Source organism: Vipera berus (genome assembly GCF_964194415.1).
Source record: "Vipera berus genome assembly, chromosome: 13".
Lineage (NCBI taxonomy): Eukaryota > Metazoa > Chordata > Lepidosauria > Squamata > Viperidae > Vipera > Vipera berus.
The window spans coordinates 15447243-15591421 of record NC_138216.1 but is presented as its reverse complement, the minus strand read 5'-3'; the positions used below and the strand labels follow the sequence as shown (position 1 = coordinate 15591421).

The following is a 144179-nucleotide window of genomic DNA, read 5'->3' as shown; positions in this document are numbered from 1 at the left end:
GGGAGGAGGGAGGGGGAAGGGGGGATTTTTAAAGGAAAATTGTACTTTAAAACTTTTCAATAAAAAAAAAAAGAGCAACGAAGATGATCAGGGGACTGGAGGCTAAAACATATAAGGACTGGTTGCTGGAATTGGGTAGATCTAGTTTAATGAAAAGAAGGACTAGGGGTGACATGATAGCAGTGTTCCAATATCTCAGGGGTTGCCACAAAGAAGAGGGAGTCAAGCTATTCTACAAAGCACTTGAAGGGTGGACAAGAAGCAATGGATGGAAACTAATCAAAGAGAGAAGCCACCTAGAACTAAGGAGAAATTTCCTGAGAGTTACAACAATTAATCCATGGAACAACTTGCCTCCAGAAGTTGTGAGTGCTCCAACATGGAAAGCTTTTAAGAAGATATTTGTCTGAAATGTTATAGGGCTTCCTGCCTGAGCAGCGTGTTGGACTAGAAGACTTCTAAGGTCCATTCCGGTTCTCTTATTCTGTTACTCTTCTGTTGATAGCAAAATGACTTAGTGGAACATCAAGAGAATATAGAAAGCTTCCAGAAATGGTGTAATGCTTAGAAACAAGAAATGGGTGATGATTGTTCAATTTAGAAAAATCTAAAACCTAAGTTGGAGCTTTGCACCTCTCTATTTTGAATAGAAATCACCTATTTGGTATTATAAAAATAATGTTTTGGCCTGGATGCAGATCTTTATGCTTTAGAAATATTTAACCAAATAATCCTTTAGAAGATATTCAGGCTTGACTTTTTGAGTATTGCTGAGACAAATTTGTTTTGAGTTACAATTTAGATTAATTTTTAAGATTCTGCCAAAAGCTCCAGCTACTTGAGCTAGGAACATAGCCATTCCTTTATATTCCTGTATGTACAGTATGTTCCACCACTGGACTTTTAAGAAGAGACTGGATAGCCATTTGTCTAGAGTGCTTTATAAGGTCTCCTGCCTGAGCAGGCGGTTGGATTAGATCAGACGTCCCCAACCTTTTGGGAACCAGGGACCGGTTCTGTGGAGAAAGGTTTTTCCATGGACTGGAGGGGGCCTAGTTTTGTGTGCTGCCTACATCCCATGGATGGGGCTTTGTGCAGACCAGTTGCTGGCATGCCATGGCCTGATGTTGGTCCACGGACCAGGAGTTGGGGACCCCTGGATTAGTTGACCTCCAAAGTCCCTTCCAACTCTGTTATTCTGTTATCTGTCATTTCTATTGCATGGCTGAAGTTACAATGATTTAAACCTGTCTCTGTGACTGCTGGAAGATATAACTGAATAAAGACACAGTGTCAAGCTCAAAGCACGCATATGATGTTGCTACCATTATTGCTCCTTAGCTTGTCAACACACTAGAGGGGAGGAGAGGGGGAAATGGAATGCAGGCTACAGACAACCAGAAGTCAGCCCATGTAAATCAAGGACGTTTCAGCAGGTGTTGGGAAACACACAGGGGCCCTTTCTCATAATAATATTTTAACACTTGATTAGACCATGTGACTTGCACAAATAAGGGGAGAGATAATTCTATACTTTAATTACAGTGGTTTGTGAGGGAAATAACCAGAGCTGGTTTTGCTTTCATCTGTGACAAAATGATGTACTCAATAAAGTTTTGTAATAAGAGACTGGATTGTCTCAATGATGCTTACTCAGTTGGGTTCATCAGTCAGAATCTTGGCACATAGAGCTTTATACCTGTCTACCTGAAATCCACAGAGAGGTGGCTCTGATTTAAAACTCTTTGAATGGTACCTTTCACTGAGCCAATCAAGTACATCTGGGGAAATGGCATAAAACTTAGCATCCCTGATCAAAGCCCTACATGTTTTTATATGAATTGTGACCCTCATCTTGACTTTTGGGATACTCCTCCTGTGGACACAGCTAGCAACTGTTCCTCAAACAGCACAAAGCAACTGAGATTCACCTCTATTTCTCCGGAGATGGCCAGAATAGATAAAAAGGGGCTATGAGTCCAAGAGAACCCCTAAATTATGTACTGGTTCTGTTTGGGGAAGTTTAGTCCCATCCAGAACTGAAGACAGGAAATCCCCAGAATCGGGGTCCCTAATGCCCAGAGTCAGTCAGTCTTGCTAGGGTTGAACTGCTGTTTCCTATCCAAATCTCCATAGCCCTGAGACATGGAGGTAGAACTGCTACTGGGGGATTCTTCACCTCATACGTTGGTGACCTCATCCACCAATTTATGTAGATGTTAAAGAGGGGAGGAGAGAGAATCAAGCCCTGTGGAAATCCAGAAAGCAGGGGCCATGGGCAAGAATTCTCCTCCCCTATCAATACTCATTGTATTAGAGAAAGGAAGAAAGGAAGAAAAACAGTACAACACTGTACTGTACTGTACTGGTATCCAGGATACCATGGTATCAAAATCCACTGTCGAGAAGAGCCAGGATGGATGCATTTCCCCACCTGGGTTTTTTTCCATCCCTAGGGTTCTGTGAAATCTAAAGATAAACACTCAGCCACTTTTCAAGGGTTCCTCCACATATGCTCTCAAATATTCCAGGAGTTTTCCTCCCCTGAGAAACAGGCATCTGTTCATCTACTAAATCTGTTCATCTACTAAATCTGTTCATCTACTAAAGTCCAGTGTGGCTGGGACCTGACCGTGGTGGGAGGACGGTTTTGGACTGGTCAGCGACCACCTCACTGGTGTGAGAGACCAGTTGGGGTGGGCCTGGCTCAGGACCCCCCTTTCTCTCTCTGCTCCAGATTGGACTCCTCAGCCGGAGTGAGAGGACGACTGAGGTTGTCCCTTGGATTACCATCTCAGGTGAGAGCTAAGATGGCCTTGCGGACTAAGAGATATGCCTACTGGACTTCCTTTTCCAGCTATACACCATCATTGAGCGATCCTTTGGACATATTTACAACATCTGCCCTAAGAGACTATCCTAGCGCTGTATGGTTTATCATTACTCCGAAGCGGACTTGTATGCCCTTAGGGGGGTTTCTGCCTCATGGGCGCGACCTGTCGCCTGTTTCCATACTCCCCTTAATGACGAGCCCAAGCTCTGGGACTCCGAGAGGTGGCTGGGCTTAGATAGGGGCCTCGAGTTAAGACGTGCTAAGAGGCCCCTGATAAAATTTTTAGCCGGTTATTTTAAAAGGTTAGGGAGGGGGAGGGAGGGGGGGTAGGGAGGGAATCTTTAACTGGCACTCAGTCTGGTCCTGTTAGAGGTCCTGACGGGACGGGGTCTGGGGAGGTGGCTGCTGGTTCTGGGAATGTGGGGGTGGGGCTTCAAATCCCCACGGCGATATGGAATGGCAGCAGGTGTTTGCGCGGAGGGCCATATCAACATCTGGGATCGCGCCCGCGCTATCTCCGAGCGGTGGCGCGCTCCGACCCTCCGGTTAGCACCCTCTTACCCGGGGATGAGGGTGATCAGGCCCCTGAGCTCAGGTTGGTCTATTTTAACGCTAGATCCGTAGTTAACAAAGCTCCCCTCATCCATGATCTGATCGAGGAGGAATGTGCGGATCTAGCGTGCATCACGGAAACTTGGTTGGGTTCGGAGGGAGGGGTGCCTCTCACCGAGTTATGCCCGCCAGGTTTCCGGGTGCTGCACCAGCCACGGGCTCAGGGCAGGGGTGGTGGGGTGGCAGTGGTTATTCGGGAGACTTTGTGTCCCCGGGAGGCCACCATTGTCCAGATGGCCAGGAGTGAAACCCTCCTCTTGAGATGTGGTCCTCGGGTTCAGTTGGGCTTGTTGCTTACATACCTGGCGCCCAGCTGTGTGGCAACAGCCCTGCCTGAGCTGCTCGACACCCTCTCAGGGTTGGCGGTGGAGTTCCCCAGGCTTATAGTCCTGGGTGACTTCAACCTGCCGTCACTGGGAGGGTCGTCGGAGTTAGCTCGGGAGTTCATGGCTTCCATGACAGCCATGGGCCTGACCCAGGTTATTGAGGGCCCAACTCATGAGGGGGATCATACTCTCGACCTGGTGTTCCTGTCTGGACAGTGGTTGGATTATCTGGGAGGGGGTTCCCCGGCCATCACCCCTCTGTCATGGTCAGATCACCACCTCCTGAGGCTGGTTTTCCATCATGCCACCCCCCCGCCGCTGGGCGGCGGAACCGACCAGGTGGTTCCGCCCCAGGCGCCTAATGGACCCGGATCGGTTCCAGAGGGTGCTTGGGCCTATACCTATCACCCTTACCCACAGCCCAGTCGATGCTCTGGTGGAGGACTGGGAAACGGCTGCCACCAGGGCACTTGACTGCGTTGTACCCATGCGACCTCTGACCCGGCGCAGATCCCGTTGGGCCCCATGGTTCTCTGTGGAGCTCCGGGAGATGAAGCGTCGGAGACGAGGTCTAGAGAGCGGTTGGAGGTCCAGCCGATCCGAATCCGACCGATTGCAGTTAAGAACCTTTATAAGGTCTTATCTTGCGGCGATAAGGACGGCGAAGTCTAACTACTTTGCCGCCCTTATCGCGTCCGCAGATAATCGCCCGGCTGCCCTGTTTAGGGTGACTCGCTCCCTCCTTAACCAGGAGGTGAGAGAGGATCCCTTGCAGGGACGAGCCGAGGAGTTTAGTCATCATCTGGCGGACAAAATCGCTCAGATCCGGACCGGCCTGGACTCTGACTGGGCAGAGTCTGATGTGGAGGAATCAGGCGGTCTTGAGCACGTTATCTGGACTGAGTTCGACCCTGTTTCCCCTGATGATGTGGACAGGATCATGGGGAGACTGAGCACCACCACCTGTTTGTTGGATCCGTGCCCCTCCTGGCTAGCTTATGCGGCTCGGGAGGGAACACGAGGCCGGTTCCATGCAGTAATAACTGCTTCTTTGAAGGAGGGTGTCTTCCCTGCCGCCTTGAAGGAGGCGGTGGTGAGACCCCTTCTCAAGAAGCCTGCTTTGGACCTGGCTGCTTTAAACAACTATCGTCCAGTCTCCAACCTTCGCTTTCTGGCGAGGGTTGTTGAGAGTGTGGTGGCGCATCAGCTCCCTCTGTTCCTGGAGGAAACTGATTATCTGGACCCGTACCAATCGGGCTTCAGGCCCGGACACAGCACGGAGACGGCATTGGTCGCGCTGGTGAATGATCTCTGGAGGGCAAGGGACAGGGGTTGCTCCTCTGTCCTGGTCCTATTAGATCTCTCAGCGGCTTTCGATACCATCGACCATGGTATCCTGCTGCGGTGTCTCAGGGGGTTGGGAGTGGGAGGCACCGTTCTACGGTGGTTCTCCTCCTACCTTCAGGGCTGCTCGCAGTCGGTGTTGACAGGAGGGCAGAGATCCGCCCCGAGGCCTCTCATTTGTGGAGTTCCTCAGGGGTCGGTTCTCTCGCCTCTCCTGTTCAACATCTATATGAAGCCGCTGGGCGAGATCATTCGTGGTTTCGGGGTGGGGTATCACCAGTACGCTGATGATACCCAACTTTTTCTTTCCACCCCGAACCAACCCAGTGATGCCCTCTCCGTGATGTCCCGGTGCCTGGAGGCGGTTCAGGTCTGGATGGGGAGAAACAGGCTTCGTCTCAATCCCGCCAAGACTGAGTGGCTGTGCATATCGGCATCTCGGGTTAACCAAGTTATTCCACCTCTAACGATGGGGGGTGAGGTGTTACCCCCCGTTGATAGGGCTCGCAACTTGGGCGACCTCCTTGACTCCCGGCTCAATTTTGAAGACCACATAGGAGCCGTGACCAGGGGGGCTTTTGCTCAGGTTCGCCTGGTGCGCCAGTTGCGACCCTATCTGGACCGAGACGCCCTACGCACAGTTACTCATGCGCTTGTGACCTCCCGTTTGGACTACTGTAACGCTCTCTACATGGGGCTGCCCTTGAAGACCACTCGGAGGCTTCAACTGGTGCAGAATGCGGCCGCGCGAGTTGTAATGGGGGTTTCCCGATACTCCCATGTAACACCTCTACTCCGCGAGCTGCATTGGCTTCCGGTTGCCCTCCGGGTGAAATTCAAGGTGCTGGTTATTACCTATAAAGCCCTACATGGCCTGGGTCCGGGGTATTTGAGGGAACACCTGCTGCCGGCTTCAAACGCCCTTCGCCCAGTGCGCTCCCACAGGGAGGGTCTGCTCAGGGTTCCGCCGGTAAGAGATTGCCGGCGGGTGACACCCAGGGATAGGGCCTTCTCAGTGGGAGCGCCTGCCCTCTGGAACCAGCTGCCAGTGGAGCTGAGGACTGCTCCCGACCTCCGATCATTCCGCCGGGGCCTGAAGACCTGGCTCTTTGAGCTCTCGGGCCCAGGCTGAGGAGAAAATTATTTTAATTGGGGTTTTTAATAGTACAGGGTTGATTTAATATTTTTTAACTTGGTTTTTAACTTTTGTATGTTTGATTTTTAACTCCCTGTAAACCGCCCTGAGTCCTCAGGGAAAGGGCGGTATATAAATGCAATAAAATAAAATAAATAAATAAATAAATGTCTATGGAGATTCTCAGTCATCCAGGTCATGGTTGTCGCAGAGATGCTGTCAGACCTGCCAGCACTTAAACTTCTAGGGTCCTCATCTCCATTTATTGAGAAAGGTGTAATTTCATTAGGAGTCAGGTGTATTGCAGTAACGCATAGCCAGAACTGAGAATTGCTCACCAAAATCCCTAAGTTCAACTTTTCCTCCCTTAACTGCCTCCCATCACTGCCCATCTATAACCAATCAAGTTCAAGCAAGATTTTTCAGAATGGATGCTTCAGATGTAGGCTGGTAGGCAGCTGCCTTCCTCTCCCAACCGGCTGACTTTGAAGTAGCATTTTGGGAGATACAGAAGTACGGTACTTTCACTTTCCCCCAAAGCATCCCCCATCTCGTTCCCCAGAGTTCATGGCAGACTGTCCCTGAATGGTAGTGAAACACACAAGCAAGCGTAAGTTGACAGGTGCTTTTTCAAGAGGCAACTGGACTTTCTTTGTTTTTTTCTTGAAGATGTTTCACTTCTCATCCAAGAAGCTTCCTTCAGTTCTGGATGAGAGATGAAATATCTTCAAGGAAAAAGAAAGAAATCCCAGTTTCCTCTTGAAAAAGCACCTTTGGGGTGTTCATCTACTATTTTCTTGGGGTAGTTGGGAATTTCTTCCATATTTTTCTTGTTAATGTTTCTGTTCTGTCTTAGCTGGAGGCCTCCAAGGGTACAACAGATGGTAGTTCGGCCTTCTAAGTATATACTCCCTGGCTGTTTCCACTTACTGCTCTATAAAAAAGACCAGCATGAGGAGTTGCCTCCCAATTTCACTCCTGTGGGACTGAAGAAAAGTGTGGGAAGCAAAGAAACTGCAAGCCATTGGAAAGAAAATTGTCCAGTAAAAGGCAGGATATTCCCACACAGCCCTGGAGCATCTCCTTAGTAAGGAAATGCAAGGATGTTGCACTTCCTCAGTGGGAAATTCACCTAAATGTTCTCTTCCTTTGAAAGACATGTCAAGAGCAAAAGTTTTCATCAGATTTATGAGAATGGATAGGGACAGAAAAGGCAAGGAATTTTATTGCATTTTATGTTTTATTTTATTTGCACAGAAGGGAACCCACATAACAACCTCTCAAACCTTGTAAAGGACAACCGTAGGGGAAAAAAACATTGTTCACTGCATTCTGTGGTTGACTTACAACCACAATTGAGCCCAAAATTTACGTTGCTAAGTGAGACATTAATTGCATATGACATTCTCCATCCATTCCAATAATCTGGCATGTATCTCCTGTATCCATTGTCTCAAGGTACAAGCCCTAGTTTAGCTTTTTGTCTAATTGGGTTGTTTGGAAAGAGCTGCTGCCAGTCAGCAGGAGAAGAAGGAAAGAGTTTAATCATGAAGAATCCCTTTCCCCAGAGATGTCTCCATCTTTGTTCTTCTTGGTGTTTAAAATGTACTCCTTCCCTCCAGGCCCTCTCCCCACTCTCAAAAATCTAATACTACATCAGGCTATAATCCACAAGGGAATTAGCTGTAGAGATAAATCTACTGCAACAAAAGCCCCAAAGAAATGTGTTCATGTTTTCTAGGTAATTTTTCATACATTTTGAGCTTTCGTAAGGAAGGGGGAAAAAGCATTACGTTAGAAATAATGATAGGTATTAAATGTCAACTCCATTCTACCCATCCTAGGAGCCGTGGTCAGAATGCAGTATCGCAGGCTAACTCTGTCCATAATCAGAGACTGCTGGGAATTTTCTCCTTAGTTCTAGGTTGCTTCTCTCCTTGATCAGTTTCCATCCATTGTTTCTTGTCCTGCCTTTTGGGATTTTGGAAAATAGTTTGACACCCTCCCTGTCTTTGTAGGAGCCCCTGAAATATCGGAACACTGCATTTTGGAGCATTCACAACTTCTGGAGGCAAGTTGTTCCACTGATTAATTGTTCTAACTCTTAGGAAATTTCTCCTTAGTTCTAGGTTGCTTCTCTCTTTGATTACCGGTAGTTTCCTTCTATTGCTTCTTGTCCTGCCTTCAGTTGCTTTGGAGAATAGCTTGACTTCTTTGTGGCAACCCCTGAGATATTGGAACACTGCTATCATGTCACCCTGGTCCTTCTTTTCATAGTCTAGACATACCCAATTCCTGCAACTGTTCTTCATATGTTTTAGCCTCCAGTCCTCTAATAATCTTTATTGCTCTTCTCTGCACTCTTTCCAGAGTCTCAACATCTCTTTTATATTGTGGGGACCAAACCTGGATGCAGTATTCCAAGTGTGGCCTTACCAAGGCCTTATAAATTGGTATTAACACTTCATGTGATCTTGATTCTCTTCAAGAGAGAACAATCTGAAGGGTCACCAACGGAGGAATAAATCTGAGTCTTGGCATCATGGACACCCTTCAGCTGCAGCATTTGTATTTCATAACATGACCTTCAGTTTGAAAAAAAAGAATTAAAAAAATCTACTCAGACTTCTCATGAAAGAGATTATGACGGTGCTTTCTGATTAGCACTCAAGGGTGATGCTAGAGGTCCTGATGATTCTTTCAGTTGGAATTTAGTTTTTCAAGGGATCCATGAAATAATCTTCCTCGTTGTCTTTCCAAGGCTTTTGGATTCCAATTAAACTGAGAAGCTGCAAGGAACATCTCTTCTGCAGAGCCAGCTTCAAGAAACCCCAGAGCGCCTTTCAAGCTTAGACTTGCCCACTGGAGGGAGCTGGTGGCTTCCGCCTCGCCAGAACTCAAAACCCAAACGAGCTGTGGAAATACCCTAGGATGGATTGGCCAACATATGTTTCTTAATCCTGATTGCCATTGTTATAAATCATATTAATATCTTCTCTTACATGTTTTTGATCCCACATTCTTAACCTGAAGTGGCTACTGGCATGTAAAATCATGCAGTAAGAATCAGAAATATCAACCAAGCTGGAGCAAGCAAACTCACAGTCAGTGGAGGAGAAAAAAGCAAAGGCGTTTGGTCTCTAAGATCCTCAGAACCAGAACTGGGGATTTTATAAAAATCCTGGCAGCAGGGAAAGGAAGACTTTTCTGGCAAGGATGGATAGGCATGGACGAGGTAAAAGAGCCAGACCTTGCAGCATATTCTCTAAACAAACAAATAATGCTTGGATTGGATTGGGTTTGGCCTTTGTTATCTGGTTATGCACACATTTGCTATCCCAAAGCTGCTTTTTCAAGAGGCAACGGGGCTCCATTTGTTTTTCCTTGAAGACATTTCGCTTCTCATCCCTGAAGCTTCTTCAGTTCTAACTGAATGGTGGAGAATTCCACCAGAACTGAAGAAGCTTCTTGGATGAGAAGTGAAACGTCTTCAAGAAAAAACAAAGTCCAGTTGCCTTTCGGGGGAAAAAAGGCACCTTTCGGATAACCGTGACCTGGATGACTGAGAATCTCCATAGACACTTTTGCTATGTTTGGTCACTGAAATTGTAGCCGATGTTTGCTGCCACCACATGCTTGCTTGTGCTTCACGTGTATATGGTGACAGACTGCCATAAACTCTGGGGAGGGGGAAATGTAACGGGGAAAGCTTGGGGGGAAATGAAAGTTGTAATGTATTGGCCTTTTGTATATGTTGTAAATGTTTGCTCTTGTTGCACTGCTTGTTAATTGCTTGCATTCAGTTGCTAAGTGCTAGTTCACCTGTATATTGTAATGGTTGCTAGCCGGCCCAGACTGGTTGTCTCCAGCCAGCTAAGTAGGTCTTTGGGCAGGAAACCTATGCTTCAAACCTATTGGTCGCCGCCTATCGGCCAACTGTATAAATAGCTGTGCAGCAGCTCCCTTGTTGCTTCTGTTCTGCTTGACTTTCAATAAAGTATGTTGCTGTTTTGAACCTTCCGTCTCACTCAATGCCTGCAAAAACTGGCTACACAACACTGGCAATGAAGGTGGGATGTGCTGCTTCTTCGTAAGAACCTGAAGTCACTAGGGGGTGAGACCAGCACAAAGCCTGGTAGGGAACAGCATTCCCCCCATCTCGGTCTACCTAGCAAGCCATGGTGGAGACCACCCCGACCTGAGGATCAGTCCCAGGACCTATGAAGAAGTCAGCAGCATGAGGCAACACGAGACATGAGCTGTGAAGACTTCTCATCATGGCAAAGGTCAGAAAGCTCAAAGAATTCGATGTGACGCACCCAGAGAGATGGTCATCCTATATTTCCTGTGTAGAGAACTACCTGCATGCAAATCAAGTCAGCAAAGATGGGCTGAAGGCCACAACCCTCCTCTGCATGTGTGGCCCAGCCACCTTCGATATTGTGGAGAACTTGGTTGCCCCAGTGCCGTTGGAAACTGTCACGTATGCAGACCTAAAGAAGAAGCTGCGTGACCATTTTGAACCAAAGCTTTCAATGATAGCGTGGAGGCACACCTTTGAACAACGCGAACAACAACCTGGCGAGTCGGCAACAGAATTCATTGCAGCGCTTCGTCAAGCTTCATGACTCTGCAATTTCTCCGACCTAGAGGAGTGACTAAGAGACCGCTTAGTCTGTGGACTCAGGAACAGAGAGCTTCAACAAAAACTCTTTGCGAAGGAGACTCTCTCACTTCAAAAGGAAGTTATGGCGGACAAAGCACATAAAAATGCAAGTAGAAAAATAGGGACCACTACGGTGGGAAGGTAACAGCATTCCGTGCGCCTTTGGCGTCTAGTCATGCCAGCCACATGACCACGGAGACGTCCTCAGACGAGCGCTGGCTCTTCAGCTTTGAAACGGAGATGAGCACTGACTATAAGATATTTGCAAAAATTTTAGCCAATAGATTAATGAAGGTAATGCAACAGGCGATTCATAGTGATCAAACTGGATTTATAAGTGGTAGACAAATGAAGAATAATGTGAGACATATTGCAGATCTATTGGAATTTTTGGAAAGAAATAATCAGATTCCCGCAGCGCTGATCTTTTTGGATGCGGAAAAAGCTTTTGATCAATTGGACTGGCAATTTTTGATGAAAGTATTAGAGAAAATGGAATTTGGGGAAATTTTTTTACAACCTATTAGGGCAATATATCAGAAGCAAACAGCTCGTATAATAGTAAATAACAGTTTGACAGAATCATGAAATATTGAAAAGGGTACAAGACAGGGGTGTCCGCTGTCACCTTTATTGTTTGTTTTAACATTGGAAATATTACTGATTAAAATACGAGATTCAAATAAAATTAGGGGAAATCAAATAAGAGATCAGGATTACAGATTGAGGGCGTTTGCGGATGACCTGGTTATTACAGTAACTCAGCCGGATTACTCAGTTGTAGAATTGATGGAGATAATAATGTTATATGGGAAAGTTTCTGGATTTAAGATAAACACACAAAAAACTAAAATATTGTCTAAGAATATGACTGTACCACAAAAGGCTGCTCTAGAAGAGCTAACAGGATTTGAAATAGTTAAAAAGATTAAATATTTGGGGATATATCTGTCAGCCTCAAATGTGAAGTTATATAAAAATAATTATGAAATGTTATGGGGAAAAATACAAAAAGAATTAGATAGTTGGAAAAAATTACAATTGTCTTTATTGGGAAGAATTGCAGCAGTGAAGATGAATGTTTTGCCAAAATTTTTGTTTTTGTTTCAAATGATACCTATACTTAAAAAGGATTTAAATCTGGAGGAATGGCAAAAAGGAATTAATAAATTTGTTTGGGCAGGGAAAAGGCCACGAGTTAAATTTAAGATAATGCAAGATACGCGTGAAAGAGGTGGTCTTAAAATGCCTAATTTTAAATTATATTATGAGGCTGCTGCTTTGTGACTGGTTTAATTTGGTTTAATTTAACACAAGGGAGATTATTAAATCTTGAGGGTCATGATTTGTTATTTGGTTGGCATGCATATTTATTGTATGATAAGAAGGTGGATAATGTGTTTAAGATACATATTTTAAGGTATGCTCTGTTGCGAGTTTGGAAAAAGTATAGACATAAGTTAAATTATAAGATACCAATTTGGGCAATACCTAAACATGCAATAGAAAATATAAATGTGGGATTCAAACAGGATGAGACTACATATAAGGAAATTTTAAGTCTAGAAAGGAATGTATGGCAATTAAAGCCATATAATATTTTAAAAGAAGAAAAGATTGTACAAACTTGGTTTCAGTATGGGCAATTACAGGCAAGATGGAAAGAGGACGAGAAAGCTGGCTTTCCGATGACTGATGAAAATATGGTAAAACAAATTAGAGATCAAGGTCAAGCACATATTAAAAGGATATATAATGCATTGATAGAAATTGACTCAGAAACGGAACTTGTTAAAGACTGTATGATAAAGTGGGCTCAGAATTTTCAAGAAGTAATAACAATGGATACTTGGGAAAAGATCTGGGTTAGAAATGTAAAATTTACACAGGCCCAAAACTTAAGAGAGAATTTTTATAAAATGTTTTATAGGTGGCACTTAGATCCTAAAAAATTAGCAAGTATGTATCCGAACTGCCAGCCCAAATGTTGGAGGTGTGGTTGTGAGGATGCAACATATTTTCATATATGGTGGACTTGTAAAAAGGTTAAAGCTTTTTGGATTAAAATTTGGTGGAATATGCAAAAGATATTTAAGAAAAGGATAAAGTTTTCCCCACAATTGTTTTTATTGGGTATTTTTACAGATACTACTGTAATAGACATTAAGTTGATGTTGAATCTAATTATGGCGGCAAGACTTTTAGTTGCGCAATACTGGAAGAAGGAGGAATTGCCAACTATAGAAGAGTGGACTTTGAAAGTTTCCAATTTGGCGGAAATGGCAAAGATTTCGGCATATTTGAAAGATCAATCGCAACAGAGATATATTGTGGAATGGAGAAGATGGATTGAATATATTCAGAATAAATATGGGACTAAAAAGTTTCATTTAGCATTTGAATAAGTATTAGTTTTATATGATGTATTATTAGAGGAGGGAGGAGGGAGTTTTTTGTATTTAAAAATGTATTGTAAAACTTTTCAATTAAAAAAAAAGAAAAAAGAAATGGAGATGAGCATCGGCCCCTAGAGTTGGAAACGACTAGCACGCATGTGCTCCCCCTTTACCTTATATATATATATATATATATATATATATATATATATATATATATATATATATATATATGTGTGTGTGTGTGTGTGTGTGTGTGTGTGTGTGTGTGTGTGTGTGTGTGTGTGTGTAAATTATTCAAATTACTAATAAAGAATTTAGGGAGGCTGATATGGCCATTTCGAACTTCTTATGTTCTCATCAGTCAGTCATACCCTTTATCTGAGATTCGAACCTGGGCTGATTATATATTAGGCGGTTGTTTTAACTCCTGAGCCACAGGTTCTTTCTCTCTTTATTAGCAATTTGAATAATTTACACAAATAATGAGCTGTCATACGTTGTGACTATATCCTGTGGATAGCCTTGGGTTAGGCCAAAACAGGAAAGAAAGATTTAATTAGCAAGGTGTATTCAAAAGACTTGACAATACTTCACACACACACACACACACACACACACACATATATATGAGTATATATATATATATATATATATATATATATATATATATATATATATATATATATATATATATATACACACACACACACACACACTTACATACATATACATATACACACACACACATATATATATATATATACATACATATACACATACACATATACATACATACATACATATATACATATATATGATGTTCCTTATGCTTCTATAGGATTGATTGATTGATTGACTTTTTGATTGACTTTTTTCCTGCCCATCTCACCAGAAGGCAACTCTGGGTGGCTTACAAGCTTATATTCCTTGGCACTAGGTTGGAAGTAACTTTATCAGTCTTCTTTCAAGATGTTGTTAGTCTAGCCTAAATCTCTGGAGTTTCCTGGTCCTTTCCCATCCAAGTGCTCACCACGGCTGACTCTATAAAACTTTCTAGATCAGTGCTACCTCCTGCTAATCTATGTTAAAGCAGTTTTCAGGGGTTTCTGGTTGAGCAATTATCCAAGTCTGTAGTATGAAATTGGCTAGAATGCTAAGCTGACATACTATATATTCCTTGGGTGTTGCATCCTATGTGAATACCCCAATGATATTTTGTTAATGGATTTGGAATTTAGCTTGTTGGGGAGACACCAAGTAATGTGAAGACTCTCTGGGTCAAGGTCTTCAAACTCAGCCCTTTTATGACTCATGGACTACAGTTCCCAGAATTCCTCAGCCAGAGTTGAAGTCCATGAGTCATATCAGGGCTGAGTTTGAAGACCCCTGCTCTGGGTGCTTTCAGCCAACAGGTACACTTCATTCATTCTTATCATTATTTTTTTTTCTTATCTTGCTCTATTTTATAAATAAATAAATAAATAAACCTTTATTGTCAAAGTACAACATGTGTACATTGAGATTAGCTGAGCTTCCCCCCGTGCTCTCTCCCCCCAACACACAGTGACAACAAACCGTCCATCCCACCACACTATGTGAACCAACTACACCACACACCGGCCTCCCAAGTCAGTTCTGCATAAGATTATGCCCCATTTAAAAGCCTAACAGCCCACAGATAAAAGCTATTTTTCAGCCTGTTGGTACGGCTGGCTATATTCCTATATCTCCTACCGGATGGTAGGAGAGTAAAGAGATACCGTCCAGGGTGTGAGTCATCCCTGAGAATCTTCCTCACTCTTCCAAGGCAGCGAGCCCTGGCGATGTCATCCAGTGGTGTCAGGGAACAGCCCACAATGTCTTGTGCTGTGCTCACTACCCTCTGTAATACTTTCCTATCCGCAGCTGTCAGACCAGCATACCAAACCACAATACCATACGAGAGGACACTCTCTATAGTAGACCAGTAAAAGAGGGTCATTAGCTGTTGTTCTACCCTGTTCTTCCGCAAGACCCTAAGAAAGTGAAGCCTCTGTTGGGCCTTTCTAGCCACATGAGTTGTGTTAACTTTCCAGGTCAGATCTTCACAGAGGTAGACTCCCAGAAATTTAAAGGAGGAAACTCTCTCTACACAGTTCTCTCCGATGTAAAGTGGGGCAGGTTCCTCCTTTTTTCTCCGGAAGTCTAACACCATCTCTTTCGTCTTGCTGATGTTTAGGTGCAAGAGCCTTGGTGGAGCAGTGGGCTAATGCCTCCTTAAGTAACACCAGCTGCCTGCAATTAGTGCAGGTTCGCATCCCACCAGGCTCAAGGTTGACTCAGCCTTCCATCCTTCCGAGGTAGGTAAAATGAGGACCCAGATTGTTGGGGGCAATTAAGCTGACTTTGTAATAATGCCACTTGGGGTGTGTGTGAAAGCCCTAATAAGCAGGCATATACATAGAATGAAGGCTACTGCTAAGCTTGTAAGCCGCCCTGAGTCTTCGGAGAAGGGCGGGATATAAATGGATTTTTTTTAAAAAAAGTTGTTGTTACTATACCATATGGATAGTTTTTGTACCTCCACCCTGTATGCTGTCTCATCCCCACCTGTAATAAGACCCACCACAGTTGTATCATCTGCGAACTTGATTATCGCACTGGATGGGTCAGATGATACACAATCATAAGTGTATAAAGAGTACAGGTAGGGGCTAAGCACACAGCCCCTTGAAACTCTTGAAAATGGTTTAATTCAGAAATCACATTTAAGACTTTTTGGTATATACAGCCACTATAATCCCCAAAGTGCTTTCTTTCAAAAGGCAACTGCACTTTCTTGTTTTGCTTGAAGACGTTTTCCTTCTCATCCAAGAAGCTTCTTCGGTTCTGACTGAATGGTGGAGAATGGAAGGATTTATATTCCTTGCAGTCATATGAGTTGTGGTGGCACAGTGGTTAGAATGCAGTATTGCAGGCTAACTCTGCTCACATTGCCAGCAGTTCGATTCCTTCAATCCTGACCGGTTCAAGGTGGACTCAGCCTTCCATCCTTCCGAGGTCGATAAAATAAGGACTGTTGGGAGCAAAATGCTGACTCTGTAAACCGCTTAGAGAGGGCTGTAAAGCATTGTGGAGCGGTATATATTATCTGGGAGGAGTTTGATCCTGTGACTCCTGAAGATGTGGACAGGATCATGGGGAAGCTGAGCTCCACCACGTGTTTGTTGGACCCGTGCCCCTCCTGGCTGGTTTATGCAGCCCGGGATGGGACACGAGGCTGGCTCCAGGCAGTGATAACTGCTTCTCTGAGGGAGGATAGTTTTCCTGCCACCTTGAAGGAGGCGGTGGTGAGACCCCTCCTCAAGAAGCCTGCCCTGGACCCAGCTGTATTAAATAACTTTCGTCCGGTCTACAACCTTCGCTTTCTTGCGAAGGTTGTTGAGAGCGTGGTGGCGCATCAGCTGCCTCTGTTCTTGGAGGAAGCTGATTATCTAGACCCGTACCAATCGGGCTTCAGGCCCGGGTACAGCACGGAAACGGCATTGGTCGCGCTGGTGAATGATCTCTGGCGGGCTCGGGACAGGGGCTGTTCCTCTGTCCTAGTCCTATTAGACCTCTCAGTGGCTTTCGATACCATCGACCATGGTATCCTGCTGCGGCGCCTCAGGGGGTTGGGAGTGGGAGGCACAGTTCTTCAGTGGTTCTCCTCCTACCTTCTGGGGCATTCGCAGTCGGTGTTGGCAGGAGGGCAGAGGTCGACCTTGAGGCCCCTTGTTTGTGGAGTTCCTCAGGGATCGTTCCTCTCGCCTCTCCTGTTCAACATCTACATGAAGCCTCTGGGTGAGATCATTCGTGGTTTTGGAGTTGGTTATCATCAGTACGCTGATGATACCCAGCTTTTTATTTCAACCCCAAACCACCCCAGTGATGCCCTCGACGTGATGTCCCGTTGCCTGGAGGCGGTTCGGGTCTGGATGGGGAGGAACAGGCTTCGACTCAACCCTGACAAGACTGAGTGGCTGTGCGTGCCGGCATCTCAGGATATTCAGAATATCCCATCTCTTTCTATGGGGGGTGAGCTATTACCCCCCGTAGATAGGGCTCGCAACTTGGGGGTCCTTCTAGATTCACAGCTCTCCTTAGAAGATCATATAGGAGCTGTGACTAAGGGGGCCTTCGCCCAGGTTCGCCTGGTGCGCCAGTTGCGGCCCTATGTAGACCGGGATGCCTTGCGTACAGTCACTCATGCGCTCGCGACCTCTCGTTTGGACTACTGCAACGCTCTCTGCCCTTGAGGACCACTCGGAGGCTTCAACTGGTGCACAATGCAGCCGCGCGAGTTGTTTTGGGGGTCTCCCGATACTCCCATGTTACACCTCTGCTCCGCGAGCTGCATTGCCTGCCAGTTGCCCTCCAGGTGAGATTCAAGGTGCTGGTTATGACCTACAAAGCCCTACATGGCATGGGTCCGGATTACCTACGGCAGCACCTGCTGCCGGCATCAACTTCCCTCCGTCCAGTGCGCTCCCACAGAGTGGGCCTCCTCAGGGTGCCTCCGATTAGAGAATGTCGATTGGTGGCCCCCAGGGGGAGGGCGTTCTCTGTGGGCGCGCCAGACCTGTGGAACCGCTTGCCGGTTGAGCTCCGGATGGCCCCCGACCTTCGCTCCTTCCGGCGCGATTTAAAAACTTATTTATTTGAACAATCTGGCCTGGTCTGATGGGTTTGGGGTTGGATTTAGTTTTAACACACTTTTATTATTGTATTATATTGGGCATAATTATTTAATTCTTTTTAACTTTTGTATTTACATTTTGATATTTATTGCCCTGTACACCGCCCTGAGTCCTTCGGGAGAAGGGCGGTATAAAAATTTAATAAATAAAATAAAATAAAATAAATAAATATAAGTCTAAGAGCTATTGCTATTCCTATCTGATCGTTAGCCCTCTTTCTGAGAGTCGTTGAGGCCACTTGGAGATTTATCTGTCTCTCAGGGTCACCTGCATCCTGTAGTCTGCAATTTTTTTCTGGAAATACGTTCATACTTCCACACTGTTCAAAGGGTGTTTATTCCAAAGTGCATAGCTAAATGTCTAAGGAGATTCTCAGCATCTGCAAGTGGCCTCCATGACTCTCAGAAAGAGCACTAACAACCAGATGACTGCAAGGAATATATAAATCCTTCTATTCCCCACCATTCAGTCAGAACTGAAGAAGCTTCTTAGATGAGAAGCAAAAAGACTTCAAGCAAAACAAGAAAGTCCAGTCGACTTTTGAAAAAGCACCCTTGGGACAACCATCATCTGGATGACTGAGATCCTCCATAGACATAGTCCTTCTAGGTTGGCAGCAAAGACACATACTGACACAGCAACCATCAATTATTAACTTATTTATTTTTATTCAGAATGGACTACAGATTTGTCTAATGTATATTTGAATGCAAACTTAATTTTTGCAATTGTAAACCAATATACAAACCCAAAGTGAGCTGTTCTTCATCATTCATACAGTACTCTCCCAGATTTTGTAAAGTTTATAGTATAAAAATGCACATATTTTTGAAAATAATGAACACGGCTACCTTACATCAAAGAATCTGTTTTCAATACTGATGAATGTTCGTCTAGAAGGCCAACACAAATATTTGTTCAGAAATATGTTTACCTAGCACAGTACAGCATAGAATAAACTGAACTTGCCAGTGGGAAAAATGAGAAATACTGAATAGACCTCCAAACTGATGCAATCACAACCATAAGAAACCAAAATTAAAGTCTTCTTCCCTGCTGGGCCTTCCTACAGAATATCTCAATAAAATCTGGTCATTTTTTTCAACTTCATGCTCTAATGCAGGGGTTCCCAACCGGGGGGGGGTGCAAGACAATATTCCAGGGGGTACAAAAACTTGGGTTTAGAAGTTTCACAATTATTTTTTATGTTCAACGTCATTCAAAATTTGTTTAAATAAGTTTATTATTTTTGTAAGGGGTGTGAGAATATATCAGAAGTGTTCTAGGGGTGCAGGATATAGAAAAGGTTGGGCTTTATAGAGGAATACTTTGCAAAGGGTTTTTTGTCCTGGTTTCCTAATTATTCTCCAACTATTTATTTATTTATTTACTTTTGCCATATTTATGTAGTGTATATCGGATGTGGTGACCCTTTGAGAGCTGTATGCAACAAAATTTCATTTTAATGTATGCCGATTACTGTACATTCAAAGTGACAATAAAGTTGTTATTCTATTCTATTCTATTCTATTCTATTCTATTCTATTCTATTCTATTCTATTCTATTCTATTCTATTCTATTCTATTGTGTAAAATTATTCCTGGTAACTTAGATTTCCTGGTGGGGTTCTATGTTGCACTATGGTAAGCCAGACCCTTGGATTTGCAAAGTATAATACTTCAGCACAAAGTATGAATGCAGCCAATTATGGCTTGTTTAACAAAAAGTGTTTAAATCACATTATGGATTAGCATGTTGTATGAACCAATTCATCTTTTAAACTTCATTTTTGGCTGATGAAGTAAGAGAAAGAAACAACACATATTGATGTTGGTGATCATGTGCACATAACAACTTACTTACATAAATTATAACTGACAATTGCAAGCATTAATTGCTCGGCATGTGGCTATCACGAAACTAATTGCTGTTTATTGATAACACATTTCCCTTTTTTATTTTAATATTCAGCAGAAAAGAGGTGGATTTTCCCTGCAAATCCCTTCTCATGATAGAAATGATTGAAAACAGTAATTAGGCCTTGAAAAATTAGAGGGGGAAATTCAGTTGCAAAAATATTAATTGAATGTGTGCTGTCAAACATCATCTCCTCCCCTCCCACTCCCTTAACCTCCCAATTCTGTTCCCAAATGGTGTTTGATGTTTCTTTAAATTCCAGTCCTGGGTTGGGGACAGGAATATCATTAAAAAAAAACTGGCAGAGACACATTTGCGCATTTGCCTTTGATTTGTACCCTGCAGTATCTTGAAAGTTCAAGGGAGATTATAAATTATATACATACAGTATAAAAGGTAAAGGTAAAGGTTCCCCCGCACATGTGTGCTAGTCGTTTCCGACTCTAGGGGCCGGTGCTCATCTCCGTTTCATAGCCGAAGAGCCAGCGCTTGTCCGAGGACATCTCCGTGGTCATGTGGCCGGCATGACTAGACGCCAAAGGCGCACGGAACGCTGTTACCTTCCCACCGTAGTGGTCCCTATTTTTCTACTTGCATTTTTACGTGCTTTCGAACTGCTAGGTTGGCAGAAGCTGGGACGAGTAACAGGCGCTCACTCTGCTACGCGGCACTCGGGATTCGACCCGCCAAACTGCCGACCTTCCGATCGACAAGCTCAGCGTCCTAACCCACTGCACCACATTTATTCTTGCCATAGGAAAAAAAGGGATCTCCCTTGGCTTGTTAAAACTTTTGTATATATTTTAAATTTATTCACATATGTTGTGTTTATTTTTGGCATGGTGATACTTTTCTTATAGTGTTTCCTCCTCCTCCTCTCATTTCTCCTTTTTTTTCTGCTTTCTCCTCCACCTTCCTCCAGACATCTCAGAAATGCAGAAATCTAACCATTTATTCTGTTTTCTTCCAAGACTGTAAAAACATTACCGTAGATTCTAATACTTTAAATTTGCTACTATACTGTAGTTCTGTGAAAAGTATTTGGTAAGACTTGGGTGAACGGTTGAGGGGAGGCAAGGTAGGTGAAAAAGCTAAAAGCATCTGTTTCAGTTTCATTTGGGGTTTTCCCCCTCATTTTTCCAATCATTAATTGCACCTTCACTTCAGCTTCCCCAAACTTCTACATGCTTTGTCAGTTTGCTTCATTTACAGTTTTCCCATCAATTTTTTTCCTAAAGTAATGCATTTTTCTGCATTGTTTGGATAAATATATACCCTTTTGCACAGATTTTTCTGTAATAAACTTGTTTTTTCTTTTTAAAAAAGCAACAAACTCAGAGGACTGTGAAGTTCAGATTCATAACATAACCTCACCCACAACGAATCATAACATTTCCAATGGAAAGAGAGCTTGGAGGTATCTAGTGAGTATCTTACCTCACTCCTGCCCAGTGCACAATTCTGGGATGTGTAGTTTATATAAACTGATGGACATCCAGCCTTTCACAAAAAAAAAGAAAGAAAAATCCTCCAGTGAAGAACATAGAATAATAGAGCTGGAAGGGACCTTAGGGGTCATCTAGTCCATTAGCCTTCTTTTGTGGTCAGCAACATCGAAGTGAATTTACCCCATTCCAAACTTGGTTTCTGGATAACTCCCAAGCCAAACATAACATTTAACTTCACACAAGGAAGGACAAATGTTTGCTACCAGAGAGAAACCTTCCTTTCCAGAATTGGTTACCATGTCTGGAACATCAGAATGGCCTGGTGGGTGTGTATTTTGGAGGAACAGTGGCATGCTCAGAGATTTGCTGCAGTCCATAGAACATAGAATAACAGAGTTGAAGGGACCTTGGAGATCTTCTAGTCCATGGGTTGGCAACCTGCAGCTCTGGAGCCGCATGTGGCTCTTTTAGCCTTCTGCGGCTCACAGCCATTTGCAGAGAGAGAGAGAGAGAGAGAGAGAGAGAGAGAGAGAGAGAGAGAGAGAGAGAGAGAGAGAGAGAGAGGGGAGGGAGGGAGGGAGGGAGAGAGAGAGAGAGAGAGAGAGGCACTTGTGCTTCCCTTCTCTCTCTCTCTCTCTCTCTCTCTCTCTCTCTCTCGTGTGTGTGTGTGTGTGTGTGTGTGTGTGTGTGTGTGTGTGTGTAACTCACCATTCTCAGATAAGCTGACAAGCTTATTGGGCGGGGCTCCTGTCTTTGCTGGGTCTCCACAGGAAGCAGAAAGCAGCAGAAAGCAGGGCAGGAAAGCCAACCCAATAAAAATGTGTGCCAGCTTGTCAGAACAGCGTGAAACCATCTTGCCAGGTGAGAGAAGATTGGAGAGAGGGAGAGAGGGGGAGGGAGAGGGGAGAGAGAGAGAGAGAACTCATGCACAGCAGCCTCTGTTTCTTTTTAATTAAACTCCAAGTGGCTCTTTGAGTATTTAGGGTTGCCGACCCCTGTTCTAGTCCAACCCCCTGCTCAAGCAGGAGACCCTATATCATTTCAGACACCTGGCTGTCCAGTCTGTTCTTGAAAGCCCACAACTTCTGAAGGCAAGTTGTTTCACCAATTAATTGTTCTCACTTTTAGGAAATTTCTCCTCAGTTCTAAGTTACTTCTCTCCTTGATTAGTTTCCATTGACTGATTCTTGTCTTGCCTTCAGGTGCTTTAGAAACTCATAGACTCATAAACCTATAGACCTCATTGGCTGTTCATTATTAAATAGGGATGTCTAATATTCCTCCCTGATTTCCTTCCATTTTCACTATGAGTTCTCTGCCCTTGGGAAATTCAAGTCGCTTTGCCCCACACGTCTTCCATCTCTCCCATCACTTTCTCCTGTTTCACCCAAGGACCAACAAATCAGCTTTATCCCAGATGCAGAAATGGCCAAAGGAATTATTTTTATTTTATTTTTTTAATCAAACAATTTTCCTATTTTTCTAATGGGATATAATCTGTCCACCCCACAGCATCACACAGAATTAAATCTTTCTTTCTCTAGGAATTCAAGCCACCTCCTCCTCCTCCCCCCCTCCCGCAGTCAAGCAAAAGTTCCAAATGATGGTGTTTATGCAAATATCAAAGAAGCTCTAATAATGGAAATCAACTACAGGTAGTCCCCAACCTACGACCACAATTGAACCCAAAATTTCTGTTGTTAAGTGAGATATCTGTTAACTGAATTTTGCCCCATTTTACAACCTTTCCTGCCACAGCTGTTAAGTGAGTCACTGCAGTTAAACTAGTGACACTGATGTTAAATGGATCTGGTTTCCTCATTGACTTGGCTTCTCAGAAAGTCGTAAAAGATCACATGAGCCCAGGACACGGCAAACGTCAAAAATATGAACCAGTTGCCAAGCATTTGAATTTTAATCACGTGACCACGGGTGTTATGTACTGGAATGTAATGATGCAAGCCATTGACCCTCGCCTATTCTGGAGAAGCTAAGTAGGCATTTCCTGCCAAGCCTAGGCTAGCCCTCAGGGGCTAGCTTGACGGTCAGTCCCAATAGTTTTGGCAGGAACATTTGTATTTTGGGGCGGGAGAATTCAGGCAGGTAATTGGAAACGCAGTGGCTCAGTAGGTTAGGACGCTGAGCTTGTAGATCAGAAGGTCGGCAGTTTGGCGGGTCGAATCCCGAGTGCCGCGTAGCAGAGTGAGCGCCTGTTACTCATCCCAGCTTCTGCCAACCTAGCAGTTCGAAAGCACGTAAAAATGCAAGTAGAAAAATAGCGACCACTACGGTGGGAAGGTAACAGCGTTCCATGCGCCTTTGGCGTCTAGTCATGCCAGCCACATGACCATGGAGATGTCCTTGGACAAGTGCTGGCTTTTCGGCTTTGAAACGGAAATCAGTACCAGCCACTAGAGTCGGAAATTACTAGCACGCATGTGTGGGGGAACCTTTACCTTTACCAGCCATTACCTGTAGCTGAGCAGTTGTTTTCTGGAGACAATAAGGAGATGCTTTGACACTGTGTCGCTCCTTGTCTATTGACTTAACCCACTACATAATAACGGGGATGCTGCAACAGTTGTCAGTGTGAAAAACGGTCCTAAGTCACTTTTTTCAGTGCCGTTGTTCCTGTATTGCAGGATCTAGGAATCCAGCCATATTTATACCAGACCAGAAGTACATTCTACCTGTTTCTTCCAACCTTAAGTGGCAACAACCTCCTTGCCATTCCTTCCTGGGCTCAGGTGTGCCAAAACCTGCCTGGCTGGGTTCATTGGTGTTATCCCTCCCCTCTTCCTCATCCTCCTCCACCCCTCCAGGATGTGTCACAAGTCTGAGCTCACCTGTTAAATGTGGGGCTCACAATGGAGCCAATATTTCAGCTGCAGTTTGACTAGTGAGAGAGAAGCAATGGAACAATTATTTGCCTGAACTTGGCATTATGCTACTCAAGAATTGTATAGCTTTTTTTAGCAATTGCATCGTAACAGTTGCATTTGCAAGTACATATTTTTCCATCCTAATATCCAATGCAAGTCTATAAATTGAGCATTAAATGTTAGAGTGTCCATGAATATTGGCTTGTGTTCACTGCAGTGGGATGTTTTTCATCCGATAAGTATCTTTAGAATTATACTTTAAATATGTATATACACACATCCTTTTGTCTGCTTCTCACCTTCATTACCTTTTAAGCGTGCACAAGAATCAGTGTTCTCCAGACAAGCAGGAGGCATTTTTAAAAACAAATTAATTGTGAAGCGGTAAAGACAACAGTTGCATACACGACCGAAGTACACAACAAAGAATATGCACACACGTTATCAAAGTAGCTCACTACAACGCGGGCCATATAGATTCCCTTACTACAACCTCTGGCCAAACTTGGCTCGTGCATATTGTGTGAACTCCGCAACCGTGCTCGATTAAATGCCCCCCCCCCCGAAGCTTTGCAAGTTGGGCGAAAAAGACAGTTGGTTTTCCAGGTTTTCCGTAGAAAAGCCACGTTTATTGATCAACGTCATTGAAGGGCAGGTCAATTTTTCAAATCCGATCGGCGCCAAACCTGGGAGAAGAGTTCCCCTCCCCCCGCCGCCGCCGCCTTCCCGGGAGAGGCTACAGGGAGGCGCGCAGAAGCGGCGGCCGTCGAGGACCGAGCCCGCTGCGAGAAAGTGCGCAGCGCAAGCCCGCCGCCTGCAGAGGATCGCTCTCAACCCACCCCCGGGAGAACTCCCCACCCTAGGAGAACCACCCCCCCCAGCCTCGCATGCCCGGGAGACCCTCCAAAGCGAAGGAGACTGCAGACGGACGGACGGGGATAGGGTGGGAAACGGAAGCGAGGTCCGGCAGCCCCGCATCTCCTGGGCAGGCAGCTCCTCTCCGCGCTGCCCTCCGCGGCTGCTTCTCCTCTCCCGGGGCAGCGCCGGAGGGGCGGGGCGGGGGGGCCCTCTGCCTTCCCAGATACGGGCCCCCGCGGTTTGGGGACCCCTGTGGGAAAGCGGGGCGCCTGCCAGATGGCGAGCCCGGGCCGGGAAGGTGCGTCTCTCTCGCCAGCCCCGCCTCGCCCCGCCCCGCCCCGCCCCGCGTCGTCCTGTGAATGCCGGGCTGGCCAGCGCAGAAGCCGGTCGGGGCCCCCGCCCTCGAGCCGGGAGGGGGGCGAGTGGGCGGCCGGGGGGGGCGGCGCCGAAGGGGCGGGGAGGGGGGAGCAGGCGGCAGCAGAAGGCGCTGAAAGGCTCCCGGGGCACCGCGGACCGGACCGGGGAGACGCGTGGCCGGCTCGGTTGCCCAGGGAGCGGCCCGGGGACGGCCTGGGGAGCGATGCCCCCGCCGGCCGCCGCCCCCGCCGGGACTCCGCGCTGCCCGGGCTCGCCCTCCGCCTATGGGATGTAGCCGCGGCGGGCCGCTGGGGGGGCTGGTGCCGCGCGGCCCGCTGGCCCTGGCCGCGATGCTGCTGCTGCTCTGCAGCTACTTATTCTATTGCCTGACTGGCCCCTGCCAGCCCCTCCGCCGGCCCGGCTGGCCCCCCCGGGCGCCCCTCTTGCCCCGGCGCCCGCCCGAGCCGCCCGGGGGGCAGCAGGAGGAAGAAGGGGAGGAGGAGGAGGGCGAGGAAGCCGCCGACGCCGGGCCCCAGGAGGAGGCGCCCCCCGCGGGTCCGGCCGGGGCTCTTCTGCCGGTGTCCAGCGGCTCCGGCCAGAAGAAGTTCCCGCAGGCCATCATCGTCGGCGTGAAGAAGGGCGGGACTCGCGCGCTGCTCGAGTTCCTGCGCGTCCACCCGGACGTGCGAGCCGTCGGGGCAGAACCGCACTTCTTCGACCGCTGCTACGAGAAGGGGCTGCTCTGGTACAGGTAAGCCGGGGGGGTCGCCACCTGTCCCGCGGCCGCTTCGAGGCGGCGCTCCGCGGGGTCGAAACCCCCTGCCTCCCCTCCCCGCCACCGACCCTCCGTCTTCGGCTCTGCTGCTGGTAGGAAAATGCCTTCTTCCCCACCCCCCCAAAAAAAGAAAGAAAGAAAAATGCTTTTTTTCGAAGAGGAACCTGGCAGGACTCTCTTTGGTGTTTGCTTGAAAACGTTTCGTTTCTCCTCCCAGAATCTTCTTCTGTTCCGAAGAAGGGTTGGGAAATAAGTCTCCCATCCCCGAGCAGAGACCCCATTCCGGCCGGCCTTGTCGGGATGAATTTGGGGGGAAAGAGTAAGTGGATAGCAAAATGGGTCTAATTAGCGAAGCCAGGAGGAAGGTTCCCCTCTGCCCGGTCCCGGTCCCAAAAGTCCAATTATCCATCCGGCTCACCCCGGAGACGGCTCAAGAGCTCCCCACGGCTGTCAGTTCGGGCTCTGTTCTGTTTGTCCTCGAATCCGCACTCCCCCCCCCCCCCGCTTTTTAAATTTATTTATTTAGTGCCGCTGCTGTACGCTAAATAAATAAATAAACTTTGCGCGGCTGCCTGCCTGCTTTCCCCACCCTGGCTTTGCTGAGAATAAACGTTCCCCCGAACCATTTGGGTTGGACCACCCCACTCCACCCCACCCCATCCCTTTATCCACCGTGGTTGTCCCTCTGCTTTGGCTGGTTATTTCCCTGCCCCCCCCCCCCGCGTTGCTCTTCGGTAAAGTTTTGCTTTGAACAGGCCCAAATAACTCATATGTTGGATTCTCTTGAAATTCAGCAGCGCTGCTACAAACTGGGAGGTTTGATCATACCTACTTATTCCATATATTTCTCCTCCTTAGTCCTTTCCATTCCTTTCCTCTCCTCTCCTCCCTCAAAAGGGCCAGCTGTTCTGATTTTAAATGGCAAAGGCTTACAGCAGCAAAGAGTTTAAAGTTTCTTTCCTGTTTGCTCCAGCCTCCTGGAGGCAAGATATCTTTGCTAGATAGCCAGGGTGTGTGTGTGTGTGTGTGTGACTCTGGAAGATGAGCGGAGAGCTCTGTTCCACAATGGGTGAAAGCCTGAGCCCAATTCAGGCTGCTTTCTTTCCTGCCTTCCGAGTTTCTATTAGGAGATCAGGTAGAAAAGACATTCTGACTACCTAGGGCTGAAAGCTGCCTGCTTTTGAAGTCTATGGCAGCCTGGCTGCTTTTGTCACTTCAAAGGGGGTCTAGATTTCACAAAGGCAAAAGTTCACAAAAGCTGACCGGCTATGAAAACCCCCTTTTTTAAAAAAAAAACCCAAAATGATTAATTGAGGTTCAGGTTTTGCCTCTCAGTTGTCTTGCTCTGAGCCGCTTCTGTTCTTTTGCAGAAAGTTTCTGTTCAACCCCACCATGTTGAAAGTGAAGTCAGGTTGATGTTCTGATCCCATTTCTGTCTTCTAGTTGTCCTTATTTCCCCATCCTTTATTCTACATCTCTTCTCTTCTCTTCTCTTGGGTGAATAATAATGATAATGTTCTGAAAATTTGACTCCTCCTGAATACAATCTCAGAAGGCAGCCTGTGAGGTTTGAAATCAGGGTCTAAACCTGTTTGAGGTTCCTTCCCCTTTTGAGCAGCCCTCAAAAAGTATCGTCAGATCCTTGGAAATGGCTTCACAGTAAGCAGGCGGAACGTTGTACTGTAGTGTTCATTAGCTAAATAAAAAAGCTGCCTTTATGTGGGAGCAGAATAAATACCATATGGAAGAGAAAGTTTGCCTTCGATCTTCAGCTTCTTGGTTGCCTTTTGCAGTTTCTTCCCCAATTAGCTATTTTACAATTCATTTGATTAATGGTTTGTGAACCAGCTAATTCTTGATGTCGGGGTTTATATACCTTGCTGTAGGTATGAATAAATGGCCCTCTGTAATGAGTGCTTGCCATGCACAACGGCCTCAGTCTATTGCAAACGCAATTTGAACAGAATAATAAAACTCTTCTCATTTGTTTTTGTTTTGTTTTTTTTGTTTTTGTATTGGTCTCGAGAGCCTCTCTTGGGAATTTTGGTTTTGTTTTGTCGTTCCGGGATCATGATGGGCCTCCAACTCCTTGTGATGAATACTTCCAAAAATCAATAAAAGCATTTAGAGTTAAGAACTGGGTTGCTTAATTTAAATCCATTGATATGCATGATCCCTGGCATAACAGCAGGATAAAAATGTTTCTGTCCCCCAAGAAAATATGCTACTTCTTAAGTTTGAGCAAAATGTATAAACAAAAAAAGGGGTGGGGGATTTGAAGAATTGCAGAACTGTTTCACTGTTCGAATCCTGCTGCCAGGCCCTCAGAAGCAGTGATCCTCTGAGATCCCATCAGATCCCAAATCCCATGGGGGATTTGAACAAAACGTTTGAGCTGATTGCAACTTGTTGTTTCCTCTTTTTGGATCCTTTAAGTTAAATGTAAACGTACGCAAATTTCACGCCTCTGTAAAATCACGTTTTGCAAAAGCATAATCTTCTCAGGGTGCCGCCGGTTAAAGATTGCCGGCGGGTAACACCCAGGGGTAGGGCCTTCTCAGTGGGCACGCCTGCCCTTTGGAACCAGCTGCCTGCGGAGCTTAGGACTGCCCCTGACCTCCGTTCATTCCGCCGGGACCTGAAGACCTGGCTCTTTGAGCTCTCTGGCCCAGGCTGAGAATTTTTTAACTTTAAGTGGGGTTTTTATTTTTTCTCAGGAAATGATGTGATCTTTTTTAATTGTTTTTAGCTTTTGTATTGATTTTCTTTTAAATATCCTGTAAACCGGCCTGAGTCCTTCGGGAAAGGGCGGTATATAAATCTAAATAAATAAATAAATAATTTCCTGTTATGAGATCATAATACTGCGGAGGCTCCTTTTTGGAGTGAGACAACAGCCAGGTCCCCACAACTAGGTTAAAATTGAAAAGTCTATGGCTCTGTGTGTTACAGAAACATGTCAGGATCTAAGCACATGCAATGATCTAGGTTGTTGCATAAATTAATATTCCAGTGTGTTTGGCATTATAGGGCACGTGGAGACCACAACTCTCTTAACAAATTTCTCACTTAGCAATATAAATTTTGGGCTCCATTGTGGTCGTAAGTCAAGGACCACCTGTATAATGTTGGGAAAGGGAGAAGAGAAGAGGGGATTGGCTCAGTAGCCTGGTGATGTGTACATGTTCAGAGTCCTGAAGGACCAGGTTGAGAACAAAGCCTTTGGAAGAAGATCTGCTATATGGTCAGTAAGAGTCAATGCCAGCTGGATGATGGCACGTAATCTATCAATTTTGGTCATGTGGTTAAAATGGAGCTGATTTTTCTTAGTGGTACATTTTTTCTTATCTGGAACAAAAAGTGAGGATTTTAATTTCTTGGATGTTTTACAATAAGACAAACTTTTCAGGAGTACCATGTAATTGCCCTGGAAAACTTGTTTTAACTATTAGTTAGCTTTTAACATTTGTTTATTATTGTATTTGTCTCATGCAGCTTTTGATGGGAAACTTTTATTTTTATTTTTTTTGAACCCTTGGAAGAGTGAGGAAGATTCTCAGGGATGATTCACACCCTGGACGGTATCTCTATACTCTCCTACCATCCGGTAGGAGATATAGGAATATAGCCAGCCGTACCAACAGACTGAAAAATAGCTTTTATCCGTGGGCTGTTAGGCTTTTAAATGGGACATAATCTTATGCAGAATTGACTTGGGAGGCCAGTGTGTGGTGTAGTTGGTTCACATGGTGTGGTAGGATGGAGGGTTTGTTGTCACTGTGTGTTGGGGGGAGAGAGCACGGGGAGGCTCAGCTAATCTCAATGTACACATGTTGTACTTTGAAAATAAAGGTTTATTATTTATTTATTTTTGTAGCCAAGCTGTTTATTTTGAAGAAAATCAAGTTTCATTAAGTCGGTTGGGTTGGTGAGTTCGAGTCCTGCCTTAGGCATGAAAGCTAGCTGGGTGATTTGGGGCCAAACACTCTCTCAGCCCAACATACCTCATAGGATTGTTGCTATGGGAAAAATAGGAGGAGGAAGAAATATTAGGTATGTTCACCACCTTGAGGTATTTATGTAATTAAGTAAACAAGTGTCAATCAGAGAGTCAGGCAATTCAACTCTTAAGAAAAGCTAAGAAAAAGTCACCTTCCAAGCTACATGTGGATTTGACTTTGGGTCTTTTCAATCCGGGTCCTTCTCAGAATAACAGAATAACAGAGCTAGAAGGGACCTTGGAGGTCTTCTAGTCCAACCCCGTACAAGCAGGAGATCCCATACCATTTCAGACAAGTGGTTCTCCTCTTGAAAGCCCCCAGTGATGGAGCACCCACAACTTCTGGAGGCAAAGCTGTTTCACTGATCAATTGTTCTCACTGTCGGGAAACTTCTTAATTCTAGGTTGCTTCTCTCCGTTGAAATTCCAAATGTGCTTTGAGACTTTGTCATAACAAGTAGAGATGTCTATGCTGCAGGGTAGTCAAAAAAGTCAAGATGGCAGCCCATGATCATGTGATCAAGGCCCCTTCCTTCTTCAAATGCATCTCAGATATCACATATGTGAAGAAGGTAAAAAAGAAGCTGAGTCATTTAGGTTCAACACATCACCCATTCATTGTCTTAACAGGCAATCCTATCCTTTACGAACTGGAGTATCCCGTGTTATGTCAACACAACATGTATTTTTACATGTTTATAACATGTGAATCTAATCTTAAACTTAGCGTTTCAGTCAAGCTCAACAAGTGATAACATAGATGTATTGATGTATAATGTTGGCAACATTATAAAAGTAGTTTTTTCTGGCTGGGGAATTCTGGGGTATCTTCAAGCTGCCAAGGTTTAAAAAATACTGTTCTAATCTTTCTAAGGCCCCTGAAATTTCCTGATGGTTCCCCAGGACCAAGCCATACTAAATCCTGCTCTGCTTCAGAATTAAACCAGTTTACCAATTAAACCAGTTTAGCAAAGTGCTGCCATCTGCTAAGATCCAATGAAAGTCCTGGCGAGGTTTACTTCAGTCTACCTGTGCTGAAGATTAAATGGAACACCTCCCCATGTTTTCAGGAAAAGAGTTAAACACCTGCTCAGTTCTCAGCCTTAACTGCCGCCCTATCATAATCTCTTGATCTGTGTAAAAAATATGAACTAAACCTACTAGCTTTAATGATATATTTCTATCCCCTCCCTTTCTTGTTCGTAAGCTTCTTAAATGTATGTCTGGGTTTTTTTCTCTCATTTTCCTTTTGGCAGAGAAAGAGGAGCATGTTTCTTGGTTCAGGTGTATTTAAGATTGCCTATGATTGCAGGGGCTGGGGATGTTTAAATCTGGGTGTGGGTATGCGCTTGGGGGTGGAGAAAGAATTTTAAAAGTTGAGCTTTCTTGCTCCTGGGAATCTTTTAAAGTAGTGTCAACATTTCTGAAATAGTTGACTAAGCCAAGAAACTCCAGATTGTGCCAAAAGCTTTTAATTGCCAGCATGTTGACCCCACCCCCTGCACCTGTGGAATTGTTCGATTTAAATGGTGTTTTTTTGAAGAAGAAAATATTTTGAGCCACCTAGTCCTTCTGCATGACCCAAGTCTCTTTGAATTTTCTCATGCAGTCTTAATCCTTCAAGCAGGTCTGTGGATCCAGTTTGAATATTTCATATATGGCCTCCGATCGGCATTTGGCATTCCTTAAAGAAAGAAGTTCTTTTGCTTTGTAAATATATTATGAAACTCAACAAAAGGCAAAGGGTAGTATCTTTCCCTGGAGTGTTTTTGATGCTTTTCTTGGCCCTACCTTTTTCTGCAACTTGGGCCCTTTGTTAATAACAAAAGAAACCTTCAGTTAGAAAGCCATGAGTAATTCCCCAGATTGCTAAACCCTTTTAACCCTTGAGTTCAGGGCCGAAAAAGACTGTTCGATTCAATAGGAGGGTGGGATGCAAATTGAATAAGTAAATGAATGAAATAAGCAGAGCAGCTTTCCTCGCTGGCACAAATACATTTATGACTGTCCAGGACTTAAGGATACCATTAATTCAAACCAGTGGCATTTGCAGAGAGGCCTAAAGCAGGGCAAGATTGCAGCTGCAAAAATCTCATCTGAAGCCTTCCCTTTTTTATTTGCACGTTGTGCTGTTGTGACTGTCATGTTGTCTTTTTTTTTTGCTGCAAACATATACGCTCTTGATGCCAGTAATCTAAGCACTTAAAATGTTTGTGTTATATTGCCCTAGGCCTAGGCTAAACCTTAAGTTTAGAAAAAAGGAGTTGCAGTTACTCCTGCAGATGTGCAACATACTAAATGCAGACAAGCACATGAGAGTTTTTGCAAATCCCACCTGTCCAGGCATGGCTAGACTGAGTCTGGCTGCAGTGGAAAAGGGGTGATGTTGCAACAGGTAAACAAGCAATAACCATCTCTCTTAATGATTTCTTGACACAGTTAGTTCAGCAAAGAGGCAAAGTGCGGTTTCAAAACATGTTTCAGCGCATTGGAGGAAGACACCTTTATTAGCAACTTGGAGGGTAATTCATTCCATGTTTTCTGAGAGCGGACCAAAGTTCCTTTACCTTCTGAGTTTATTCCCATGTTCAGATCAACAGGCCTTGGTCCACTGCTTGCCCAGTCAGATAGAGTAATATGGGCCAATCTTCTCTCATTGAAGAGTCATATACAGGTAGTCCTTGACTTACAACAATTCATTTAGTGACCCTTCACAGTTACAACTGCACTGGAAAAAGCCACTTAACGATTGTTTTTCACAGTTATGACCGTTGCAGCATCCCTACGATCATGTGATCAAAATTCAGATGCTTGGTAGCTGGTTCATACTTATGACAGTTGCCCTCTTCCCAAGGTCACGTGATCCCCTTTTGCGACCTTCTGACAAGCAAAGTCAATGGGGAAGCCAGATTCACTTAACAACCATGTTCCTAACTTATCGACTGCAGTGATTCACTGAACATGTGGCAAGGAAGGTCGTAAAATGGGGCAAAACTCACTTAACAAATGTCTCACTTAGCAACAGAAATTTTGGGCTCAATTTTGGTCATAAGTCAAGGACTACCTGCACTCAATGTGGGGGTTATGCTACCCTTTTAATTTAATATTAATTTTCTGCATGCTGGCTGGAACCTCCTTTCCCACCACAGTCTTTAAAGGAAGGCAGTCCAAAAGTTATGCATGAGGGTAGGATAAGAGTCAGTTTTGTTCATTCTCAATTTTTAGTTTGTTTATTTTCTTCTGTATTTAGTAAATGATATGCTGTTTTCATTCTTACTGAACCCTGGTGTGTTTTAATCATAATTAACAGAGTCTGTCTTATGGGCTGGAAAAATAATCTTGGCTTGCTTGGACATTTCCTGGTTAGCTGTCCTTCTTTTCTATCTTCTCTTGCATTTTTATGAGTTGGTTAGACTTCGATCATCAGCAGATAATTGGGATCTAAGCATAGCCCTCAACTCAAATCATGCAGCCGTCAGAGCATCAGCAACACGCTCCAGATTCATTCAGTGGTTTGAATAACAACAACAACAGAGTTGGAAGGAACCTTCAAGGTCTTCTAGTCCAACCTCCTGCTCAGGCAGGAAACGCTATAACTTTCAGACAAATGGTTGTCCAGTCTCTTCTTAAAAAGTTACAGTGTTGGAGCATTCCCAATTTCTGGAGGCAAGTTGTTCCACTGATTAATTGTTCTCACCGGCAGGAAATTTCTCCTTACTTCCAAGTTGCTTCTCTCCTTAATTAGTTTCAATCCATTGATTCATGCCTTCTGGTGTTTTTGGAGACTAGGTTGACCCCCTCTTCTTTGTGGCAACCCTGAGATATATTGGAAGTCTGCTATCAGGTCAGCCCTAGTCCATCTCTTGATTAAATTAAACAAGTTTATTCTTCATGCTATGCAATACTTCTACAGCTAATAATAATAATAGCTTAAGCTGGCATATGAATAATCCCTCTTTATGCAGAAAAGTGGCTCAGAAAAGCATTTTGTGGTTGGTAATCGTTAAATGATTTATGCCCACTTTTCCTGGCCTCTGCCAAGATTCAGTTCTTTTTCCTTTCTCATGTCCCATACCATATTTTAATTACCTCCCCATCCCGTCATCATTAAACCTTTTGAAAAGAATACCATGTGTGAGATTAAAAGAAAGTGTTTATTCATTTCATTTGCAAACAACCAGTGTGTATTTACAATGCTTTCTGAACAAACAGGTGTGCCCAATATCTTTAGGGTTTTAGAGAACTTTACACACATATGGGTGTAGCACAGGGGTCGGTAACATGTCACGCACCAGGAATTGCCATGTTCTTCCCCATCAAAACATGACGGATTGCTCAGAGTATCGCAGTTTTGTGGAGAGACCTGGACTCATTGCTTGAAACCATGCACATTTTCACATGAGAACTCATCTGATCTCGCTTAAGGACGCCAAAATCTTTGTGCATCTTGGCAACCTCATGAGTCATTGGGAAGGGGTGTTTAATTTTGAGAATTGAAACTGTGGACACTGGACATTTTCCCAGTTGCCAGTTTAGGATGTTCTCGAACGGGGTGTGTTATATAGCTAGTCTGGACCTCATGGACCGCATGGACGACTCGGACAACTGGTTACAGCATCAGATCGCTCTTTATTGAATGGACACACCAGACTGAGACAAAGGCCACTGTTGGTCCCTCATATACACCTAGCCAGGTGAACCTGGGACCAATCTGCTCATCTGGATTTCCCGCCGTGGACTATCCAGCCAATCCGGATAGAGTACGTCACCACCTGGTGGTGTCAGTGGCTCAATGCTGTAACTATATACATAACACCCCTTCCCCCCATATGTAATAAAAACACAACAATTGACAACACACAATGTATATCTGGTTATTTTTGTACACTACTGACCCTAAGAATACCCTTGCCTCAAAACCTTACAAACTCCTCTAGATACGTCAGTGGCCTATGAGATCTGGCAGACCGTTTCGGTGTTTGTTCCTTGTTTATGTCAATCGGGTCCACAATTTGGTCATCTGTTTCACCCTGATCCCATGCCCTATTGACCCCCTCGTCATTTTGGACATGGGCCTGTTGTTGCTCGGCCCCACCAACGCTTCTGGGTAAATGTCTACTGTCAGTATGTTCTTCCACCTCCTCCCGACCCAAAGCAAATGAAGAAGATGAAGATGGAAGGTCACGTTGAGGTGCCTGAGATTTTTCAGGGGCCCGCCTCAATTGATCCAGATGTCTTATGACCTGGCGGCCCTCTTCCACCTCTACAATGTATGATACAGGGCCTGTTTTATCAACCACCACCCCTTGAATCCACACGTGCCCAGGACCATAGTTCCTGACCCAAACCATATCACCTATGTGCAGTTCTCTCGGAGTGTTGGGTTGCTCCGTTTGCACAGCCACTCTGTCTGGGTGCAGTCTGTCCAACTTGGTGATGAGGCGACGTCTCCAACGTAACTCAGCAGGACTCTTGCCCGTAGATGTGCACGGTGTGGTGTGTTGTGCTAAGAGGAACTGAGCCAACCTTTGGTTGGAATTGAGCCAACCTTTGGTGCCAGTCTCCACTGATGATGCGCCTCAATGTGTCCTTAGTCGTTCTCACCATTCGTTCTGCTAAGCCGTTAGATGACGGGTGGAAGGGTGCTGATGTGACATGCCTAATCAAGTTGGCCCTGGTGAATGCCTGGAAATCAGCAGATGTGAATTGTGGGCCATTGTCAGAGACCAACATATCAGGTAACCCGTGAGTTGCAAATAGTCCCCTGAGCACCTGGATAGTCTTAGCCGTAGTCATGCTAGCAACAGGAACTACTTCTAGCCATTTTGAATGACTGTCCACTACTACCAAAAACAGCTGACCCTGAAAAGGACCCGCATAATCGATGTGTACCCTTGACCACGGAGTATGAGTTGTTTCCCACTTATGTACGGGTGCTTGCGGCTGTTCTGGCCTTGACCTTTGACAAGTATAACAACCAGCTACCTGCTCTTCTATGGCTTTGTCAAGACCAGGCCACCACAAGTAACTTCGAGCTAGAGCCTTCATCCTGACTACGCCTGGGTGACCCTCATGTAGCGACTGCAAGACTTTCCCGCAGTTTCTCTGGGATGATAACTCTACTACCCCACAACAAGCATCCTTTATGAGAAGACAACTCATGCCTTCTCATGAAATATGCCTGAAACTCTGGGCCAGGACTCCTTTCTTGCCACCCGGATGCCACCCACGTGAGGACTCTGCACAGTACCTTGTCCGCCCTGGTGCCAGCAGCAATGTCCTTCACCTGAAGTGGACAATCTGGTAGATCTTGGATGGCCAGGATCTGCTCCGCAGGTGCTGGGTCCGGATCCGTGGTCATTAATGGTAATCTGCTTAATGCATCAGCGTGGCCCATATCCTTCCCTGGTCTGTGGACCAGTTTGCAAGTATAGGCAGATAAGAATATAGACCACCTTAGCATTCTTGGGGACAGAATTTGTGGTGTTTGTTTATCAGTGGTGAACAACCCCAACAAGTGATCTGTAAAAATAGTGAATTCTCTGCCATACAGATAATCATGGAATTTCTTGACTCCTGTCACGATTGCTAAGGCCTCCTTGTCAATTTGGGCATAATTCCTTTCTGCCCTTGACAGAGTTCTGGAATAATATGCAATAGGCCTTTGCTCCCCATTTTCTTCTATGTGGCTCAATACAGCACCCACGCCATAAGGGGATGCATCACAAGTTATTCCCAGGGGAAGAGCATTCTCTGTGGGCGCGCCGGCCCTATGGAACCAGCTCCCCATGGAACTTAGGACTGCCCCCGACCTTCACTCATTCCGCAGGGACCTGAAAACTTGGCTCTTTGAGCTGTCTGGCCCAGGCTGAGGGGTTTTAATTTTTTATTAGGCTTTAGTTTTAAATTTCAGGGACTTTATTTAATTAATTGGCCGCTCGCAGCTGATCGCGGAGATCAAAGGATGCGAGTGTGGCATGGAGCCCTGCAGGGGGCTGCTGTTCCCTAGCCCGGATGGGTGACAGGACCCTCCGAGGCTTCGGTGGAGCCCGTAATGAGCGCCAGCAATAACAACGGGGCGGTATTGGAAAGGACGGCGAAGCGGCAAGGAGGCAAGGCTCCCGGACTCGAAGGGGCCAAGCGGAACGGCTCGATCAGGCTGACGGTCGAATTACAACGGCCGACAGCAACCGGCGGCACCCCACAGCAGCCTGTAAAGCGGCCGATGATGGTCGGGCTGCAACGTGCAGTTTGCAGCCTTTTCTGGCTCGCTCAGACCGGCAGAGAGCACATACTAGCCGGCAGCTGCCGATGGGATCTTACGGCGGCCTCCGAATCAGCTGTTAAGCGGCCTGCTTGGATGCGAGTAACCGGCGGCACCCCGCGGCAGCCTGTAAAGCGGCCGATGATGGGCGGGCTGCAACGCGCAGTTTGCAGCCTTTTCTGGCTCGTTCAGACCGGCAGAGAGCATATACCAGCCAGCAGCTGCCGGTGGGATCTTGCGGCGGCCTCCAAATCAGCTGTTAAGCGGCCTGCTTGGATGCGCGGCATGTGGAAGCCTGCAACGGACCTACAACGACCTGATCGATCTCCCTTCGACAGACAAACGGTCCGGTCCTGCAGCCACCTGCGGAGGAGCTGTAACGACCTGGGGCTGCCTAGAAAGGTAGCCCGGACGGCGAGGCTCCAGAATTGGTGGCTGCTGCCCCCCATCTGCCCATCTATAAGATCATCGAGCTCCACCCCCACGGAGGTCTGTGGGATGATGGCCACCGTCTGTAGGCTAGAGCGCCATCTAAAACCCTCCTGTATCTGGTCTGGAGGGCGGAATTCACCAGGGACCACCTGAAGCTTTATTTGGAGGTGGGATGTGCCGAAAGGCCCCCGAGATAGCAGTTATCCTCTCGGGATCATACTTTAAATCCAGATAATCCCTCCTTCATTTTTCCACCGGAGACTGACTACAGCCCCTCGGTCGCGATGACATCTTAGGCATGGAGATAGATGAACTACCACCGCTCATCACCGGAGCTACGAAATTATCCACCAACAGACTATGCTAGCATTCACCGGACTCTCTCTCCTCCTGCGACCTACCCAGGGCTGGATGGTGGCCCCCTGAGATCCTGATCACTGTGAGAGGGTGACCATGTTCTCAGGAGCCACTACTTCAGCTCTGTGGTCTTGATATGCAGTTGCTCCAACCAGCTCGTCCTTTACTCCTATTTCCACCTCTGATGGCTTACACCAGAAGTGAGCTACTTGCCCTGAGAGCTTCCCCCCTCTCTCAGAGATGGCCATCAGACCTACGCCGCCGGTTCCTTAATGACGGGTCCTGGGACCCCGAGAGGTGGCATGGCGCCAAGAAGAGGCTCTTGGGTTTTCTTTTAAAAGTTTTTGAAGGGTTAGGGAGGGGGGAGGGTCAGGCCCAGCAGAATGAGGGGAAGATCCTACCGGACCTGTCTCAGCCTAGGTTGGCCAATGGTCGCGGCAATATGAGGGCCGAAGAGAGTCTTGTAAACCAGGGGGATGGGACAGGGATACCGATCCCCACAGTAATTGGGAATGGCAGCAGATGGAGGAGCAGAGGGCCATATAGTATTCTGAGATCACGCCCACGCTATCTTCTTGCTGTGGCGCGCTCTGACCCTCTGGCTCTCGCCTGCTGCCCTGGGGAAGAGGGAGGACTGACTCCTGAGCTCAGGCTGATCTATTTTAATGCCAGGTCTGTTGTGAATAAAGCTCCCCTCATTCATGACTTGATCGAGGAGGAAGACGCAGACCTGGCATGCATCACGGAAACCTGGCTGGGCCCAGAGGGAGGGGTCCCTCTGACTGATTTATCCCCTCCAGGTTTCCGTGTGCTACATCAACCTCGAGCTCAGGGTAGGGGAGGTGGCGTGGCGGTCGTTATCAGAGAGACCCTCCATCCACGGGAAGCCACTGCCCCTCAGATAGAGGGATGTGAATCCCTCCTCTTAAGATGGGGTCCTGGTGGTCAGTTGGGCCTACTTCTGGTATACGTCTCTCCAAGCTGCACAGCAACGGTTCTACCCAAGCTACCTGACGCCATCTCAGGATTGGCGGTCGAATTTCCAAAACTTATGGTACTGGGAGACTTTAATCTACCTTCCCTGGGCAGTGCATCAGAAGTGGCCCGAGAGTTCATGGCCTCCATGACGGCCATGGACCTGACTCAAATTACTCAGGACCCAACTCACGAGGGAGGAAACATGCCGGATCTTATTTTTGTCTCTGGGCAGTGGCTAAATGAACTGGGTGGGGTTACTCCAACATCACAACCCCTTTCATGGACAGACCACTACCTCCTGCGGTTGGGCCTCCGTCACGTCACCCCCCGATGTCAGGAGATGGAACCGACCAGGTGGTTCCGCCCCAGGCGCCTGATGGACCCAGATAAATTCCAGATGGCGCTTGGACCGATTCCCACCTCCCTCTCCCACAACCCGGTCGAGTCCTTAGTTAATGCCTGGCAACAGGCTGCTTCGGAGGCGCTCGACCGCGTTGTCCCTTTGCGGCCTCTGACCCGGCGCAAGTCCCGACTCGCTCCTTGGTTCTCCAAGGACCTGCGGGAGATGAAGCGCCAGAGAAGGGGCCTAGAGAGCATTTGGAGAGCCAGTCGGTCTGAGTCTGACCGAACACAGTTAAGATCCTTTTCTAGATCCTATCTTGTGGCAATGAGGGTGGCAAAGCGCGCATACTTCACCACCCTCATTGCGTCCGCAGATAATCGCCCGGCTGCCCTATTTAGAGTGGTCCGCTCCCTTTTAAGTCAAGAGACGGGAGAGGACCCCCTACATAGACGAGCTGAGGAATTTAGTAAATATCTGGTGGACAAAATTGCTCAGATTCGGGCTGGTCTGGACTCTGACTGGGCAGTATCTAACGAGAGGAAAACGATGAAGTTGGCCGAGTACATTTGGGAAGAGTTCGATCCTGTGACTCCGGATGAAGTGGACAAGATCATGGGGAAACTAAGTGCCGCCACATGTTTGTTGGACCCGTGTCCCTCCTGGCTAGTCTATGCATCTCGGGAGGTTACACGAGGCTGGCTCCTAGCAGTTATCAATGCCTCACTGAGTGAAGGGTACTTCCCTGCTGCCTTGAAAGAGGCGGTGGTAAGGCCCCTCCTCAAGAAACCAGCACTGGACCCAGCTGTTTTAAACAACTTCCGTCCTGTCTCCAACCTTCGCTTCCTTGCGAAGGTCGTTGAGAGCGTGGTGGCACGACAGCTCCCTTTGAACCTGGAGGAAGCTGAATATCTAGATCCGTACCAATCGGGTTTCAGACCGGGGCACAGCACGGAGACGGCATTGGTCGCGCTGGTGAATGATCTCTGGCGGGCCCGAGATAGAGGTTATTCCTCTGTCCTGGTCCTATTAGATCTATCAGCGGCTTTTGATACCATCGACCATGGTATCTTACTGCGTCGTCTTGAGGGGCTGGGAGTGGGAGGCACCGTTCTGCGGTGGTTCTCCTCCTACCTCTCGGACCGTTCGCAGACGGTGTTGGCAGGAGGGCAGAGGTCAAGCCCTAGGCCTCTTAATTGTGGAGTGCCTCAGGGTTCGGTGCTCTCGCCCCTCCTGTTCAACATCTATATGAAGCCGCTGGGAGAGATCATCCGTAGCTTCGGGGTGAAATATCATCAATATGCTGATGATACCCAGCTATTCATCTCCACCCCGAACCAACCCAGTGATGCCCTTGATGTGATGTCCCGTTGTCTGGAAGCGGTACAGATTTGGATGGGAGAAAACAGGCTTCGACTCAACCCAGCCAAGACTGAGTGGCTGTACATACCGTCATCTCGTTTAGTCCAAGAGGTTCCATCTCTGACTATAGGAGGAGAGATGTTACCTCCCATTGATAGAGCACGCAATCTGGGCGTCCTCCTAGATTCACGACTCAGTTTTGAAGATCACATTGGAGCCGTGGCTAGGGGGGCATTTGCACAGATCCGTCTTATATACCAATTGCGCCCCTTTTTGGACCGAGATGCCCTACGTACAGTCACCCACGCACTCGTTACCTCCCGTATTGATTACTGTAATGCTCTCTACATGGGGCTGCCCTTGAAGACCACCCGGAGGCTTCAGCTGGTGCAGAATGCAGCTGCACTGGTTGTGATGGGAGCTCCCCGATACTCCCATATTACACCCCTCCTGCGTGAGCTGCATTGGCTACCAGTTGCCCTCCGGGTGAGATTTAAGGTGCTGGTACTTACCTTTAAAGCCCTACATGGCTTAGGTCCGGGATACTTGCAGGACCATCTGCTGCCGGGAACAAATTCCCATCGTCCAGTACGCTCACACAGAGAAGGCCTCCTCAGGGTACCGTCAGCTAGGCAATGTCGGCTGGCGACCCCCAGGGGGAGGGCCTTCTCTGTGGGAGCGCCAACCCTATGGAATCAGCTCCCCCCTGAGCTTCGGATGGCCCAAAACCTCCAATCCTTTCGCCGCGGCCTCAAAACACACCTGTTCCACCAGGCTGACCTAGACTAACAGGCATTTTAATTAATTTATATTTAGTATTTTTAATTCATTTTTTAAATTCTCTAATTTTTTATTGCACTGATGTTCTCAATTTCATTTTATCTTGATTTATGTACGTATTATATGTTTTGTTGTTAGCCGCCCTGAGTCCTTCGGGAGATAGGGCGGGATATAAATCCCATCAATAAAATAAATAAATAAATAAATAATTGTTTTAATCTGATTTTAATTTTTGTATGTTTGTTTTAATCTTCCCTGTACACCGCCCTGAGTCCTCCGGGAATAGGGCGGTATATAAATTTAATAAAATGAAAATGAAATGAAATATGGGCTTATTTTCCATAAAATGTGTAACAATTGAATCACTGGACAATAGCTGTTTAAGATTCCTGAAACTCTGTTCATGGATTGATGTCCAGTTCCATGGGGATTTCTTATCTAATAATCTATGTAAGGGCTCCGCAATTGCTGCTTTGTGGGGCAAAAACGCATGGTAGAAATTAAGTAACCCCAGGAAAGCTTGCAATTTAGCCTTATTCGTTGGGGTTGGAGCCATTTTTATTTCTCTCATTTTAGAGTCTGTAGGGTGAATTCCCTTGGCATCAATCCTGAACCCTAAAAATTCAGTGGATGCCACTGCTATACTGCACTTACCTCTTTTTAGTTTGAGCCCAGCAGAGCGGAATCTGCTTAAAGCAGCCTGTCAGCCAAGATCTCCTCAGACTCTCCAGCAATCAAAACATCATCAAAATAAGGACATACCCCAGGAATGCCAAACTGCAAGCGCTTGACTCTAAAAGCTCCTCTATGTGTCACTATTGTTTGAGCATCCACCGTTTCCTTGGTAATGGGGAGCTGCTGATATGCCTGCGCCAAATCTAACTTAGCAAAGATGGCACCGCCCTGGACTGCAGAGAGGACATGTTGGACCGTCGGGACCGGGTAAGCATGCGGATTCAAGGCCCGGTTTACCGTTGCCTTATAATCTGCACATATTCTTACCTCTCCATTAGCCTTCAGGGGGGTCACAATAGGGGTCTCCTATTCTCCCCCTTCCACGGGCTCTAGCACCCCTGGTTCTATTAGCCTGTCCAATTCACTCCCAGTTTTATGTTTGAGAGCGAATGGGACTCTTCGGGGCTTGATTCGTACTGGTAGGACACTGGGGTTTAGCTTGAAGTTAATAGGGGGGCCATTGTATTTACCCAGCTTGTCCTCGAATACGTCTGCAAACGTTTTGCAGACGGATTCGAGACTTTTGGTCTGGATGCTATTTACACCCCCCAGCCAAATACCCAGAGCATCGAACCAATCCAGCCCCACTAGACTAGTCCTTTGCCCCTCTGTTACCAGGATGTCTAAAGGACCCTGGAAATCCTTGAACCTCACTAGTAAGGTGGCCTTTCCCCTGAGTCTAATGGGTGTGTGCTGAAAATCCGATAACTGTACATTTGTGGGCTTTAAAGGAACCCTCCGCTTGCTCCGGCTGTAAATGCCTTTAAATGTCTCATACGAGATTATTGAGACAGCGGAGCCGGAGTCGAGCTCCATCGTGCAAGGAACACCTTGCAGATGGATCTCTATCGTGATTTTTGGTTTAAGCAATTGATGGATGTCCATGTGCGACACGGTTCCTCGGCTCCCCCCTGACTTTGGTGACCTGTGCCGCAGGGGCCCAGTACCTTCTAATGCCAATGCCATGGCTTGGAGTTCGTTCAGGCTGTCCCTGTTGTGATTCCAGCAGACGGCTGAGATGTGCCCCGTCTTGCCACAGAAGCAACACTTCGTGGAGCGGAATCTGCATGTTGCTCGGTAATGGTCCCCTCCGCAGCTGGCACATTTTTGGTTGGAGGCGCTAGAAGGTCTTTGTTCTCTGCAGCTGCAGTTGCAGCTGCACGTGGTGTTTTTGCTGGCCGCTGGGGTTTTCCGATGGCTTCCTTCGTAGTCCCGCCACGTTGGTTGTCTTCCTGGCTTATGATGCACCGCATCTACTTCTGCCTCTTCGTCCATCTGTCCGCTTCCGCCAAACGCCACGGACTCCCAATGGACTGTCCCACCTGGGCTGCTGCTGGAATGGTGTGTTGGCTTGCCGGGACTGGTGGCCGTCTCGTGGGCCATTACTTCGTCTAGGACCTCTTGCAGGTCCATTGGAGGTTTTGCTAGGATTTTCTGACGGAGCTGATGATCTCTTAGCTCAAATACGACCTGATCTCGAATTCTATCATCGAGATCGGTGAACTTGCACAATCGGGCAGCCTGTCTCAGTGCCGCTACATATTGTGCTGTTGTCTCCCCCGGACGCTGGATGCGTTGGTTAAACTGGAAACGCCAGTAGATTGGAGCCCTCTTGGCATGAAGTGGCTCGCCAGTTTTTCCTTAAGTTCTGTGTATGGAACGGTCGCGATGGGAGTTGGAGCGCACAATCCGACAGCTATGTCATAAACATCCTGGCCGCTGAAGCACAACAGGGCTGCTGCTTTCATCTGGTCCTCCATGACCCGGTTGATCAGCAGGAACCCTTCGATCCACCCCAGGTGCGCTTCCCATCTTTCGGGCTCATCGATGTTGAAGCAGAATTCACTTGTTTGTCCGAATTTTGCCATGATGCATCCAGTCCAGCAGTGCTACCTCGTACAGCAGATGACTTCTGCTACAGAGTCAGCGCAGATGGGAACGGTATCCCACCTTCGTCGCCACTGTTATATAACTAGTCTGGACCGCGTGGACCGCATGGATGACTCGGACAACTGGTTACAGCATCAGATCACTCTTTATTGAATGGACACACTGGACTGAGACAAAGGCCACTGTTGGTCCCTCATATACACCTAGTCAGGTGAACCTGGGACCAATCTGCTCGTCTGGATTTCCTGCTGTGGACTATCCAGCCAATCTGGATAGAGTACGTTGCCACCTGGTGGTGTCAGTGGCTCAATGCTGTAACGCTATATACATAACAGGGTGAGTCAGAAAAATCAAGATGGCAACTGTCTTCTCAGTCTTGGCAATTTATAATAATAATAATAAGTTGGAAGGGACCTTGGAGGTCATCTAGTCCAACCCCCTGCTCAGGCAGGAAACCCTATACCATTTCAGGCAAATGGCTGTCCATTCTCCTCTTTAAAACTTCCCGTGTTGGAGCATTCACCACTTCTGGAGGCAGGTTGTTCCACTGGTTAATTGTTCTAACTGTCAGGAAGTTTCTCCTTAGTTCTACATTGCTTCTCTCCTTGAGTAGTTTCCATCCGTTGCTTCTTGTCCTTCTTTCAGGTACTTTGGAGAATAGCTTGACTCCCTCTTCTTTGTGGCAGCCCCTGAGATATTGGAACACTGCTATCATGTCACCCCTCACCCTTCTCTTCGTTAAACTACACATACCCAATTCCAGCAACCGTTCCCTATATGTTTTAGCCTCCAGTCCCCCAATCATCTTTGTTGCCCTTCTCTGTACCCTTTCTAGAGTCTCAACATCTTTTTTACATCGTGGTGACCAAAACTGGATGCAGTATTCCAGGTGTGGCCTTACCAAGGCATTGTAAAGTGGTATTAGTACTTCACATGATCTTGATTCTATCCCTCTGTTAATGCAGCCTAGCACTGTGTTGGCTTTTTTGGCAGTCACAGCACACTGCTGGCTCATATTGAAGTGATTGTCCACTAGGACTCTGAGATCCCTCTCACAGTTACTACTATTGAGCAAGGTACCACCTATACTATACCTGTGCATTTGATTTTTCCTGCCTAAGTGTAGAACCTTACTTTTTTCACCATTGAATTTCATTTTGTTAGGTAGCGCCCAGTATTCAAGTCTGTTCAGATCCTCCTGTATTTTAAGCCTATCTTCTGGAGTATTGGCTATTCCTGCCAGCTTGGTGTTGTCTGCAAATTTGATGAGTTCCTCATCTATCCCCTCATCCAAATCATTGATGAAGATGTTGAAAAGCACTGGGCCCAGAACAGAGCCCTGGGGCACCCCACTACACACTTCCTTCCATGTAGATGCAGTTCCATTGAGGACCACACGCTGAGTACGGCCTGTCCACTAATTTTGTCACTTGGTCAAAGAATGCAATAAGATTTGTCTGGTGTGATCTGTTTTTGACAAACCCATGTTGACTTTTAGTGATGACTTTGCTTGCATCAAGGTGTTCGCTGATTTGTTGTTTGATTATCTTTTCCAGAATCTTCCCAGGTATTGAGGTCAGGCTGATAGGTCTGTAGTTTCCTGGATCTATTTTTTCCCTTTTTTGAAGATGGGAACTACATCAGCTCTCTTCCAGTCCTCTGGTAGTTCCATAGTGCTCCAGGATCTTTGGAAAATATAGTTCAGTGGTTCTGAGATCACGTCTGCCAGTTCCTTGAGATCTTTGGGGTGTAATTCATCTGGTCCTGGTGATTTGAACTCATCTAGGCTGGACAGGTGCTAACTTACCATTTTCTTGCCTATCTTAACTTGCGTTTCTATTCTGTTTTTTATAGCACTGGTTTTGGTAGGTTGGACTGTTTTTTCCCTTTGTGTAAAGACAGATGCAAAAAGCGAGTTAAATAGTTCTGCTTTCTCCCTGTTGCTTGACACTTTCTTGCCATTTCCCCCCACTAATGGACCAATCACTTCCTTAACTTTTTTCTTGTTTTTTTATGTTGAAAGAAGCTTTTTTTGTTATTTTTGACTTTGGTCGCAAGCCCTAGTTAATTTTGAGCCTTAGCTTCCCTCACTTCATCTTTGCAGGCACGGGCTATTTGCTGATATTCTGCCTTAGTTATGTGCCCCTCTTTCCACTTCTTATACTTGTCTTTATATCTTTCAATTTATCAGAGAGTTCTTTATGCAGCCATGCTGGTTTCTTTTGAGAGCTGTTATTTTTCTTCTTTGTTGGTATTGTGCTAGACTAGGCCTTTATTATCTGACTTTTCAAAATTTCCCAAGCTTCATGTTTTTTCACCTTTTATATTGACCCAAATGCATTCAGGTTTACAGTTTTCATCATTGTTGTGCTCTATTTCTGTGGAGATAGTTATTTCTTATATAGAGAGCAACTCCACCTCCTCTTTTGTTTAGTCTGTTTCTTTTAAATAATTTAAATCCCTCTAGCTGTGTGTTCCATTTGTAGGTTTTGTCCCATTATGTTTCCGTAATGGCAACAATATCATATCCGCCCTCATTTACCTGAATTTCTAGTTCACCCTGCTTACTGTTCATACTCTGTGCATTGGTGTATAGACATTTGGGTCCTTTATGACTGACCCTGTGTTTACTTGCTACATACAGTAATTTGTGTGGTGCCTGACCTCCCCTATTTTCTTAGATTGCCGGGGACAGTGATGTTCTGTATCAATTAACTCACTGTCCCCGTTGTTTAGTTTAAATGTTCCTCCAGGAAAGCTGTGAATTTATTGGCAAGTAACTCAGTCCCTTTCTTGGATGGATGCAGACCATCTCTTTTGTACATTTTTTCATTGGACCAGCTACAGACATCGTGACTAATATAACCAAAGCCTTCTCCTTTACACCACTCCTTTAGCCACATATTAAATTCTTCTATACGCTGGCCTTTTCCATTTTGCTCCTTATACACTGGTAAGACCTCTGAAAAAGTGAGCCTACAGCCTATTCTGCTGAGTTCCTGCCCCAAGCTCTGGAAATCATTCTGCACACAGAGTACATCCTTTTGGGACAGATCATTAGTGCCAAGATGTACAATAGCATCCACATCACAGTCATTGCTGGCATTGTTGACTATTTTGAAAATACGCTTCTTGTCCCTACTGGCATTAGCACCTGGAAGACACCTGACCTCTTTTGAAACCTCTGTATCCTTTCCTAAATTTACATCCCTTATAATTGAATCACCAACCAGAAGGTGGCTTCTCTTTTTGGGTACCTTTCTTTTCTTGCATGACTGATATGTAATACCTGATTCGCACTTCTCCCTGTCAAAAACAAGTTCATCTCGGACCATGGTCCCCTGCTTATTTGAGTTATCACAACTACCTTGACCTGTTTCCTTAATGTCCCTATTAAGGTCAGGAAGGGCACTGTATCTGTTATGCAGGGACACAGCGAAAGCTTTGGGTTTATGGTTCACAGCTCTCACCCTGCCAGATCCCACGGTTGTCAACACTGCCCTTCTCTTGCAGGATCTTTGCGGGAGAGGGGGCTGATAGCGCGGAGGCTCAGTAGAGTAGAAGGGCTGAGCTGAACACCTAATTTCTGCCTGAAGAGCACAGATTACAGACCCTAGATAAATAATCTGTCCTTGTGATTTGTGTACAGATAGGACATTTTCCCAGTTTGAAAAGAGTGCTACGAAAGACAGCTGCAAAACAAGTGTTGCACTGAACTATGCCAGACATGCTGAGATGAAAGGAATCTCAGATGCACTTGCCCTTAATGTACCACCACTATTTTTGATTTTTAGTTATATGAATCAGCAAGGGCTTAGCTACTTTGCTCCTCACCCACCTTAACTCACAGTACTGTAGCTTTTCCCAGCAGCCTCTGGCAGTTTAAAAGCAAAGAGGGTCAGTTTGTATATTAATCCCTGGGTTGTGTGAACTACACTTTATTGAATAAGCCTCACTTGCCTGGGTTCATGCCAATATGTTAGGCCACACAACCCCAGTGGCTGAGTTAACCTATCTTTGTCAGTTGCACCAGCTTTGGCTTGGCACCTTGCCACCATTCTGTCATCAATCGGGGAAGGGAGGGGGGAACAAATGGGCAATAAAGCTGTATACCTTTAGGGTGGGAAATTGGGAGGGGGGAGTGACAGGAGGAAAGAAGAGCACTGGCATCCTCAAGGCCATTTGCCCTGTGTAAGGTTCTGCCTTAGCTATCTTCTCAGGAAAGCATGACTCTCAAAATGAAAGCTGTTTTAAAAGAAACTTTTACTGAGAGAAAGTGATTGCAGAAAAGTCAGGTGGAATCTGAAGTTCCTGCGCAAAGCATTAAGCTAAAATCCCCATTGTGCAAACCCCACCCCAATGCCCCAGTCCATCAGGAGCCAGTCTGCTGGCGTGAAGGTGTTACGAGAACTCCGAGTCGAGAAGATAACAAGTCGTCTTTCTGGCACCACGACCTTGATAACAGGCTGGAACTGGCCCCCTCCCAGATTCCCATACATCAAAGCACAGCAGTAAACTCTCTATTCCCCAATCTTCATCTCCCCTCCTCTCGGAATGGCAGTGTTCCAACAGGGACCTGACACCCTGACTGTGGCATTTCATCAGCTCAAACACCTCAGCATTTCCCATAATATCTTGGCGATGCCAGATTGGTTACACACGGAAGGACCACGAGGGGAAGGCTAGGGGAAACTGGGGGTTTGGTTCTGTATTGGCAGGCGGGAATTTTAAATTCCGCTTGACTCTTCTGCAATCAGCATTTCTTAGTAAAAGTGCCTTTTCACTTCAACCAAATGGAGTTGGGAGTCTTACATCCCTAAGGCAGGGGTCCACAACCCCTGGCCCATGGACCAATACCAGGCCGTGGCATGCCAGCAACTGGTCTGCACAAACAAGCAAAACCCCATTTGCGAGATGCAGGTGGCACACAAAACCATGCACCCTCTGGACCGCGGAAAAACCTCTCTCCACGGAACCAGTCCCTGGTGCCCAAAAGGTTGGGGACCTCTACCTTAAGGGATCAGACTGGGGCAGGTCTGACATCTTGTGCTCAGCTAAGAGTTGGTTTAATGCACCAGAGAATTGTGGGTCTGCAAGATGGCCAGTTCTGTGGAGAAATAGCTGCTATGGAAAAGGCAGACTTCCCGGGTCTCACTAGATGGCAATATTTAAGGGAGGAGAATCTGAGCATGCCCCCATCCGGTGGGCGGGCAGATACCCTCAAAGCAAGGCACGTGGCCCCATGCCACGTAGAGCTCTCCAGGTGGTGCCAGCACCTTAAACTGCACCCAGAAGGAAATTGGGTGCAGCTCATGCAACAATGGCATCACATGGGCAAGCCAAGGGGTGCCCAACACTGTGTGCCACATTCTGAACCATCATAACTCTGAGTGATCCTCAAGGCAGCCCCATGAAGAGTGCATTGCCATAGTTCAACTGAGAAATGCCCAAGGCCTAAGTGAAGGTAAGCAAGACCTCCCTGTCCACTCATTCTCCAGGGATGCTGATTCAATTTTAAAAAGGTAAAGGTTTCCCTGTCCGGTCCGACTCTAGGGCGCAGTGCTCGTCTTTGTTTCTTGGCCGAGGGAGCCAGCGTTGTCCCAAGACAATTTCCATGGTCATATGACCAGCATAGCTCTACACCAAAGGTGCACGTAAAGCTGTTGCCTTCCAACCTAAGTGGTACCTATTCGCATTTGCATGCTTTTGAAGTGCTAGGCAGGCAGGAGTGGGAACAAGGAATGGGATCTCACCCCGTTGTGCAAAGCTCGGGTCTCGAACAGGGGCTGCCGGCTCTCCAGCTGACAAGCTCTGTGTCTTTAACTGCTGAGCCATTGCTCCACATTGCAATTTTACTAAATGTGAAATGCGGAAGGCATTCCAAAGAGTTTTGAGAAGTTGCAGACAATTTTCACAGTCTCTGATGTTGTTCTAAATTACACAAGCAAAGAAGATAATGCATTATAAAGTGTGAATGAGAGTCTCACACACTTTGGTTCTTGCACTGTGGTTTGCTGTCCCATAATACTAAGGCATAAAGCCTGGGTTGTAGCCATAATGACAGGATTCACACAACACACTAAGTTGAAGCCCCAGAAAGCACATTAATCACTGGGACTATTTCTGAATCTAGTTATCATGAACTGCGTTTGTATTCTGCATTTTTATTGTAGAGAATTAACAGTCCAACTAATTTACAAAGGATCTTCTGAAACTGTTTTTTTTTTTAAACTACAAATGAAATACCAATGTGACAGGATTTCAGGGTTGAGAGAACTGGGGAATCTGGTGAAATACTGCACAATTGTTGCAATCCAGGGAGGGCTCTTCTCATCCTGCAGCTTTGATGTGGGGGGCAAGAAAGAAAGGCAGAGACCAAAGCTAAGCGTGGCAGCTTCTTGCTGAGCAAATGGGAAGTGGCTGTTTTACCTATATCTATAACACCAGCAGCCTCATGAGCCCTGAGTAGGAAGCTGCTCCGAGGGGAAGTGGGCGAGGGAGGCATTCATATTGCTTGGAGAGCAGGCTTAAAAGCTTATGGCTGACCCTTTTGTAAAGTGGGGAGGGGGAGCCCAAATGTTTTCACAGCCTTAAGCTGGGTGGAGATTGCAAAGTGAGCTAATGAAAGCCTCGCGCTAATACCAGGATTTAAGCTTCTAAGTGGCTATTCAAAGCACTTTCAGTGTCAGCAAAGCAAATCCATCAGCCCTAGGTAATCGTTTTCTTTCTTTCTTTCTTTCTTTCTTTCTTTCTTTCTTTCTTTCTTTCTTTCTTTCTTTCTTTCTTTCTTTCTTTCTTTCTTTCTTTCTTTCTCTCTTTCTCTCTTTATCTCTTTCTCTCTTTCTCTCTTTCTGTCTCTTTATCTTTCTTGCTCTCTGTCTCTTTCTTGCTCTTTTTCTCTATCTTTGTTTCTCTGTCTCTTTTTCTCTCTCTCTTTATTTCTTTTTCTTGCTCTCTTTGTTTCTCTCTATCTCTTTGTTTCTCTGTGTCTCTTACTCTTTCTTTCTCTCTCTCTCTGTCTCACTGTAATGTATTGGCCTTAATTGCTGCAATCAGTTGCGTAATGTGTTGACCTTAATTGCTGTACTCGGTTGAATGAGTGATTGCTTAAGGCTGTATTGTTTGAAACCCAGACTGCTGGTCTCCAGGACTGTTAACTGTGCTTTGGGCAGGAATTGTTACTTTAAATCTATAGGTTGCCGCCTAGAGGCGATCAGTATATATAGCTGTTCAGCAGCTGTTAGGGCTGCTTCTGTTGTTACTGAATAAACATGTTTGCTGTTTCACCACTCTGCCTTGTCAATGCGTAACCGAACCAAGAACATAACAGTGGTGACGAGGGTGGGATGTGCTGTGTAACAAAAAGAGCCAGAAGTCACTAGAGGGTGAGGCCAGCTTCAGAGCCTGGCAGGAACTACGTTCCCCCCCTCGGTCTGCCAGCAAGCCACGCTGTGGACCACCACGCCCTAAGGATCCATCCTAGGGCCTGCACAGAAGCCTAGCAGGACAAGGCATTGCGAGCAAGAAACAACTCACCAAGGCCAAGGTCAGCAAATTGGAGGAATTCAACGTGACGCATCCTGAGAGGTAGAGTTCTTACATCTCTCATGTTGAGAATTATCTGCGAGCTAACCAGGTTAGTGAAGACGGCTTGAAGGCTGCGACACTCCTGTCCATGTGCGGCCTAGCTATGTTCGACATAGCCGAGAACCTGGTCACCCCTGCTCTGCTCGAGTCAGTCACATACGCAGATCTCAAAAAGAAGCTCAAGGAACACTTCGAGCTGAAACTCTCCATCATAGCTTGGAGACACACATTTGAGCAGCAGGAGCAACAGCCCGGCGAGTCTGCAACCGAGTTCATAGCTGCCCTCCAACAGGTGTCTTGACTGCAACTTTGCAGACCTAGAGGAAAGACTGAGGGACCGTCTAGTCTGCGGACTGAGAAACTTAGAGCTCCAGCAGAAGTTATTTGCGAAGGAGACTCTCTCACTCCAAGATGGCTTGAAGGAGGTGATGGCCGCCGAAGCTGCCAGAGGGGCCATTAAAACCTTGCGGCCCTTCAAGAACACCCCCAGTCCAGATACCATCCACCACGAGGATGCAGAACGAGTGGAAGATTCCGACATGGACCTCAATGTCGATCAGCTGCGGAAGCAACCAGAGAGGGACAGAGGCCAGCTGACAAGGCAGTTTCCTTCCCTCGATGCATGGGCTGCGGAGGCCACCATAGAGACTTGGAGTGCTGGTTCTGAGCAGCAAAGTGCCGGGCATGTGGCAAACCAGGCCACATTGCCGCCATCTGCAGAGGTCGCCAGAGGGACGGACCGCAAGAAGAAGCATTCAGGAGAGGTATTGGGCCCTGGGGCAAAACAGCATAGGGTTTTGCTCTAGCCGGAGGAGCGTGTTCAGAACTGGTGCCCATCGCCCCCTTAAGGAGAAGCTTAGACTCAAGGTCAAACTTCAGGGAGTTCCATGCAACATGGAATTGGATACAGGGTCAGCCCTATCCATAATTTCCCAAGGGACCTTCAAGCACATTTGCAGTCGCAGCGGCAGACGAGCTAAACTCAGGCCGTTTAACCTTTTGCTGACGGATTTCCAAAACTCCTGCGTAGCAGTCAAAGGAGAAGCTATGCTCAATGTACAATTCAAGGGTTTTGAGGGTCCACTAGATGTCATAGTAGTGGAGGGCCAGTGCACAAGCCTCATCGGCTTAGACTGGTTTGATGCCTTGGGCATCCAAGTAACCAGCATTTACCGAACGTAAGCAGCAGACCTGTCGACAGTTTGCCAAGAGTTTGCTGATGTCTTCAGCTCAAGTCTAGGGAAGTATAGCCCTTCACCTTGATCCTACCATAACCCCAATACAGATCAAGCCTCAGAGAGTGCCTTTCACCCTCAGATCGAAAATTGATGCAGATCTGGACAAGCTGGTGCAACAAGGTGTGTTGCAGCCAGTAGACAGTGGGGTGTGGGAGACCCCCATAGTCACGCCATTTAAGGCCAACGGTGAGGTGCACATATGCATGGATTATAAGTGCACTATCAACAGGGCACTTCAACAGCATGTAAATCTGGTGCCTGTAGTTAGCCATATTTTGGCATCACTACAAGGAGGCCGCGTATTCACCAAAAAGAGCCTTGGTGGAGCAGTGGGCTAATGCCTCCTTAAGTAACAGCAGCTGCCTGCAATTAGTGCAGGTTCGCATCCCACCAGGCTCAAGGTTGACTCAGCCTTCCATCCTTCCGAGGTAGGTAAAATGAGGACCCAGATTGTTGGGGGCAATTAAGCTGACTTTGTAATAATGCCGCTTGGGGGTGTGTGTGAAAGCCCTAATAAGCAGGCATATACATAGAATGAAGGCTACTGCTAAGCTTGTAAGCCGCCCTGAGTCTTCGGAGAAGGGCGGGATATAAATGGAATTTTAAAAAAAATAGATTTGGTGCAAGCCTACCAGCAACTGCCCGTGGACGAGGCCACAGCAGATGCTCAGACCATTGTCACCCACAGGGAGGTTTTCAGGGTTAAGTACCTAGAGTTCGGGGTTAGTGTAGCCCCAGGGCTTTTCCAGTGAATGATGGAGCACACACTCAAGGGTATGCCAGGGGTGTGCCCCCATTTTGATGATGTCCTCATAGTGGGGGAGTCAGTGGAGATTTTGGCAGAATGGCTTAAAGCCGTCCTTCAGCATTTCTGTGAAGTGGGGCTGAAACTAAAACGGGAGAAATGTAAGTTTGGGGTAGATTCAACTGAGTTCCTTGGTTTCCGCATTGATGCCGCAGGCATTCATCCAGCGGACTCCAGGCTTCAAGCAATTCAGCAGGCTCCCAGTTTCAGGCCTTTTGGGGGCTTTTGAACTTTTACCATACCTTTCTTCCACACAAGGCCGCAGTGGCAGAGCCGTTACACCGGCTCTTGGACAAAAAGGCACAGTGGCAGTGGACTAGTGTCCACGAGAAAAGCTTCACAGCAGTCAAATCACTGCTATCTTTGAACTCGGTCCTCATCCATTTTAATGAAAAGTTGCCTCTCTGCAGCACTTGTGATGCATCTCCATATGGGATTGGGGCCGTGTTGAGCCACTTGATGGCTGATGGGAGACAGACTCCCATTGCTGGCTGATGGGAGACAGACTCCCATTGCTTACAACTCTAGGACTCTGTCTTTGGCGGAATGCAATTACGCACAAATAGATAAGGAGGCACTGGCCATTGTGGCCGGCATAAAAAAGTTTCATGACTACTTGTATGGCCACCAGTTCACAATCTTCACGGACCACAAGCTACTTCTAGGGTTGTTCACCACGAACAAGCAGACACCTCAGATTTTATCTCCACGAATGCTGAGGTGGTCTATCTTCCTTTCAGCCTACAGCTACAGCTGATTCACAAACCAGGCAGGGAAATGGGCCATGCAGGTTGCCCCTGCCAAATGTAGAGCCAGATCCCCCTCCAGCTGCACACATCCTGGCTATCCAGGATTTGCCGGAGTCTTCCCTTCACACATGGGACGTGGCTGCTGAGACAGCCGCTGACAAGACGCTTAGCCACGTGTTGAATTGGGTGCACACAGGATGGCCGGACAAGTGTCCAGGGCCATAATACCAGAGTTGCTTGCCCTGAGAGATTCCCCCCTCTCCCAGGTGTGGCCCTCTAATCTATGCTGCCAGTTCCTTAATGATGGGTACTGGGATCCCGAGAGGTGGCATGGCACAAAAAGGAGGCTTATGGATTTTCTTTTTAAACTTTTTAATGGGTTAGGGAGGGGTGAGGGACGTAAGGCCCGGCAGAAAGATGGGGGGATTTTGCCAGACCTTTCTCAGTCCAGGTTGGTAGATGGTCATGGTGATGGGGGGGCCAGGGTGGGGGGTCTTGGGGTCCGAGGGGTGGGGACAGTGATCCCCATGGTGATTGGGAATGGTGGCAGACGGATGAACAGAGGGCCATATCGAAATCTGGGATTGCGCTCCCGCTATCTTTGAGCGGTGGCGCGCTCCGACCCTCTGGCTTCATCCTGCTTTTCCAGGGGTGGGGGAGGACAGGTACCTGAGCTCAGGCTGGTCTATTTGAATGCCAGGTGTGTGGTGAATAAAGCTCCCCTCATCCGGGATTTGATCGAGGAGGAAGACGCAGACCTGGCATGCATTACGGAAACCTGGTTGAGCCCGGAGGGAGGAGTCCCTCTGATTGAATTATGCCCACCAGGTTTCCGTGTGCTGCATCAGCCTCGGGCTCAGGGTAGGGGTGGAGGGGTGGCAGTTGTCATCAAGGAGGCCCTTTGTACGCGGGAGGCCACGGCCCCGCAGATAGATGGATGTGAGTCCCTCCTCCTGAGGTGAGGCCCTGGAGGTCAGTTGGGCCTGTTGCTCGCGTACCTTTCTCCCAGCTGCATGGCAACGGCCCTGCCCAGGCTGCTTGACGCTCTCTCGGGGTTGGTGGTTGAGTTTCCCAGACTTATGGTTCTGGGGGATTTCAACTTGCCTTCCTTGGGGGAGACGTCTGGAGTGGCCCGAGAGTTCATGGCTTCAATGATGGCCATGGACCTGACCCAGATTATTCAGGGTCTGACCCACGAGGGGGGAAACACGCCCAACTATATTTTTATCTCCGGGCAGTGGCTTAATGGTCTGGGTGGGGTTTCTCCATTTACTCAACCCCTATCATGGACAGATCATTATCTCCTGCGGCTGGGCCTCCGTCATGCCACCTCCCACTGCTGGGAGGTGGAACCGACCAGGTGGTTCTGCCCCAGACGCCTGATGGACCCGGAAGGGTTTCAGATGGCGCTTGGACTAATTCCTGCCTCCCTTTCCCACAGCCCAGTCAAGACCTTGGTTGACACCTGGCAACGGGCTGCTTCTGAGGCTCTTGACCGCGTTGTGCCTTTGCGGCCTCTTACCCGGTGCAGGTCCCAGTTGGTCCCTTGGTTTTCCGTGGACCTACGGGAGATGAAGCGCCAGAGGAGGGGCCTAGAGAGCATTTGGAGATCCAGTCGGTCCGAATCTGACCAAGCACAGTTAAGATCTTTTACCAGATCTTACCTTGTGACAATGGAGGTGGCGAAGCGTGCTTACTTTGCCACCCTCATTGCGTCCGCAGATAATCGCTCGGCCACCCTGTTTAGGGTGACCCGTTCCCTTTTAAATCAGGGGACAGGGAAGATCCCTTGCAGGGACGGGCCGAGGAGTTTAGTCAGCATCTGCTGGACAAAGTCACTCAGATTCGGACCGGTCTGGACTCTGACTGGGCAGTATCTGACGAGGGGGAAACAACGGGTCTGGCCAATATTATTTGGGAGGAGTTTGACCCTGTGACTCTGGATGAAGTGGACAGGATCATGGGTAGATTGAGTGCCGCCACATGTTTGTTGGACCCATGTCCCTCCTGGCTGGTTTATGCGGCTCGGGAGGTCACACGAGGCTGGCTCCAGGCAGTGATTAATGCTTCTCTGAGTGAGGGGTGCTTCCCTGCCGCCTTGAAGGAGGCGGTGGTGAGGCCCCTCCTCAAGAAACCTGCCCTGGACCCGGCCATTTTGAATAACTTTTGTCCTGTCTCCAACCTTCGCTTTCTTGTGAAGGTTGTTGAGAGTGTGGTGGCACAGCAACTCCCGTTGGTCCTGGAGGAAACTGAGTATCTGGATCCGTACCAATCGGGTTTCAGGCCCGGGTACAGCATGGAGACGGCATTAGTCGTGCTGGTGGATGATCTCTGGCAGGCTCATGATAGGGGTTATTCCTCTGTCCTAGTCCTATTAGATCTCTCAGCGACTTTTGATACCATCGACCATGGTATCCTGCTGCGACGTCTCCGGGGGTTGGGAGTGGGAGGCACTGTTTTACGGTGGTTCTCCTCCTACCTCTCAGGCCGTTCGCAGACGGTGTTGGCAGGAGGACAGAGGTCAACCCCGAGGCCCCTTGATTGTGGGGTGCCTCAGGGGTCGGTCCTCTCTCCCCTCCTGTTCAACATCTATACGAAGCCACTGGGCAAGATCATTCGGGGTGAGGTATCATCAATATGCGGATGATACCCAGCTTTTCATCTCCACCCCGAACAAACCCAGTGATGCCCTCGATGTGATGTCCCGGTGCCTGGAAGCGGTACGAAACTGGATGGGGAAGAACAGGCTCCAGCTCAACCCGGCCAAGACTGAGTGGCTTTACGTATCGGCATCTCGTGTAGTCCAAGATTTTCCATCTTTGGTTATGGGGGGAGAGGTGTTGCCTCCCATTGATAGGGTGCGCAACTTAGGCGTCCTGGATGCACGACTCAGTTTAGAAGATCATATTGGAGTCGTGGCCAGGGGGGCATTTGTACAGGTGCGCCAGTTGTGACCCTATCTGGACCGAGATGCTTTACGTACGGTCACTCATGCGCTCGTCACCTCCTGGGTAGATTACTGCAATGCTCTCTACATGGGGCTGCCCTTGAAGACCACCCGGAGGCTTCAGCTGGTGCAGAATGCAGCCGCGCGGGTTGTCATGGGAGCATCCCGATACTCCCATATTACACCCCTCCTGCGTGAGCTGCATTGGCTACCGGTTGGTTGCCCTCCGGGTGACATTCAAGGTGCTGGTTCTTACCTATAAAGCCCTACATGGCTTAGGCCCGGGATATTTGCAGGACCGTCTGCTGCCAGGAACGTTTTCCCATCACCCTGTGTGCTCACACAGAGAAAGCCTCCTCAGGGTGCCGTCGGCCAGACAATGTCGGCTGGCGACCCCCAGGGGGAGGGCCTTCTTTGTTGGGGCACCTGCTTGGTGGAATCAACTCCCCCGGGAGCTCCGGATGGCCCCAGACCTTCAGTCCTTTCGCTGTGACCTTAAGACATATCTTTTCCAACAGGCCGACCTGGACTGATGATAATGGGGTTTTTAATTATGATTTTAAATGTTTTTATTGGTTTTAGTGGGACTTTGACACAATTTAATTCTTTTTTAATATTTGTATTTATTTGTATTTTATTGTTGTTAGCGGCCCTGAGTCCTTCGGGAGATAGGGCGGCATACAAGTCTCATTATAAATAAATAAATAAATAAAGTTTCCACATGAGGAAAGACGAGCTCTCAGCTCATAAGCGGTGCATTCTTTGGGGGAGTCGGGTCATAGTCCCAAGCTCGTTGAGGCCCAGGGTCTTAGAGTCTCTGCACAAGGGACATCTGGGAATAGTCCGGATGAAGGCACTCGTGAGGGCTAGAAAAAATATTGAGGCCCAAGTACATGGCTGTTACACTTGCCAGCAATCCAGGCCCGAGATGCCTCAAGCTCCTGTCCACTGATGGGAAGCCACACACACACTGTGGTCAAGAATCCACATTGACTTTGCAGGGCCATTTCAGGGACAGCTGTTCCTCATTGTGGTGAACAGTCACTCCAAATGGTTAGAGGTCACACCAGTCCCAACTATGACTACTGCCAGGACCATCCAGGAACTGCGCAGGATCTTTGCAACACACGGGTTGCCAGATGTGCTGGTCTCAGACAATGGGGCTCAATTTACTGCTGCAGAATTTCAGTCCTTTCTCAGGGCTAACTTAATAAGGCATGCCACTTTGGACCCCTTTCACCCAGCCACAAATGGCCAAGTGGAACACATGGTCCGAACGACCAAAGAATCCTTATAGTGGATCGTCACGGGACTGGCACCACAGGCTGGCAGACTTCTTACTCTGCCAACGCACAACTCCCTGCACCTCAATGGGCAGAAACCCAGCAGAACTGAGATGGGGCCTGCGCTTGATTACTAAGCTGGATCGGCTACACCCTGACCAACTTGCCTCAAATACAGCACAGCCAAAACCACCGCGAAGTTTGCAAGTTGGTGACCGGGTTTGGGCCCAGAATTATGGTCACGGGTCATTGTGGGTGGTAGCTGTGGTTGCTAAGGTGTCAGGGCCACTTTCATACAAAGTGGTCCTGGAAGATGGTTGAGTAATTCAATGGCACATCGACCAACTGCGTCGGAGTCTAGTAAACCAGTCGCTGGCTCAAGATTCCCAAGCGGGCCAACCACAGGGGCGGTGCGACAGCAGCCCGACAGCGGAGTCTGCATGCTCTGACAGAACTCTTAGCTGAGAAGACAGGTGGTTGGCCGTAGGTGAATTTTCTCCACACACACTGACTACACCCACTGAGCAGAACCGGCAAGCGGCTCCAATTTCCAGCCCGGCAGACTCTGTTCCCCAAATGGACTTTGGTTTGGGCCTACCGGAACAAGCCAGCCAAAGGGGCTCGAGTCGGCCTAAAGCAATCGGGTCTCAAGGTCCTGTTCTACCCAGCCTGGCTGGTGAGCAGGCATACCAGGAGTCTCCAGCGACCCCAAGACATCCGGAACGGTCACGAAGGCTGCCTAAGTATTTACAGGACTATGTCAAGCAGTTGAGATTATGAACTATCTAGGGGGAAGGGTTGTAATGTGTTGACCTTAATTGCTGTACTCAGTTGAATGATTGCTTAACGGCTGTATTGTATTGCTGGTCTCCAGGACTGTTAACTGTGTTTTGGGTGGGAATTGTTACTTTAAATCTATTGGTTGCCCGCCTAGAGGCGATCTCTCTATATATAGCTGTTCAGCAGCCTCTAGGGCTGTTTCTGTTGTTACTGAATAAACATGTTTGCTGTTTCACCGCTCTGCCTCATCAATGCCCAAGAACATAACACTCACTTTATTTCTCTCTCTTGCTCTCTCTGTCTCTTTCTTTCTCTGTTTCTCTCTGTCTTTCTTGCACTCTCTTTCTCTCTCTGTGTATCTTTATTTTATTTTATTTTATTTATTTTATTTTAATCCCATTTATATCCCGCCCTTCTCCGAAGACTCAGGGCGGCTTACAATTTAAAGCACAAATCAATGTGATTAGCAATAGCCTTCATTCTATGTATATGCCTGCTTATTAGGGCTTTCCCCCCCCCAAGCGGCATTATTACAAAGTCAGCTTAATTGCCCCCAACAATCTGGGTCCTCATTTTACCTACCTCGGAAGGATGGAAGGCTGAGTCAACCTTGAGCCTGATGGGACTCGAACCTGCACTAATTGCAGGCAGCTGGTGTTACTTAAGGAGGCATTAGCCCACTGCTCCACCAAGGCTCTTTGTTTCTCTGTGTCTCCTACTCTTTTTTTCTTTCTTTCTCTCTGTCTATTTCTCTGTCTTTCTTACTCTCTGTCTCTTTCTGTATCTCTTTGTTTCTCTGTGTCTCTTTCTTTTTCTCTCTATTTCTTTCTTGCTCTCTCTCTGTATCTCTTTGTTTCTCTGTGTCTTACTCTTTCTGTCTCACTTTATTTCTCTCTTGCTCTCTGTCTCTCTTATTTTTCTGTCTTTCTTGCTCTCTGTCTCTTTGTCTTTCTTTCTTTCTTTCTTTCTTTCTTTCTTTCTTTCTTTCTTTCTTTCTTTCTTTCTTTCTTTCTTTCTTTCTTTCTTTCTTTCTTTCTTTTTCTTCCAAAAAATGAAGGGCTCTTCCAAAAGCTGGAACTGGTACCCAAAAGACATATCACCCTTTTTATTCTCTCACTTTTAAGAACAGAGAGAGGGAAGCAAGGATCTACTTTCAAAGCTAACTGCAAAGTTTGGAAGAGGAATGATTGGGGAGCCTTGCTGGTTAGAAAAGGAGGACTTATCTTGCTTCACCAAGGGCAGGCCTTGGTCAGAAAGCTTTTTCTCTGTGTATTGGATGGATTGGCAAAGGTAGCAGAGAGAAATAGACCCCTGGCTCTATCTGATGGCCATTATTATTAGCCATCGTCATCTTCGCATTTTCTGATTCTTGCAATTGGATTTATTGCAAAAGAAATGGACTGGCATGGCACCTACACCTGAGCTGCAACCTATGGATGGCCAGTAGAGGGCAGTCAAGAGACGTAACCCTGTCCCTCTTTCTCGCTACTTACTGCTAGTTGGGATTATTGCAGCGCGCTCCCACCCTCCCCGCCTATGTTTCATCTTTACTTTCAAGAATTCTCTGGTGCCCAAAAGACTTTCCTACAAGATAAAAATGACAGAGAACTACTATCCAAAGCTTGCTTGGGAAATGTTCCCCCAGTACAGAATGAAAGCATCATCTGGGAACATTATTGGGAGCTGAAGAAGCTGGGGCCGAGCAGCCTTTCCTGATGGCCTTTTTGCTATTTGATGTTTTTATTGCCTTTTTGCTCAATATGGCAGCCTTGACGTGAATTGATAATTTCCACCGCTCATGGCAACCATTTTGTGAGTACCACAACATCCCAAAATGCCAAGAATAACGCTTGCTCAGCTGTATTTAATCCACATGTGATTCAAAGAGAAGGAACCTCAAACACAGACAATAAAGAGCTAAGTTGCCGGTTCAGGCTGAACATCTGGACCACAAGCCAGACAGGTGGAATACCTGATTCCCCACTAGGGGGCACCACCTTCTGTTTAATTATTTGAAAGGCAAGGTAATGATTACCCAATTTGCATCAGTGCATCTAAAAATGACCTATTCCATATTGCAGGCAGCCTTTATTCTTTTCTTGTTTGGTGGAAGGATTGTACAAAATGTTCCAAGTTCAGAAAAACAACAACAGGAGTCTCAGAGTTTTGTCAAGGGTGATGTGCCAGTTTTATGGGTTGCCCTCCTAGTGTTCAGTTTCCAGATTTGTCAACTGAATTTGGAAAAGCCATAAGAACACAAAACAGAATAATAGAGTTGGAAGGGGCCCTGGAGGTCATCTAGTCCAACCCCCAGCTCAGGTAGGAAACTCCATACCATTTCAAACAAGTGGCTGTCCTGTCTCTTCTTAAAAGCCTCCAGTGATGGAGCACCCACAACGTCTGGAGACAAGCTGTTCCACTGGTTAATTGTTCTCCCTATCAGGAAATTTCTCCTTATTTCTAGGTTGCTTCTCTTCTTGATTAGTTTCCATCCTGCTCAAACAGGGAGTTGGACTAGAGGACCTCCAAGGTCCCTTCCAACTGTTATTCTGCTATTTATTTATTTATTTATTTATTTATTTATTTATTTATTTATTTATTTATTTTCTTTCCTCCCTCCCTCCCTCCCTCCCTCACTGAAGGTTTTCAAGAAGAGACTGGACAGCCATTTGTCTGAAATGATACAGGGTCTCCTGCTCGAACAGGGCGTTGGACTAAGACCTTCGAGGTCCCTTCCAACTCAATTATTCTGTGTGACTGAGGCTGTAATCTGTTCCCATTAATCTGCAGAAAATAAAGAGGCAAGCTTGTTAAGCCCCCCTGCAGGTGAGAGCAAACGTGGGCTGGCAGCTATTGATTTGGATAACTTTGTCATTTTTTTTACTGTGGACACACTAGCACACATTAAAAACGAAATTCTGTTGCCTGCTCTCAGAAGTGCACATGTACACAACACACATATAGGCTTAATATACACATACATAGGAACATACCTACACCCTTACATATAAATACATATAAATATTAATCATTGTCTATCTTGAATATATAGCGGAAAGAGGAAGCTTCACAAGATTGATTTATAACTCTGAGGCCATCAGTGCCCCTTTGGCACACACCCTGCATCCCAGCACAGTGGGACCAGCCTGGATCAGAGATGAACATGGTCCCAACTTGCCCTAATTGCAGCAGGATGGTGACTCAGCAGCGGCCGTTGCAACTAAACCTTCTTGAAAGGCACGGTACGCTTTGGAAAGAAATACCTGCATTGCTTCTGGCTTGTATTTTTTGCTTAGGAATAGTTTGAAGGGAATACAGCCGGTTGTTGTGATTCAGGGTCAGCCTGTGGGTTCGGCAGTTGGGTCGGAAGACTCAGAGGAAGAGGAGGGTGTTGAAGAGCTTGCTGAGGGGGTTGGAGAGCTTGCTGATGAGAGCCCTCAACCAGGCCCCTCCCACCTGGTCATGACGGAGACCCAGCTGTGTGAGCCTGACAGCGTGGATGAAGATGACCCACAGCTGGCCCTGTTCAAGGACGCCCGACGCAGGAGGCAGTCAATCAGGAGTAAACAGAGGAAAGCAATGGGGCACCTCAGAAGGAGGCAGAGAGAAGCCACGCCCTGAACTGTATAAAAGGGGAATGTGTGGGAGGGCTGGTTTGCTGAAGGCAACCGCTTGAATAGCTCCTGTTTCATGGTTCGTGTCTTGTTTGCTGTTGTATCCATAAATTTGGTAGGCTTAGTTCCAGCCTCTTGCCTTCTTGTAAAAGGGGTTGTCCCTGCCTTTTCTGCAGGGCCGGTAGCAGGCTGGTACAGAACACCGGTCCTCGACTCACAATCACAGTTGAGCCAAAAATTTTCTTGCTAAGCAAAACATTTGTTGAGTGACTTTTGCCCCATTTTACGAGCTTTCTTGTTGCCATTGTTAAGTGAATCACTGCAGTTGTTAAGTGAGTATCATGGTTGTGAAGTGAATCTGGCTTTCCCGTTGACTTTGCTTCTCAGAAGGATGCAAAAGGGGTTCACGTGACCCAGTCAGTTGCCAAGCTTCTGAAGTCTGATCACGTGACCATAGGGATGCTGCGACAGTTTTAAGTGTAAATTTGATGAGCGTCCCTTCTCTCCCCTCATTAAATCATTTTGTCAACGCTGCTAACATCGGATGTTCTTGCTTTGACAACATATGGAGATGCCTTTTCCTTTAAATTACTTTACTCTTAGAATTAAATGATACTGGGGGGAGGAGGAGGAATGTGATGGGAGTTAGTTAGACATAACAATATTATAGTAGTGTGTGTACTCAGGGCTTTTGAAATAAGAGATGATAAGAAATGGGTTGGAGAACTGGAGGGAAAGTCTGCATTTCAGACTAATTGGAGAATGTAATTTCTGACTGTTAATTAGAGAAGGGAATTGTGTTTGATACTATGTGCAAAGGGGAGGGGAATTCAGATTTTGGCTTCGGCCATGTAGGTGCCAATGCTATGCTTCTCGAATAAAGATTCTTTAAGGTAAATGATGTCTCGAAGTTCTTGGAAGAGTTTCATCTGTCAGAACCATGACACATTTATGATGATGTCTCTAGGCCCTTAATCACCTCAGAACAACTAGTCTCTATGGAGACTAGAACATATGAACAATGGTTGGGGGAATTGAGTATAGAAGAGAAGGACTGGGGTGACTTGATAGCAGTCTTCCAGTATTTGAGAGGCTGCCACAAAGGAGGGAGTCAAGCTATTCTCCAAAGCACAAGAACAATGGATGGAAACTAATCAAGGAGAGAAGCAACCTGGAATTAAGGAAAAACTTCCTGACAGTGAGGACAATTAACCAGTGGAACAACTTGCCTTCAGAAGTTGTTGTTGCTTCATCACTGGAGGCTTTTAAGAAGAGACTGGACAGCCACTTGTCTGAAATGTCCTGCTTGAGCAGGGATTGGACTAGAAGACCTCCAAGGTCCCTTCCAATTTTATTATTATTCTGTTCTATGTTGAAGAGTATTGGCCTAAGACAGAGCCTTGAGCTACCCTACTCCATGCTTTCCTCCATATGCTTCATTGAGCTTCATTGAGGACTACAAGTTGAGTTGGTTGGTCATCCATTTAGGAATCCATCTGGTGGTGATGTTGTTTATTCCAGGTTATTCTCTTTTACCAAGAAGAAGGCTGTAGTATACTTTGTGAAATGCCTTACTGAATTCTAAGTAAAGTATATCCACAGTGTTTCCCTGATCCACTAATTTAGTCACTTTGTCAAAGAAAGCATTAAGGTTTGTCTGGCATGATCTGTTTTTGCCAAACCCATAGTGACTTCTAGTAATTGCCTTATTTGTTTCTAGATGCTCACAGTTGCACTGCTTGATTATCTTTTCCAGGATCTTCCCAGGTATTGATTTCAGGCTGATTGATGGGTAGTTTCCTGGATCCACATTTTCCCCCCTTTGTATAGATTGGAACCATATCAGCTCTTTTCCCCCATGCCCCAGCAGTCCTGAAAGATCTGTTCAGGTGGTTTCAAGTCTGCCAGCTTATGCAGAACTCTGGGAAGCATGCATCCATCTGGTCCCATCAGTTTTAACTCATCTAGAGTGATCAGCCTTAAACAGATCAACTCCGTGGAGTGTAACCCAACGTTACTGACTGCACAAAGCTAAGAAGAATGGGAGTTGGTTAGTGCTTGGATGAAACCTCCCAGTAGAAAGCAGTGGCTAAATTCCCTATGAGAACAGATGGATCTAACAGTGAGGCTACTGCAAGCGCAAAGAAGACTTGTTTGCATTTTGCTCCTGTTAAAAATGTTTGCAGTTTGTCTTTTCTTCCTCCTTGTCCTGGCTTCTCCCATTGGCTCCAGGCTGCCTGCCAGTCTCTGGGACAGATGCTCAATTCCAACTTCTGGTCCACCAATTTGCTGACAGGACTCCTGTCCCTGCAGCCAACTCGCTTTTTTGCTTCGGAATGCAGGAAACTTGAGTCTGGAGCCAAAACCGTTCCCTTTTCCACCAGGAACCTCCCCAGCCCATCTCAGGAGCATCTTCCTAAAATTAAAATATGATGTGGAATCAAAAGGCCCATGGGGGGGCTGACTTTCTGAGTTCCAAGCTAATTCTTTTGCTGAATAGATCTTTTGCAAGCTCATTAGCATGTCAAGTGCTACTTGAGCAATTTGGCAGGCCAGAAATGCACAACTCTTGCAACTTCTGTGGTCCTGGGAGAAAATGGTACCCAGAGGGAATACTGCAAACAATTTTGGTCACTATGCTACAAAAAAGATGTTGAGACCTTGGGAAAAATTCAGAGAAGAGCAACTAAATGGCATGGGTCCGAATTACTTACGGGAGCACCTGCTGCCGGCGTCAACTTCCCTTCGTCCAGTGCGCTCCCACAGAGAGGGCCTCCTCAGGGTGCCGTCGGTCAGAGAGTGTCGGCTGGCGGCCCCCAGGGGGAGGGCGTTCTCTGTGGGCGCGCCAGACCTTTGGAAACATTTACCGGTTGAGCTCCGGATGGCTCCTGACCTTCGCTCTTTCCGCCCTGACCTGAAAACTCACCTATTTGAACAAGCCGGCCTGGTCTGATGGATTTGGGGTATTTTAATTGTAATTTTAATTAACTTTTTACTGCAATTGGGCTATTCTATTTAATTCTCATTTTAACTTTTGTATATTGTATTTTTATTGCATTTTATTGCCTTGAGTCCTTCGGGAGAAGGGCGGTATAGAAATTTAATAAATAAATAAATAAACAAACAAACAAACAAACAAACAAACTATAAAATGATCAAAGGCCTGGAGACTAAAATATATGAAGAACGGCTACAGGACTTGGGTTTGGCTAGTCTAAAGAAAAGAAGAAATAGGGGAGACATGATAGCAGTATTCCGGCATTTGAGGGGCTGCCACAAAGAAGAGGGGGTCAACCTATTGTCCAAAGCACCAGAAGGCAGAACAAGAAACATTGGTTGGAAACTGACCAAAGAGAGAAGCAACCTGATATTAAGAAGAAAGTTCCTAACAGTGAGGACAATTAACCAGTGGAACTGCTTCCCACCAAAAGTTGTAGGTGCTCCATCACTGGAGGATTTTAAGAAGAGACTGGGCAGTCGCTTGTCTGAGGTGGTATAGGATCTCCTGTTCGAGCGGGGGGCTGGACTAGAAGACCTCCAAGGTCCTTTCCAGGTCTTCTGTTTTGCTTATTTAGTGCAGGCCTCTTAGATGGACCCATTTCAGAGTCCAATTTATCCAGAAAGCATTTTGCCAAGTAAAATGAAGCATAAGCAGCACTAGATCTACTCTTGCTGATCTCTATAGAACTTGGACAAGGGACTACCAGAAAATTCAAAGTTGGAAGGAATATGGCACCAGCAAATAATTTGTGTATTGCTGTTGAGGACACCTGATGAGGAGCTCATGAAAAACTGAGCTTGAGTTGGAGAGATTTTCCTGTTAGTTGTGGGTGAATTTCTGCTCATCCGGGCTATGTCTTTGCGTTTGATTTGTACCGTATCTCCAAGAGCCAGGTTGTCTCCAACAGCCTCTGACAGGATGGACCTTAGTACAGATAATCCTCTACTTACAACAATTCTTTTAGTGACCATTCAAAGTTACACCAGCACTGGAAAAAATGATTGTTGAACGTTTTTTTCACATGACCATTGCAGTGATGGTGATGTGATCAAAATTTGGACCCTTGCAACTGACTCATATTTATAATGGTCACAGTGTCCCAGGGTCACATGATCCCCTTTTGCGACCTTCTGACAAGCAGAGTCACTGGGAAAAGCCAGATTCACTTAACTGCCCTGTGACTAATGTAACAACTGAAGAGATTCATTTAACAGCTGAGGCAAGCAAAGTCGTCAAATGAGGCAAAACTCAACTAATTTTCCACTTCGCAACAGAAGGTTTGGGCTCCTTTGTGATCATAACTTGAGGATTCTGGTGCTTTGGAAAATAAGTTGACCCCCTCCTCCTTCTGGCAGCCCCTCAAATACTGGAACACTGCTATCATGTCTCCCCTATTTCTTCTTTTCTTTAGACCAGCCCAGGGGTGGGGAACCTTGGCTCTTTTATGACCCATGGACTTCAACTTCCAGAATTCCTGAGCCAGCATGGCTCAGCTTGGAAACCTCTCTTTTTCCCCTCAGCATGGCTGGTTCAGGAATTCTGGGAGTTGAAGTCCATGAGTCATAAAAGAGCCAAGGTTGCCTACCCCTGGACTAGCCAGACCCAAGTCCCGCAGCCTTTCTTCATATGTTTTAGTCTCCAGGCTTTGGATCATCTTAGTTGCTCTTCTCTGAACTTTTTCCAAGGTCTCAACATCTTTTTTGTGATATGGTGACTAAACCTGGATGCAGTATTCCAGGTGTTCTTGAACACTGTGGCTTTGGGTGTTGTGGCCAAGGTCTGGCTCAACTAAAGAATTCAAATCACCCAAAGCATTGACAAAGATTTGGTCGTTAATGCAGCTTACCCGGGTCTTGTTTACATCTTTTCTCACCACAGGGAGGGACCCTTTGGGCTGTTTCCCAACAACATGTTGTTCCTGTGTGCAGAGCCAAAGGAGGAGACTAACTCTAGCCCAGGGGCTGATCAAAGGACAAGCATTTTCTGCCTGTGGGACTTTAACCAGCTCTTGGCAGTCCAGTCACTCAAAGGTGCCTGGGAGCAATTAGTATTCGGCTGGCTTTGTTCCTGAGAAGCCTTTGCAGACAGCTCAGTTGGACCATAGCGTTTGGTCAGGAGACACTGCAGCTAGAGAGCCCCAAAGAGAAAATAGTGCCCGCCTTTGCTGGGTCTACTGGTACCCATTCAAGGGAGTTATAGTATGTGGAGAACTTTCCATTTTCAAGATGGAAACCTGACTTTAGTTACCTTAAATCTGCATGCAGCGGTCTTGGTCTGTCTGGAAGTTGCTTCTCTCCTTTTTGAGTTTCCATCCATTGTTTCTTGTCCTGCCTTCAGATGCTTTGGAAAATAGCTTGACTCCCTCTTCTTTGTGGCAGCTCCTCAAATATTGAAACGTGCTATCATGTCTCCCCTGGTCCTTCTCTTCACTAGGCTAGACATACCCAATTCCTGCAACCGTTCTTTATGTGTTTTAGCCTCCAGTCCCTTAATCATCTTTGTTGCTCTTCTCTGCACTTTTCCCAGAATCTCAACATCTTTTTTATATTGTGGTGACCCAAACTGGATGCAGTATTCCAAGTGTGCCCCTACTAAGGCTTTGTAAAGTGATACTAACACTTCACATGATTGATTTTAACCCTATATTAATGCAGCCTGGGACTTCGTTGGCTTTTTTGGCAGCTGCAGCACATGGCTGGCTCATACAGGTAATCCTCGACTTACAACAATTCATTTAGTGACCGTTCCAAGTTTACAAGGGCACTGAAAAAGTGACTTATGACCATTTTTCACACTGACATCCATTGCAGCATCCCCAGCGTCACCTGTTCCAAATTCAGAGGCTTGGCAACTGATTCATACTTACAACTGTTGCAGCGTCCTGGGATCACGTGATTCCCCTTTTGCGAACTTCTGACAAGCAAAGTGAATGGGGAAGCCAGATTCACTTAAGGACAGTGTTGCTAACTTAACAACTGCAGTGATTCACTTAACAACTGTGGCAAAAAAGGTCATAAAATGGGCCAAAATTCACTTAACAAATTCTCACTTAGCAACATAAATTCTGGGCTCCATTGCGGTCGTAAGCTGAGGAATACCTGTATTTAAGTGATTCTCTATTGGACTCCAAAATCCCTCTCACAGTTACTGGCACCGAGCCAAGCTTCTCCTAATCTGCACTTGTAGAATTGGTTCTTCTTGCCTGAGTATAAAACCTTCCTTTTCTCCACACTGAATTACACGAAGTCTGGTGTGATCTCACCTCATCTTCTGTCTTCCCTTTCCCCTTCCCTTTCCTTGCTTTTCCTGTCCTGCCTTTTGCCTTCCCTTCCCTTGTGTCACGTGTTAATGCCTGCAAGTAGCTTAGTCACAAGCCTTTGGTGTCTGCTGTGAAGGAGAAAAAGGGAAGGAATCCTGGAGAAGTGACTGGTAGGGAAGCCCTGATATTAGACTGCAAACTTTTTTGACCTCTATGGCCTTTTGCTGTGCTTCTGCCTCCAATTCTGCTCAAATGTTCACATGTTCTCAATTAAAAACATAGGCTATCTTTTTCTGGAGCTCGCTGCAGGAGTAGTTCCCGGAGCTCAAGAGCAAAGAATGGAGGCCTTTTCTCGGTTAAAGTCATTTCCTTTGGCCGTGCCTATAAGCCGAGCCAAGTGGAAACGCTGTGTGATCTGTAGTGCTTGGCTCCAGAGCCCAGAGATGTGATGTTCTCCCCTTAATGGCTCTTCCCTGCCTTGGAACTGAACGGCCTCTTATGGACTGGAAAAAAAGGAGAGGAGTGGTTGGAAAGGAGTCTGGGGTCTGCATTTCAAGAAGATCAGGTCTCAACCACAATCTCTCTTTCAGAATAAAAGTAAGGAATCCTGAATGCATTTGGTACCAGCAACCAAAGGAGGGAAGTTTAGCTACACGGATATTGAGAATTACAAGCTGGATTCATTCCTTAGCATCTGTCTTCATTCTTTTTGTACCAAATGTACGTCCTTTCCCTCCCTCGGATCTTTCTGCTTGATTCTCCTGTATTTGGCATGACCACCATAAGGATGACGCATCCTAGTAGTAAGCAGGCATGACTCTGCTTAGCTGGGGACATCTACTGGGCAGTGTCCAGGCCTGGGTTTTACAGGCCAAGAAACCATCATCATCATCATCAGTTTAAAGAAAAAGCTGCCTCTGATATTGTCAGTGGAAAAACATGTCAATGTTTGCAGCATTGACAAGTACATTAGCACCTAGCAGGTGGTACGTGACCATCCTAGAAAAGTGGTAGTGGGGGAGTGGAATGAGCTGAACTGGTGACAGCACCGCACAAGCCTGAGCGAGAGATGGCTGGAGCTGCAGGGCTGTCAGGGCTCAGCGGAAGCGCCAGGATCAGCGCTTCTTCAGGGCTGTCAGGGCTCAATGGAAGCAGCAGGATTGGTGCCAGGCTCCAGCTGGAGCTCGGTGCTGATCCTGGCGCTTCTGAGCCTAGAAGAAGCGCCGATCAGCTGGAATGTTGCAGCATCTCCAGGGTCTTGTGATTTACATTCAGATACTTGGCAACTGATTCATATTTATGATGGTCACAGTGTCCCAGGGTCATGTGAAGTGACCAAAACCTGCTGCAACCACCCAGCAGAGGGGGGGGGAATAAAAACCAAACACCCCCCACCCCATCCCCACTGCCAATCCTCAACAGAAATGCTCACAATGAAAACCTCGGACAGGAGAAAGAGCGCTGCCGGGCGGGCAGGCAGGTGTCTTGCTCAGCTGTGGCTTGGGGGGCACTTTTTTCATTGCCATTGTAACTTTGAACAGTCACTAAGCGAACTGTTATAAGTCGAGGACTACCTTTACTTCATCACTTTTTTCTTTTTTTTGGTCATCAAGTTTTTGACACCTTGCTAGGCGACTGGTGGTACTCGGATGTGGCCATATCCTAAAAGTGGTACAATAGGTAAAAAGGTTGAAAAGCCCTGCTCTAGTCCAACCCCCTGCTCAGGCAGGAAACCGTATACCATTTCAGGCAAATGGTTGTCCAATCTCTTCTTCTTAGAAACGTCTGGTGTTGGAGCATTCACAACTTCTGGAGGCAGGTTGTTCCACTGGTTAATTGTTCCAACTGTCAGGAATTTTCTCCTTAATTGAGAATTGAAGTCCACAAGTCTTAAAGTTGCCAAGGTTGAGGACCCCTGTGCTAGGAGTTAGATAAGGGTCAAGGGAATTCAAAGGAGGTTGGATTTAGTTTCCTTGTGGCTATGTAGGTATTCCAGGCTGATCCCTCTTTTGATTCCACCCCCCTGGCTATGATATTCCTTTTCCTACATGTTTCAAGTATGGAAGTTGAAGTCCACAAGGTTGGATACCCCTGATCTATAGGTAGTCCTCGGCTTACAACAGTTCATTTAATGACCGTTCAAAGTTACAGCGGCACTGGAAAAAGTGACTTATGACTGTTTTTCACACCTACGACCGTTACAGTGTCCCCACGTTCATGTGATCAAATTCAGATGCTTGTCAAGTGACTCATGATGGCTGCAGCATCCCCCTGGGGTCTGTGATCCCCTGCTTGCGACCTTCTGACAGGCAAAGTCAATGGGGAAGCCAGACTCACTTAACAGCCGTGTGACTAACTTAACAACTGCAATGATTTGCTTAACAAATGTGGCAGGGAAAGATCGTAAAATGGGGCAAAACTCGCTTAACAAATGTCTCACTTTGCGACAGAGATTTGGGTTTCCAATTGTGGTCGTAAGTTGAGGACTACCCGTATTTTTATTCCTTTCCTGTGGAAAGATAGAAAATCGCATTGTCCTTAACTTGCTTCCATTCCTCTTCTTGGGCTCCGATTCCAGTAGGAGCAGCTTTGGGAAAGACAAAAGTATTCTAGATTCTAGAGTTGACGTGTGAATTGTCTTAGAGATTATTTGTCATCCAGGTCACAGTTGTCTCAAAGTTCCTTTTTCGAAAAGCAATTGGACTTTCTTTGTTTTCCCTTGAAGATGTTTGAACTGAAGAAGCTTCTTGAAATGAGAAGTGAAATGTCTTCAAGGAAAAACAAAGGTCAGTTGCCTATTGTATTCAGGGTATCAGAGGGAGTCATAAATCTCCTGTTGAAGCAGAGCTGGACTTTGTTCTGGGACAGAGAGGAAAGAGGATGCTGACCAGCAAACGAACATTTCATGAATCTTTGACACTGGAGGTGGTTTGTGAGAGAGAAGAGCACAGCTCGTGAAAGAGTTTGCATCTCAAAAAACCCCAAAAGGCTGCATTAGAGGAGGGTGAAGATCTTTGTGAGCTGAATCTCTGCTGATGGAAGTAGCCCCATGGGAGAAGCTCTGCAGAACATCACTGATGGACCACAGGTGGATAATATTGCTGCCCTTGGGCTGGTTACGTCCAGGGACTCCAAAGAGCCGTGGATTTTTCAGCACACCCCCACAGGACTGCATGAGTTAGTGTGTCCAACCTGGCCAAAGTGAACGTGCTCAGTTAAAGGGAGAAATAGGACACTTCTGATATCCGGGGCAGAAGGGGTCAGTCTGTTATTTAGAGGGTACTGATGAGGGTAATCAGTGGAATCATAAATGTTGAAAACATCCACAGAGGTCATTTAATCCAGCCTTTCCTTGGTTTGTTTATGAACTGAGGTCGGAAAGGAGATGCAAGATAATTAAAATCTACTTGTTTTTTATTTTACTAGTTGTCTATGGAGATTCTCCACCTTCCAGGTCATGGCTGTCCTAAAAGGTGCTTTTTCAAAAGGACTTTCTTTGTTTTTCCCCTGAAGACGTTTTGCTCCTCATTCAAGAAGCTTCTTAGGTTCTGAAGAGGTTTCTTGCAGGAGAAGCAAAACATCTTCAAGGAAAAACAAAGTCCAGTTGTCCTTTGAAAGAAAGAAAAAAAAGCACCTTTGGAACCCCCTTGGTGGCGAGCTTCCCCGCTTAGAAATTTACTGCTGCTTGCAAATAAGTACAGCTGCCCTCTTAAATCAAGATAAAAAGGTAAAGGTAAAGATTCTTCCGCACATGCGTGCTAGTCGTTTCCAACTCTAGGGGCCGGTGCTCATCTCCGTTTCAAAGCCGAAGAGCCAGCGCTTGTCCGAGGACGTCTCCGTGGTCATGTGGCCGGCATGACTAGACGCCAAAGGCGCACGGAACGCTGTTACCTTCCCACCGGAGTGGTCCCTATTTTTCTACTTGCATTTTTACGTGCTTTCGAACTGCTAGGTTGGCAGAATCTGGGACGAGTAACAGGTGCTCACTCTGTTACGCGGCACTCAGAAGAATTTGACCCGCCAAACTGCCGACCATCTGATCGACAAGCTCAGCGTCCTAACCCACTGAGCCACCGCATCCCTTTCTAAATCAAGATAGGAAAGTCTTTTATGTATTTACTGCTCTGTCCTCAGAGAGATGTCTACACCCACTTTCTTCCATCTGGGATCCTCCAGAGAGGTTATGCAGGATTACAAGTCCCATTGTCGTGGCTTCTGGCTGTGAATTGTGTGCTTTGTGATCCCACATTTCCAGAGAGTGCAAGGAAAAGGAAAGCAGGCAATGATTGCCCGTTGCCCGCAGTTTTTCCCAGCCCTGCTGGAGATGCTGAGGACTGAACTCCAGATTGGCATCTCTGACTGGCAAAGCAGGTCTCCCCTCCAGGAAGGACTTGCTTAATTCAGAAACAGCAGACAGGAGGTTGACATGTCAATACTGTCAGATTTTCTGCAAGAGCACATTTCTTTGGCTACACAGTGATCCCAGGAGGAAGCAAGGGCTACTCCTTGAGGCCACCCAGAGCAATCAATCGATCAGAATAGAGCTGGAAAGGGACCTTGGAGGTCTTCTAGTCCAACCCCCTGCTCAAGCAGGAGACCCTGCTTGAGCATGACTTGTGCACTTGCAGTTCCCTGCCCACACAGCTGGAGCCGGTCACGTGTGGCATTTTTTTCAGGCAGATGCCTATCTGGCACATGGATGGAGCCCCCCCCCTTCTGCCAGCTGAAACCAGCAGCCCACTTGAGCCTGCCTTGTGACCTGCGTGTGATCAGCAGTCTTGCGTTGTTGCTGCCGTTGCTCTGCTACACAAGACTAGACTGTTGCCTGATTGTTCTGGGAAAGAAGGAAGGATTCCTTTGACCTGAGCTGCCCTTTCCTTCTGCCCCTTCCCTGCAGGCTCACTCCCACTTCACTTAACATTTAACAGAAGAGAAACTTCCTGACAGTGAGAACAATCAATTAATGCAAGGGCTTGCCTTCAGAAGTTGTGGTTACTCCTACGCCGGAGACTTTCAAGAAGAGACCAGATAGCCACTTGTCTGGAATGATGTAGGGTCTCCTGCTTGAGGAGGGGGTTGGACTAGAGGACCTTCAAGGTCCCTTCCAACTGTTATTCTGCTATTCTTCCTTCCTTCCTTCCTTCCTTCCTTCCTTCCTTCCTTCCTTCCTTCCTTCCTTCCTTCCTTCCTTCCTTCCTTCCCTCCCTCCCTCCTTCCCTCCCTCCCTCCATCACTGGAGGTTTTCAAGAAGAGACTGGACAGCCACTTGTATGTTATGTATAGGGTGTCCTGCTTGAGCAGGGGGTTGGACTACATGAACTCCAAGGTCCCTTCCAACTCTATTATTCTGCATTCTGTATTTTGCATACCTTTTGCTTATTTATAAATGAATAAACCCAAGGCAGAGAAGTATTTCTCCATTTTCCAGCAATTGGATGCCTAATTTAGGAAGTGAGATTAGAGGGAGTTCCAGGAGTGATCAAAAGCATGAACAACGTTGCTGTAACAAGAAGACACCAGAGTCTGGCCTGGCATAAGGTAGCCCTTATCTTCCCATCCTGCAATGTAAGGCTGAAAACAGATGCGGTACTTGAAAACAAACAGGCTTGTGATACAAATCCAGATGACAGGAAATACAGTCCTAAGGGTTAAAGCTTTCCTTTGTTAAAAGGCAGTAATCTAGCCCATAGATTGCAAAAGACAGGAGGGTGTCGGAGGGGCAGTGATGTCACATTACATCATGGCATCATGTGAATTATGCAAATTATGTAATCCCAGGGAAGAAGAAAAAATGTATAAAAAATTGCATGGCCTAGCATTCTTTTATATACTACATTGCATTTTTTTAATATTGATGCGTTCCATTTGTTTCAGTGACTGATATAAAACAGATTTTCCCAGTGTTGATTTAAACCCAGATCTCATTCCTTGATTAACAAAATAGAATGATATGAATTTTCCCAGAGAGAGGGCTCCGCATGTGGTTGCTTCATGCTTCTTGCAATGCTTTTGGTTCTTCGTCATGGATGCCTGCACCTCAAACATAGGGTGTGTTTGTCTGTGTGTGTGTCAGTGGGGTTTTGTTTTGTTTTGTTTTTTAGAAGTCTCTTCTAATTCTGGATTTTTTTGTTCCGGCTACTGCCAATTTGCCAGGGTCTGCTGTGGGAGGTAGAGCTTTGCTCCTCTTTCTGCTGGCTCGGTGCTGTGTCTGGAGAGAAGCTTTTCCTGGCCAATTCTGCTGAGCCCATCCAAGCATCAGTAACCCAAAACAGGGCCCAGAGCCACAAACATCTCCTCAAATCACGGACTGTAATTTATTTGCAGAGCAATTTTTTCCCCTGCCAAACTCACAGATGAAGCAGGCCCAAAACACATGGAAGCATTTTTCCCGCTGATAAATTTAGGATGGGAAACTCCAAAGGAAGTAAAAGGGACCCGTTTAGAAATAATGATGTCTAAAGAACTGAACTTCCTGGAATTGTCCTAATTACCATTTTTTATATAAATTTAACAAGGGTGTTTTTATATTTGTTGGTAAGAAAATGCAGGCTTTCTCACAAGGCATGGGCGGGGGAATTGCCCCTGGCCACACACATGCAAAGAGATTCATTGCTTGAAATGACCAGATGGGCTGAGAATTTTAATACATAGCAGTAAACCAAATCATGAGAAAGGCAGGGCTAGATGAATCAAAAGTTGGAATTAAGATTGCCGGAAGAAATATCAACAACCTAAGATACGCAGATGATACCACTCTAATGGCAGAAAGTGAAGAAGAACTAAAGAGCCTCTTGTTGCGGGTGAAGAAGGAGAGTGCAAAACTTGGGTTGAAACTTAACATTAAGAAAACCAAGATCATGGCATCTGGCCCTCTCAATTCCTGGCAAATAGATGGGGAAGAAATGGAGGTAGTGACAGATTTTATTTTCCTGGGCTCCAAGATCACTGCAGATGGGGACTGTAGCCAAGAAATTAAAAGACGCTTGCTCCTGGGGAGGAAAGCCATGGCAAATCTAGACAGCACACTAAAAAGCAGAGACATCACCCTGTCAACAAAAGTGCGTATAGTCAAGGCTATGGTCTTCCCAGTTGCAATGTATGGCAGTGAAAGTTGGACCATAAGAAAGGCTGAGCGCCAAAGAATTGAGGCCTTTGAACTATGGTGCTGGAGAAGACTCCTGCGAGTCCCTTGGACTGCAAGGCGATCAAACCGGTCAGTCCTAGAGGAGATAAACCCTGACTGCTCTTTAGAAGGCCAGATCCTGAAGCTAAAACTCAAATACTTTGGCCACCTAATGAGAAGGAAGGACTCACTGGAGAAGAGCCTAATGCTGGGAAAGATCGAGGGCAATAGAAGAAGGGGACGACAGAGAATGAGGTGGCTGGATGGAGTCACTGAAGCTGTAGGCGTGAGCTTAAATGGACTCCAGAAGATGGTAGAGGACAGGAAGGCCTGGAGGAACATTGTCCATAGGGTCGCGATGGGTCGGACACGACTTCGCAGCTAACAACAACAACAAAACCAAATGGGTTAAAATTTAAATTCCAACAGATATTTCCATTCACTCCTGGTCATGTACAGTTCCATTGGTATAATAGCAGATAAAATCACAATAAAACCCGCAGTGAAAGAGTAACAGAATAGTTTTGGGGTTTGGTGTTGTTGTTTTTTTGAGAAATTCATAAGAGCATCACCAGGCAAGTATTTCTGGCAAGGTTACCAATGGAGAGACCCCACTAACTAGGTGCATGCTGGCGGTCTGGAGGTGGGAAGATGCACATTATAAGAGATAACAGAATGACAGAGCTGGAAGAGACCTTGGAGGTCTTCTACTCCAACCCCCTGCTCAGGCAGGAAACCCTATACCATTTCAGACAAATGGTTGTCCAATCTCTTATTCTTAGAAACTTCCAGTGTTGGAGCATTCACAGCTTCTGGAGGCAGGTTGTTCCACTGATTAATTGTTCCAACTGTCAGGAAATTTCTCCTTAGGTCTAGGTTGCTTCTCTCCTTGATTAGTTTCCATCCGTTGCTTCTTGTCCTGCCCTCAGGTGCTTTGGAAAATAGCTTGACTCCCTCTTCTTTGGGGCAGCCCCTCAAATACTGGAGGGCTGCTATCATGTCACCCCTCATCTTTTTACTCATTAAACTAGACATACCCAATTCCTGCAACCATCCTTCATATGATTTAGCCTCCAGTCCTCTGATCATCTTTGTTGCTCTTCTCTGCACTCTTTCTAGAATCTCAACTTCTTTTTTACATCGTGGTGACCAAAACTGGATGCAGTATTCCAAGTGAGGTCTCCCCAAGAGGGCAGCAAGTGGAGCAGCATGAGCCAAATTCCCACTTTTCTTGCACAATTCCTTTCATGCTTATGCAGGGAAAAGCAAGTAATCAGTGGAGATCCATTTCTGCTTCATGGCTCTGCCTGACGTCCAGTGGAAACCTGTCTTGTCATCTCGGCGCAATGTTTTTTGTCCTGGAGCACATCTGAACAGGCTTTCTCTGAGTCTTCCGTGACAGTCCTTCATATACTTGAAGTTGGCCAGTGGCTCTTCTTTTCTCTGGGTCAGTTCAGTTGTTTCCCTCCTCCCCCCCAATGTGGTTGCTTCCATTTTCTTTGGGTTTTGCTAATTAAAGAAGGTTTTGTCAAAGGCATTCAGTACCCAGGACCTCTCCCCCAGGGAGATGGGCAATTAAGGAATATGAAATAGGATGCGAATGGGGACGGAATAGAAGAGAAGAGAATAGGAAAATATGGACTAGACTAGACTAGACTAGACTAGAATAGAATAGAATAGAATAGAATAGAATAGACTAGACTAGACTAGACTAGACTAGACTAGAATAGAATAGAATAGAATAGAATAGAATAGAATAGAATAGAATAGAGTAGAATAGAATAGAATAGAATAGAACGAAGTAGGAGTAGGAAAGGAGAAAGAAAGAAAGGAAAGAAAGAGAGAGAGAGAGAGAGAGAGAGAGAGAGAGAGAGAGAGAGAGAGAGAGAGAGAGAAAGAAAATAGATTTGCCAGCCCTGTGTCACAGCCTCTCTTCAAGTTCTCCATTTCATAGGGGCTGCTTCCTTGTCTCTCTCGCTAGATTAGGTCAGTTTTTAAAATACCTGGAGCTCTTTGGGGCCAGATGCCAAGCTGTTCTCTCAGCTCCAGCAGTTTTATGACAGCTCTCCAGGCCTCTTCACAATACAGACTTCCTTTTCGGGGTTTCCATCAGATGCTGTTGGACAAGTTCAAAGGCTTTGCTCTTTCACCAAAGGATCACTGGGCCACCAGCTTTGAATTAGCAACGGCAGCTAAAAAATCTCTCCCAGGTTGATTGTGGCCTGTACCCGCTAATCTGGCCCCTGTTTAAAATTCCTTAAACAAGGGTCGACCAAACAAAAGCTTTGATTTCCCCATTGTAGCTGAAAGGGAACAGATGTTGCTGAGGACTCAAAGTATATCGGTTACAGTCAAAGCTCCCCCCGCCAAGTGCGCGCAATGGGCGGATGGAGGGAGGGGGCTGCATTCTAATGGATGCTGTTTGCATGAATCCCCCAGGAGTTCTAGAAGAAACACCTGCAGAGGAAAAGTGACAGGTGTCCTCCCTTTCCCCAGCCATCCTTGAAAACATAACAGAAAAGAAAGGAATCTATTTGAAAACATTGTGTGTGTGTGTGGTGTGTGTGTGTGTGTGCGTGTCTATGTGTTTTCACTCTCTTTGTTGTGATGGCTATGCTATTCCTGTCCAGAGGCTCAAAACAAGGAATTGTTGGCAGAGTTAAAATCTAAAATTAAAAGGGTGGCTGTTGGTCAAGCAGTGCACTGAACCTTTTAAAAGGTGGGTTAATGCAATCTGCATCTTTTCTGAAAGTACACTGGTAGCAAAATTTCTGGGAGAAACCTGTGGGAAATACCTTCTTCACAGGCTGCATTCCAGTCTTTGGGTCATCAGATTTTTCCCATCTGCATTTTTCCCCCTTTTCAGATGAGCATCCTGAAAAGCAACCTAGAACTAAGGAGAAATTTCCTGACAGCGAAAACAATCAGTGGAACAGTTTCGTTCCAAAAATTGTGGGTGCTCCATCACTGGAGGTTTTTAAGATCAGGCTGGAGAGTCATTTGAAATAGTATAGGGCCTCTGCTTGAGCAAGTGGTTGGTCTAGAAAACCTCCAAGGACCCTTCAAGCTCTGTTATTCTGTTATTCCTCCAAAAAAGAAAGAAAAGAACACCGCACATTGTGGAAAGTCTTGCAAAGTTTAAGCAGCTCTCACCTACGCTGTCATAAGCAACCAAGTGCTTTGACTGCAAGAAGCCCTCGTTGGACCATCTGCTTTTTCCACCTCCTGTCACTGCAAGCAGTTGCGATGGAAATGCCTGCAGGTCCACCACTTCGTTAGGGTTTCCTGCCCCCCTTCCCCAAACTGCAGGCTTTATAAACTGCTGCAGTCCCCAGTGCTGATCTTGGGGGCTGATGAAAGGCAGATCTAGCTCCTCTGGTCTGGCTTGCATTAGAGACTCTCCTACAGCGGTAGGTCTTTTTTCTGAAGTGGGCTTTGGAGAAAAAAACGTGTAATGGAGAACAGAAGTGCTAAGTGGCTTAAATGGCACATACAGCAAACGTACACTTAAGCTATCAACAGTCCCATCATTCTTTCCAGACTGGAACCTCCAGAGGCCAAGAGCTTCTAACCTCTTCCATTTTGGAGCTCCCTTCTGTGAGAAACTGATGTCTTCACAGGGCTGCCATTTATTTTATTTTTATTTATTTAAAGTAGGGATTCTGAATGCTCACAATCATGTGCAGAATACTTTTCTTTAGTGGAATAAAATCACAGCACAGCCAGCACATGAATACCTCACTTAGAATACTGCATCCAACTTTGGTTGCCATAATGTAAAAAAGATGTTGAAACTCTAGAAAGAGTGCAGAGAAGAGCCACAAAAATGATCAGGGGCTGGAGGCTAGAACAGTTGCAGGAATTGGGTATGTCTAGTCCAGTAAAAAGAAGGACTAGGGAAAACATGATAGCAGTCTGCCAGTATTGGAGGGGCTGTCACAAAGAAGAGGGGGTCAACCTATTTTCCAAAGCACCTGACGGCAGGATAAGAAGCAACAGATGGAAACTGATCGAGAGAAGCAGCCTAAAACTAAGGAGGCATTTCTTAACAGTTAGAACAATCAGTCAGTAGAACAACCTGCCTCCAGAAGTTGTGAATGCTCCAACACTGGAAGTTTTTAAGAAGAGATTGGACAGCCACTTGTTTGAAATGGCATAGTGTTTCCTGTGTGAGCAGGGGATTGGACTAGAAGACCTCCAAAGTCCCTTCCAACTCTGTTATTCTGTTATACAATCTGCATTGGGTGATGAGCAAGGTAGATTACAAAAACAATGGCTCTATTCTACCTCTGCTGGCTGAAACTAAAACCCTTCACATGGAGCAGTTTTGTTGCTGCAGAACTACCAGGATGATGGGGGGTCTGGAAAGGAAGCCTTGTGAGAAGATTTAAACAGCTGAACAAGGTCAGTTGTAACAAGATAGAGGGAAGAGAAATACTGTAGACTGTGATCTCTGGATATTGAAAAGACTATCAGTGTGCAGGGATACACGTGTTCTTTGCTGAAACTGTTCACTCGACAGGTTGAAATTTCAAGAAAGGAGTTTCTGGCTGAATATTAAGAGGCAATAGAATCACAGCACCATGGAGGTGGAAGGGACCATGCTCTGCAGCATGTAAGAAGTTCAATGAAACCAGGGTTCCCCAAAGTAGCTCTATTGAACATGCACTATTAGCATTGAGATTGTATCATCACGATATACTTTCGCTGTCACTTTATAAAATCATCACCCATCCAACTGCCAACCTCCAAGTATGATTGCTCCTGGAGTGGCCATCATCCAGATACTGTGGAAAAACTACTTCAAAAATTCCCTGTGAGAAGAAGGCTGTCCTAGCACCTTCACCTCCAAAGGTTTCAAATATTGGAAGGCTGCTATCATGTCTCCCCTGGTCCTTCTCTTCACTAGTCATGCCCGGTTACAGGAACTGGGCATGGCTAGTCTAGTAAAGAGAAGGACTAGGGGAGACTTGATAGCGGCCTTCCAATATTTGAGGGGCTCAACCTATTTTCCAAAGCACCTGAAGGCCAGACAAGGAATAACGGATGGAAACTGATTGAGGAGAGATTCAACCAAGAAATAAGGAGAAATTTCCTGACAGTGAGAACAATCAACCAATGGAACAGATTGCCTTTAGATGTTGTGAGCACTCCATCACTGGAAGCTTTCAAGAAGAGACTGGACTGCCATCTGTCAGAAATGGTGTAGGGTCTAGACTAGATGACCTACAAGGTCCCTTCCAACTCTGTTATTCTATTCTATTCTATTCCATTCCATTCTATTCTATTCTATTCTACTGTACTCTACCCTACCCTACCCTACCCTACCCTACCTTAAAATTTCTGTAAAGGCTGCCTTTTCACATACTGCATATTATATCTTTAATATTCCCAGTGCCAAGAGTAATTTTGCAAGACTTGGGGAATGCATATCAGAGAAATCAGAGGAGCATTTAAAATCAGGTGGAGTCTGAATGAATGAAACCAGAGGTTTTCCTCCTAGGTAAACAGGTATATCAGACTGCAACTTTATTTAATTTCCTTTTTAATCATTTCTCTTGCTGCCAGAATTAACTGTCTTTACATGTCATAGTCTTGGAACCTGAGGGCAGGGACTCTTGTATCTACTGATAATTATTTTGGCTCTGTTTTTGTATGAAGAGCAGGATATATATATGTATGTATATATATGTGTGTGTGTGTATATATATATATATATATATATATATATATATATATATATATATATATATATATATATATATATATATATATATATATATATATATATATATATATATATATATATATATATATATATATATATATATATATATATATATATGAATATTTAAATACACAAGTCTTGAAGCAAGCTCACCCTATTAAGCCACCCAAATTCAGCAGGTAAACAAGGAATCTGTCCCACTGTAGCCTTTGCTGATTGGTATTTGCTTGCAGGTAGTCAGTTTTCTGTCCTGTGGACTAGGATGGCCCTTTCTTATTTGAAGAGGTTATTATATTATATTGACTAATCAATTAATTAGTGTGTTGCCATCCTTTAGTTATAACTACATGCTGGGTGCAGTTGCTCAGACCAGCTGCAACCAGCTTGTGAGCCTCAAAGGAACTATGGTGGGAAGCATGCAGTGGGGGTAGCTCAAGGTTCTGCCTTGGGCCCAGAACGCTTAAACATCATTTGCGATCCAGATGAGGGGATAGAAGGGGAACCCATCAAATTTGCAAACAAGCTTGGGGGGAGGGGAGAATTGCAAACACTTTGGGAAATAGGCTTAAGAACCAGAACTATCTTGACAGTCTTGAGCATTAGGTCCTCCAACAAAATGCAGTTCAGTGGTGAGAATAACAGGGTCCTGCACTTAGACAAAAAATCCCAAATGCATAGGTACAGAATAGGCAATACCTGGCTGTAGTAATCGTGAGAGGGATCTGGGTGTTCCAGACCCAGCAATATACTGCAGCTGCCAAAAAAAAAGCTAATGCAGCCTTGGGATGCATCAAAGAGGGAAAGTTTCAAGATTTGCACTGATGAGACCATGGTTGGAATATTGTGTCCAATGGAGAGAAGAGCAACCAAGATGATTAGGGGTCTGGAAGTTAAAAACATATGAAGAATGCTTCCAGCAATCACTGAAGGTATGTCAAGTCTAACAAAGAGAAGGACTAGGAGTGATATGATAGTAGTCTTCTAATACCTGAGGGCTTCTCAGAGAGAAGAGAGGGTCAACCTATTCTCCAAAGCATCTGAAGGCAGGACATGAAATAAAGGGTAGAAGCTCATCAAAGAGATCTAGCCTAGAATTAGAGAATTAACTTGACAGTGAAAACAGTTAATTAGTGGAACAGCCTGCATCTAAAAATTGTGGGTGCTCCATCACTGCAGGTTTTTAAAGAGGAGACTGCACAGCCATTCGTGGGTTAGACTAGAAGACCTCCAAGGTCCTTTCCAACTGTTATATTATCTTCTATGTTCTAAACCTCTCTCAAAAGACACTCCCTGCTCTTGACTATAAATAAAAAAAACTTCCAAGAATATTTAACAATACCTAATACTGAAGCTAGTAGGTTATACATTTATTGCCCTGATTGGTCATGGTATGATTGTGGTGCAAACTCTAGGCAGAAAAACATCAGATAAATGTATCCAAGTGTGGTGCCATTTAAATGGTGTTTTAAAATTTGATATATAAATATATAAATGCTCTTTCACATGGTATGCAAAGTAATGAAGACCCAACATCTCCTGGTGTCCTCTTTTGAAGCAAAATGAAGCATAAGGAAGAAATGGTATTGTCTTTTCTTGTAGCTGGCCTACAAACATTGCAAAGATGAGATAGGCAAGACCAAACAGGCAAAAACCTGATTCCTGTACCATACTAAGCTATGATTTGTTTTATTGGACAAGCCACTATTAGTCTATGGAGATTCTCAGTCATCCGAGTCATGGTTGTCCCAAAAGTGCTTTTTCAAGAGGCAACTGGACTTCCTTTGTTTTTCCTTGACAATGTTTCGTTTCTCATGCAAGAAGCTTCTTCAGTTCTGGTAGAATTATCCACTATTCAGTCAGAACCAAAGAAGCTTCTTGGATGAGAAGTGAAATGTCTTCAAGCAAAAACAAAGAATGGAAGGAGTTATATAGAATTTATATAAATCCTTCCATTCTCCACCATTCATTCAGAACTGAAGAAGCTTATTGGATGAGAAGCGATACATCTTCAAGGAAAAACAAAGAAAGTCCAGTTGCCTTTTGAAAAAGCACCTTTGGGACAAGCGACTCTTAGCTGGATTTACTTCAACATGGTGTGTTAAAATGAACAAATCTCGGGGGTCAACTTTATGCCACATACTAAGCTCAGACGGATAAGCTACTCTAAGATTCTGTCCCAAATTCAGGCAAAATTAAAGCAAAGAGGGATAGCAACGTGAGGTCCAGATTAAAAAGAAAGAAAAAGACTGTTGATGAGGATCCTTCAAGTACTATCACAAATTGCTCCATAGTTTTTTGTCTCTCAATGTACACACTACAGTAGAATGGAGAGGCGTTGGCCTTTTGTCAGGATCACAGGCCTGTAGACATAACTTGTGCTGTTTAATGTCCAGGTTTCCATATAATGAAAATCAAAATCATTCCCAAGTCCTAAAAACTGATCTGCGCAGTTAGCGTATGGGTGGTAGAACAAAACATCGGAAAAAATTGCCATCCCCTCTCCCTGAACCCTTTAACCAAGGGAACTCAAGGCTGGTTTATTCTAGCCCGTTGCTGAAATCTTATCTCTACAGTAATTTCTCCAGAGTATTCTCCCTCCGCAAAGGAGGTTACTCCTGTTCAACCTTCTTCCTCGGATACTTGAGAAGGTGCCTTTTAGGGTATAGTTTAGTGCAATCTTTCTGGGGACTGACTTGATTGCTGGGAAAGGCAGAGAGGCTGCTTTTGCTGCTGGTAGCATTTTTTGCTTCACCTTTTCACCTTCTGAAGCTGCCCATTGGGGGCCCCCGTTGGAGAAAGACCTTTGGGATTCAAAGTCTCCAGAAGGATGCTGGCCTGCACCTGTTTATTATCATTAAGTGTTTCAAAAGGATTTTTCTTTCTTCAAGCCCTAGTTTTGTAAGCCTTATGTGGAAAAGCTGAAAGGCTTACCTTAAGGAGAAATGGAATGATGATAACCTTTACTGTCATTTTTTTTACTATTTAAATGAGAAGATGAACTAGGACTAAGAAAGTAGGGAGAAGGTTTAGAATAGAATAACAGAGTTGGCAGGGACCTTGGAGGTCTTCTAGTCCATGGGTCCCCAACCCCCGGTCCATGGACTGGTACTGGGCTGCGGCATGCCAGCAACTGGTCCGCACAAATAAGCAAAGCTCCATCTATGGGATGCAGGTAGCACACAAAACCACACACCCTCTGGTCCATGGAAAAACCTCTCTCCACAGAACCGGTCCCTGGTGCCCAAACGATTGGGGACCTCTGTTTGTAGGTCATCTAGTCCAACACACACACACACACACCCAAGCAGGAGACTCCACACCATTTCTGACATGTCAGTCCAGTCTCTTCTTGAAAGCTTCCAGTGATGGAGCTCCCACAACTTCTAAAGGCAAACTGTTCCATTGGTTGCTTCTTTTCACTGACAGAAAATTTCTCCTTATTTCCAGGTTGAATCTCTCCTTGATCAGTTTCCATCCATTATTCCTTGTCTGGCCTTCAGGTACTTTGGAAAATAGGTTGATCCCCTCCTATCTGTGACAGCCCCTCAAATATTGGAAGACCGCTATCCTGGTCCTTCTCTTCACTAGACCAGCCATGCCCAGTTCCTGTAACCATTCTTCATATGTTTTAGCCTCCAAGTGCCTAATAGTATCTGTACAGTAGTCCTCGATTTACAACAGTTCATTTAGTGACCATTCAAAGTTGCAACAGTGCTGAAAAAGTGACTTATGACCATTTTTCACACTTATGACCATTGCTGCATCCTCACGGTTATGTGATCAAAATTCAGATGTTTGGCAACTGACTCATATTTATGACGGCCGCAATGTTTTGGAGTCGTGATCCCCTTTTGTGACCTTCTGATAAGGGAAGTCAATGGGGGAAACCAGAGTCATTTAACAACCGTGTTACTAATTTAGGAACTGCAGCCATTTACTTCCCAACTGTGCCAAGAAAACGCATAAAAGGGGGGCAAAATTCATTTAATAAACATCTCATGTAACAACATAAATTTCGGGTTCAGCTGTGGTCATACATTAAAGGATTGTCTGTACTGAAAATTCACCATTTTGGAACCTGTTTATAATGGCCATACTGGCAGCCAGGTCGGCGGGGGGGGGGCAGAGAGTGGAATTGGGAGGCACACAAGAACAAGTGTCCTGCCTGCATCTTTGGTCAGTTTTAGGCTGTGATTGCTCAGTGACCGTTCCATCAAAACAGCTTGAGGGTGGAGCCTGGGAGTAAAAGGTTCACTTCTCCCATTCAAAGACTTTACTACGGCCTCTGTCAGCCTCTGCTGCACACAATTAAAACCAGGAAAAGGAGTGGGGGGGCTTGTTATCACAACACTTAGCTTGCTTGCGTTCCTGGCAAAGGAAAAAAGCAGCTAACAAGCTTATGCAGGTGCTTGTCCCGGATTCCTGCTGTCTCGGGGGTTGGAGGAGGGTTGTCTTCTGCAAAATGCAAAGCCCGGTGGGATTCTGTAGCCGTAGCATCACAAGTGGGCCGGAAGAGGGTAAGACAATGGTCATGCCCCTCTCTGAAATAAAAACATGCTCCCTGAAGACTAGTGCCATATACAGATGGCAACTTTCCCCCCACCAAGCTAGCAGTTATTAATTATAATGTTGCCTAAATGTGAGCCTGGTAAGCCAAAATAACATATTTTGTTTCCCTACCCCCTGCCATCTGAAGTTGTACACTTTGGGGAATCTTCTTTCTGTCACCAAATTTACATCAGTTACTTTCTTGTGCATAAGTTACTCTTGACCAGACATGTCAAACACAAGGCCCGGGGGCCGGATCCGGCCCGCGAAGTGGTTCCATGCGGCCCGCGAAGCCATCCTGGAAACAGTGAGGGAACGGCCCCCACGGCCTTGGCCCTGGCCCAGAGACCCTCCTTCTGCCAGAGACCCTCAGATCTGTCCCACTCCTGCCCAGGCCCCCATAGGCACCCTTGATGCGAACGATGTAGAGCTGGCCATGCCCACCCAGTAGGCCATACGCACTCTAGCCACGCCCACCCAGTAGGCCACACCCACCCTGGCCACACCCACCTGGCCCCCTGAGGGCAACCGCAATGCTGATGCGGCCCTCAGTGAAATTGAGTTTGACACCCCTGCTCTTGACTATAGTCAACTTGGCAATTTTAAGATGGGGGAAGTCAATGCATCTTAAGCTTGCTAGTTTGAGAAAACACTAATATGTGCCATATACTGTATACTAGCAAATGAGATATGAAAATTCCAGGAATCAGGAGTCTGGTAGCCCTTTTTCAAACCTATCTATGTTATTAAAAAGCATAATTTTTAATCAGTTACAGCTCATTCCATCAAACGGAAATGTTGTGATTCAGCGTCAGCCTGTGGTTTCAGCAGCTGAGTTGGACGATTCTGAAGAGGAGGAGGAGGAGGGGTTTGGAGAGCCTTTGGTGTCAGAGGAAGGTTCTGATGCACCGCAGAACTCTCAGCCTGGCCCCTCCCGTCTTGTTCCTCCTCAGACCCAGCTGTGTGAGCATGAAGGATTGGAAGAAGATGATCCACAGCTGGCTCTGTTCAGGGACGCTAGGAGCAGGAGGCAATCTAGCAGAACCATTCCCTCAAAAAAAAAACTGGGAGCCGCAAATGCGCACGTGCATGCGCACACAGGTGCACATGCACAGAACAGGGGGCTTCATTAAAGGGTGAGACTAAGGAGAGACATGCACCAGCCCTGCCCCCGTCCAGTTCTCGTATGGACAGCTCTGCCATCCTGGCTTCTCCTCCCCTTGGAAAAGACTGCTCTCCCCCTGCCCCGCGTGCTCCCTCTCTGGGACTTTCTCTGGGAAGAATCGGAGTGCAAGGAGTTTTTCTTCACAGCTTGCACCTCCTTCTTCAGGAAATCCTTCAGCAAGCCAAGCTTGCATACGCTATTGTTGCAGCTAAAATATGGATGTAGTCAATAGTGCTCTTATTACTCCTTGCAACCGGACCTCTTTGCAGCTCAACACTACATAAGACCGCTCCAAAGTCACTGCATCCAGATCTGAGGTCTGAGGGTTGCCTCCAGCTTAGCATCTTCTGCAACTTCACACGCACAACCGCTTGCCCTTTCACGCAACCAAGGCAACCAAGCGTTCTGGCGCTCACCTGCCTCCCCTCCCTCGCCTGCAAACTCCCGCCGCCCCTGCCTCTCCATCAGGCAACACCTGCCAGCCCACATATGCTCCGTGAGTTGCCCGCTGCCCCTTCTTCGGTCCCCTTTTTCCTGCTCTCCTCCCGGCCATTGCTTTGGCACATGCCCAGCGGCCCGGCTCCCTTTTCCACAGTGCTCACTTTGTTCCCCGCCAAACTTCCAACTCCCGCCCATGCCCGGCTCTTGGGGCACCGCTTGCAGCACAGCAGCCGCCTGGCACCTCTTGCCATGTGGTGCCTCCCACAGACAGCCCCCTCCACTTTCCTCCGGCCGGGCAGAGCGCTATTCACCAACTGAGCGTGCAAAAGGCATTGCCCAGGAGCGGCTCCAAGGCCAACCGAGCACACGAGGAGGATAGTAGTGGGGGAGGAGAGGAAAGGGTGGGTTACCAGGGACGCCGCAACTACAAATGCCCATGTGACCAAAACACTGGCCTAGAGCCACCGCTTCTGTTTGCCCCAGGGCAGAGAGGCGCATGTGCCTTGCAGACTTTTCTGTTCCATTCACAAAAAGTGGATGGCCCTTTTCCCACCTGCTGTACCTTACTCAGGCTGCCCTCTGAGCATGTCGCTGCCACCTCGCCCGACTCCCTCCCCACCCCACTCTTTCGCAGCAGGACCGCAGCGGATGGAAAAAGGGCTGGACAGCCCTGCTGCGAAAGAGGGGTGGGGAGGGAGTTGGGTGAGGTGGCAGCGGCGTGGTCGGAGGAGGGCAGCCCGTGGAAGGCTCAGCAGAAGGGAAAAGGGTCGGACGGCCCTGCTGCAAAAGAGTGGGGTGGGGTGGGGAGGGAGTCGGGCGAGGCGGCAGTGGTGTGGTCAGAGGAGGGGAGCCCGAGGAAGACGCAGCAGGTGGAAAAAGGGCCCACTCACCTTTCCAGCAGTCCTCCAGTCTCTTCCTCCACTGCCACCATGTGCAGTCCGAAGAACAAAAGAGGTTTGTGGGCAGTCCCACAAACCAAAGAATTTCAACCAATCAATTCAAAGTTCACGAGGTTGTTGTTTTTTTGTGAGAAGTTTGAATTGATTGGTTGGATTTTTTTAGTCCCACTGTTGTTGTTTTTCAGGACTGCACATGGCAGAGGAGGACTGGGAGCCACAGGAGACGGCTGAAAGAGCCTCATGTGGCTCCGGAGCCATGGGTTGCCAACCCATGCCCTATACCATTCCAGACAAATGGCTGTCCAATCTCTTCTTAAAAGCCTCCAGTGTTGAGCATCCACAACTTCTGGAGACAAGTCATTCCACTGGTGGATTGTTCTCCCTGTCAGGAAATTTCTCCTTAATTCTAGGTTAGATCACACTTTGGTAAACTTATCAATTATTCTACCTATTCCTTATTTGTGAATTTGGTTCTTGCCTAAGTGCAGGATCTTCCTTTTCTCACCACTGAATTGCATTTTGTTAGATACAACCCAGTGTTTGAGTCTCTCAAAATCCTTCTAAACTTTGAGCCTATCTTTCAAAGTGTTCACTCCCCCCCCCGATTGTTGTCATCTGCAAATTTGATTTCTCCTTCCATCCCCTCATCTTAATCATTTATGAAGATGTTGAAGAGCACTGAGCCTAAGACTGAGCCTTGAGGTATCCAACTGCTTACTTCTCTCCATGTGGATATAGTTCCATTAAGGATTGCCTGCAGTCGATCAACTGGCTGTGAATCCATCTGGTAGTACTTCTGTCTGTCTTACCAAGAAGTAGGCTGTTTGCAGTTGATAAGGCTTTTCTGCCCATAAACTGCATCTTGTTTATTAAAAGAAAGATATGAATAGAGTCCCTGCCTTTGCAAGACCCCCTTCTCCAGGGAAAGAGTTTGTGCTTCTTGGTTTACGTGGATGATTAGTGGTGCAAAGGCCATCCCAAAGCTTTTTCTATCCTGTCCACACATTTAATGCTGTCCACTCGTAGAAAACCCTCAAACCTCCTCCAGCCTTTTAGAAGTTTCTTTACTTTCAAAAATATACAATTATATCTATTGTTTCGCTCCTCTTTCAGTTGAAGTCAACCGTTTTAACCCCATCCTCCCACAGTAGAATATGTAGCAGCCTGTCTGGCTCCATCATTGTGGGACGTTTAAAGTAAATTGAGTTTAAGTAAAGTAGGGGAGCCCCTTCATGGATTACTGCCTTGTCGTGGCGAAGGGGCTTGCGTAATTCAATGAAGCTATGAGCTATGCCGTGCAGGGCCACCCAAGACGGACAGGTCATAGCCGAGAGTTCTGACAAAACGTGATCCACTGGAGAAGGAAATGGCAACCCACTCCAGTATCTTTGCCATGAAAACCCTATGGACAGTACCAAAAGGCAAAACGATATGACGCTGGAAGATGAGCCCCTCAGGTCGGAAGGCGTCCAATATGCTACTGGGGAAGAGCAGAGGGCTAGTACTAGTAGCGCCAGAAAGAATGAAGCCCACTGGGCCAAAGCCGAAAGGACGCTCAGCTGTGGATGTGTCTGGTGGTGAAAGGAAAGTCCGATGCTGTAAAGATTTTTTCTCCATAGGAACCTGGAATGTAAGATCCATGAATCAAGGAAAGCTGGACGTGGTCAAACAAGAGATGACAAGACTGAACATCGACATCTTAGGTATCAGCGAACTAAAATGGACAGGAATGGGTGAATTTAATTCAGATGACCACCAGGTATACTACTGCGGGCAAGAATCCCTCAGAAGAAATGGAGTAGCCTTCATAGTCAATAAAAGAGTAGGAAAAGCAATACTGGGATACAATCCTCAAAATGACAGAATGATCTCAGTTCGAATCCAAGGCAAACCATTCAATATCACAGTAGTCCAAGTCTATGCCCCAAAGACCAGTGCTGAAGAGGATGAAATTGACCGGTTCTATGAAGCCCTACAGCACCTTATAGAACTAACACCACAAATGATGTCCTTATCATCATGGGGGATTGGAATGCTAAAGTAGGAAGCCAAAAGATAACCGGAATAACAGGCAAGTTTGGCCTTGGAGTACAAAATGAAGCAGGGCACAGGCTGATAGAATTTTGTCAAGAGAATACGATGGTCATAGCAAACACTCTTTTCCAACAACCCAAGAGACAGCTCTACACATGGACATCACCAGACGGTCATCACAGAAATCAGATTGACTATATGCTCTGCAGCCAAAGATGGAGAAGCTCTATACAGTCAGTAAAAACAAGACCAGGAGCTGACTGTGGCTCAGACCATGAGCTTCTCCTTGCAAAGTTTAAGCTTAAACTGAAGAAAGTAGGGAAAAGCACTAGGCCAGTCAGGTATGAATTAAATCATATCCCTGTTGAATATACAGTAGAGGTGACAAATAGATTTAAGGAATTAGATCTGATAGACAGAGTGCCTGAAGAACTATGGACAGAGGTTCGCGACATTGTACAACAGGTAGCAACCAAAACCATCCCAAAGAAAAAGAAATGCAAGAAAGCAAAATGGCTGTCTGAGGAAGCTTTGCAAATAGCTAAGGAAAGGAGGGAAGCGAAAGGCAAGGGAGAAAAACATAGATATGCCCAATTGAATGCAGAATTCCAGAGAATAGCTAGAAGAGATAAGAATGCCTTCTTAAATGAACAGTGCAAAGAAATAGAAGAAAACAATAGAATAGGGAGGACCAGAGATCTTTTCAAGAAAATTGGAGAGATGAAGGGAACGTTTCATGCAAAAATGGGCATGATAAAGGACCAAAATGGCAGGGACCTAACAGAGGCAGAAGAGATTAAGAAGAGGTGGCAAAATTACACAGAAGAACTATACAAGAATGAGCTTAATGTCCCTGATAATCACAATGAGGTGGTCACTGACCTCGAGCCAGACATCCTAGAATGTGAAGTGAAGTGGGCCTTAGAAAAGCTGAGCAACAACAAAGCTAGTGGAGGTGACAGTATTCCAGCTGAGCTATTCAAAATCTTAAAAGACAGTGCAGTAAAAGTGCTACACTCAATTTGCCAGCAAATTTGGAAAACTCAACAGTGGCCACAGGATTGGAAAAGATCAGTTTACATTCCAATTCCAAAGAAAGGCAGTGCCAAAGAATGTTCAAACTATCGCACCATTGCACTCATTTCTCATGCTAGTAAAGTCATGCTTAAAATCCTACAAGCTAGACTTCAGCAGTATGTGGATCGAGAACTACCAGAAGTACATGCAGGATTTCGAAGAGGCAGAGGAACTAGAGATCAAATTGCCAACATACGCTGGATCATGGAGAAAGCTAGGGAGTTCCAGAAAAACATCTACTTCTGCTTCATTGACTATGCTAAAGCCTTTGATTGTGTGGATCATAACAAACTGTGGCAAGTTCTTAAAGAGATGGGAGTACCAGACCATCTTATTTGTCTCTTGAGAAACCTATATGCGGGTCAAGAAGCAACAGTGAGAACTGGACATGGAACCACTGATTGGTTCAAAATTGGGAAAGGAGTCCGGCAAGGCTGTATACTGTCGCCCTGCCTATTTAACTTATATGCAGAGCACATCATGAGAAAGGCAGGGCTAGATGAATCAAAAGTTGGAATTAAGATTGCCGGAAGGAATATCAACAACCTAAGATACGCAGATGATACCACTCTAATGGCAGAAAGTGAAGAAGAACTAAAGAGCCTCTTGTTGCGGGTGAAGAAGGAGAGTGCAAAACTTGGGTTGAAACTTAACATTAAGAAAACCAAGATCATGGCATCTGGCCCTCTCAATTCCTGGCAAATAGATGGGGAAGAAATGGAGGTAGTGACAGATTTTATTTTCCTGGGCTCCAAGATCACTGCAGATGGGGACTGTAGCCAAGAAATTAAAAGACGCTTGCTCCTGGGGAGGAAAGCCATGACAAATCTAGACAGCACACTAAAAAGCAGAGACATCACCCTGTCAACAAAAGTGCGTATAGTCAAGGCTATGGTCTTCCCAGTTGCAATGTATGGCAGTGAAAGTTGGACCATAAGAAAGGCTGAGCGCCAAAGAATTGAGGCCTTTGAACTATGGTGCTGGAGAAGACTCCTGCGAGTCCCTTGGACTGCAAGGCGATCAAACCGGTCAGTCCTAGAGGAGATCAATCCTGACTGCTCTTTAGAAGGCCAGATCCTGAAGCTAAAACTCAAATACTTTGGCCACCTAATGAGAAGGAAGGACTCACTGGAGAAAAGCCTAATGCTGGGAAAGATCGAGGGCAATAGAAGAAGGGGACGACAGAGAATGAGGTGGCTGGATGGAGTCACTGAAGCAGTAGGCGTGAGCTTAAATGGACTCCAGAAGATGGTAGAGGACAGAAAGGCCTGGAGGAATGTTGTCCATAGGGTCGCGATGGGTCGGACACGACTTCGCAGCTAACAACAACAAAAAGTAGGGGAGAGGTTGCTTTGGCAGGACATGTTACAGTTTCAGATCTGCATCTTAAGAATTAAGCTATATGAAGAATTCCATCTAGTTTCATGGCAATGATATGGAAGAGTTACCATCTCTTGGGATATATTTTGGGGCTTGGTCTCCCATCCAAGTAACCAAGACTGTCTCTTCATAGCTTCCTGAGATCATAGAGGTCTCAGGAATCAAGATCTAATAGAGGGATAGAAACTAATAGAGGGATAGAATCAGGATCATGTGAAGTTCTTAGTATTGCTTTACAAAGCCTTAGTAAGACCACACTTGGAATGCTGCATCCAGTTTTGGTCACCACAATACAAAAAAATGTTGAGACTCTAGAAAGAGTGCAGAGAAGAGCAACAAAAATGATTAGAGGGCTGGAAGCGAAAACGTACGAAAAATTGTTACAGGAATTTGATATGTTTAGTTTAATTAAAAGAAGGACTGGGGCGACATGATAGCACTGTTCCAATGTTTGAGGGGCTCCTAGAAAGACAAGGGGGTTCAAACTATTCTACAAAGCACCAAAAGGCAAGACAAGAAACAATGAATGGAAACTAACCAAGGAGAGAAGCAACTAAGAACTGAGGAGAAATTTCCTAATGGTATAAGAGCAATTAACCAATGGAATAGCTTGCCTCCAGAAATTGTGGGTGCTTCGTCACAGGAGGCTTTTAAGAAGAAATTGTACAACCATTTGTCTCAAATGATATAGGGTCTCTTGCTTCACAAGGGGGGGGGCTGGAGTAGAAATCTTCCAGGGTCTCTTCCAACTCTGTTATTCTGTGATCTGTGATCAGCCAAGCTGGGCTACTAAGAGTATAAACAGTTTGCAAGAAAGACAATGTGCCCAGGATCAAATAAAATCCAAGTGATTATCTCCCTGAGGTGATAATCAGCAAACAGAAGCATCATTTGGGCATGCTTAATAAACATGTCTAAAAATGATTACAAGACTGAAGGAAATAAAAGAGGGGGGAAAAAGACAAGAAGTAAGTGGATAAGATCAAATAAATTGTTTGAATATATTTGAAATAGGATTGGAATTTGTTGCTAGATACAAGCTTGAGACGGAAAGAATTTGCCTACTGGGATCAGGACCAACTCAATGATACCTACCAGGGGAGGTTAAGATGATGGCTCCTGTCAGGCTTCAAAACCACAATCTTGATCATATTCAAACACCCACAAACACATCCTTAGACAGTCTTGTATCCATGGATTGGTTGCTACCTGTACATCTGACTGCCAGGACAGAGTCTGCCCATAGAATCAAGCGTCACTATGAGGGTCAAGAAAAGAAAACCACTGTGTATCTCGCTCAGTGTCAATTCTCTCACTTGTTTGCAACCACCTCCAGGGGCTCTTTCAACTTCTCACCCTTTGGGAATGAGGGCACTTTTTGGTGTTTGGAGAAAAGTGCAATTAAAACAGGACCTTTGGTGATGGGAGACAAAGGGAATCGATGCATTGATCTGGCTCAGTATAAAAAAATGTTCTTTGGGGAATCTGAAAGCCTTCAGTTGAAATTCAGGAGCTATGTTGTTTTTCCAGAATTCAGGAATTATTCCTACGGATGCCTGCATAGTGCCCCACAAACCCAAGCATGCTGTGACTTCTGTGCACATTGGGAGAAATGATTGTGCATTCAAAGCACTTTTTTTACCATTGGCCTTGATTAACAAAACCAAGATGAAATGGAGATCGCAAAACTTCCTGATTTGACTCACGTACATATCATGGCTGATTAGTGTGATTTTCCTTTTGTTTTCTGACTTAATTTTATCTGTCTGTTCCGAGTAAGAGGAGAACTGAAAGGCCTGTGTTTAAAATCAGTTTCTCTAGTTGATGCCAGAGATATTTGTGGTATCTTTCTCCCCTGCAGAGTTGGTGCAAAAAAACAAAAACAAACCTAGACCAGTATGTTGTTTGGCCACATCAGAATAACAGGAAAAATTCACTTTAAACACAAGCACAACTAAGAATGATTTAAATCTGAGCTAGGGACAGGCTAGATTTTTAAGACAAAAACCCTCAGTGTTGGAGCATTCACAACTTCTGGAGGCAAATAGTTCCACTGGTTAAGTGTTCTAACCATCAGGAAATTTCTCCCTATTTCCAGGTTGGTTCTCTCCTTGATTAGTTTCTTGTCCTGCCTTCAGGTGCTTTGGAGAATAGCTTGACTCCCTCTTCTTTGGGGCAACCCCTGAGATATTGGAAGACTGCTATCACGTTGCCCCTCGTCCTTCTTTTCATTAAACTAGATCTACCCAATTCCAGCAACCGTTCCTTATAAAGGACATTTGCCAGATCCCTTCTGAAAATGCTGCATCTTGCTCTGTTTTCAGAAGAGCTGTCCTATATTTGTTTATATTACATATTTGTCTTCTTAAATAAGGATGAGAAAGTTGATAACGTTGACATACCATCTAAAGGTGGTCCTTGACTTACAACAGTTCATTTAATGACTGTTCAAAGTTACAAGACCCTTGAAAAAATAGACTAATGACTGTTTTTGAGACTAAAGATCATTGCAGCATTCCCCCCCCCGGTCATGTGACCAAGGTTCAGACGCTTGAAAACTGACTCACATTTATAATAGTTGCGGTATCCTGAGGTCAGATGACCTGCTGGCAAGTCAGTGAGGAACCCAGATTCACTTAACAACAGTTAAGAATTTAAAGGGACTTCCGGGTGGCAAAGCTCCGTTGATGGCAGCCGTTTCGGCCGTCAGCCCCGCTGCTTTCTGTAGAGCTGCTAAAAACAGCGACGATCAGCTGTTTGGTGGCTCGGAAACCCACTCCTCGTTCCTTATATAAGAGAATACGATGGTCATAGCAAACACTCTTTTCCAACAACCCAAGAGATGGCTTTACACATGGACATCACCAGACGGTCAACACAGAAATCAGATTGACTATATGCTCTGCAGCCAAAGATGGAGAAGCTCTATACAGCTTCTATACAGCTCTATACAGTCAGTAAAAACAAGACCAGGAGCTGACTGTGGCTCAGACCATGAGCTTCTTGTTGCAAAGTTTAGGCTTAAATTAAAGAAAGTAGGGAAAAGTGCTAGGCCAGTCAGGTATGAATTAAATCATATCCCTGTTCAATATACAGTAGAGGTGACAAATAAATTTAAGGAATTAGATCTGATAGACAGAGTGCCTGAAGAACTATGGACAGAGGTTCGCAACATTGTACAACAGGTAGCAACCAAAACCATCCCAAAGAAAAAGAAATGCAAGAAAGCAAAATGGCTGTCTGAGGAAGCTTTGCAAATAGCTGAGGAAAGGAGGGAAGCGAAAGGCAAGGGAGAAAAAGAAAGATATGCCCAATTAAATGCAGAATTCCAAAGAATAGCTAGAAGAGATAAGAATGCCTTCTTAAATGAACAATGCAAAGAAATAGAAAAAAACAATAGAATAGGGAGGACCAGAGATCTTTTCAAGAAAATTGGAGAGATGAAGGGAACGTTTCATGCAAAAATGGGCATGATAAAGGACCAAAATGGCAGGGACCTAACAGAGGCAGAAGAGATTAAGAAGAGGTGGCAAAATTACACAGAAGAACTATACAAGAATGAGCTTAATGTCCCTGATAATCACAATGAGGTGGTCACTGACCTCGAGCCAGACATCCTAGAATGTGAAGTGAAGTGGGCCTTAGAAAAGCTGAGCAACAACAAAGCTAGTGGAGGTGACAGTATTCCAGCTGAGCTATTCAAAATCTTAAAAGACGATGCAGTAAAAGTGCTACACTCAATTTGCCAGCAAATTTGGAAAACTCAACAGTGGCCACAGGATTGGAAAAGATCAGTTTACATTCCAATTCCAAAGAAAGGCAGTGCCAAAGAATGTTCAAACTATCGCACCATTGCACTCATTTCTTATGCTAGTAAAGTTATGCTTAAAATTCTACAAGCTAGACTCCAGCAGTATGTGGATCGAGAACTACCAGAAGTACATGCAGGATTTCGAAGAGGCAGAGGAACTAGAGATCAAATTGCTAACATACGCTGGATCATGGAGAAAGCTAGAGAGTTCCAGAAAAACATCTACTTCTGCTTCATTGACTATGCTAAAGCCTTTGATTGTGTGGATCATAACAAACTCTGGCAAGTCCTTAAAGAGATGGGCATACCAGACCATCTTATTTGTCTCTTGAGAAACCTATATGCAGGCCAAGAAGCAACAGTGAGAACTGGACACGGAACCACTGATTGGTTCAAAATTGGGAAAGGAGTCCGGCAAGGCTGTATACTGTCGCCTTGCCTATTTAACTTATATGCAGAGCACATCATGAGAAAGGCAGGGCTAGATGAATCAAAAGTTGGAATTAAGATTGCCGGAAGAAACGTCAACAACCTAAGATATGCAGATGATACCACTCTAATGGCAGAAAGTGAAGACGAACTAAAGAGCCTCTTGTTGCGAGTGAAGAAGGAGAGTGCAAAAGTTGGGTTGAAACTAAACATTAAGAAAACCAAGATCATGGCATCTGGCCCTCTCAATTCCTGGTAAATAGATGGGGAAGAAATGGAGGTAGTGACAGATTTTATTTTCCTGGGCTCCAAGATCACTGCAGATGGGGACTGTAGTCAAGAAATTAAAAGACGCTTGCTCCTGGGGAGGAAAGCCATGGCAAATCTAGACAGCACACTAAAAAGCAGAGATACCACCCTGTCAACAAAAGTGCGTATAGTCAAGGATATGGTCTTCCCAGTTGCAATGTATGGCAGTGAAAGCTGGACCATAAGAAAGGCTGAGCGCCAAAGAATTGAAGCCTTTGAACTATGGTGCTGGAGAAGACTCCTGCGAGTCCCTTGGACTGCAAGGCGATCAAACCGGTCAGTCCTAGAGGAGATCAACCCTGACTGCTCTTTAGAAGGCCAGATCCTGAAGCTAAAACTCAAATACTTTGGCCACCTAATGAGAAGGAAGGACTCACTGGAGAAGAGCCTAATGCTGGGAAAGGTTGAGGGCAATAGAAGAAGAAGGGGACGACAGAGAATGAGGTGGCTGGATGGAGTCACTGAAGCAGGAGGCGTGAGCTTAAATGGACTCCAGAAGATGGTAGAGGACAGGAAGGCCTGGAGGAACATTGTCCATAGGGTCACGATGGGTCAGACACGACTTCACAACTAACAACAACAATAACCAGGTTTCTACAGTGCTGATCTTTTTGGATGCTGAAAAAGCTTTTGATCAATTGGATTGGCAATTTTTATTTAAGGCATTGGAGAAAATGGAGTTTGGGGAACATTTTTTACAATCTATTAGAGCAATATATCAGAAGCAAACAGCTCAAATAATAGTTAATGGTAGCTTGACAGAAACATGTAATATTGAAAAGGGTACAAGACAGGGGTGTCCGTTGTCACCTTTGCTGTTTGTTTTAACATTGGAAATATTATTGATTAAAATACGAGACTCAAATAAAATTAAGGGAATTAAAATAAGAGATCAAGATTATAGATTGAGAGCGTTTGCGGATGACCTGGTTATTACAGTAAGTCAACCGACTTACTCAGTTGTAGAGTTGATGGAGATAATAACATCATATGGGAAAGTTTCTGGATTTAAGATAAATACGCAAAAAACTAAAATATTGTCTAAAAATATGACTATAGAGCAAAAGGTTGTTTTAGAAGAGTTAACAGGATTTGAAATAGTTAAAAAGACTAAATATTTGGGGGTATATCTTTCAGCCTCAAATTTGAAATTATATAAAAATCATTATGAATTGTTATGGTGCAGAATGCAGCCGCGCGAGTTGTGATGGGAGTCTCCCGATACTCCCATGTAACGCCTCTTCTCCGTGAGCTGCATTGGCTTCCAGTTATTAAATCTTAAGGGTTATGATTTGTTATTTGGTTGGCATGCATATTTATTGTATGATAAGAAGGTGAATAATGTATTTAAGATACATATATTAAGGTATGCTCTGTTGCGAGTATGGAAAAAATATAGACATAAGTTAAATTACAAGATACCAATTTGGGCAATACCTAAACATGCAATAGAAAATATAAATGTTGGATTTAAACATGATGAGACTACATATAAAGAAATTTTAAGGATAGAAAGGAATGTATGGCAATTAATTAAAAATATTTTAAAAGAAGAAAAGATTGTGCAAACTTGGTTTCAGTATGGGCAGTTACAAGCAAGATGGAAAGAAGATCAGAAAGTTGGTATCTTGATATCTGATGGAAATTTGGTAAAACAAATTAGAGATCAAGGTCAAGCACATATAAGAAGGATATATAATGCATTGATAGAAATTGATTCAGAAACGGAACTTGTTAAAGACTGTATGATAAAGTGGGCCCAGAACTTTCAGGAGGTTATAACAATGGATACTTGGGAAAAGATCTGGGTTAGAAACGTAAAATTTACACAGGCCCAAAATTTAAGAGATAATTTTTATAAAATGTTTTATAGGTGGCACTTAGATCCTAAAAAATTAGCAAGTATGTATCCGAACTGCCAGCCCAAATGTTGGAGGTGTGGTTGTGAGGATGCAACGTATTATCACATATGGTGGACTTGTAAAAAAAGTTAAAGCTTTTTGGATTAAAATTTGGTGGAATATGCAAAAGATATTTAAGAAAAAGATAAGGTTTTCTCTGCAGTTGTTTTTGTTGGGTATTATTACAGATTTTACTGTTATAGATACTAAATTGATGTTGAATTTAATTACGGCAGCAAGACTTTTAGTAGCGCAATATTGGAAGAAGGAGGAACTGCCTACTATAGAAGAATGGACTTTGAAAGTTTCTAACTTGGCGGAAATGGCAAAGATTTCAGCATATTTGAAAGACCAATCGCAACAGAGATATATTGTGGAATGGAGAAGATGGATCGAATATATTCAGAATAAATATGGGACTAAAAAGTTTTATTTAGCATTTGAATAAGTAGTGGTTTTATACGATGTATTATTAGTTATTTGTTATTTGTTAGTAATATAGTTATGTTTACGGAGAGTTAAAGTGCGATAGAATTTAATGTTTTATTTTTGTTGTTAGCATATTTTAGCTTAAGTTTGTAAGTTTATACCCTGTATTCAACTTTGGGTAGGGGAGAGGGGAGGGGAGGGGAGGGTTGGAGGGAGGGGGAGGGAGGGAGGGGGTTTTTTGGTTTTTTTTATTTAAAAAATGTATTGTAAAACTTTTCAATAAAAAAAACCAGTTAAGAACTTAACAAACAGTGACAAGAAAGGTCGTAAAACGGGGCAAACTCACAACACGTGTCTCACTTAGCAGCAGAAATTTTGAGCTACTTGTATATCTCTCTGCTCTTGGTGAATTAAGCTGGAGGTTTTGGGAACCCAGATGGCGAACAAACAGACTTCAGCTGAAACCTGGCAAGATCAAATAACTGGGTTTGGAACTCCTCTGATTTTGGGACATTACCATCTTTGGTATTTAATGGGGTGACACTGCTCCAGACAGACCCAGTCCACAATTAGTAAGTTATTCCTGCTCACGGAGCAGGTGGGAGCTTGTGGCCAGGAGGGCCTTTGCACAACTATGTGTTGTGCGCCAGTTTTGTTTGTTCCTGGATCGTGAGCTTAGCTTAATACAGTTAAAGGCCTGGAGACAAAAACATGAACAGTTGCAGGATTTGAGTATAGTTAGTCTAGAAAAAAGGACTAAGGGGGGACATGATAGCAATATTCCAGTATTTGAGGGGCTGCCACAGAGAAGAGGGGATCAACTTATTTTCCAAAGCACCAGAGGGCAAGACAAGAAACAATGGTTGGAAAATGACCAAAGACAGAACCAACCTGGAACTTAGGAGAAAACTTCCTAACAGTGAGGACAATTAACCAGTGGAACAGCTTGCAGTCAGAAGTTGTGGGTGCTCCATCACTGGATGGAGACTGGACAGCCACCTATCTGAAATGATACAGGGTCTCCCTCCTTGAGCAGGGGGTTGGACTAAAAGACCTCCAAAGTCCTTTCCAGTCTATTCTGATTGATTGATTGATTGATTGATTGATTGATTGATTGATTACATTACTCACCCTCTGGTCACTTCCCAAATGAACTATTTTTTGCTGGATCTTGTATGAAATCTGGCACCAGTGAGTTCATTGGGTGCCAACTGGCCCTTGGCTCTGCTTGGTCCTTGGAATGCCGGCTTTGTTTCTGCCTTCCAAAACAGCCTCTGTTCCCAAAGGGTGACTGTTCAGCCTGTTTTTTATATGCAGGAAGGAAAGGCATGGCTGGCCTTCTCCTTTCTTTCCTTGCATCCAAGTCTAATTAGGGGTAGAAGGCAGCTTCCCGGATTGGCAAGGGGGAGGGCAAGGACCATTCATACATTCTTCCCCTTGTCGTGAGTGGTCCTGTCTCAAAATGGGGAACTTTTCGAGGCAGGAAAAGGGAGGTCAGCTTTCCTGCCAAAGTGGATATCATAACCTCATTTGGGTCTCCATTAATATGTCTGGGTTCAGCCTCTTAAAGCCAATTAGCTCATGGGCCGAGCTGACTTGGAAAACCTTCATTTGCAAAACGGGAACCTTGGAAGAATGGCCCAGGGATTCATAGGGGAGGTGCCCGCAGGACTTTTCTCCGGGGCGGCTTTTCTGGGAAGGCTCAAAGGAAACGCTGGGAGCGATCAGGGCTGGTGGGTGGGAGAGAAAGGAAGCAGTTAGGAGGGAGAAAAGGTTTGCCATTGGTGAAGTACGGGGACGCCTGCTTGAATTGCAGCCCTGGGGATAGTGCAGCATTAATACACCATCTGAAATGGTATAGTTTCCTGCCTGAGCAGGGGGTTGGGCTAGATGACCTCCAAGGTCCCTTCCAAAATCATCATCATCATCATCATCATCATCATCATTACTATTATTATTATTACACCATAAAACACTTGTCAGTGTGGACTAACGTTCCAGTGGAATATCAAGGAATTCTCCTTCCTTTTTTTTATTACTAATTCCATTGGATAAAGCGGAATACGGGTAAGTCCTCAACTTACAAGCATAGTCGAGCCCAAAATTTATGGTGCTAAGTGACAAAGTTGTTCAGTGAGTTTTGTCCCGTTTTACGACCATCCTTGCCGAAGGTATTAAGTGAATCACTGCAGTTGTTAAGTTAGCAACACGGCTGTTAAGTGAGTTTGGCTTCCCCATTGACTCTGCTGGTCAGGAGGTCTCAGGAGGGGATCACATGACTCTCGGGACACTGCGACTGTCATAAATATGAGCCCAGTTGCCCAGCCGCTGAATTTTGATCACCTGACCATGGAGATGTTGTAAAGGTCGCAAGTGTGAAAATGGTCATAAGTCAGTTTTTTCAGTGCCATTGTAACTTTGAACCGTCACCCTAATGAACTGTTGTAAGTCGAGAACTACCTGAAGCAGGAAAATGCAACCTCCCAGCATCATCAACCTTGCAGCATGACGGACGAGGGCAGTCTTCCTCCAGCTGCTAAGGGACAGCTCCACCATTCTGAGCAGTGTAACAGAATCTGGAGAAGGCCCATTTGAGCTCTGTCGGAATGTTCCATAAAGTGGGTTTTTTTCCCCTGTCCACAAAGGCTGTCTTGTTTCCGCAGATCCATCTGTATCTTGCAATTGATATGCTGATGTGATAAGTTGTCTGTTTCCAGAGGGAGGGAAGAGCAGAATAAAACTGCACCCATCTCTCCAGCCTCTGCCCAGCCTCCTTTTGAATGGATCCCCCTCCCCAGCCTGTTTTCCATTTTTATACAAAAAGGTTTTATTGTGTAGTGGGTCCGACGCAAGGGAGAGACGCCAGCCGGTGTGTGAGTTCAGCTCTTTATTGGAAGGGGGAAGTGAACTGGGGAATGAGGGCTACCTGGCCTCCTTATATACCTGGCCAGGTAAGCTAACAGCCAATGGGGTTGGCCCTAGGTTTCCCGCCAAAACTGTCCAGGCCAACGCCCCCTGGTGGCTGTTGCTATGCAGGTGCCTGCATACATAACACCCGTCCCCCCTTAGAGAAGACCCACATAACAACAACAACAACATGCAACTACTATAACTATGATTATATATATATATAAAAACAGTGGTGTCCTTGTGTGAGGGTCACTTGCACACATAGTCCGACAGGTAGGCTGGTGTCCTGTGTGGACGGGTGGATCGTCTGGGTGTGCTTGGCCCCTGGGCTTGGACCGTGGGTTCCTGAGGCCTTTGTGCAGGGCTGCAAGGAGCCGGAATCAGGAAGTCCTCCTCCTCTGGTCCCTGCTCTGTGACGTCCTCGGCTGGTTTGACCCCTCCTGGAGTGTGGTCCTCCTGTTGATCGTGTGCGTTGAGTTCAGGGACGTGTGTGATGCACTCAGGGGCGTGTGTGATGTGCTCAGGGACTCTTCCTCTGAGCTGATCGATGTGTCGCCTTATGCGTCTGTCCCCCTCCACCCCTACAATGTACGAAAGGGGTCCTGTTTTCTCTTTTTTTTTATTGAAAAGTTTTACAGTACATTTTAACTTTAACAATCCCCCCTCCCCCCACCCCTACCTAACCCTCCCTATCCCTCCCACCCATTCCCCCCTCCCCCCCCCCCGACTTCCCAGAGCTAAATACAGGGTATAAAAACAAAGAACAATCATAAGCATCCATATGCTAACAACAATAAACTATTAATTCTATCACCCTCTAGCTCATATAAAATGATTACAAGCAATATTAATATTACATATAAAAAGAAAAGAGAACAGAAAAGGAAACTTACTCAAATGCTAAATGAAGTTTCTTAGTCCCATATTTGTTCTGGATATAATCAATCCACTTTTCCCACTCCATAATATAACGTTCTTACGAATGATCTTTCAGGTAAGCCGAAATCTTTGCCATTTCTGCCAGGTCAGAAACTTTTAGAGTCCATTCTTCTATAGTCGGCAGTTCCTCCTTTTTCCAGTATTGACCTATTAAAAGTCTTGCTGCTGTAATTAAATTCAGCATCAACTTAACGTCCACAACAGTAGCTTCTGTAGTTATGCCCAACAAAAACAATTGCGGACAAAACTTTATCCTTTGCTTAAAGATCTTCTGCATATTCCACCAAATTTTTATCCAAAAAGCCTTAACCTTTTTGCAGGTCCACCATATATGAAAATACGTTGCATCTTCGCCACCACACCTCCAGCATTTAGGCTGATAATTCGGATACATACTTGCAAGCTTTTTAGGGTCTAGATGCCATCTATAAAACATTTTATAAAAGTTCTCTCTTAGGTTTTGGGCTTGCGTAAATTTTACGTTCCTCACCCAGATCTTTTCCCACGTGTCCATTGTAATAACTTCTTGAATATTCTGAGCCCATTTTATCATACAATCTTTAACAAGTTCTGTTTCTGAGTCAATTTCTATCAATGCAAGATATATCCGTTTGATATGAGCTGGACCCTGGTTTCTAATTTGCTTTATCAAATTTTCATCAGTCATTGAAAAACCAATTTTCTGATCTTCTTTCCACCTGGCCCGTAACTGAGTATATTGAAACCAAGTTTGAACGATCTTCTCATCTCGCAAGAGATTGTACCTGCTTCAAACACCAGACATTTCTTTCCAAGCTTAAAATCTCCTTGTACGTAGTCACATCATGTTTGAAGCCAACATTTATGTTTTCTATTGCGTGTTTTGGGATTGCCCACAACGGCATCTTGTAGTCTAACTTATGTCTATACTTCTTCCAAACTCTCAACAATGCCTGTCTTAAAATATGCACTTTAAACACATTATCTACCTTCTTATCATACAACAAATATGCATGCCAGCCAAATAACAAGTCATGGCCCTCAAGATTTAATAATCTCCCTTGTGTCAAGTTAATCCAATCACTTATTCCTGATAACGCAGCAGCTTCATAATATAATTTAAGATTAGGCATTTTAAGACCACCTCTTTCACGAGTATCCTGCATAATCTTAAGTTTAACTCGTGGCCTTTTCCCTGCCCAAACAAATTTATTGATACCCCGTTGCCATTCTTCCAAATTAGAATCTTTTTTAAGGACCGGTATCATTTGAAATAAAAATAAAAATTTAGGCAGGACGTTCATTTTCACTGCTGCAATTCTTCCCAGCAAAGACAATTGCAATTTTTCCCAACTCTCCAATTCTTTTTGAATTTTTCCCCATAACTTTTCATAATTATTTTTATATAACTTTGCATTAGAGGGTGACAAATACACCCCCAAATATTTGACCCTTTTGACAATCTCAAATCCAGTTAGTCCTTCTAAAAGGGCCTTTTGCGATGCTGTCATATTTTTGGCCAAAATTTTGGTTTTTTGTACATTAACCTTAAATCCAGAAACCCTCCCATATTGCATTATTATCTCCATCAGGTCCACAACAGAGTTTTCTGGCTGAGTCACCGTAACAACCAGATCGTCTGCAAACGCCCTCAGTCTATAATCCTGATCTCTAATTTGAATACCCTTAATTTTTTCCAAATTCCGTATTTTTATCAATAATATCTCCAATGTTAAAACAAATAATAAAGGTGATAACGGACACCCTTGTCTTGTGCCCTTTTCAATATTACATACTTCAGTCAAACTATTGTTAACTATTATTCGGGCAGTTTGTTTTTGATATAATGCCCTAATTGGTTGCAAAAATTTATCCCCAAAATTCATTTTATCTAAAACTTTCATCAAAAATTGCCAATTCAGTTGATCAAAAGCTTTTTCAGCATCTAAAAAAATTAGCGCTGCAGGGATCTGGTTATTCCTTTCCAAGAACTCCACCACATCTACTATATGCCTCACATTATTTTTCATTTGTCTACCACCAATAAACCCAGTTTGATCCCCATGAATCATCTGTTGCAAGACCCTCATCAATCTATTAGCTAGCACCTTTGCAAATATCTTATAGTCTGTATTTAAAAGCGATATTGGTCTGTAATTTTTAACTTGAGTAGCATCTTGATCTTCCTTCGGAATCAAAGAAATAAAAGCAGTTCTCCAAGACGGAGGCACTCTTCCCCCCCTCTGAATTGTCTGAAACAATTCCCTTAACGGCTTTATCAGCTCCAATTGTAACTTTTTGTAGTAGACCGCAGTTAAACCATCCGTGCCTGGCGCTTTATCCATCTTCAGTTCCTTAATTGCTATAAGAATTTCTTCTTCTGTTATCAATTGATTGATCTCCTCCTTTTGTTCTTGCGTAAGAACCGGGATGCTAGCATTCTTCAAATATAGATCAATATCTGTTTCATTAATCTTCTCCTTAGCATATAGTTTAGAATAAAAATCCACAAAGGCTTCCTTGATAAGATCCTGTTGAAACACAACCTTTCCTTTATATTCAATTTTATCTATATTAGAAGCCCTTTGCTTTTTCCTTAACCTGTAGGCTAGCCACCTACCTGGTTTATTGGCATTGCAAAAAGTATTATGCCTAGCAAGCCGTAAATTAGTTGCCACCTGATCAGCCATCAACTTATCAAATTGTCCTCTTAGCAGGTTAATAACCTCCTTAATCTTCACATCCAATGGGTTCAAAATTAGGGCCTTTTCTTTTTCCCTAATTTCATTCTCCAATTCTTTCCTTCTAGCTTCCAAATTACGTCTATATTTATTGTTCATATATATCAACACCCCTCTCATATAGGCTTTGCTAGCATCCCAAACCATATCCATAGAGGTATCCTTATTCATATTAATTTCAAAAAAATCCTTCATCTGCTTTTTACATTCTTCCACATTTCTCTGGTTTCTAAACAAGTTCTCATTCACGCGCCAGGAGCGCCTATCTCTATTGTCCTTATTGATCTCTAACCAAACTGGGCTATGGTCAGAGATAGTTCTTGCACAGATCTTTACCTTCTTGATCCTAGAAAAAAAGTCATTAGTCAGTAATATAAAGTCAATCCTAGAAAAAGATTGATGTCTATCAGAAAAAAAACGTATAATCCTTTTCATGTAGATGTGTATCACGCCAAATGTCTCGCAATTCCAGATCATCCTTCATTTCAAAAAAAGATTTAGGCAATCTGGCATGACTCGGGGCACGCTTAAAAAAACCAGATTTGTCCAACTGTACGTCTAGGACACCATTCCAATCTCCCATAAAAATAAAAGATTTATAATCCAGTTGGGTAACCTTTGTATGTAGTAAGTTAAAAAAGTCAGCTTGTTGTTGATTAGGAGCATACAGTCCAACTAAGAGCGTTTTTTTGCCTTCTAGCAGCAAATCTATCATAACATATCTTCCTTGCTTATCTGCTTCCATTAGTTCCGCTGTCAGAGTATTCTTAACATAAACAACCACTCCATTTTTCTTATTCATTGCAGAAGCAATAAATTGCGTGCCCAGCCATGAATTCAATAAATACTTTTGGTCCATAACCCTAATATGCGTTCCTTGCAAACAAATAACATCAGTCTTAAATTGTTTTAAGTATTGGAAAACTTTCTTTCTCTTCTGTGGTGAATTTAATCCATTAACATTCCAGGTTAGAAATTTAGTCGCCATTCTTGGCGTCCCGAAGCTTCTGGAGCACGTCTGCCAGGACCCCTGTAACTTCCTTAGGCCGCGCCCCTCCCACAGCTTCACTGTAAGTACGCTTTGGAGGTTCCATAACTTTCTGTTGGTCTTGCTCTTGCTCTTGTCTCGCTCGTCTTAAGGCGGCACGCGTCATCCTCTGCTCTCCAGCAACAGCCGATGAAACTGTAATTTGATCCCCTCCAGCACCATTCTCCTCTGTCTGTATTCCTTCAGCATCTTGAGGCTTTCCCTCGCCGTATCCCTTTACAGCTTCCAAAAGTGACAGGGGGGTTGCTTTTAACACATTGCTGTAGAAATCACGTGCCTGAGTCACAGTAACCAGACGATATCTTTTACCTTCGTGCATCACCACCATTCCGACTGGAATCTCCCATCTAAACTTGATATCACATTTCTTAAGTTCCTGTGCAAGGAATGCAAAATCTTTCCTTCTCCTTAAAATCTTTGGAGGAATCTCTTTTAAAACCAGGACTTCTTGCTCAGCAACCACAAACTTAGTATCGTAAGCAGCTTGAATAACTTCATCCCTAATAGCTCTCTTTGTAAAGTAGACCACAACATCTCTAGGTAACTTCCTCTGCCTTGCAATCCATGAATTTACACGAAAGATTTTATCCATACTTCCCTCAATTTCAGATGCTGGCTGGCCCAATACCGCTTCCAAAGCCTCAGAGACCAGCTGCTTTAAATCTTCTTTAGGATTCTCTTTTAAGCCCCTGATTCTAATAGCAAACTCCATCTGATGGTACTGGGCAAGGCTCAATTCTCCGTCCATTTTGTCCTTTATATTTTCATTCTCTAACACCTTTACTTCTAATATAGAGTTCTTTTGACTAAGATCCTCCACTTTTTCATCCAAACGCTGCACACATTCAGCCACACTTTCAATTGTAGGCAAAATGTCTGCCCTCATTGCTCTAAACTTCTCTTCCATCTTCTCCTCCAATTTCTCCTCCAGCTTTTCCATCTTTTCATCCATCATATCTGACATTAATTGTGAATGCTTTTCAAAGGCATCTTGTAAATCCTTAAGCGTCAATGCTGGAGGAGGTGCAGGAGGAAGCAAACAAGGGGTCCTGTTTTCTCAACCACTGTCCCCGGAACCCAAGGATGTCCAGCCCCATAGTTCCTTGCCCAGACCAGGTCCCCCAGGTTGAGGACCCTGTGTGTGGGTGATGATGGCAATGGTGATGGTAGTGATGCTGGTGGTGATGGTGATGTTGCCCTTCCGGTCTCGGCTGCTACCCAGTCTGGGTGTAGGCGGTCCAGCTTGGTGATGAGGTGCCGTCCCCATCGCAGTTCTGCTGGGCTCTTGCCGGTAGCCATGCATGGTGTTGTGTGTTGGGCTAGTAAAAAATTGGCCAGTCTGTGGTGCCAGTCCCCGCTGATGATGCGCCGGAGTGCGTCTTTGGTCGTCCTTACCATCCGTTCGGCCTGCCTGTTGTTAAATGGATGGAAAGGTGCGGAGGTGGCGTGCCTAATCCAGTTCGCCTTCAAGAACGCCTGGAAATCAGTAGCAGTAAACTGAGGCCCATTATCAGACACAATTATGTCGGGGAGGCCGTGTGTGGCAAAGAGAGCTCTGAGCACCTGGATTGTCCTCCCCGAGGTCATGTTGGGGACAGGGACTACCTCTAACCACTTGGAGTGACTGTCCACCACTACTAAAAATAGTTGACCCTGGAATGGCCCCACATAGTCAATGTGAATGCAGGACCATGGCGTGTGTGTGGCCTCCCACCGGTGTACTGGTGCATGTGGCACTTCTGGCCTGGATCTCTGGTACGTATAACAGGCCTTGACCCGATCCTCAACCTCCTTGTCCAACCCGGGCCACCAGAGGTAGCTCCTAGCCAGTGCCTTCATCCTGACCACCCCCGGGTGCCCTTCGTGTAAGGAGTCCAATACCCTGGCGCGTAGTGCGGGTGGAATGATGACCCTGCTACCCCAAAGGAGGCACCCCTTGTGTGTGGAGATTTTGTCGCGTCTAATGAAATAGGCCTGAAACTCTGGTCCCAGGGATTTGTCCTGCCACCCTGTGCAAACCCATGAGTGCACCCTGCCCATGATGTTGTCTGTGGCTGTGTGGCTGGCAATGTCCTTGGCAAGAACTGGACACTCGGGTAGTTCCTGCAGGGCTAGGATCTGTGTGGCTGGTGCTGGGTCTGGGTCGTGTGTGTCTAAGGGGAGCCTACTTAGACCGTCTGCGTGGCCCATCTCCTTCCCTGGCTTGTGCACCAGCTTGCAATTGTATGCTGCAAGGGAGATGGACCACTGGAGCATCCTGGGTTACAGGATCTGGGGGGTTTGCCTGTCTGTGGTGAACAGGCCCAGGAGTGGTTTGTGGTCCGTGAAGACAGTGAACTCCCTGCCATATAAGTAATCGTGGAATTTCTTGATTCCTGCCACGATTGCCAGGGCTTCTTCATCTATTTGGGCGTAGTTTCTTTCTGCTCCAGACAGTGTCCTAGAATAGTATGCTATGGGGATTTGTGCCCCGTTGGGCTCAAGGTGGCTTAGGACAGCGCCCACACCGTAAGGGGATGCAACGCAGGCGATGCAAATGGGCTTGGACTCGATGAAATGGGTTACTGTGGACTTGTCCGACAGCAATTTATTTATTTATTTTATTTATTTATTTGTTTTTATAAACCGCCCTTCTCCCGAGGGACTCGGGGCGGTGTACAGAGTAAGGTAGGCAAACATAATGAAACAGTACTGAAAAAACAATAAACAAAACAAACTGGGACCCCAATTAGAGCTATCAGGCCAGGCCGGACTGCTGGAATAGGTAAGTCTTCAAGTCGCGCCGGAAGGTGCGGAGGTCGGGGGCCATCCGGATTTCAGTTGGTAAGCAGTTCCAGAGGGCTGGTGTACCCACTGAGAATGCCCTCCCCCTGGGGGCCACCAGCCGACATTCCTTGAGCGGTGGCACCCTGAGGAGGCCCTCTCTGTGGGAGCGCACAGGGCGGTGGGGTGTTGACATTGGCAGAAGGTGTTCCCGTAGGTAGTCCGGACCCATGCCATGTAGGGCTTTGTATGTCATTGTTAGCACCTTGAACTTCACCCGGAAGGCAACTGGAAGCCAGTGCAGCGCACGGAGGAGAGGTGTGATATGGGAGTATCGGGAGGCTCCCAAAAGTGTCCGTGCCGCTGCACTTTGCACCAGTTGAAGCTTCTGAGTGGATCTCAAGGGCAGCCCCATGTAGAGAGCGTTACAGTAGTCTAGGCGAGAGGTCACAAGGGCATGGGTGACTGTACGTAAGGCATCCAGGTCCAGATAAGGCCGTAGTTGGCGCACTAGTCGAACCCGGGAGAAGGCCCCCTTGGTCACAGCTCCTATGTGATCTTCCAGGGAGAGCTGTGAGTCTAGGAGGACACCCAGGTTGCGGGCCCTATCAACAGGGGGTAGTAACTCATCCCCGATGTTAAGGGATGGGATGCTTTGAGTAACCTGGCTTGCCGGTATGTACAGCCATTCAGTCTTGTCCGGGTTCAGTTGAAGCCTGTTCCTCCCCATCCATTCCCGGACCGCTTTCAGGCAGCGGGACATTACGTCGAGGGCATCACTGATGCTGTTTGGAGTTGAGATGAAAAGCTGGGTGTCATCAGCATACTGATGGTACCCTACTCCAAAGCTACGAATGATCTCACCCAGCGGTTTCATGTAGATGTTGAACAGGAGAGGCGAGAGGACCGACCCCTGAGGGACTCCGCAAACGAGAGGCCTCGGAGTCGACCTCTGTCCCCCTGCCAGCACCGACTGCGAGCGACCCTGGAGAAAGGAGGAGAACCAACGCAGAACCGTGCCTCCCACTCCCAGTCCCCTGAGGCGCCGCAGCAAGATACCATGGTCGATGGTATCGAAAGCCGCCGAAAGGTCTAATAAGACTAGGACAGAGGAATGGCCCCTGTCCCGGGCTCTCCAGAGATCATTCATCAGAGCAACCAATGCCGTCTCCGTGCTGTAGCCCGGCCTGAAGCCCGATTGGCACGGGTCTAGATAAACTGCTTCATCCAGGACCTGAGGAAGTTGGTGCGCCACCACGCTCTCAACAACCTTCGCAAGGAAGCGAAGATTGGAGACTGGACGAAAGTTATTCAATGAGGATGGGTCCAAGGTGGGCTTCTTGAGGAGAGGTCTCACCACTGCCTCCTTCAAGGCGGTGGGGAAGTGACCTTCACTCAGAGAAGCAGAGATGACCGCCAGGAACCAGCCTCGTGTCCCCTCTCGAGCCGCATAAGCCAGCCAGGAAGGGCACGGGTCCAGTAAGCATGTGGAGGAGCTCAACCTCCTCATAATCCTGTCCACTTCCTTAGGAGTCACAGGATCAAATTCCTCCCAGATGACGTCGACAAGACTGTCCATGTCTTGTTCTTCCAACTCAGCCCAGTTGGAGTCCAGGCCGGTTCGAATCCGAGCAATTTTATCCAACAGATATTGACCGAATTCCTCGGCTCGACCCTGCAAGGGTTCCTCCCTCACCTCTTGGTTCAGTAGGGAGCGAGTCACCCTGAACAAGGCAGCCGGGCGATTATCTGCGGACGCGATGAGGGTGGAAAAGTAGTTGGATTTTGCCACCCTTATCGCAGCGAGATAAGACCTGGTGAGGATTCTTAATCGCAATCGGTCGGATTCGGATCGACTGGTTCTCCAACGGCTCTCTAGGCCCCATCTCCGACGCTTCATCTCCCGGAGCTCCGCGGTGAACCATGGGGCTCATTGGGATCTGCGCCGGGTCAGAGGCCGCATGGGTACAACTCGGTCCAGAGCCTCTGTGGCTGCCTTTTCCCAGGCTTCCACTAAGGCATCCGCCGAGCTGTGAGCAGGGAGTGCATGTGCGTCCCCAAGCGCTGTCTGGAACCTATCAGGGTCCATTAGGCGCCTAGGGCGGTACCATCTGGTTGGCACCGTGCATCCACGGCGGGGGGTGGCAAAGGGGAAGTCTAGCCGTAGGAGGTGATGATCGGTCCATGACAGGGGCGTAACAGTCGTGGCACCCCCACCGATATCATCACGCCACCGTCCAGACAAGAATACCAAGTCTGGGGTGTGGCCTCCCTCATGAGTCGGTCCAGAAATTATTTGCGACAGGTCCATGGCCGCCATGGAAGCCATGAACTCCCGAGCCAGTTCGGACGATCCTCCCAGGGACGGTAGGTTAAAGTCGCCCAAGACCATGAGTTTTGGGAATTCAACCACCAACCCTGAGAGGACATCGAGTAGCTCGGGCAGGGCTGCCGCTGCACGATTAGGTGGTAGGTACGCCAGCAGCAGGCCCAACTGCGCCCCCGGGCCATATCTCAGAAGGAGAGACTCACACCCGACTATCTGAGGGACGGTGGTCTCTCGCGGGCTAAGGGACTCCCTGATGATAACTGCCACTCCCCCGCCCCTCCCATGGGTCCGAGGCTGGTGCAGCACCTGGAAACCTGGCGGGCAGAGGTCAACCAGAGGGACACCACCCTCTGGGCCCAGCCAGGTTTCCGTGATGCAAGCCAGGTCCGCGTGCTCGCTCTCCACTAGGTCACGCATGAGGTGAGCCTTGTTAGCTACGGACCTGGCATTCAGGTAGACCAGCCTTAGCATAGGAGGCTGCACACCTTCGCTCCCGGGTCCTCCGGGGAAGTACAATGCCTTCAGGGCCTTGAAGCTCTGGTCATGGGTGGCCGTCCAGGCCCATGTTGCCTGCTTGTCTAGCAGCCTGTGGAGCGGTTCAGCGATGGCTGCCTTGTGTGGGAGGAATGTATGATAGAAATTCAGCAGACCCAGGAATGCCTGAAGCTCTGCTTTGTTCTTGGGTGTGGGTGCTAGTTTGATGGCCCTCACCTTGGATTCTGTGGGGTGGATTCCCCTGGCGTCTACTCTGAACCCCAAAAATTCTGTGGAAGGAACGCCTATGCTGCATTTTTCCTTTTTGAGTTTGAGGCCAACTGTGCGCAGCCTTGCCAGCACTTCCCTAAGCCTACCTGCCAGTTCCTCTGCTGATGCTCCTGCGATCAGGATGTCATCAAAATAGGGGTAGACTCCTGGAATGCCCTTGAGTGTCTTTTCCATAACCTTCTGGAAAATGCCGGGAGCAACGCTGACTCCAAACTGCAGTCTGTTCACCCGGAACGCCCCCCTATGGGTTACTATGGTTTGGATGTCAGCTGTTTCCCTAGTGACCATGAGTTGCTGGTACGCCTGCGCAAGATTGAGCCTTGCAAAGATGGCGCCGCCTTGGAGGGAAGCGAGAACGTGGCTGACCGCGGGAACCAGGTAAGCGTGCGGGTTTAGGGCGCAGTTCACCGAGCACTTATAGTCAGCGCAGATCCTTATTTCCCCATTGGATTTGAGGGGGGTCACGATGGGGGTTTCCCACTCCCCTCCATCTACGGGCTCTAAGATTCCCTGGGCCACCAACTTGTCTAGTTCGCGCTCGATTTTGTGTTTGAGCGCGAAAGGGACTCGCCACAGCCGGACCCTAACGGGGGAGACGTTCGAGTTAAGCTTGAACGATATGGGGGGCCCGGTGTACTTGCCTAATGACCCGTCGAAGACGTCGGCGAACTCCCGGCAAACGGCCTCAATGGAGTCCCCCTGGATCCAATGGATCCTGGATACTGAGATTCCCAGGGCCTCAAACCAGTCCAGCCCGACCAGGCTAGCTCTGTGGCCCTCTACCACTACAATGTCCAGGTGCCCTTCACGACCCTTAAACCCCACTGAAATGGTGGCCTCCCCCTTCACCTTGACTGGCGAATTCTGAAAATCGGTCAGGGTTGATTTAGTAGGCCGTAATTTAATCCGTTGCTTGCTCCGGCTAATTATGTGGTTAAGGGTCTCGTCCGAAATAATCGAGACCGCTGATCCGGAGTCAAGCTCCATGCTGCAAGGGACGCCTTGCAAACGGATTGCTAATCTAATTTTGGGTTTGAGCAGCCGGCGGCTACCCGTGTGGTTAATGGCCAGCTGGCTCTCAAAATAGCCAATTTTTGTTTTGGTGGGGGCCCCAGTACCTTCGAACGGCGGTTCCTCCGGCTGCAGCTCGTGGATCTCAACCCGGGGGCGGCGGCTACGGCAGACGGCGGCTATGTGGCCTGTTTTCTTGCAGGCCTGACACGTGGCAGACCGGAACTTGCAGAGGCTGCGCACGTGGTTCCCACCACACCCTGCGCACCTCTGGGGAACGGTGGTGTTGCTGGGAGGCCTGGGCCTGTCTGGGCGTCTGGCTCGCTGGTCGGGGGTCGACTTCCGCTGGAGGAGGTCGATGCTCAGGTCGTCCTCCTCTGTGGCCCCTTGCCGGTGGACGCTGGTTGCCTGGTTGTCGGGCCGGGTTCCCTGGTAGGCTTGGACAGCCCCGAAGGCCGCTTCGTGGGCTAGGATGGCGTCCTCGGCTTCCTGGAGAGAGACCTCCTCTCTTTCGAACAGGCGCTCCTGCAGCCACCTGTCGCGTAGGCCGCAAATCAGCCGGTCCCGTAGTCGCTCCTCCAAATTTGTGAACCTGCAAGCGATGGCAGCTTCCCGCAGGGCGGCGAGGAAGTCGGCGCCGGTCTCGTCGGGGCGCTGGTCCCTTTTCTCGAATTGTGACCGTGCGGCCACCTTGGAGCGCCGGGGCTTGAAATGTGCGTTGAGCCTGGCCACGAGGTCTCGGTACGCGACGGTGTTGATGGCCCCCTGGGGGAACAGGTTCGTGGCGACTTCCAGCAGCGCTGGCCCCCCAAGGCAGAGCAGGGCGGCCGCCTTTGCACCGTCCTCCGATATCTGATTGAACCGCATGTACAGTTCAATGTGAGCCAGGTAACGGGTCCAGGTTTCGGGGCGGCGGGTCTCAAATTCGTGGGGTTGTCCGGCTCTAGCCATGGCGGCAGTTGGTCGTGGATGTGGCGCTTGGCGTTGCCGGTTCGGCTGGCGGTCGTGGGGGGAAAGAAGGAAAAATGCCTTTCCCTTCAGCTCGCGGAGCGTTTCCCCAGTGACTTCAGCTCTTGGTCGGCAGCAATCCCATCCTCCTTGCCACTATTGTGTAGTGGGTCCGACGCAAGGGAGAGACGCCAGCCGGTGTGTGAGTTCAGCTCTTTATTGGAAGGGGGAAGTGAACTGGGGAATGAGGGCTACCTGGCCTCCTTATATACCTGGCCAGGTAAGCTAACAGCCAATGGGGTTGGCCCTAGGTTTCCCGCCAAAACTGTCCAGGCCAACGCCCCCTGGTGGCTGTTGCTATGCAGGTGCCTGCATACATAACAGGTTTGGTCCCCATTAATCTTGAATTCTGCCTTTGAGAAACGAGCAGCTTCGGGACTTCACTGAGAACCTCACCCTCACCTCTGGGTGGACAGAACTCTGCAAAATGGTGGAGGGAAGGGATGTCGTTGAGGTCACAAAGCTGAGACAAAAGGTAGGGTTTTGGTGGCAGTTTTCTTGGTTGTTATACTGTAAAAGCATTGAAGGGCACCACTTAATAACCACAAAGCTTACTTTTCTGCAGATTTTTCTTTGATTTTCTTTTTTGCTTTGTTCCTTCAAAGCAACCCCGCCCCCCACACAAAAAAAAACACCAAATACAGGTAATCCTAGACTTAAAAATAGTTTGTTTGTTCATTAATTCATTTTCACAATAGAATCTGTATGATTTTTATTGTTCTCTTTTTAAAAGTTTGAAGTTAGGTGAGAACAGATGGCAGAACAAGCAGCATGTAACCAGAGGGACAAAGGCAGTCTCAGCCATCCTTGTTGTTATTTTGGTCACCACGATGTAAAAAAGATGTTGAGACTCTAGAAAGAGTGCAGAGAAGAGCAACAAAAATTATCAGGGGACTCGAGGCTAACACAGATAAGGAATAGTGAATGGAATTGGGTATGTCTAGTTTAATGGGGGGGAAAGGACTACGAGGGACATGATAGCAGTCTTCCAATATCTCAGGGGCTGCCACAAAGAGGAGGGAGTCAAGCTATTCTCCAAAGCACCAGAAGGCAGGACAAGAAGCAATGGATGGAAACTAAACAAGGAGAGAAGCAACCTAGAATGAAGGAGAAACTTCCTGACAGTTACTGTAGAACTTGGGCATCCTCCTGGATTCACAGCTCAGTTTAGAAGATCATATAGGAGCCGTGACCAGGGGGGCTTTTGCCCAGGTTCGCCTGGTGCACCAGTTGCGACCCTATCTGGACCAAGATGCCCTACGCACAGTCACTCATGCACTTGTGACCTCCCGTTTAGACTACTGCAACGCTCTCTACATGGGGCTGCCCTTGAAGACCACTCAGAGGCTTCAACTGGTGCAGAATGCGGCCTCGCGAGTTGTGATGGGGGCTTCCCGATACTCCCGTGTAACACCTCTACTCCACGAGCTGCATTGGCTTCCGGTTGCTCTTCGGGTGAGATTCAAGGTGCTGGTGATGACCTATAAAGCCCTTAATGGCTTGGGTCCGGGTTATCTGAAGGAACACCTGCTGCCGGCATCAAGTTCCCTTCGTCCAGTGCGCTCCCACAGGGAGGGCCTTCTCAGGATACCGCCGGTTAAGGAATGCCGGTGGGTTATTCCTAGGGGAAGAGCGTTCTCTGTGGGCACGCCTGCCCTCTGGAATGATTTACCCGTGGAACTCAGGACCGCCCCCGATCTGCGTTCATTTCACCGGGACCTGAAAACCTGGTTTTTCGATCTATCAGGCCTGGACTGAAGGGGTTTTAGCTTTTTAAATATTGTTTTAATTGGGCTTAATTAATTTAATGTATTTTAATTTTATATTATCTTTTATATTGTATTTTATGCTGCCCTGTAAACCGCCCTGAGTCCTTCGGGAATAGGGCGGTATAGAAATTTAAATAGATAGATAGATAGATAGATAGATGATAGATAGATAGATAGATAGATAGATAGATAGATAGATAGATAGATAGATAGATAGATAGATAGATAGATAGATGATAGAACAATTAATCAGTGGAACAACCTGCCTCCAGAAGTAGTGAATGCTCCAACACTGGAAGTTTTCAAGAATAGACTGGACAACGATTTGTCTGAAATGGTATAGGGTTTCCTGCCTGAGCAGGGGGTTGGACTAGATGACCTTTCAACTTCCTTATATTACTATTATCATTTGGCTATCTCCACCTACACTGAATTCACTAGAAAACGTATGTGCAGGTAGTCCTCAATTTATAACCACAATCGAGCCCAAAATTTCTGCTATTAAGTGAGACATTTGTTAAGTGAGTTTTGTCCCATTTTATGACCTTTCTTGCCACAGCTGTTAAGTGAATCACTGCAGTTGTTAAATTAGTCTTAGTCACATGGTTGTTAAGTGAATCTGGCTTCCCCATCAATTTTGTCAGAAGATCGTAAAAAGGGGATCAAATGACTCCAAGACACTGCAACCGTCATAAATGTGAGTCAGTCACCAAGCAGCTGAATTTGGATCACGTGGCCAAGTTTGTTTCAGTGCCGTTGTAACTTCGAACCGTCACTAAATGAACTGTACTTCCAGGACTGCCTGTAAGAGCGAACTTTAATCTGAAGCATTTATGGGACTTTTTCCCCCCGGGGTGTGAGTGGAGTTTTTTTCAGGGGGCCTTGATGTGACAGGAGAAATTCCCCCTTCGTTTCCTTCCATTTGCTGAATTAATACTTTGTTCTTTATTGACCTCAAGTTCATTGAACTAGGCTTGCAGTATTTAAAATATTCATTGGATCCATCCATTCGACAGGGCCGAAGGACAATTGGTTAGGATCTGGCTCTGCAAACCAGTGGCCGTTCTTTGGGCACTCAAAAAAAGAAAGTTATTTCTCATTTTTGGCAGTCTAATTCTTCGTACTTTCAGCTGCCAAATCCTTTCCCCGTGACAATTGACTGTGGCTGATCCAGCCATCTCTGTTAGATCCTGGCACTTTTTTTTGCCCAGGATGCTCATTGATCCGTTGATTATTGGCTGATTTAATTCCCACAGATACTCACTGGGGGGTTAATATGTCGAGTGAAGGGAAGGCAAGCATGCAAAAGAAAACAACTATAACCACACTGTTGTGTATTAAGGTTTTAAGAAACTCCTAAGCACTTGCAATTGAACTGTAACGTTTTGGCGGGAGTTAATTATGGTGGGAGATTTAGGTTCAATCTGATTGGTTGGTTGTTTACTCAGAATGGTATATAAAGAGTACAAGTTCCCCCTAACCTCTCAGTACAGTTATGGTCACTAAATAAAGAGCTGTTTGACTGTACTCCTCTGCCTGGCATCATTCCTACTCTTCTGAACTCACTACACAATACACACGACCATCTTTGCTCTCCCAAAGACTGTGGAAAGCCGCGGCCCGGAGAGTTAAGGGATTAGAAGCAAGCCCCCTCAGGAATCCTGGGGAATTGAAGGCAGCAAGAGAAAAAGTCCTGGGAATAAATGTCTGAGATGAAAATATAATCAGGGCGCTGTTATTTTCATGGTGCCAGTGTTAAGTCCTTAGTGGGAGTGAACAGCTGTTTTTAGCATGAGTCTCAGAGAAGGGAGGCCACGTTCCACATCTGGATATGACACCTGGAATGGGTGAGAAGAAAGCGAGGCTTAATGTAGGCAAAATTAATTGAGAAGAATGTTAGTATCCTTTGTAATCATACATGCACACACACTTGGATCATTGTGAGATCACTGATATATACACACACACACACACACACACACACACACGAGAATGCACTGAAACTGGCTGCGGATGTACCTTTAGGCAAAAGCAGAAATGACTTGGCTGAGACGGCATTGGAACCAGGAGATCTGGCTGCTCACTTCCAGACAAGCCTGCATTCACAAATCAAACACTGTTGAATGACTCTGTGTGCAGGTAGTCCTCAACTCACAAGAGTTCATTTAGTGACCATTCAAAGTGACAGCGGCGCTGAAAAAAGGGGACTTATGACCATTTTTCACACAACTGTTGCAGCATCCCCATGCTTGCATGATCAAAATTAGGATGCTTGCCATGTCCTGGGGTCCTCTGATCCCCTCTTGCAACCTTCTTATAAGCGAAGTCAATGGGGAAGCCAGGTTCATTTTACAACCGTGTTACTAACTTAACTCCTGCAGTGATTCAACAACTGTGGCAAAATGGGGCAAAATTCACTTGGAGTTCACCTACTCCAAGCCCTGCTCAAGACAGGAGCCTTATACCATCTCAGTCAAATCGTTGTCCAGTCTATTCTTGAAAACCTCCAGTGATGGAGCATTCACAACTTCTAGAGACAAGTTGTTCCATTGGTTAATTGTTCTCACAGTCAGGAAATTTCTCCTTGGTTCTAGGTTGCTTCTCTCTTTGATCAGTTTCCATTGTTTCTTGTTCTGCCTTTAGGTGCTTTGGAGAATAAGTTGGGCCCCCCTTGTTTGTGACAGCCCCTCAGGTACTGGAAGACTGTTATTATATATCACCCTTAGTCCTTCTCTTCGATAGGCTAGGCGTACTTTTTCCTTCATCATATGGTTTAGCCTCCAGACCTCTTGTTATCTTGATTGCTCTTCTCTGCATTTTTTTCTAGGACCTCTGCATCTTTTTCCACGTGTGGCCTCACTAATGCTGTATAAACGGCATTATCATGTCTCATGATCTTGATGCTATCCCTCTGTTGATGCAGCCCAGGACCCCAGTGTCACAATACACACAAAAGGGGCAGAGCTTTCATGGTTTGCCCACCCCACGTCTCCTCACCAGACCCCACTCCTAGCCCTGGGAAAACCTCTGTCTCTGTACATATCTTTAGTGCCAGGGAAACAAGGACTGACAGCCCCTAGATATATAAGCATATTAAGGGAACCTTTAGAGAGTAAAAGAACTGAAATGGAAATGGGCTGGTTACATAGCAAGAAGAATCGGTGGTAGATGGACCAAGGCAGTCATAGCATGGATCCCACTTGATAAAAAGCGTCCACGAAAGAGACTAAAACAAGATGGATCAATGACATCAGTCATTATTGCAGGCCAATTGGCAAAAGAAAGCTCAGGACTGTATTGGTTGGAAACATGTGGAAGAAGGAGGAGGAGAAGAAGAAGAAGAAGAAGAAGAAGAAGAAGAAGAAGAAGAAGAAGAAGAAGAAGAAGAAGAAGAAGAAGAAGAAGAAGAACTTCCGGTGGCTCCGCGGCGACGGAGGCAGCCTTCCCGGGCTGCCCGCGGCTCAGCTGTGTGATTTTTCGCCCGAAACAGCGCCGATCAGCTGTTCGGGTGAATTTGAAGCCCCCTCCTCGGGAGAAGAGGAGGGGGTGAGCCCCCAGGTAGGGGTTGAGTTCTCCGGGGCCGCCTGAGCTTGGAGCTTGGGCGGCTGAAGGATTGAACTCCCCCGCAGCCTGGGCTGCTCCCAGCTGGCTAGCGTCTCTGCTCCGGACTTCATGGAGCAGAGCCAGGCGTCTGCGACCATCCCTGCTTGAAGGAGAGACTATGAAAGGAAAAGAGCAGGCAGAGCAGTACAAGAGGGAAAGATGAAGAGATGAAGAGGATTATTTTATTTTACTCTCGAGCTTGATGGACTTTGCTTAAAACTTAAAGTGAAAGTGCGTCACAATTGTAAGTAAAAGATGGCGTCTAAACCTCCCCCTAGAACTTTTCGGAGTGCTGGAAATTCTCCGGTGCAACAACAATCATTACTGCAGGTGTTGCATTCTCCAGATGTATTGACATCGAAGGATCTTGAAAAACATACCCAGTTAATTTTGGAGTCAATGGGTGTTAAATTTGCACAGATGGAGGAGAAATTGGAGAAATTGGAGCAGAGAATGGAAGAAAGGATGGAACAGAAACTCAGAGAGATGAAGGTAGACATTTTGTCCTCAGTGCATAAAGTAGCTAAATGTGTGGAGGTGCTGGATGACAAAGTGGTAGAACTGACTCAAAAAAATGCTATATTAGAAGCAAAAGTATTGGAAATTGAAGATTTAAAAGACAAAATGGATAGCGAACTGAGTCTGGCTCAATTTTACCAGATGCAGTTTGCTGTTAGAATTAGAGGCCTAAAAGAGAATATTAAGGAAGATTTAAAGCAGCTGGTTTCTGAGGCTTTTGAGGTGGTATTGAACCATCCAGCATCTGAAATAAAACAAGGCATGGACAAAGTGTTTCGTGTGAACTCGTGGATTGCTAAACAGAGAAAGTTGCCTAGAGATGTGGTGGTTTATTTTGTAAAAAGGGAAATTAGAGATGAAGTTATACAAGCTGCCTATGATACTAAAGTTGTGATTGCTGGTCAAGAAGTTTTGGTTTTAAAAGAAATTCCTCCAAAGATTTTAAAGAGAAGGAAGGACTTTATATTTCTTGTGCAAGAGCTCAAGCAAAGAGATATAAGGTTCAGATGGGAGATCCCAGCTGGGTTGAGCTTCATGTATGAAGGCAAAAGGTACTGTTTGGGTACTGTGAAGCAAGCGCATGATTTTTACAATAATGTCTTAAAAGCAACCCCATCAACACTTTTGGAAGCTGCAGAGGGATCTGGAGAAGGAGAACATCAAGAGGATGAAGATGGACAGATAGACGAGAATGGTACAGGAGGAGATCAAGCTGCAACTCTTTTGGATGATCCTAGAGAACAGAGGGTGACGCGTGCTGCCTTAAAACGCTCAAAAAAGAGAAGAAAATAGGACCAGTAGAAATCTATGGAACTTCCACAACATACTGATAGTCAAGTGGTAGTTGTGTTTTTAAGAGTTTTGGGATGATATGTATGGTAACAGAATTTTTAATTTGGAATTAATGGACAATTTACTACAGAGGAAGAGGAAGAAAGTTTTGTGGGTTAATGTGGGTTAATTTGTGTAAGAACTATCTATTATAGCCTATTTTGGCTAGAAAGGTTAATAGGGATAGGTGCTTGTGATGTGTAAATGAGAATATGTTTAGGAAATAGTGAATTGTGGAAGAACATAGATGGGAATGACGCTAGTTTTCTTTTATTTTAGTTCTTTATACATATTTAGTATTTTTAAGGATTGGTTTACTCTATATAAGCTAGAGAGTGATGGATTTTAGAGTTTATAATTGTTAGTATATGATTGTTTATGATTGCTTTTTAGATATATACCTTGTATTTTGCTCTGGGAAGTCGGGGGGGGGAGGGGGGGAGGAGGGGAAGTAGGGGGGGGAGGCAGGGGAGGGAGGAGGGAGAGGGGGAGGGGGGGGGTAGGGAGGGGAGGAGGGAGGGGGAAGGGGGGTTTTTTAAAGGAAAACTGTATTTTAAAACTTTTCAATAAAAAAAAAAAAAAAGAAGAAGAAGAAGAAGAAGAAGAAGAAGAAGAAGAAGAAGAAGAAGAAGAAGAAGAAGAAGAAGAAGAAGAAGAAGAAGAAGAATGTTAATTCAATTTCATCAAGTGACATGATTCAACTGGAAAGTAAAAAGATAATAGAACAAAAGAATTTCCAAATCAGTAGCAGCAAAAGCAACAGAGTTTTTAGAGATCTTTGCAGAAATCCCTCTAAGACGCACTCAGCTGACAGCACATCCCAGAAAGTCAGGTTGTGGGCATGTGTCCTTCGGTCTCATCTCAGCAAAACCATTTTGCAAAGGCACCAGCTAAGGGTCACTTTTCCAAAGAAAGGATATTAAAAGTCGCTCAAGTTGAATCCTGTTGCTTAGCAATTCTCCTCCTCCCTAACTAAAGACGAGCAAGGCAGAAAGTGTGGAGGGCATGAAATCTAGCAGGGCACTGGTGCTTGGCACTGCTGTCCAGGCAGCTGTTTGACAGGCAAGAAGCTGAGAAGTAAAACTTGCTTCATTCAGGCTGAGACACTGGAGGGCATTTAATCAGTCACCTGATTTCCTTGTGTTCAGAGGGCTAACTTTTTACCTCTGAATGTCTATGGACATCCTCAGTCATCCAGATCATGGTTGTCCCAAAGGTGCTTTTTCAAGTAGGCAACTGGACTTTCTTGGTTTTTCCTTGAAGACATTTCTCTTTCATCCAAGAAGCTTCTTCAGAAGTATCCCATAAAAGTCCTACTTTTACCTACTTCGGACAGCATTCCTGAGGAATTTGGTTTGGAGGCATGCAAAAATCAAAATGCATTCACTTTGAATTTTTCCTCTCTAACAAATTGCTCAGGCTGGCAGGGCACAGGACATCCCTGTTTTAGTGCATCGATTAAAGCTGAACCAAAGTGTTCCCTGCCGTTTCATAAGGGGGAAAAAAGTTTTATTGCTGTGCCAGGGCCAAGAAAGCTCCATGTGTATGGATTCACTAACAGTCAGAGGCAAATGTATTCTTGCTTACTTCTAGAAAGAAAAATATTAGCCTCCTGGGTGATTCAGCCTTTTCCAATCTGGAGACCATCAGATCAGTTAGGATACATGGCTATTGCTAGCTAACATTTTGGGAGCTGAATTCCAACACATTGTGGCAGCACCAGGATGGGACAGTGTGCTTTAAAAGCTATGGCTTGAAATGGTAATTCTGGATAGATAGAATCCTTTATTGGCCAAGTGTGATTGGACACACAAGGAATTTGTCTCTAGTGCATAAGCTTTCAATAGTCATGCAAGCAACAGAGTGATAAATCATGATCATAATCATAAAATACAATTGTAACAGAAGATGCAACACACAGTGACAGTCATAGGATACTGAATAAAGCAATCAACATAAATCATAAGATACAAACAACAAGTTATAGTCATAAAATGCTAAAGGAATAGGCAATAGGAAAGATGAGAAGGATAATAGTAATACTGTCAAGCTTGAAGCTTGCTTTGCTGGTGCAACAATTATTGCTTCTTAGCTTGCCAATGAATTTGGAGGGAGGATGGGGAAATGGAATGTAGGCTACAGAGATAAAGAAGGCAGACTGTGAGAATCAAAGGACGATTCACCAGGTGCCTGACCTGACTCAGAGACATTTTCTCAAAACAATATAATTGCATCTAATTGGGCAATGTGACCTGTTCATGGATGGGAGGGCAAATTATATACTTTTGCTATAGGAGTTTAAGAGGGACGCGGTGGCTCAGTGGGTTAGGATGCTGAGCTTGTCGATCAGAAGGTCGACAGTTTGGCGGGTCGAATTTTGAGTGCCGCGTAACAGAGTGAGCGCCTGTTACTTGTCCCAGCTTCTGCCAACCTAGCAGTTCAAAAGCACGTAAAAATGCAAGTAGAAAAATAGGGACCACTATGGTGAGAAGGTAACAGCGTTCCATGCGCCTTTGACATCTAGTCAAGCCGGCCACTTTAACATGACCACGGAGACGTTCTCGGACAAGCGCTGGCTCTTTGGCTTTGAAACGGAGATGAGCACCGGCCCCTAGAGTTGGAAACGACTAGCACGCATTTGCAGGGGAACCTTTACCTTTACCTATAGGAGTTTGGGTTGGGTTTTTGGCAGAGCGGGTTTTGCTTTCATATGTGCCAGAATGATGTACCAAATAAAGTTTTATATTAAGAGATTGGAATGTCTCGAAAGTGTTTGCTTGGTTGGATTCGTCAGTCAGAATCTTGACATAAGACAGTGTTGTGGGAATTAGTTGTTTAGCAGAGTGATGGCACGTGGGGGGGGAGGAGAACTGTCCTTTTTTATTGAAAAGTTTTTCAATACATTTTATCTTTAACAAAACAACCCCTCCCCACCCACCCCCTCCCTTCCCAACCCAACCCTCCCCCCCTCCCCTTCATAAACTAGCATATGCTAACAACAATAAACTATAAGGTCTACCGCACTTTAGCTCTTATAAAATGACTACAAGCAATATAAATATCACATCGATACTTATTCAAATGCTAAATGAAACTTTTTAGTCCCATATTTATTCTGGATATAATCAATCCATTTTTTCCACTCCACAATATATCTCTGTTGCGAATGGTCCTTCAAATACGCCGAAATCTTTGCCATTTCCGCCAGGTTGGAAACTTTTAAAGTCCATTCTTCTATAGACGGCAGTTCTTCCTTCTTCCAATATTGCCCTACTAAAAGTCTTGCTGCCGTAATTAGGTTCAACATCAATTTAATGTCCACAACAGTAGTATCAGTAATAATACCCAGTAAAAACAATTGCGGAGAAAACTTTATCCTTCTCTTAAATATCTTCTGCATATTCCACCAAACTTTGATCCAAAAAGCTTTAACCTTTTTACAGGTCCACCACATATGAAAATACGTTGCATCTTCACCACCACACCTCCAACATTTAGGCTGGTAGTTCGGATACATACTTGCTAACTTTTTGGGATCTAAGTGCCATCTATAAAACATTTTATAAAAATTCTCTCTTAAATTTTGGGCTTGCGTAAATTTTACATTTCTCACCCAAATCTTTTCCCAAGTATCCATTGTAATAAGTTCTTGAATATTCTGAGCCCACTTTATCATACAATCTTTAACAAGTTCTGTTTCTGAGTCAATTTCTATCAATGCAAGATATATCCGTTTGATATGTGCTTGACCCTGATTTCTAATTTGCTTTACCAAATTTTCATCAGTCATTGAAAAACCAATTTTCTGATCTTCTTTCCGCCTGGCCTGTAGTTGCCCATACTGAAACCAGGTTTGAACAATCTTTTCTCCTCGTAAAAAGTTATACGGCTTCAAATGCCATACATTCCTCTCCAGACTTAAAATTTCCTTATATGTAATCACATCATGTTTAAACCCAACATTTATGTTTTCTATTGCGTGTTTCGGTATTGCCCATAAAGGTATCTTATAGTTTAACTTATATCTATACTTTTTCCAAACTCGCAACAGAGCATGTCTTAAAATATGCACCTTAAACACATTATCTACCTTCTTATCATACAATAAATATGCATGCCAACCAAATAGCAAATCATGACCTTCAAGGTTTAATAATCTTCCTTGTGTTAAGTTAATCCAATCACTTAACGCTGACAAAGCAGCAGCTTCATAGTATAATTTAAAGTTGGGCATTTTGAGACCACCTCTTTCACGCGTGTCCTGCATAATCTTAAATTTAACTTGTGGCCTTTTCCCTGCCCAAACAAATTTATTAATACCCTTTTGCCATTCCTCCAAGTTTGAATCATTTTTAAGAATAGGTATCATTTGAAATAAAAATAGAAATTTCGGCAAAACATTCATTTTCACTGCTGCAATTCTTCCCAATAAGGACAATTGTATTTTTTTTCCAGCTATCCAATTCTTTTTGAACTTTTCCCCATAGCTTTTCATAATTATTTTTATATAACTTTGCATTTGAGGGTGACAAATATACCCCCAAATATTTAACCCTTTTGACAATTTCAAATCCAGTTAACCCTTCTAAAACAGCCTTTTGTGATACTGTCATATTCTTAGACAGCATTTTAGTTTTTTGTATATTAACCTTGAATCCAGAAACTTTCCGATATTGCATTATTATCTCCATCAATCCTACAACAGACTTTTCTGGCTGGGTCACCGTAACAACCAGATCATCTGCAAACGCCCTCAATCTGTAATCCTGATCTCTTATTTGAATTCCCTTATTTTTTTCCGAATCCCGTATTTTAATCAATATTATCTCCAATGTTAAAACAAATAATAGAGGTGATAACGGACACCCCTGCCTTGTGCCCTTTTCAATATTACATGCTTCAGTCAAACTATTATTTACTATTATACGGGCTGTTTGCTTTTGATATAATGCCCTGATTGGTTGTAGAAATTTATCCCCAAAATTCATTTTATCTAATACTTTCAACAAAATTGCCAATCCAATTGATCAAAGGCTTTTTCAGCATCCAAAAAAATCAGCGCAGCAGAGATCTGGTTGTTTCTTTCCAAAAATTCCAACAAATCAACTATATGCCTCACATTATTTTTCATTTGTCTACCACTTATAAACCCAGTTTGGTCACCATGAATTACCTGTTGCAGTACCCTCATTAATCTATTAGCTAAAACCTTAGCAAATATCTTGTAGTCCGTATTCAAAAGTGATATTGGTCTGTAATTTCTTGCTTGGGTAACATCCTGATCTTCCTTCGGAATCAGAGAAATGAAAGCAGTTTTCCAAGATGGAGGCACCCCTCCTCCCATTTGAATTGTCTGAAACAATTCCCTTAATGGCTTTATCATCTCAGACTGTAAATTTTTATAATACACAGCAGTCAATCCATCCGTACCTGGTGCTTTACTCACTTTCAATTGTTTAATTGCTAAAAAAATTTCTTCCTCAGTTATCAATTGATTCATCTCTTCCTTTTGTTCTTGTGTAAGAACCGGAATACTAGCATTCCTCAAATATACATCAATGTCTGCTTCATTAATCTTATCTCTAGCATATAATTTAGAATAAAAATCAACAAAAGTTTCCTTAATAAGATTCTGTTGATACACTACCTTACCCTTATGTTCTATTTTATCTATATTAGAAGCCCTTTGCTTCTTCCTTAACATATAAGCTAACCATCTACCTGGTTTATTGGCATTACAAAAAGTATGTCTAGCAAACCGTAGATTAGTTGCCACCTGATCAGCCATTAACTTATCAAACTGTCCCCTTAATAAGTTAATAACCTCTTTAATCTTCACATCCGATGGATTCAAAATTAAGGCCTTTTCTTTTTCCCTAATTTCATTCTCTAATTCTTTCCTCCTAAATTCCAAATTACGTCTGTATTTATTATTCATATATATTAACACACCTCTCATATAGGTCTTACTAGCGTCCCAAACCATTTCCATAGAAGTACCCTTATTCATATTAGTTTCAAAAAAAACCATCTTTTTTTTACATTCTTCCACATTTTCCTGATTTCTAAACAGGTTCTCATTTAGACGCCAAGAGCGCCTATCTCTGTTATCCTTATCAATCTCTAGCCAGACTGGACTATGGTCAGACATAGTTCTTGGACAAATCTTTATCTTCTTAATCCTAGAAAAGAAATCGTTAGTAATTAATATAAAGTCAATCCTAGAAAAAGATTGATGTCTATCAGAAAAAAAGTATAATCCTTTTCATGTAGATTTCTTTCTCTCCAAATATCTCGCAGCTCCAAATCATCCTTCATCTCAAAAAAGGATTTAGGCAATTTAGCATGACTTGGAGTACTTCTAAAAGAACCACTCTTGTCCATTTGTACATCCAACACACCATTCCAGTCTCCCATAAAAATAAAAGATTTATAATCCAACTGAGTGATCTTGCTGTGTAATAAACTATAAAAGTCTGCTTGTTGTTGATTAGGGGCATATAATCCAACCAAAAGCGTTTTTTTACCTTCTATTAACAAATCTATTATAACATATCTTCCTTGTTTATCTGCTTCAATTAACTCCGCTGTCATAGTATTCTTGATATAAACAACCACTCCATTCTTCTTATTCATTGCAGAAGCAATAAATTGTGTGCCCAATCTTGAATTTAATAAGTACTTTTGGTCCATAACTCTAATATGTGTTTCTTGTAAGCAAATAACATCAGTCTTGAATTGTTTTAAATATTGAAAGATTTTCTTTCTCTTCTGAGGTGAATTTAAGCCATTGACATTCCAAGTTAGAAGTTTAGTCGCCATCCTTAGCGACCCGAAGCTTTTGGAGCGCGTCTTCCAGGATCCCCTTAACATTCTTAGGTCGCGCCCCTCCCACAGCTTCGCTATAGGTACGCTTTGGAGATTCCATAACTTTCTGCTGGTCTTGTTCTTGCTCTCGTCTCATTCGTCTCAAAGCAGCACGCGTCATCCTCTGATCTCTAGCTTCTTCCGATGATACTGAAATTTGATCCACTCCTGTAGCTTTCTCGTGTGTCTGCGTTGTTCCTTCAGCACCTTGAGGCTCTCCCTCTCCATTCTTCTTTGTAGATTCCAAAAGTGGTATGGGGGTTGCTTTTAAAACATTACTATAAAAATCACGTGCCTGCATCACTGTAATAAGACGATGTCTCGTGCCTTCATGCATCACCACCATACCCACTGGTATCTCCCATCTGAACTTGATATCACGTCGCCTGAGCTCTTGTGCTAGAAAAACAAACTCCTTTCTTCTCCTTAAAATTCTTGGAGGGATCTCTTTTAAAACCAGGACTTCTTGCTCAGCAATTACAAGCTTGATATTGTAAGAGGCTTGGATAACTTCATTCCTGATTGTTCTCTTTGTAAAATAAACAACCACATCTCTGGGTAATTTCCTTTGTCTTGCAATCCACGAATTAACACGAAAGATATTATCTATGTCTCCCACAATTTCATCTGCTGACCGTCCCAAGGAGAACTGTCCTTGTGTCTGGTTGTTTTGGCATGCAGTGCCTTATGGCATCGTCTTGAGGGAAGGAGTTGAAACAGTTTATGTCCAGGATATGAGGGGTCCGTAGATATTGTGTGATGTGAACAAAGAGGATTATGAATCCTTCTGAAAGCTTAAATCAAACAAATACCCTTTTTATAACTAAGTTTGCACGTTGTTGTTATATTCAACAATATTTTGGTTATTGTTGCAATGGAGTTATATGCAGTCATAGGTTAGAAGACCCTGGCGATATCTCTCTGGCTGTTGCTAATTGGCTACTGGGTACAGGTCTTTTGCTAATGGCCAGAAATTTAAAGATTGCAAAATTCCCAGTAGGTTGGCTGAAAAGAGTCTCACATCCCTGTGGGATTTCTCAATCTTCCTGTGCTTTGAACATCAAAGAGGTTGGTGTGTGGTACAAGCCGGGATGATGTGCCCAATTGTCTCCAGATCAGACTGCTGCCTTGTTACAAGTCACGATGATCAGCCTACATCAATTCGTCAGGAAAGCAGCAATTAGCAGAACCACCAAATTTGCTAGTAAGTTCAGTGCCTAAATTCTGGTTTTTGACCCAGTAAAGAAAAGACTCCCAGACAGAGCAGGGGACCCAAGGGGATCACAGATAACCTGATTAAGAATTCTAAAAGCAAACTAGTTACTGAACCCCAGAATGTTTAGTCCAAGGTATTTAGTTCCATCAGTTACTGGGGGGGGGGCAGTTTTTATCTGTTAAAAGTGGCCTTCCCAGGGAGAATGCTTTGGATGGGGGGCACCCGCAGGGAAGCCTGAAGTGTCAAGAGGGTAGCTTTCTTTGCCCAGGGATGGAGAAATTCAACACTAGCCTAGTGGTGAGGAATGGTTGGTAAAGTTGACAAATGTTGCTGAAATAATTTGACTCTTTTGATTAGAGAAAAAAACACTGTCTCCATTTATTAGTGACTGGAAGGCTCTTACAATCTTTTTTTTCCTAAAAATGAAAAGAATGAATTTACACTATCTTTTTCTATTTTTCTTCAACTTTTTTCTTGCATAGTTTTGCTTTTTCTTTTCTTTCTTTTTCTTCTTTATATTGCTTTAGTTTTTATCTTCCTGTTTAAATGTTTTAATAAAAATTATAAAAGAAAAATAGTCAAGACACTTCCCTTAATAGTGCACTTGCCATGTTTTCTTTTTTCTTTTTCTTTTTTAACCCTTGAATAGGAGTGAGATACTGTATGTGGGAACAGAGAGGGGACTGGTCCCCAAAGTGCTTTTTCAATAGGCAACCGAACTTGGTTTTTTCCTTGAGGATATTTCGCTTCTCATCCAAGAAACCTCTTCAGTTCTCCATGAGAAACATCTTCAAGGAAAAAAAACAAAGTCCAGTTGCCTGTTGAAAAAGCACCTTTGGGGCAACCATGACCTGGATGACTGAGAATCTCAGAATAGAATAGAATAGAATAGAATAGAATAGAATAGAATAGAATAGAATAGAATAGAATAGAATAGAATAGAATAGAATAGAATAGAATAGAATAGAATAGAATAGAATAGAATAGAATAGAATAGAATAGAATAGAATAGAATAGAATAGAATAGAATAGAATAGAATAGAATAGAATAGAATAGAATAGAATAGAATAGAATAATAGAATAGAATCTGGAAGGGACCTTGGAGGTCTTCTGTTCTCCTGCTTGAACAGCCCCCTGTTCAAGCAGGAGAACCTATACCATTTCAGATAAGTGACTGTCTAGTCTTTTCTTGAAAACCTTCAGTGATGGAACACCCACAACCTCCGAAGGCAAGCTGTTCCACTGGTTAATTGTCCTCAATGTTAGGAGTTTCTCCTTAATTCCAGGTTGCTTCTCTCCTTGATCAGTTTCCAACCATTGTTTCTTGTCTTGCCTTCTTCTTTGTGGCAGCCCCTCAAAAATAGAGAGGAGACTTCCATTTTTGATCCTTTTCTCCTGAGTTCAAGGGAGAAAGAAAAAAGAGCAAGGGGGTACTAGCGACCTAAATTTCATAAGCAATTTGAAACTGCTCAGAAGGTTGCATTGGAGAGACCAAGTGCCGAATTGCCCGCCTCCACCATGTACCTGCATATCTACCCTTTCTTTCCCATGCCTCTTTCTGCCCTATTAGAGAAGAGGGAAACAGGTTTCTGTCCCTTTACCACCATGCTGGTTGCAGACCATTGCTTTGCTGCTCTGGGAAACCAGTGGTTTTGAGCAGGTGATACAGATCCAGTTACTTAGATATCCAAAATATGTCTCTCCGAAGAGACATATGGAAGACATGCCTCACTTTGTTTTTTATAGGTAAAGTAAAGGTAAAGGTTCCCCCGCACATGCGTGCTAGTCGTTTCCAACTCTAGGGGCCGGTGCTCATCTCCGTTTCAAAGCCAAAGAGCCAGCGCTTGTCCGAGGACGTCTCCGTGGTCATGTGGCCGGCATGACTAGATGCCAAAGGCGCACGGAACGCTGTTACCTTCCCACCGTAGTGGTCCCTATTTTTCTACTTGCATTTTTACGTGCTTTTGAACTGCTAGGTTGGCAGAAGATGGGACGAGTAACAGGCGCTCACTCTGTTACACGGCACTCGGGATTCGACCCGCCAAACTGCCGACCTTCTGATCGACAGGCTCAGCATCCTAACCCACTGAGCCACCGTGTCCCTTTTGTTTTTATACACAGTGGTAATTGGTTCTGGAAGGAGCGATGTTTATCAAAAACAGTGAGTACCAAAAAGATTTTTCCCATAAGGAATAATATTAGTGAGTCACAAGGCAGCCGACACCAACATGTTTTAGCTTGTGCGTTGAGTACCAAACAAATAATGATTACTGGGAGAAAATTTTCATGTCAAAATGTGTTGAGTACCAAATTTGTTGAGTTTCAGAGCAGTTGCATACCAAGATACCACTGTACCTTTAAAATATTAGGAACTGGGCATGGCTGGTCTAATGAAGAGAAGGACCAAGGGAGACATGACAGCAGTGTTCCAATATTTGAGGGCTGTCACAGAGAAAAGGAGATCAACCTATTTTCCAAAGCACCCGAAAACCAGACAAGGAATATGGATGGAAACTGACCAAGGAGAGATTCAACCTAGAAACAAGGAGAAATTTCCTGACAGTGGGAACAATCAACCAGTGGAACAGTTTGCCTTTAGATGTTGTGGGAGCTTCATCACTGGAAGCTTTCAAGAAGAGACTGGACTGCCATCTGTCAGAAATGGTGTGGGGTCTCCTGCTTGGGTGGGGGTTGGACTAGATGACCTACAAGCTCCTTTCCAACTCTGTTGTATTCTATTCTATTCTATTCTATTCTATTCTATTCTATTCTATTCTATTCTATTCTATTCTATTCTATTCTATTCTATTCTATTCTAGTGAGGCAAAGTAATGCAGAAGAAATTCTCTGGGTTTCCTTTATACCATCTACAATATCGAAGCCCTTCTTTGCTGACCTGTTTAACAACCATTATTAATTAAGCAGTTGCCGTAGAGTGATTTTGCCATCCATCATAAAGATGGGTGGTCAGTACTGGTGAGCATGCCCAGGTGCCACCAAGCCCTCAAGAGTTACACTTACTGCTGTTGTCACACAGTTGTTTCAAAGAACAACAGCCACTTAGTGTTCACTAAATATTTATTGACACAACAGTAAACTGACAATTGCAAAGGTCTCTGCAAAAGAGTTAGGAGGAGAGGAACTGCTGAAATTAGATAAAATTGACAATCTCATTTAGGGAAGATTTAGCAGAATCTTAGGATGGACTCTAAATGCATTGTTTTTATGCACACTGATGTAGTGACCAGGGCAGCCCATAATTTTTACCAGCTTCCTTGGTCAAGACCATTCATTCCCATGGATTGTCCTCTGGCTGAGGACCTCCAAAGAGAACCTACAACTGCTTTCCCTGGAGATAGCTGCCAAAGCCCATTCCCATCTACCCGAGCATCAAACTGTAATAATATATAACAGTGATGATGTCCATGGGGGAGAGTCAAACTTATCAGGAGGATGCCTGCAACCACAGGATCAAAGCCCCACCGCTTTTTGCATACGGTGCCCAAGTATCTATAGGTAGTCCTTGACTTACAGCCACAATTGAGCCCAAAGTTTATGTTGCTAAGTGAGATATTTGTTAAGTGAGTTTTTGCCCCAGTTTACCATCTTCCTTGCCACAGTTGTTAAGTGAATCACTGAAGTTGATAAGTTAATAACCTGGTCGTTAAGTGCATATGGCTTCCCCATTGAGTTTATTTCTAAGAAGTTAGCAAAAGTTGATCACGTGACCTTGGGACACAGCAATGGTCATAAGTATGAACCAGTTGCCAAGCATTTGAATTTTGATCACATGATGATGGGGCTTGCTACAAAGGTAAGTGTGAAAAATAGTCATAAGACACTTTTTTCAGTTGTGTTGTAATTTTGAACGGTCACTAAATGAAGTGTAAGCTGAGGACTACCTGTATTTAAAAGGAAGTGATGCTTTAATCACATTTTTAATAAATGCAAATATTAAAAAAATCAATTATGCCAGAGTTTCTGCAGCCCTGATCCCTGCCTAGCTTTCTTTTGTCCTTGTTCCCTAACCTTCCTCTCTAGATTTATTTCCCCTACACCACTCTTTAAAGTAGGAATGCAGTTAAAGACGTCATAAAAAGTATAATTATAAACAATGGATAACAATGTTTGCTAGGAATTCTGGAAAATTTCATTTCAAAAAGCAGGAGAGGGAACATCACTTTAGAAAAAAAATGATTTTCTACACCCTTTTAAAAAGTTGCTACAGGACAGCATAAGACGCAAGTTGACAAATGGCTCTGGTTTTAATTTTCCCTTTTATGTTTTTTTTAATCCCTGCATGGGGGAAGGAATGTCGATTAAGAATAGGCATGAAACAATTTAGAGCTTTAAAAAAAAAGATGGGAAAGGACAGATAACCTCTTTAAAACCAAGAGGATTTTTCTTACGTATTTCAAATGCATAATTTCATCCTAATTTCTGTCCTCTATGCCATTAGACTAATTGGCACAAAACTACTTTGGATATCTTTTTTATAAAACATGCATACATACACACGCATGCACACACACACACACACAGAGAGAAAGAAAATTTGCCCATAAAAACTTGTTGAAAGAATTCACAACTGTCCTGCCCACATGGAAATGCCCATGACCACAAAATATGTGCACAAATATTTCACATGTGGAATCTGTGGGCACAACATGCTGAGAAGGTTGACTCAGCCTTCCATCCTCCTAAGGTCAGTAAAATGAGGAGCCAGATTGTTGGGGGTGATATGCTGACTTTGTAAACCACTTGGAGAGGGCTGTAAAGTACTATGAAGGAGTATATACAGGTTAAACTCAAAAAATTAGAATATCGTGCAAAAGTTCATTTATTTCAGTAATGCAACTTAAAAGGGGAAACTAATATATGAGATAGACTCATTACATGCAAAGCAAGATAGTTCAAGCCCTGATTTGTCATAATTGTGATGATTATGGCATACAGCTCATGAAAACCCCAAATCCACAATCTCAGAAAATTAGAATATTGTGAAAAGGTGCAATATTCTAGGCTCAAAGTGTCCCACTCTAATCAGCTAATTAAGCCATAACACCTGCAAAGGGTTCCTGAGCCTTTAAATTGTCTCTCAGTTTGGTTCAGTAGGAATCACAATCATGGGGAAGACTGCTGACCTGACAGTTGTGCAGAAAACCATCACTGACACCCTCCATAAGGAGGGAAAGCCTCAAAAGGTAATTGCAAAAGAAGTTGGATGTTCCCAAAGTGCACATTAATAAAAAGTTATGTGGAAGGGAAAAGTGTGGAAGAAAAAGGTGCACAAGCAGCAGGGATGACCGCAGCCTGGAGAGGATTGTCAGGAAAAGGCCATTCAAAAGTGTTGGGGACTTTCACAAGGAGTGGACTGAGGCTGGAGTCAGTGCATCAAGAGCCACCACACACAGACGGATCCTGGACATGGACTTCAAATGTCGTATTCCCCTTGTCAAGCCTCTCCTGAACAACAAACAATGTCAGAAGCGTCTTACCTGGGCTAAAGAAAAACAGACCTGGTCTGTTGCTCAGTGGTCCAAAGTCCTCTTTTCTGATGAGAGCAACTTTTGCATCTCATTTGGAAACCAAGGACCCAGAGTCTGGAGGAAGAATGGAGAGGCACACACTGCAAGATGCTTGAAGTCCAGTGTGAAGTTTCCACAGTCTGTGTTGATTTGGGGAGCCATGTCATCTGTTGGTATTGGTCCACTGTGCTTCATTAAGTCCAGGGTCAACGCAGCCATCTACCAGGAGATTTTGGAGCACTTCATGCTTCCTTCCACAGACGAGCTTTATGGGGATGCTGACTTCATTTTCCAGCAGGACTTGGCACCTGTCCACACTGCCAAAAGCACCAAAACCTGGTTCAATGACCGTAGGATTACTGTGCTTGATTGGCCAGCAAACTCGCCTGACCTGAACCCCATAGAGAATCTATGGGGCATTGCCAAGAGAAAGTTGAGAGACATGAGACCAAACAATGCAAAAGAGCTGAAGGCCGCTATTGAAGCATCCTGGTCTTCCATAACACCTCAGCAGTGCCACAGGCTGATAGCTTCCCTGCCACGCCGCATTGAGGCAGTAATTGCTGCAAAAGGGGCCCAAACTGAGTACATATGCATGCTTATACTTTTCAGAGGTCCGATATTGTTCTATGTACACTCCTTGTTTTATTGATTGCATATAATATTCTAATTTTCTGAGATTGTGGATTTGGGGTTTTCATGAGCTGTACGCCATAATCATCACAATTATGACAAATCACGGCTTGAACTATCTTGCTTTGCATGTAATGAGTCTATCTCATATATTAGTTTCCCCTTTTAAGTTGCATTACTGAAATAAATGAACTTTTGCACGATATTCTAATTTTTCGAGTTTCCCCTGTATGTGCTATTGCTATTCTAGCAATATGAAAGATAATACTTTTATAGTTCTTGCATGGATTATACTTTATTATGGCTTCAGAGCCAGAAAACATACATCAAATACGTATGTCAGAGATTTATAGAAAAATATGCACATACAATCTTTAAATGTAAATAAAAAGTAAGCATGCTTTTATGGTATATGTTCCTGGTTATGCAAACAAAGTGACAAAAAAGCTTCATGCTCTCTGCCAAGATGTTTGGGACAGATGAATTGCACATGGGGTTCCCTGCAAAGTGGGGTACATGAGCATGGAGCGCAGGGAGAGCCATGGATTTTTTCAGCACCCACACAGGCTTGCATGCGGCAGCGTGTCCAATCTGGCCAAGGTGAAGATGTTCAGATGAAGAGAAATCATACACTCCTGATGTTGCTGGCAGAAGGGGTCAGTCTGTTATTTGGGGGATAACAATGAGGGCAATCAGTGAAATTGTAGAGTTGAAAGCATCCACAGAGGTCATTTAGTCCAGCCTCTGAGGTAGGAAAGGAGATGCAGGATTCCTGCAATTAATGTCTGCTTATTAAAGTCTACTTGGTTTTTATCTTACTATTTGTCTATGGAGATTCTCAGTCATTCAGATCAAGATGCTTTTTCAAAAGGCAACTGGACTTTCTTTGTTTTTCCTTGAAGATGTTTCACTGCTCATCCAAGAAGCTTTTTCAGTTCTTCAATTCTGTGGAGTTCTTCACTGTTCAGTCAGAATTGAAGAGGCTTCTTGGATGAGAAGCAAAATGTTTTCAAGGAAAAACAAAGTCCAATTGCCTTTTGAAAAAGCACCTTTGGGATATCTTACTTCTTATTTTTCCTTATTATAAAAATAATCCATCATTATTAGGAAGCAAAAATCACACATAAACCAAGATATTCCACACCATTTGGAATAATACACATATATTTACAGTGTTTAAGAGAGCAAGTTCATGTACCCAGTTTTAATATTTTGATCCCAAAAGATGCTAGTAAAGGAAGAAATATTTTAATAATTAGTTGGCCGACGTATTTAAAATACAAACCAAGTGTGAATATAGCAATGCTTAGTTAAAAGATTCTTCAAGGCTCTTTGTTGCTGGGCTAAATTTTCTGTTTCTACATTTTTAAATACCATTGATCCAAATAAAGATGGACTTTAATGTCCAGTATTTGGCTATAATAAACCTAGCCCTTAACAACAAAGCTTAAATTAGTTCCTTTTGTTTGCACTATTGTTTTATGTCCTTAGCAAAATAGACAACAACATCAAACCAGCAGCAATTATTAAAGATGGTTGTGTAATCTTTCCAGTTTCTTCAAAAACTTTCAGTAAATGCATATTTTAATCAAAATTACGGAAACTGCCTGTCGTATAAGAGATGGTAGCATTCTGATGGCAAATTAAAATGGAAGAGACCCTGCCTGGGTAGTCTCAATTAGTGTCAATTAATCAATTTGATGAGATTTATCAACAGAAAAGCAAGCTTTAAAATTCCATATTGCTTTTTAAAAAAACTAGAACAACACCAGAAGCCTTTGAAAGTTTGCACCAGAAATCCTGCTTAAATGTGAAGGATTTATTTGCCACTCCCAGTTCCAGAGGTGCACTTAGTTTTCCTAAAAAGCCCAATGCTCCTGCAGTTATTGTGTTCTGAAAAACCAATGGAATGTGTTTACTTGAAGGAATCTATATGACTTTTATTCCTACAGAAACCTGATGCCAAGGACCTTGGAGGGACAGATCACCATGGAGAAAACTCCAAGTTATTTTGTGACAAAGGAAGCCCCGTGGCGCATTTACAATATGTCCAGAGACATCAAGTTGATCGTGGTGGTTCGCAACCCTGTGACCCGGGCCATTTCAGACTACACCCAGACTCTTTCCAAGAACCCCACCATCCCCAGCTTCCAAAGCCTGGCCTTCAAGAATCTGAGCATGGGTCTTATTGATATCACATGGAGTGCTGTGAGGATTGGTCTTTATGTGAAGCATCTGGACCACTGGTTGCGTTATTTCCCTCTATCCAGTTTTCTCTTCGTCAGCGGAGAGAGATTGGTGAGTGACCCAGCTGGGGAAATGGGCCGTGTCCAAGACTTTCTGGGTCTCAAGCAAGTGGTGACTGACAAGCACTTCTACTTCAATGAAACCAAGGGTTTTCCTTGCTTAAAGAAACCGGAAGGGAGCAGCAGGCCCCGATGTTTGGGGAAGTCCAAAGGACGGCCACACCCCAAAATTGACCAGCAGGTTGTCCAACGCCTGCAGGAATTCTACAGACCCTTCAACTTAAAGTTCTATCAAATGACTGGGCAGGACTTTGGGTGGGATTGAGAGATTTCTTGACACAAAGGAGAGAGGTGGAATGTCGTGGGAGCAAACATGAGGCCTCCTCAAAGATCTCATGAAGTACATACTTCTCCCAAAAGCCTGTTGGGCAAAGATGCATCTGAAATGCAACATCCGAGGAACATTTTCTGACCCTTACTAATTTATATACTGTTATGCTTAACAGTGTAGAGAGGAATGTTTTTAAGCCTCCCCAGCTGACATCAGCAAAACGATATCAAAGGAGGAAAACATAGATCGACTGAAATATTCTGCTAAATAAATCTGGCCAAAATGGATAAGGTGTCTGAAGCAGTGTTGAGTGAGAGAGAATAAGTAAAAGAGGACTTGCCTGGGTGTGATGTGTCATCACGGTGTCTTTCAGTTTCCCTCTTGCATATATTATTGATTGTACAGGTAGTCCTTGACTTATGACCACAATTGAGCCCAAAATTTATGTTGCTAAGTGAGACATTTAAGTGAATTTGCCCCATTTTATGACCTTTCTTGCCACAGTTGTTAAGTGAATCACTGCAGTTGTTAAATTAGTAACACAGTTGTTAAATGAATCTGGCTTCATTTGACTGTGCTTGTCGGAAGGTCGCAAAAGGTGATCACATGACCCTGGGACACTGTGACCGTCATAAATATGAATCATTTGCCAAGCATCTGAACTTTGATCACGTGACCATGGGGGATGCTGCAATGGTTGTCTGTGAAAATGGTCATGTCACTTTTTTTGTGCCGTTGTAACTTCAAACGGTCACTAAATGAACTGAGGACTACCTGTATTTCACATCAATGATGTAAAAAAAAATCGGGCTGCAGTTCCACCCCAAATCAAACCACTGGTATTAAGGTGAGGATGATGACAGGGCAACATGAATGTAGAATTTATTGAAATGAGTCAATGCGCTTGAAATCCACATGCATTTGGGGAAACTTTTGTTCTGCAGACAATTTTGTAAGAACTTCTTGGGGTGTCCCCAAATTTCCTGTGTATAAAGGACCAAGATTAGTTAGTGTGCTAATGCAGAACATTTCAATTGCACGACACACATTGTTTACCCAGCCTATATCTGTGTGCAGTGTGAGAAAGCACAACTACACATTCAGAATCTGCACACTGAAGAGTGCTGGTGGAAAAAGATGATGCTACTTTCCCAAGGTCTAGGTTGTATATAAAAAATTAATGGACTCCACGTAGCTAAAGTAACCCACTGGTCGAAGGAAAACCCAGAGTGTATTTTGTACAAAAAAAAGCACAGGCTGATGATACAGTATTTCATTGGTGCATTCAGCTCCTGAGCATTTCAGCTTTTTTAAAATTTAAAATTCAAATTTCCAGCCATTGTGACCGAGAAGGTATGCTTAAATGTACAACTGTTACTTGCATGCTACCTGAAAATCAAGAGGTCATTTTCTTCCTGAGATTTATGGGAAGATATACTACAGGTTCGTGGAGATTTTCAGTCATCCAGGTCATAGTTGTCTCCAAGGTGCTTTTGCAAAAGGCAGCTGGACTGTTTTTTCCTTAAAGAAGAAGAACAAAACATTTTGTTTCTCATCCAAGAAACTTCATTAGCTGTGATGAAATTTCTTGGATGAGAAACTAAACATTTTGTTGTCTCAGGTGCTTTTTCAAAAGGCAACTGGACTGGACTTTTGTGACAGCTATTACCTGGATGACTAAGAATCTCCACAGACATTGAACTGTTTTGTTCTTCTTCCGCAAGGAAGAAACAGTCCAGTTGCCTTTTGAAAAAGCACCTTTGAGATATACTACAGGGTCTTTCAAAAAATCTTATCCATCACTGCTGACAGAACCAGCATGAATTACACAAAATAAGATAATTTGTGCAGGCACAGAATTTTTCATTTCTTCTTAGAACACACATGATCTGAAATACATTAAACTGCTTTGCACATGTCAGTGGGCGTTCCCCACTTGGATGATGTATGTCTTTCAATCAACATAAACTGAATGGCTGTGCTTGGATGATGTGCCATTTGTGCATGGGGCCATCCAGGTCTTCCCACTCACAGTGTGTGACCATTGGGCACAAAGGACCAAGCATTAATGGGTCCATCTGACTCAATAAACTGCAGTCAATGGAACAAACATTTTGGAGGAGAGGCAGAGATTCTATTGTTATTTTTAGGATATATCTGGTAAAAGGTAAAGGTAAAGGCTCCCCCGCACATGCGTGCTAGTCGTTTCCAACTCTAGGGGCCGGTGCTCATCTCCGTTCCAAAGCCGAAGAGCCAGCGCTTGTCCGAGGATGTCTCCGTGGTCATGTGGCCGGCATGACTAGACGCCAAAGGCGCACGGAACGCTGTTACCTTCCCACCATAGTGGTCCCTATTTTTCTACTTGCATTTTTACGTGCTTTCGAACTGCTAGGTTGGCAGAAGCTGGGACAAGTAACAGGCGCTCACTGCTACGCGGCACTCGGGATTCGACCTGCCAAACTGCCGACCTTCTGATCGACAAGCTCAGCGTCCTAACCCACTGAGCCACCGCATCCCACATATCTGGTAAAGGCTAACACAAAAGTTGGGTGGAACTTCAACAAGGGTTCCTGTAGGAACTCTTAGCAGTAGCTAATAAAAAGAAAATGAACAGAAGCCCCTCTGTTCCACTCTCCCCAAATGTTTATGACCGGTTTTTCTGGTTCACACTTTCACATGGGTGTGCCAAGCGGATTTGCAAAGCAAGTGAGTTCTAGAAAAGACAGTAGCTGTGCTCTCTTTTATAGAGGCTGATCACGCAGAGATGAGCAGAATTTGTTTTTTAAAAAAAACAGATGCGTGATGCTAACCTGCTTGTAGTCTTGCAAGTGTTGCAGAAAACAATCACTTTCAGGCACACACAAAACACATTGTCTTTGATTTTTAAGCTAAGCAGTAGAAGAGGTATTTGCCAGCTACTGGCAAAAGGAAGGACTGTAGTATAAGGGTAGTCCCCGACTTAACAATCACAATTGATCCCCAAATTTTTCTTGCTGAGTGAAACATTTGTTAAGTGAATTTTACCCCATTTTACGACCTGTCTTGCCACAGTTGTTAAGTGAATCACTGCAATTGTTAAGTTAGTAACCCGTTTGTTAAGTGAATCTGGTTTCTCCGTTAACTTTGCTTATAAGAAGGTTGCAAAAGGGGATCACACAACCCCGGGGCACCGCAATCGTTATAAATATGAGTCAGTTGCCAAGCATCCGAATGTAAATCACGTGACCACAGTGTGAAAAAAGCTCATAAGTCACATTTTTCAGTGCCGTTGTAACTTCGGACCGTCACTAAACAAACTATTGCAAGTCAAGAACTTCCTGTACTTGCACTGACCATGCACTCCACCATATTGTGCTTACTTTTACACCCATATCTTAAAATCTGCTGGGAACTCAGATTGCAGTCTGAGCATCTCTTTTAGCATGAAATCAATTGAGCCTTGTAACTTTGTTGTTTAGTGCTCTCTCTCACACACACACACATACACAAACACACAGTTGCCATTGTGCCAGTGGAAGTCACATCCCAGATGGCCCCTGAGGGCTTGGATATCAGACATCCTTGGGGAGTGGGGAACCTCCATCATCCCTTTTACTGGCAGCCTCCCATGATAGACTCTCCCCGGCATGTTTAGGCTTTGTTTCCACCCTGACATTCGACCAAATTATTCTCCACCAAGGTCTTTAAAGGTTCCTAAGAGCCAGTGAATGCGGGGTGGGGGTGGGGGTGTTGCAATAGTGATCCTGTTTTTCATCTGAATGCCTGCATTGAGGCCAAGGGCCATTGAGATGCAAAGAGCCCCACGGAAAGCTGGTTTCTGTCTGGCCTTAAGAAAAAAAGGGCGAGGGTTACTCCCTTTCTCTCCCCACTTTGACAAAGGCAGGACCTGCATCTCCAAAGCCACACAATATGGGATGGAGAGGGGCTTTCAGAGGTGCTCATGGAGGGCATTCTGTGGCCTAGGCAGAAACTGGGAAGGGGGGAGGGGAGGAACAAGATGACTGCCCAGATTAAGACTTTTCAAGTACTACATGAACCCCCTGTTTAAACTAATTGCTGCCCCACAGCTCAAGGGGTCAAGTATTTGCATTCAGGGCATTGAGCGGCTGCCACTTGAGGGGTTGACCAGGTGAAGCCTCTACTTCATTCGATGAAGGCAATAAAAACAACCTTTTGTATGGGGAGAAGAGGGGCGA

General features: G+C 45.2%; 1 protein-coding gene across 1 annotated transcript; it reads left to right on the top strand.

Annotated features, from left to right (window-relative positions):
• The first annotated feature begins 25613 nt into the window (after positions 1-25613).
• Positions 25614-141207, top strand: LOC308674234 (heparan sulfate glucosamine 3-O-sulfotransferase 6-like). The gene is made up of 2 exons (XM_081338565.1): positions 25614-26247; positions 139359-141207. The coding sequence occupies exons 1-2, from the start codon at positions 25781-25783 to the stop codon at positions 139975-139977; spliced, it is 1086 nt and encodes a 361-aa protein (XP_081194691.1). The 5' UTR covers positions 25614-25780; the 3' UTR covers positions 139978-141207.
• The last annotated feature ends 2972 nt before the right edge of the window (positions 141208-144179 follow it).

Bases quoted from the DNA above. Each gene is read 5' to 3' on its own strand.
- LOC308674234 (XM_081338565.1), top strand. From the start codon at position 25,781: ATGGGATGTAGCCGCGGCGGGCCGCTGGGGGGGCTGGTGCCGCGCGGC. The intron at 26,248-139,358 runs GTAAGCCGGGGG...TTATTCCTACAG, and splicing joins AAGGGGCTGCTCTGGTACAG to AAACCTGATGCCAAGGACCT.